Source organism: Jaculus jaculus, chromosome 3 (assembly GCF_020740685.1).
Source record: "Jaculus jaculus isolate mJacJac1 chromosome 3, mJacJac1.mat.Y.cur, whole genome shotgun sequence".
In the NCBI taxonomy this organism is placed as follows: Eukaryota; Metazoa; Chordata; class Mammalia; order Rodentia; family Dipodidae; genus Jaculus; species Jaculus jaculus.
The window spans coordinates 68,977,940-69,122,118 of NC_059104.1; the positions used below are offsets into that span (position 1 = coordinate 68,977,940).

The window sequence follows — 144,179 nt, forward strand, 5'->3', positions numbered from 1 at the left end:
ATTCTATCCTCCTTCTTTGCCCGTTCTAAATCACGACCTAGCTTCTCCCACGTAAGGAGGGAAAGATCACCCGACACCGCGAACCATGGCGCGATCTCATCTAGGTTTCTGACTATTTTCTTAATGGTCGCGGCTGAGATCTTAATGTCCCTCTGCTTAAGCAATTCTTTTATGGGTTGGACAAAATTATCGGGTGCAAAGTTTGTACTCTGAGAATTGCCCATGGCGCACGCTGTTATCTACCAGCGATTTATCCGCCTAACAAAAGAAGCAATACAGTGAGTGACAGATCGAAAAACCTTGTTGTCTACCAAGGTCTTTTATTTTCGATTCCGTGCTGCGAGGTTATTCCTCACCTAAGCAGTGACACTCTCCTCAGGTTCACAGCAACAGCAACACAAAACAAGAAGGAGAAACCACACAAGAAGCCAAATGGCAAGAATAAAATACGGGTCCGTCAATAGATCTAGCATGACTGGGGTAACTTACCGCGGTCTTCCTCTCCATGTGTCAAGTTCTGGATTCTCTTCGGCCCCTCGCCCGATGCCCTTCTGGCACCCGGCGTCCCGGGTTTCTCGGCACCACTTTGCTGTGAGCTTCCTGACCAGCAGGATAAGAACGACCAGCAAACAAAGATCCTTCTCGATCACACTTTATTGGAGAGCCTCTTGGTTAACAGAAAAGTTGATGGCGAGGGGCCGGGGCGCAGGAGTGTAGCTGCTTTTATAGGGTGTAATACTACTAGACACCTACGGATTGGCCGCCACCTGCTCCCCCATCACCCAGGGCCACGGGATAGGCCCAGGATGCATTACATCATGTGCACACAGCATCAAGCAAGACTGTCACCAGGATATGACCAAGTAGGGGGTTGTTCGTCACCACTCTCAGCAGGAAGTCAGCGCCATCTTGTAATGGCGTCTGTAGCCGCTCCCTGCAGAGACAACCTACATAATGGGAAAAAAATCTTCGCCAGCTATATATCTGATAGAGGATTAATATCTAGGATATACAAAGAACTCAAAAAGTTAAATAATAAGGAATCAAACAAGCCAATCAAAAAATGGGCTAGGAGCTAAATAGAGCATTCTCAAAGGAAGAAATATGAATGGTATATAAGCATCTAAAGAAATGTTCTACGTCACTAGTCATCAGGGAAATGCAGATTAAAACTACATTGAGATACCATCTCACTCCTGTCAGATTGGCCACCATCATGAAAACAAATGATCATAAATGTTGGTGGGGATGTTGAAAAAGAGGAACCCTTCTACACTGCTGGTAGGAATGCAATCTGGTCTAGCCATTGTGGAAATCAGTGTGGAGGTTCCTAAAACAGCCAAAGATTGATGTATCATATGACCCAGTTATAGCACTCCTAGGCATATATCCAAAGGACTCATCTCATTTCCTTAGAAGTACGTGCTCAACCATGTTCATTGCTGCTCAATTTATAATAGCTGGGAAATGGAACCAGCCTAGATGTCCCTCAACTGATGAGTGGATAATGAAGATGTGGCACATTTATACAATGGAGTTCTACTCAGCGGTAAAGAAAAATGAAGTTATGAAATTTGCAGAAAAATGGATGGACCTGGCAAGGATTATACTAAGTGAGGTAACCCAGGCCCAGAAAGCCAAGCGCAACATGTTCTCTCTCATATGTGGATCCTAGCTACAGATGATTGGGCTTCTGCGTGGGAATGAAAATTTTAGTAGCAGAGGCCAGTAAGTTAAAAAGGAGACATAAAGGGAAGAGAAAGGAAGGGAGGAGGGTACTTAATAGGTTGATATTGTATATATGTAAGTACAATGATTGAGGAGGGGAGGTAATATGATGAAGAATGGAATTCCAAAGGGAAAAGTGTGGGGGGGTAGGGAGGGAATTTCTATGGGATTTTTTTTATAATCATGGAAAATGCTAATAAAAATTAAAAAAAAACTTGATATTCATAGGCCTTTGAGAGACATTTTAATGAGGATACTTACTCAACTTGTACAAAGAACATTGGTGTGGTGATTTGATTCAGGTGTAGCCCATAAACTTAGGTGTTCTGAATGCTAGGCTCCCAGCTGAAGGAAATTTGGGAATTAACGCCTCCTGGCAGCAGTTGGGGTTGGGCTTATGGGTGTCATAGCCAATTTCCCCACATCAGAGTTTGGCACACCCTTCTGTCCCTGTTTCCAGGGGGTGATGTCCACCCTCTACTCATGCCATCCTTTTCCCTGCCATCATGGGCTTCCCCTTGAGTCTGCAATCAAAATAAACCTTTTTTTCCCCACAAGCTTCTCCTCATTGGGTGATTTCTCCCAGCAATGCAAACCTAACTACAACAAATGGGTTGTGATTTTCCTGACCATGGGGTGCTGACTTGGTTCCAAGTGGCAGTTATGTGTTCTCTTTCACTTAGTGGGCCTCATGTTCAACTGGAGGGTAGTTAGTTACTCACAAAGGCTTTATGCCATTATTGCAAAAGTTTGTACTTCTTGTCCAACTAGTACATTGTATGGCTTGCAGAGTCTCCTGATTATTTGTTTTGTTGGTGACCATTATCACCCAGTAGCTTCTATAGCACTTTCCAGCACCATGAGAATTTTCTAGGAGAAGAAATGACTTTCCTCTTGGTTCCCACATGGTCTGTCAGTGTCCTGACATGGCAGCCTATGGTGTCTTCAACAATAGGGTCTTGCCTTTTAGGTCTGTTGGGTAATCAACTACTTAGAAAAGGCCTGTATTGTTTGGGGGGAATCTCACTGATCACCCTGGCCAAGTGCTTGCTGTAAGGGTTAACCCAGATCTGACCCTGCGATTTACAATGGCTTTATGTTTTTATTAGACAAGGCTTAACAGAAAGATTGGAATTGGGTTTTAATTTTGTTGCTGTTGTTGCTTTGAGTTAGGGTTTCACACAAATCCAGGGTAGCCTGGAACTCAGAGATTATCCTACCTCATTCTCCAGAAGGGTAGAGTTAGAGATGTGAGCCTCCATTCTTGACTGGGATTTAATCTATGAGTACTTATTTGTATTGATACTTGGTGTCAAAAAGACCATACAAAGAAGTATTCAAATATTCAAGTATTCAAGTATATATTGACACAGAATGAACAAAAGTCATGTAGCTTTTAGATTCTTTTGCTAGCTGATGAAAAAATACTTTTTTTTTCCTTTTTACTATCAATATTTTGATTACTTCCTCCATAATCTTTGGCAATCTTTAACTACAAACTTATTCCAGTTCTACTTTGTCACTTATTTTGAGTATAACTTTCAAGAGTATTTGCAATGCTCACTGTGGTGGCTTGAACTTAGGTGTTCTGAATGCTAGGTTCCCAGCTGATGGAGATTTGAGATTTAATGCTTTCTGGAGGCAGTGTATTGTTGAGGCTGGCTTATGGGTGTTATAGCCAGTTTCCCCATGCCAGTGTTTGACATACTCTCCTGTTGCTACTGTCTACTTTATGTTGGCCATGAGGTGATGTCTATCTTCTGCTCATGCCGTTGCTTTCCCTGCCATCATGGAGCTTCCTCTTGAGCCTATAAGCCAAAATAAACCTCTCTGTATACCTTTAGGCTGGAATTCAGACCTATCCCCAGTGACATGCCCCTCCTGTAGCAGGAGTCAGTCTGCTAGGGGATGAAGTTGCAAACTCAATTTTCATCAAACAAACACCTGAATCTATGGAGGACATATATTGAAACGACCATATTCCACTCATGACCATCTCACATTGTAAATTGCATCCAGTCCAACTTCAAAGGCTCCCTAAGCTTTGCCAACTTTAAAACTGTCTTCTAACTGTGAGTCCTGTAAAATCAAAAGAAGTTACATACTTGCAACATATATTGGCATAGAATTAGTATTTTTAATACCGTAAGCCATAATAAAGAGGGACTGGACCAAACCCTTAGATAAACATCAAACATCTGTAGTTTAAGCCTAATATCTATACCCATGACAAAAGTCTCTGAATTTTCTAGTTCTACCCTTCTAGCTAGGCTATGTAGCTAGGGAAAACTACTATCCTGAGTGAACAGTGCTCAATGGTAGCCTGTACACAGCCCTTGTATATCCAAAACATCTCTGGGTTTCCATTGCAAAGCACCATCATTTTCAACTCCATATACTGGCCTTTCAGCTCTTAAAACAGTAATTTCCTATTTCTCATGCCTTATTTCAAAAGAGGCTCCTGGAATCATGTGCACTTCATGACCCACTACAATGCTTTTTTTTTTTTTTTTTTTGCTTCTAAAATCAATACCCGGTATGCGGGCCACAGCCATATTGTTAATGCATGGACAAGATAAACTGTGACTTTGAAGAGCACTTTTCTATCTTTTAAAAGAATTTGCATTTTTATCATTCAGTCTTTACTTGGTGGAATCAGCTTAGGCATCTTTTCCATTGTTTCAGTGTAAAGTAGTTGGGCCATCATCCTTGAGAATGCTAATGTGCTGGACAACAGTAGTTCAAAAACCTAAAACCAGTTTCTGTGCCTATAATTTTCAACTCACTTGAATTGTTCCAAACTTAAAGTGTACATCTTTCAGTGCCTTATCTTCCACCAAGCACACCAGCTCATACTTAAAAATTCAACCTTGTTAGCTGGGCATGGTGGCACACACCTTTAATCCTAACACTCGGGAGGCAGAGGTAGGAGGATTGCCATGAGTTTGAGGCCACCCTGAGATTCCATAGTGAATTCCAGGTCAGCCTGGGCTAGAGTGAGACCCTATCTTGGGAAAAAAAAAAATTCAACTTTGCTTAGACCCTCCGAGCATGGGAAGAAGAATGCAGCCAGCCTTAATGCCAATAGCCCAATTCCAAGAGAGTTCTCGGTTGTCTTTCATTACCCTTTGAAAGTTCATAAATGAACACAAGTCTCTCTGCAATGAGCATTTGAAAACTTTCACCAGGGCTGGAAGGATGACTTAGTGGTTAAGGTGTTTGCCTGCAAAACCAAAGGATCCAAGTTTGATGGTTTGATTCCTTGGGACCCACATTAGCCAGATGTACAAGGTGGTGCATATGTCTGGAGTTCGTTTGCAGTGGCTGCAAGCCCTGGCGTGCCCATTCTCTTCCTCTCTCTCTCTCTTTCTCTCGCTCCCTCTTTCTGTCATATAAATAAATAAAAATGAAAAAAAAAATTAACTTTCACCAGAACAGTCCATAAAATTTGGCTTACCATTCTGTAGGGCTTCTGCAGTCACAAGTTCCAAGTCTATACATTTTCTTCCCCCAGCACAGATGTTCTAAAAGACCAAAATACACATAGATCTATCTCAACAACACACCTCACTCCTGGTGCCAATTTTGTTATAATCAGTTTCATGTTGCTGGAATGAGCATCCAAACCAGACATAATTATAGGAGAAAGGGATTTATTTCAAGATTTTAGATCTAGGGGAAGTTCCATCCAAAACAGAAGAAATTGGCTCCCATTCATAAATCCAAGCAGAGAGACACTACCAAACAGCCAGCACCACAAGCAAGCACAGCTAGAGCTCAAACCTTCTCTGCATACCTTTAGGCTGATATTCAGATCTTCCCCCAGTAACAAGCCCCCCACCCCTGCCAGCAGTAGTCTGCCTTCTAAGAGCTGAAGCTGCAAACTCAATTTTAATAAAGCACTTGGGCCCATAAGAGACATACATTCAAACTACTACAAGCATTTTCTACTTTATTCCTTTTCTCTCTAAATGAGCTTAGGAGTTAACAATCAGATGTTTACATTTTAGCTAAAACTGCTTGAAATAAACCTTCAAGCAAAAAAGTCAACAGATTAAAAGTAGGCAGAATTGAAAGCTCTTCTGATGTTAATCCTGTAATTGCAGTTTAAGAGTTTTCTTCAAAGCATTCACAGAGTTGTTTTTTTGTTTTTTTGTTTTTTTTTAACCAAGCATGCTCAAGAACAATTATTACTAACCAAAATCAAAAGAACAAGAAAATCCTTGGGCTAGAGAGATGGCTCAACTTAAGGTGCTTGCATGAAAAGCTCAAGGACATGAGTTTGATTCCCCAGTACCAACATAAAGCCAGATACACAAGTGCTTGTGCCTAGAGTTTGTTTGCAGTGGTTAGAGGCCATAGTGTGCCTATTCTCTCTCTCTTTAATAAATAAACAAATAAAATAAAAAAGGAAACCCAAACAAGAGCAGAGCACTTGGGGGGAACTCCCGCCTTATTTATGGTCAGATGTAACGAATTCCAATGATGACAACATAGAGGGCTGTGGAAATGTTCCAGAAAAATGAGGAAGCATGAATTCCAGGAAAAATCAGGAAGCATGGATTCTTACCATACTCACTCTTCAGAATTAAGGATTTTTTCTTATATATTGTTTAGTAGAATGTGTGAATCTCCTCATTATAATTTGGGGAAATACCTTTGTTCTCTTCCTGTAGATATGCAAAACTACTTAAAATGGAGACTACTTAAAGTTTGGGAATCATGTGTATCCTGAATGATTTCCAGTAGAACTAATGATGCACACTCTTTGGCAAAGGTAAAGGTAAGTAGTAAGTTCATGTTGGGAATTCTTGGCTCACCTTGGTAGCCATCTTCCCCTTCAGGCAGAATAGAAAAACAGGGGAAATTATGAGGACATGAAAAAGGAAAGTGCTCCTTACCCTCTCAAACAAGATAATGAGCTATGTTTATAGTCAAGACATATGCCTTGATATCCTTGTAACCTATGTAGAGTAAGGATTCCTTGACCTTTTGCCCTATTTTTAATCTTATCAATGTAATGCATAAAAAGCACCTCTGGTTTCATTTACTTAAAAAATCCTGTGAAGTATTTCTAAAACATTTTTCTTTGAATCGTGTACAAAATCATGTACTTATAGCTAGTGTTAGGACCCTGAAATGTGATGCCACCTTAGGGCATATTCTTTTGCTATTTCTCTCCCCATTCTTCATGATTGCATTTCAGTCTACACTCAACCTTTTCTTGCTAAATTCTAGCTTTGCTGTCACTGAATTATCCAAAAATTCTTTTCTGTAATGAATTAAGAATCCTTACTTCACCTGAATCGAAGTTTCTGAAAAGCATTCCTCAGACTGTGAAAGACAACAGCATTGAGTTTCTTCTTGCTCTCTGGCTCATGCTGACAATTTCTCATCATTCCCCCTCCAGCGTCACTTTCTATTAGCTCTCTCACTTCATGCTCCTCTGGTACTATTCTTTCCTGCTGGATACTATACCACAGCCCGTTGCATGAAATTCTTTGCATGCTTGTTAGACTCTATGAAATAAAACAAAGGTATTCTTGGAAGAACCTCTGTAACCATAAATTTCCAGTTGCATCAAGGAATTAAGAGAGCAGCTTAAAAATGCTAATACTGTAGCCTTAGCAGGAGAGCTTCTAATTGAATACAGTATGCTTTTCAGTCTGATATCCAGCCTGGGTTAGAAACTGTTCTAAGGAACCAGCATTGTTTGATATCATGATGCCCATCATCAGGAACATGTTTCCATCTCTGCAGGTATTTCACAGGGCAGAGGGGACAAGATTCTACAAACACATAACTTTTCACAATGAGTCCCAAAACACCCTCAGGAGTAAGCACAGTCAAGAATGAAATGTACAATAAAAAAAAATAAAAAGTTCACAGAGAAATAAACACAAAAATTATTAGGAAAACACCAACAAAAAGGAGCCCTGAGGAAACTAGTCCAACCAGATATGAATGCCATTACAAAGTCTCTAATAAAACACTGTAATGCTGGCCCATGAGTTGACAAACAGCTCCAAGTCAAAACAACAAACAACATATGAAGACCCAATAGATTATAAGACAAATAACTTGAGCAAAGAAAACACTTGTAGTAAACAATGCTGGGACATCTGGATAGCCATTTGAATAAAGAAAACTCAACCATTCCTCATATCATAAAGCTTCTTTGAGATTGGGCCTTCCGGATTGTTAGTTACTCAGGGATTAACACAAAACCACAGTCCCTTCTTGTTTCAGCACATGAATACTGCTTCCTCTCCTCCATCACTATGTTCTCCCCATTTATATCTATGTACTTGTGAGACCTCACTGGCATCCAGGCCACTCCTTACCAAGAATACCCTCCCACCCAGCTACTGTTAACTGAAATTCCCAGAAAGAAGCTACATCTGTGTTAAGCAATCAAGGCTGATTAGAACTGCAATGATCATGGGGAGCTGGAATGTTGCAGGACCAAAGTCAAATATCTTTGACCTGCTTAACCCCTTAAACTTATTGCCCACCTATGTATATGATCTAACATGCTTTTGGTTATTAGGTAAATCCATTTGAACTATATGAACAGACTCCCTAGCTTCCAACCTCAAAACTAAGAATGCCATCAGGTAGCAATTTAAATTAGGAGTATGGTAGCCTTCACTTCATAGACAGCTAATCAGGGACATAGGCCCAAAAGAATGTAAAACCTCAATTACCCTGGCAAGGCTGGAAGACAGACTCCAGCCAGATTACTGAAACACATTAAGCTGTGACTCATCAGGATGTCATCTATACACAACCCTTTGTTCTTTTTACTTCCTGTTTCTTTCTTTTCCTTAGAATTGATCTTTTTGTTTATTTACAAGGTAGGGTCTCAATCTAGCCCAAACTGACCTGGAATTCACTATGCAGTCTCAGGCTGGCTTCCAACTCAGAGCAATCCTCCAACCTTGACCTCCTGAGTGCTGAGACTACATAGTAAATTTCAGGTCAGTTTGGGCTAGATTGAGAACCTCCAGAGTGCTGAAAGCATGTGCCACCATGCCTGGCTCCTTAAAACTTTTTGTCAGACTTTTTTTCCTATCCATAGGCTTTTTCTGAGCCCATGTTTCCCTACCTAACCTATTTACCAACCAGAGTCCCCTATATACATTTAAGTTAATCTTCCAGACTCATCCCAATTTGATGTCTGTAAGGTTTGTAATGGCCAGACCATGCAAGACCACTCTGAGGCAGGAAAAGAGCTTTATTTGGGGGCCCAAGCTGCTGGGCAATCTCATGAGATGAGAGAGAGAGAGAGAGAGAGAGAGAGAGCAACCAGCCTGAGTCTAAATAGTTTGGGTTGTTATATAGAGTTTTTTCTTTGGGGAGGGGGTAGGGGAGACAAAAGGACTGAGGAATTAAGGAGAGAAACTCATTAATCAGGGGGAGGACAGGGACCAAGCTAAGGAGGTAATTGAACAGAGAATGGACTGCCATCAGAAGAAGAACCAGGTTGTTTCTAAGATCAGATCAGCAGAAAGACTGTGGGCAAGGGCATTATTAGGTCAGGGAAGTATAAGGGTTAGGTAATGTAAACATCTAAAGTCCCATCAATCAGGATGCTGTCATTCTCTTCCTTTATCTCAACCCCATTTTGGGACTCCTGTTTCCATAATGAGCCAAGCCAATCAGCTCATTCATAGTGCATAATAACCTCTAGTCTAGAACAAACCCTTTGCAACCCTTCCTTACTGCAGATAGCTTTGTACTTCTCAATAAATCTTTGCTTGCTTGACCATCTTCTGTCTGTATTAGTATTAGGTTTGTAACTAAAATTGGTAACAAGAGCATGACAGGACTACAGCACAGATTTCCCATTCTTTCTGTAACCTGCCATGGAGGTTTGTTCCAGGTGTCTCCCATGTACTTATATTTCTGAATGCTAGGTCCCCAGTTGGTGGCAATTTGGGTATTGGATCCTCCTGGAGGTGATGTATTGTTGGGGGTGGGCTTATGGGTGTTATAGCCAGCTTATCCTTCCCAATGTTTGGCACACTCTCCTGCTGCTGTTGTCCACCTGTTGTTGGCCAGGAAGTGATGTCCAGCCTCTGCTTATGTCATCCCTTTTCCCTGCCATCATAAAGCTTCCCCTTGACTTGTAAACAAAAATACACTTTCCTTCCACAAGCTGCTCTTGGTTGGGTGTTTTCTGCCAATAAGGCAAAGCTTTCCTGATATTCTTCCTGATATTCTCACCAATATATATGAAAGTTTTATGATTTTGTTATGTTATCATTAAAACTTTCTTAAATTACTACAACATTGGTACATATAACTTAGGGTAACTTCAACCTGTGTTCCTGAACCATGGTCACACATATTTGGCTCCAGAATAAATGATCTCTTATTTCCCCTGAGGTGAGAGTTATGTTTTTATCTATTTTTTATTATTACAATGTTTTCCATTGATACTACCCACACCTAGTAGATTCCTTCTCCTCATTCAAAATTTGGCTTCAAGCTCCATGCTGGCTAGCCCTTACAGTGCTGGAAAGTGCTATACAAGCTGCCGGGGAATAATAGTCACCAACAGTGTGAAAACAAAGATCCTGCAAGCTGCAAAATCCACCAGCTGGGCAAGATGTACATACCTCTGCAGCAGTGGCACACAGGCTATGGAGATAATCAACTGCTCTCTGATTGGCTATGAGACCTACTAAGTGGGAAGGAATTCACATCGGGTACTGGTACTGAGAACCAAGTCAGAATCCTATGGATAGGAAGGTCCTTGACTCTAGAGAGAAGCTCCCACTGTGTTTTTGCTAAGAAGAGAAGGTATGAACATCAAAAAGTCTTTGAAAGCACTGTGTCAACTACCTTTGATCCATGCTACTCTAACTCTTAGCTGGAGATTTTTTTTTTTTTTTAAGATGGCAGTGAATAACAGGAGAATCAAGATCCTGTAAAATGAGTAAAATGTTACATTTCTTTATATTTCTTTATACCTAGCTTAGAGAAAATAGAAGTCATTTCCTAGCAGGAGCTCATAAAAGAATGGAATGAATCACTTGTTTAAGAAGATGGGGATGGGAGATAACCAGGAGGCTCTGCTGGGATGAGTAGCATTACCCAGGGCCGGCACTGTTGAGCAAGCTCCCTAAGGACAGATAAGCAGGCCTACCTCACACCCCCAGGTGCTTCCTGTAACTGACCAACATACCTGTTTACAAGTTCCCTTTTTTTTTTTTTTCCTTTTTTCCCTATAATCTTCTAAGATGCACAGAATTCACCCCTATGTTTAAAATTATTTTTATGGCTGGAGCTGTCACATGTGAATTGTGATTTATGGTTTAACTCCCATCCTGTTTTTTTTTTTTTTTTCTTTTTCTATAAGTATCATGCGGTTATTTCCAAAAAGGCTGACACTCCAACTCCAACTCCAACCAGTTTGGGACTGCACCCTGAGATTGACCTCTGGGGTACAGACCTGATATACCACTTTCCTTGTCATTCTTTTTTACCCAATACATATTTGCTCACATTCTGTGAGTACATGGTCTTATTCATGTGACATTGGACCACATAACAATCCATAAGTACAACAGCTGACAGCTCAGAACAAGATAAATTATCTCTATCACATCTGCCAGGACCCACAAGACACTACAGAGGAAGTGGTGATTTATAATTGAGTGCTACTCTCATTGCTAGACTGAGAACTTCCTCCAGGAAGATGGCAGTAGACACTGTGAGGAGACTCAAAACTCATAAAAGTAGAAATTCAGAGGGCCAGGCATGGTGGCATATGCCTTTAATTCCAGCACTTGGGAGGCTGAGGTAGGAGGATTACTTTGAGTTCTAGGTCAGCCTGAAACTAAATCCAGATCAGCCTGGTCTAGAGCAACACCCTACCTTGAAAAATAAAGAAAAAAAGAAAGAAAGAAATTCAGAGGATGTAGAAAGCTCAACACTAAAGGAGCCTTATAATAACATGTTTGCCAAGGCTCAAGGAACATTGAGGAAGAGGGTGACAAAAAAGATTGTAAGCACCACAGAATGGCAAGGTGAATCCTGAGGCATTGTTCCTACTCACACACAGAGGCTGGTGGATTAATGACCCCATAGTTAATATCAATAACCTCACTGAGGAAGGCCCTCAGTGAAATGGGGACAGGAGAGAGGAGATATAAGAGTATAACCCAGGGGCTGGAGAAATCGCTCAGTAGTTAAGGCTCTTGACTAAAAAGCCTAAAACGGGCTGGAGAGATGGCGTAGCGGTTAAGCGCTTGCCTGTGATGCCTAAGGACACCGGTTGGAGGCTCGGTTCCCCAGGTCCCACGTTAGCCAGATGCACAAGGGGGTGCACGAGTCTGGAGTTCGTTTGCAGAGGCTGGAAGCCCTGGCGCGCCCATTCTCTCTCTCTCCCTCTATCTGCCTTTCTCTCTGTGTCTGTCGCTCTCAAATAAATACATAAAAAAAAAAAAGAAAATTTAAAAAGCCTAAAAACCTGGGTTTGCTTCCCCAGGATCCACATAAAGCCAGATGCATAAAGTAGTGCATGCATCTGGAGTTTTTTTGCAATGGCTAGAGGCCCTGGCATATCCATTATCTACCTCTCCCTCACTCTCTCTCACTCTCTTTGTATGTCTCACATTTCTTTCTCTCTCTCTCTCTGCTTGCAAATAAACAAAAATTTAAAAATATAACCCAATGGGGATATGTTCATACTGTAATGCTCATAATAAAAAAAAAATTATTTTAAAAATCTGGCTTTTGCCGGGCGTGGTGGCACATGCCTTTAATCCCAGCACTTGGGGGAAGAGGTAGGTAGATTGCTGTGAGTTCAAGGCAACCCTGAGATTATATAGTGAATTCCAGGTCAGCCTGGGCTAGAGCAAGACCCTACCTCAAAAAAAAAAAAAAAAAAAAAGAAAAAATCTGGCTTTCAGTGCTTTCCCTGACTGCCCAACATGGTGAAGCCCTGACCCCTGTCTGTTCTCCCCTATACCCTTATGATTATAGAAACCACAGTCTAGTAAAATCATATTTTATTGTCCTACTTTTCCCTCTAATCTTCTATAGGGGAGAGATACTATCTTGGACTCCTAATTTCTACTTACATGTTGTAGTGATTTGAATGTAGTTTTCAAGTCTGTCATAGCAAAGAAGAGTTAGCTATATCCAGACCAGACTGAAGACAGAGCCTCAGTCAGCCCAGCAGGTAAAAGAAACATTTTGGTGTTGGCTTAGATCACAAGGACATGTATGGGTTTGCTCCCTGATATAACCATGTGCCTCAAACAGTGTACAATACATAGAAGCCACCAGATATGATACCATGTAAAGGAAGAAGCAAGCCCTGTCAGTGATCACTTTGAACCAAAGCTGTTAATTCCATGATACCTATTAGTAGCTCAGTTGGGGTCTGAAAGGCCCTAGTCAATTTAAAGACTTTTCAATTCAAATCTAGGAACACACTAGCTAATTCTGCATCCTTGGATGTCTGCTTCACTGCTACACTCAAGGAATGTAAGATGAATGGCAGTTAAAATACCCAAACGTACACAAATCAAGCCACAATCAAATTAGAATTGGAGAGGTAGGGTATTATGTAGGTACAGTTGCAAGTGCATCTAGGGCAATGGATCAGTTACTTTATTGTTGCTGGGACAAACTGTCTAAGCAGAAGCATCTTATGAAGGAAAGGATTTTAGCTTACAGTTCCAAGGTGAAGTTTATCACAGTAGGAGCAGTCAGCATCACATCTTCCCATCAACAGGGAGGAAGTAGAGAGGGAAAATGCCAAGCAACGCCAGACTCTAAAAACTCAAGGCTCATCCCTAGCAACACATTCCTTCTGGCAAGGCTCCACTTCCCAAAGACTTCACAACCTTCTTGAACATTGTTACCAACTGAGAATTGAGCACTCAAATACATGAGGATATAGAGGGCATTTTGCATTCAAACTACAATGCTCCCATTCAGTTTCTGTGTCATACCTAGTACAAAGTCAATTCTCAAAATGATTTTCTGGCCCTATAAAGCCATGACTGATAGCTGCAGAGCCCATTCTGATATGCAGGAAGTTGAGGAGGGCAGATGAAACTCTGTCATAGATATCTTAACAGAGCTATTCCAGAGTTTTGTCTACCACTAGAGCACTTTTGTACCCTCCTTCTTTGTGGCTCAAAAAATGTATTGATTTTCCAACACAGCCTTACAGATTGGACCTAGTGGTAGTTTGAATGGATGGCTCCCAGTATATTCAAGATTTTATTAAAGTTTGTAACTTAGATATGTAGCCACCTGGATGAAAGAGGTGTCACTGTGGGTGGATCCTAGAGCCCTAAGGTGTGGGGGTGGATTTGGAATTACAGTCTAAAGAAATGCAATGTGTCTGAGCTTTGCCTGGGGTTCCTAAGTCTGCTTGCTTGCTTTTGGGTGGCGGTTTTTCTCTCGGCCTAGACCTGTGAAGGGGGCCAACTTCTGCTATTATTGAACTTCCCTTGGTTCTTAAGCTTCCAATAAATTCATTTCTTTTATAACCATACCTGGTTTGAGGGTTCATCTCAGCAACATGAGGCTGTCTGTTACAGACCTCTTGGTTTATGACAGAGGATCTGTAGAAGTTCCAGGTGGAGCAAGAGCAGCAGCAGCAGAAGCATCTAGGGTCTGATAGCATTGTCAGGAGGAATGCTAGTTCTACCTTGCCTTCCTGGAAAGGCCCAGCTTATTACTGCTAGATTTGAGCTGCCTTGAGCAGAGTGCTTTGAAATTCAGTTTGTTTGAACTGCTGAGTATTCGAGTTTCTCTTAATACTTGTATACTGACTTATTTAAACATGATGATAACTCTCACCTTCTGTGTCTCCTGGAGAGACTCCCACCTTGCAATCGTGATCTCCATGCTATTCTCACTTATTTCCTGTCCTCACTCTGATACCAGAACACAGTAAATGGGTAATTCTTCCAGCTCTGGCCACCTGTTGTAATGAATTAGTCCTAATTGGAAGTCCTATCTCCCTGTTGGGTGGAGCAATTAGTGCCAATTGGAAGAAAGCAAGTATCCCTGAATACAAACCTTTTGTTTTAAAGAATGGAGGGATGCACCCTTAGATAGCTCAGCTGGCACAGTGGAAGACTGAAAAATGGAGAGATATACACACAAAAAGTTAACAAAACACATTATATTTGTAGTATGAAACCACCAGCAGGAATCCCTAAATATATTGGAGAGGAAAAAGGCTGGCTGAAGCTTCAGACCAAAGGTGGACAGGGTTGCAGGGACAGAGAATGGTATAGGAAGCAATGAGTTCTTTCCTTTGTACATTTTGGCTATCAGACCTATATGTATGTATGAGGAAACAGCCAGTACTCACTTATTAAAGTGATTCCACCCCCAAAAAAGCTTAAATTTAATTAACCTGTATACCTGATGATTATTGAAGCATTTGCCTTTTCTCATTATTCAATTGTGATGGTTTGATTCAGGTGTTCCCCATAAACATAGGTGTTCTGAATGCTAGGTTCCCAGCTGATGGAGATTTGGGAATTAACACCTCCTGGAGGTACTGCATTGTTGATTGTTGTGGGCAGGCTTATGAGTGTTATAGCCAGTTTCCCCTTGCCAGTGTTTGGCACACTCTCCTGTTACTATTGTCCACTTTATGTGGACCAGGGGGTGATTTTCCCCTGCCATCGTGGAGCTTCCCCTCAGGCCTGTAAGCCAAAATAAACCTCTTTTTTCCACAAGCTGCTCTTGGTTGGGTGATTTCTACCAGCAATGCAAACCTGACTGCCACACCAATTTATGATTACCTATTTATGTGCATGCTTATTTTGATTTAACTGATTGAATCACAAACACCCTGAGAGACCATGTGTTACTGATAAGAACATTGTGTGGCACACAGAAGGTACTCCATAGGATGTTGAACTTTGGAAGCTGATCTCCAAAAATAATTGTGTATGTGAATTCTAGAATCACAGAAATTTTAATTTAGAAGAGATTTTTGAAAGCCTTTTAGTTATTATCAAGTATAACCATTATATTGTACAATTAAAGAAATGAGGCAATTTAATCTCTAACAGAAATGGAAGACCCTACCTAGAAAAATAATAACACTAATAACAAGACAATTTTAAACTGCCATCAAAGTGCTCACAACTCACCATAGCAGACAATTTTTTTTTTAATTTTTGTTTATTTTTATTTATTTGAGAGCAACAGAGAAAGAAAGAGGCAGATAAAGAATGGGCATGCCAGGGCCTCCAGCCACTGCAAACGTACTCCAGATGCGTGCGCCCCCTTGTGCATCTGGCTAACATGGGACCTGGGGAATCAAGTCTCCAACCAGGATCCTTAGGCTTCGCAGGCAAGGGCTTAACCGCTAAGCCATCTCTCCAGCCTAGCAGACAATTCTTTTTTTTTTTTTTATAATTTTATTTATTTATTTATTTGAGAGTGACAGACACAGAGAGAAAGACAGATAGAGGGAGAGAGAGAATGGGCACGCCAGGGCTACCAGCCTCTGCAAACGAACTCCAGATGCGTGCGCCCCCTTGTGCATCTGGCTAACGTGGGACCTGGGGAACCGAGCCTCGAACCGGGGTCCTTAGGCTTCACAGGCAAGTGCTTAACCGCTAAGCCATCTCTCCAGCCCCAATTCTTGAAGGATAACATTTCCCTGACTTACCTTTACCCTCTCAGACATCAATCAACACAGAGACTGCAAACTCCTTAGTTTAGGCCTTCTCTGGACCATCTTAACTGCATTTTTCTTTCCACTGGCACATCTATAGTTGGACAAGCTTTTTTAGTACAAAGAAAGCAAGTCAAACTAGGAGTATACATAATAGCAACTTTTATTGAAAGCCAGGTCTGGGGCTTGAGAAATTGCTTAGCAGTTAAGGTACTTGCATGAAAAGCCTAAGAACCCAGGTTTGGAGTTTTGCAATGGCATATCCATTCTCTCTATATATCTGCTTCTCTTCCCTTCTCTCTCTCATATAGATAAATAAAATAAAGTTAAAAAAAAAGCCAGGCCTGGATAACAAAGTTGACATATGGCAATACCCCTCACTGCACACAAAGCTGCTCTGTTTGTACCCTCCATGGCTCAAATATCTGTGAGGGCAGTGCTGGTACCTGAATCTACTTGTCCCAGCCAGCCAAAATATAAAGCACTTGTACTAGAACATAAACACACTGAAGCATCCTTCACTGTGTTCAGCGACATGTGACTAACATTCTGGGAGTCTTTTACATGGTTACAAATCAGGTGTGAACACCCTGGGCAACTGGCAGCATAAATGGCATTGTGCTAGAAGGCCTAAACTGGTATATTCTACTACATGTCTATATTTTAAAAGACAATGAGAAGCTTCAAGCATGAAGAACACATTCCCTAAGTCTAGTTTCTCACATAATGCAAATTATTTTTCTGGAGCAGGTGGATGCAGTATTTGAGATTTGTGGAGAAGGTATCTTCTCAGGACCATGCATGGTTCATTAAACAATATCAATTCATTGTCCTCCTATTCTCTGCACTGGAATCACCTTAAGGGAGTTATCAAATATACACATTGCCACCCCAGCTGAATCAAAATCTCTGGGTATAGGCTGAAGAAACTTGCTTAATAGACATCCAGAAGACATTTAACTATATTTAAATTAAGACTAGGTCAACTGGGACTGCAAGCAAGATTCATCTTTTTTTTTTTCTAGGTAGGGTCTCCTTCTAGCTCAAATTGACCTGGGACTCACTCTGTAGGCCCAGGCTGGCCTCAAACGCATGGCAGTCCTCCTACCTCTGCCTCCCAAGTGCTGAAATTAAAGGCATGCATCACCATGCCCAGCCCAAGATCTAATTTTTATTTCCTTTGTAGTTGCAAAGGAAACAGAAATAAAAGCCCAAATGGGCTGGAGAGATGGCTTAGCGGTTAAGCACTTGCCTGTGAAGCCTAAGGACCCCGGTTCGAGGCTTGGTTCCCCAGGTCCCACGTTAGCCAGATGCACAAGGAGGCACACACATCTGGAGTTCGTTTGCAGAGGCTGGAAGCCCTGGCATGCCCATTCTCTCTCTCTCCCTCTATCTGTCTTTCTCTCTCTGTGTCTGTCGCTCTCAAATAAATAAATTAAAAAAAAAATTAAAAAAAAAAAAAGATGTGAGGGAACTTAAAAAAAAAAAAAGAAATAAAAGCCCAAAGTAAATAGAGGAGAGTGGCCCTGCCACAAATATTTCAGAAAGCACACCAATACAAGTGTAGCTCACCAACTTATGCAAATATCACTTCTACCGTGTATACAGACACTGACCTTCATCTCTGCACTATTTATTGTTTAACAAAAACACTGAACTGTAACTTCCAGGCTTGTGTTTAACTACCATTGACTACATAGGATTCAACTTGCTGGGGCTGGGGAGATGGCTCAGTAGTTAAAGGTGCTTGCTTGTAAAGACTGCCAGCTGGGGTTCAATTCCCAAGTCACCAATATAAGCCAATCGCAAAAATGGGATATCTGGGGTTCATTTGCAGTAACAAGAGATTTTGGCATCTGCACACACACACAAATATTTGTTTTTGTTTTTGCTTTTCAAGGTAGGGTTTCACTCTAGTTAGGGCTGTCCTGGAATTAACTATGTAGTCTCAGGGTGGCCTGGAACTCATGGCGATTCTCCTACCTCTACCTCCCAAGTGCTGGGATTAAAGGCTTGCTTCACCATGCCTGGCACAAATAAAATTTTTTAAAATTTCAATTTGCTTTCTTCTAAATAGGAAATCTGGAACAATGGGTTTTTCGTTACTTTGCCATGACATTTCAACTTGCAAGTCCCTAAATGATGGATTGTCAAGCACTGCTCAAGTAAGTTGGCTAAGATACCAACAAAAATTCATGTGACATTACAGTGATAACATAAAACAGTGTGCTGGCACTTTTCAATTACCTACTTACTTTGCCTTGCTAGAAATGAAATCTCTACAAAATCACCACCAGGCCAAGTACTGTGCCACATAAATAACCTTTGCCTGTTGTGATATCAATGCCTAGTGAGGTAATTGGTCTTGGCACACAGTCAAGTACACTAGAATAGTCACTGAAGGGCAGAACTAGAAAAGGAGACATGAGAGAGAAACTGTAATAGACACCACTAGAGATACTGGGAGAGGAGTCCGATGTGGCTCTATTATATTATTGTGTGGTGGTCTGTGCAAAGGCTGGTAATGGACTGATGTTTTACATAGAAATCTATGTATACCAACCACCTCACCAATAGATTTTTAACTTAAGAAATCACACATGTACTGAAATAAACGTGTTAATGTTAAAAACATAGAAACCAAATATTAATAATGCAGTTATGTTGATATTCTCTTCTGTGCACAGCTATTCAAAATTGTTAGGTCTATGTTTTGTGCTGTCTGAATCAGATTATATAATAATATATATGACCCTATTAATATATGTACTCAACAGCTGTGCAAATGTGCTTACAGAGAGTACAAGAATGCTTACCAAACAGTATCATAGTGATTTCTAGGTTCAATTGCTGCAGACAACTTTTACTTCTCTTCCATAGGTTTTTGTATCTTTCTAGTTAAGAAGTTTTAAATTTTTTTTGACAGCTTCTATACTTATAGAAAATAAACCATGTTTCCCCCTCCCCCATTGTCCCCTTCACAACTCTGCTCTCCATCATATCCCCTCCCTCTCTCTGTTAAGTCTTTAATTTTTTTTTAATGGTTATGGATTTAATTACATATCAATACAGTGGTGCCTCTTTTATCCAAGTGCAACCTGTCCAAAGCAATTAAGGGTTTAAGATACACTCTTCATTCAAGCACAAACTTAATTTAGTGGAAAATAAACTCAGCAAGTAAATTTCACCACCACCAAGCTAAATGAAGTCAAAAAGAAAGAAAATATCCACATTCATAAAAAGATGCTATTCATAAAACAACCATAATGCAGTAAACAGACTTTTTGTTATCAGTAAACCTAAAAAAAATTCCAAGTCATATTAAAGGGGTAGAAACTCAGTGAGGCATATATATCAAAAGTTTTCTTCAAATGAGGAAGTGGGCAAGAAATTCTCTATGCTTTATCTTGAATGAAATTAAAATTCATAGTACCTCACACCAAAAAAAAGTAAGAGAAAAGCAAGGAAGGGCAGATGGACATGTTGATCAGAAAATTAATTCGTCATAATAAAGTTCTGGTATTTCTAATTCCAACTTAAGTTTCCTCTCACAAAGTACTTTGCCCATTTTTCTCACAAGCAATTAATTACAAGATTAGAACTGTCACATATATTCTTAAAATCAAAGTACATAGGCACCAAATCCCAGCAACCTGCAACTGAAGGGAGGAAATGCCAAAGGATGAGTTATGATTACAACTCATTCTCTACTAAGTAGCAATAGACAATAGAATATTTCTCTTTAAAAGAACACTTAAACCATTTACCAAGATTTATTTCATAATAGTCAGGATACTAAATAGTCTTTCTTAGCAGGAGAGTACAAAGGCATTTCCATAGGAAAGAGAAACCAGGATTTGGCAACTGCATATTGTTCTGTTGTCATTGGCATCTCTGGCTCAAAGTGACTTCTTTCTATCTCTTATCTACATTAGATTTAGGCTGCTCATAATTTCCACACCAAACTCCTATTATAAAATACCAAATATGTAGCATAGTGGTGCATGCCTTTCATCCCAGCACTCAGGAAGCAGAGGTAGGAGGATCACTATGAGTTTGAGGCTAGCCTGGAACTACAGAGTGAATTCCAGGTCAGCCTGGGCTACAATGAAACCCTACCTCCAAGAAAAAAGGTCAAGTATGAAAACATTGTGGTTATCCTAATGTTATTAGTGTACCTGAGCTAATTTAGGATTTAAAAAATAAAAACAAGCATCTTTGGCTCTATATGAGCCAAAACACTATGGACTCATGAAGGTAGGATGATTTTTCTAGTCTAATGTACATCATGTGTAACCAAAATGTCATGTGGTTTATTAAAAAAAAAATTAGATAAGCTGGGAATTAGAAAGTCCAAAATTTCACAAGTTCAGATCATGTTTCATTTCTGCTGTCCAAGTACCATCCACATAGAGATCCCATGTCTGTCAAGCAGATCAGTTTAGTTCAACGGTGATGGATGAAATATTTACAAGCATGTATTTACAGAATTTCTTTCTGAAGATTATAGACCAATATTCTTTTCTTCCATTCCTAGTCAATCTGAGTTTGGTTTCCTCAGTGAGAAGGGATAAATCTGAAAATGGCTACTCAGTTGTTTCACTGTAATGTTGGCAAAGGCTGTTCCAACCATGAAGTAGAATATTCTAGGATGTAACTCTAAAACATCTGAAGGTGACCGAATGATCCACACTGTAGACAAAATGAAGAGCAAACATGGAGAAAAGAAGGGAACCATAGCTTCATAGACTGAATTGTGCTTCAAGGTGTTATTTTTATAACTTCTAAAAAAGTTTAGTAAACTCATTGGAAGAGTCACACATATTGCACAACCAATAATCATTGCAGTGAATAGGTCTCTATATAAGAAATTAAACAGGAAAGGTTCATACCAGGCCTCAACTCCCACAACTGCAGTCACTATGTAGACAAAAGAAATAGTCACCTGGCTGAGGTCATATCCCCATGGCAGGAAAAGAATCCCTGTGTTATACTTTTCCCAGTGGGACAAGATGAAAGAAAACAGAACAACCCAGAGCAGGAGATAAAGAACAAAAACACTGACACCAGTTGATCCTCATCCAAAGATGGAATACACAGTTACAACAAAGTACACACATGACCAACTATCTAGGCCATGGTCAAATAGCTCCCCTAAGGGAGTGCTGGAGTTGGTTCTACGGGCTTGCTTCCCATCCACACCATCCACAGTTGGAAGTTCCCAAGTGATCAGAGAACGAAAACTGTTAAGTCTTTAATTTTGATGTCATCTTTTTCTTCTATATGAGGGACTTGTGAAGGTATTGTTATATACTGAGAGGTCATGGATATTGAGGCCAATTACTGTCTGGACAGTTGCATTGTAAGGAGTGGTGCCCTTTCTTTGGCTCTTACATTCTTTTTGCCACCTTGTCCACAATGGACCCTGAGCCTTGGAGGGTGTGATAGAGATGTGTCAGTGCTGGACACTCCTTCCTCACTTCTTCTCTGCACAGTTGCCTTTTGGGTCATCCCAGTCGTGATCGTCATCTAAAAAGAGAGGCTTCTCTAACCTGAAGTCAGAGTAGCATTAATATAGGAATATGAACATTAAGTGTAGTTCTTTCAGGGAAATTTGGTGAGAATAATATATACAGTTATCCAGACAAGAGCAGGCTTTACACCCGTAAGGCTCATGACCTCCCCTGCCACAGGCATTTGATTAGGTTTTCAGTACCAGACATGTATTCCTCCCCCCCATAGAGTGGGCCCTCAGTCCAATTAGAGAGCAGTTGGTTTCCCCCAGAGCAGACATGCCACTATTGCACTTGTTCAGTCATTTGGCCTATTTGGCCAAATTTGAGGCTTCCAGTGCCCACTGTTTTTACCACTGGTGACTTCTGTCTTCCATAGGGCTGCGTGCAGTGCAGTTTTTTCCAGCTTTCAGTTGGCTGGTCTATAGGGAGGTTTTCAGCTCAACATGAGCTTGCTTTTTCAGTGACCTTCTTGGCCATGCATATGAAGTCTTCAGCAATAGGGTCTTACCATCTGTTACTCATGGGAAACCAAGGGCCTTGGCAATAGCCTGTAGTGTTTTGGAGACAACATGGCCAACAACTCACTGGAAGGTATCCTATCCCTGGCACTGGAAAACTTCTAGTAGCAATCTATGGCTTCTGGATGTGCCATTATCCAAAGTAGGCTTTCATGTCTTACTCAGAATATCTTGAACTTTGATTCCCCACTACCTTTCTCTTACTAGATGGTTTGATTTTTTTTTTTTTTTTTTTTTCGAGGTAGGGTCTCACTCTGGCCCAGGCTGACCTGGAATTCACTATGTAGTTTCAGGTAGCCTTGAACTCACAGTGATCCTCCTACCTTTGCCTGCCAAGTGCTGGGATCAAAGTGGTTTTGTTTCTATGATGATATGTTATTCAAACAAAGCTCTTCTAAAAATGGTGTTTCATCCAACAGTATTATAAAAAACAGAAAAAAGTTTTTCTGCTCTGGAAACTAATAGGAATAATCTGATATCCTTTTAATATGCTCATCCTGATATTCTGGAACTGTCTAACTCAATTACTTGACTTTAGTCCCACTAGTGATCCATCAGTTCCTACCAGACATTTATGAACGGAAACTCCCAGGGAAGGGGAAATGCCATGTCTATGCCAAAACATTTATGAATTGAAGTTCCTGGGTATGGTGGTTTGAACTGGGTGTCCCCCCATAAACTCGTGTGTTCTGAATGCTAGGTCCCTAGCTGGTAGCAATTTGGGAATTGGAGGCTCCTGAAGGTGTGTTGTTGGGGGCAGACTTATGGGTGTTATAGCCAGCTTCCTCTTACCAGTGTTTGGCACTCTTCCTTGCTGCTGTTTCCACCTGATGTTGGTCAGGATATAAGTCCAGCCATGGCTCATGCCATCATTTTCCCCTGCCATCATACAGCATACCCTTGAGTCTATAAACTAAAATAAACAATTTTACTTCCTTTCCTTGGTTGGGTGTTTTGGGTCAACATTGTAAGAATGACTGCAACTCTAGAGATGCAGAAAAGCCATGTCTATGCTAAAGACAATTGTGAACTGAAGTTCCCAGGGAAGGGGAAAAGCCACATCTATGACAAAGATTCTTCAAGGCTGGTTGATTAGAATTTCATAATTGTGAAGAATTGGGATGTTGCTGACACAAACCATCTTTGCCCATTTTTTTCCCATTAATAGCCATTTGCTACTCATCTCTATGTCTGTCCTACCATCCTCGTGACTACTGGGCAATTTCTTTGGAACTCACAGGCTAAGAACATTACCAGAGAGCATCTGAAGTCAGCCTACTGCACAGATTCCCCCACTTTCCTGTAACCTGCCCACCTGTTTCTACCAGTGGACATCAAAAGGGGCACTGATTTATAACTTTGTTTTGTTCAGCAATGAGAATTAAAACAACAACAACAAAACCAACTTCATGGAATGGTTTTCACATTAGAACACGGTATTTAGAGCAACCTAAATGTGTTTCTGAGATACTGCCTTTCATATCTGGCTCAAGAATAAACTCTTATTCCTTTTGAAGCAAAAGATGTTTTGCATAGACAGTAATGGGTGTTTGTGTTCATTAGCAATAAGCAAGTCATAGCACAAATTCCAGGCCACCCTGATCCTTTTCAATGCATCCTCAACTTGCTAGGCTTGCTGATTTTGTTACAGGACTGGTTCCAAAATGCACAACAGTAATCTGGTGTTTTTGATTAATGGCAGTTGATACAGATTTACAAACTGTGAGTCCCATGATATTGACACAAACTATTCAGTGCTTAGCTTTTACTCATAGCCTACATTCTCACAAACTGGTAGTGGAGTTTTTCTCAGTCCTATTCAAAATGTGGCCTCTGGCCTAACACCCATACATAGCTCCCCAATCTGCAAGAAAATAAACTTTTATAATTTGCAAGAGTAATTTTATGCTGTTGGGGCAAAAATAATTTGGGACTGATTACTTTGTGTAGTTTTTAGATTTTCACCTTATTTTGTTGTATTTTATTTAAAAAATCAGTTCATGACATTACAAATGTAATTTCCAATATTTTTTTGAAAAGTGGTCTTGATATGCAAACCATCTTTGCTCAGCTGGAAAAGAGCTAACAAAGCTTACATAGAGCATCAGCAACTATGACAGCATTCTGTTAGCTCCCATTACCTCCACAAGCTCCAGCAACATTTCAGGTTGAAACCACATAACTGAATTTACAAAGCTAAAGCTCACAACCTGGATGGGGCTTAGCCAACTTCTCTTCTCCGTCTCAAAAACCGGAATCAGATTGTCAGCCAGCTAGACTCTCACCTGGAGACTCTGAGAGGAACCTGCCCTCATATATTCACACTGTTGGTGAAAGAGGTCCCTGAGACGGTGGACCCAGTCCCCAGATATCCCTATCAATATCAACTTCAACACTCAGCTAAAGATCTTTCTGGCCTCATTTCCCAAAGGCAACCATGGGGCACAAAATTATTCTCACTGGGATTTCTACAATCCCCACACAGCTCCATTTCTCTTGAGTTCAGCAGGGATTTGTTCTCTGCTCTTTTAAGGAGTACTGGGATTAGACCAGAGTGAAGACCGGGATAATCACCCTGACTTTTAAGGTCCATCGCCTTTATTAACTCTGCAAAGTCCTTTTACCATCTAAAGTGACACAGACACACAGACTGCTAGAGTTAAGTAAGGGGCCATTATCTGGCTTGCCACAGACAAGAGTGAGATTAACTCCAGAGGCCCCCATGTATTTGCTTCATGGAGGGTAAAAAGCAAGAAGACAAAGCTACAACAGAATGATAGAAACAGGAAGCAACATGGAGAACAAATCAATGCCACAGGCATCTGACTAGATGTGTGAGGGAAGGTCATCCCTCCCAGATGCTTTTCTTTCTGGTCCTATTGACTGCTTACTGAATTAAAGAGATTCCTACTGACTACACCCCAATGTAGGAAGGTAGGGTGGTGCTCCCAAGCAGGGCTCAATATCATTAAATACTAAAGGAAGACAAGAGATGGATAAGAAGTGAAATATAAAAGAATCTCAGCACTCAAGGGAAAAGGCAGGAGGAAGAGGAGGTTCAAGGCCAGCCTCATTACACAGCAAGTTCAAGACCAACCTGGCTTAATGGAAACCCCTCCCCCAAAAAGTGAAAGACATGAAAAACAGAGACTGGTTACAAAGCCAACTATGGACATATCCTTGGGAAGTAAAGTTATGAAAAGTAAAAGCCCTCCAATTTGTTCTGTGTGGATGAAGCTGACAGAGCTAGCTGAAAAGGCCATAGCCTCAATACTCCAAATCATTCAATGGGTCCAATCCTGGCTTTCAAAGACACACGGCTTTATTATCTCATCTTTTCTCATCATGACACTCCTTTCCCTAGGTTTTTCTAGGTTGTCACTTTGGATAGCAACTTCTAAATCAGCATTATTATTCTGCATCTTCATTTCATTTTAGACTAAATATTTAAACAAAAAAGGATTTTATCAACCTTTTATCTTACATCTGATACTATAAATCTATAAATATTATAGAATTTAAACTATACATTAAATTATGGAAACGTGAAAACTTATTTTGCCACAACTTTTTTTTTTAACCCATTTCCATAGTACAGGATTGTGACTCTCCTTATAACCCATACTTTGCCCCACTGTCTAACATCTATACTCATGATTTTAAAATTTCTAAGCCAGACATGGTAGCTCACTCCTTTAATCCCAGTAATTTGAAGGCTGAGGAAAGGATGATGATTATAAATTCAAGGCCAGCCTAGGCTACAGAGTGATTTCCAGGTCAGCCTGGGGTAAAGTGAGATCCTGCCTCAAAATACAAAAATGATTTCTCTAAATAGTATCTTTGCCAGACAGAAACAAGCTACCTAAACATGAACAGCTTTGATGGCTTACAGGAGTCATGAGCAGTTTGCTCTCTTTCCTCATTTTATATATATGTTGTAAAGTACTAGAATCAAGCAGATTTATTAACTAAGGCTTTGCAACTAGAATAACAAAACTGTGGCTGGTGATAAAGCTCAGTGGTTAAATGGTTGTTTATCATGTGCAAGGTCCAGGGTTCCATTCACAACACCATGCACACACACACACAAAGTTAAAATTGGTTATATTCTCCACAGAATATAACCCATAGAATGTACTGTAGTAATGCAGATAGATCTGCTCAACTATGAATTATATCAACTATGAATTATATAATTGATAAAATGATACAAATGATAAAATAGGCTTTTCTCACATGAAGTACTATAGGAGAGAAAGTATTGTGCACATGGGAAAAGGATGACATGATTTCTTTAGAGGATGTACCAGATGGTTCATCACATATCAGCAGAATTCTAGTAAATTCTCTACAGGCAGATTTAGAGTATGTACTGTCATGTCCAGTAATATGATCTATAAATTGGTTCCTTAGGCCAGCTTATTAAAACTGCTGAACATATCACTGCCCACTTCAAAACAAAACAAAACAGAAATACACTACTTCAAATCACAATGGGAACTTTTTATTAACTTAAAATGGCATTTGTAATTTTGCCTACCAATTCTTTAGTAAATCTGTCTTCATTTCATACAAACCTGCAAGTGTTTGGTAACACCACAGAATCATGAAGACTTGCAATTGCCATTGTCATGCAGTGATTAAAACAATTTTTACATAATTAACAAGTTACTTCATTAAAATGCTTAGAAAACTATTCTGAGGAGTGTTTGAAAGTTCTATTTATAAATAGTGATACATTTATGATGTATTTGGTGCTGAAGATAAATAGTTCCTATATAAAACATTGTTTTAACATTCTGCTCTCCTATTGAAACTAGTTATTAGAGATATATTTTCATACTAAAGAATAAAGCTTTATCTTCATACTTGTTTTATTTATAAGACTCTTTATCAATGAAGAACTTGTGTCCAACAATAGTAAACAGGCATACCATAAGTGACATTCTGTAGAAGGAAAAAAGATGGCTGCAACTAAAGCAACTAGAAACTTGTATCACACATTCTATACAAACAGCCCATTCTGAACAGCAGAATGAAATTAAATGCTGACCAAATGCTTTCCAAAGTTTGTGTACCTGTGTGGTAACTACAATCTCCACATAAAAAGAAACAATAACACAGACCACAGTATTTTAATGAATTATATAGCACATTTAACACTGCCATCCATCCACGAGGTTCTTGAATCAGATTGGCAATTGAAATTTCACATCCACATGGGCTTGCTTAGCTAAGGTCACTATTTCGGACAGCTTTACAACCTGAAAGGAAAGAACACAGCATCTTTGACTAAAAAGATAAATTCAGACTATATACCAAAGCAAAATTAATATGCAATCATTCACGTAAAGCACCAGGGCTATTCTGACAGTGTTATAAATCACACCGTATTTTAAAAAATATTTTATTTTTATTTAATTGAGAGAGAGAGAGTGAGTGACAAAGAAATAGGGAGAGAGAGACAGAATGTGTGAGAATGGGCATGCCAGGGCCTCTAGCCACCAAGATGCATGCGCCCCCTTGTGCATCTGGCTTACATGGGTCCTGGGGAAATCGAACCAACCTGGGTGCTTTGGCTTTGCAGGCAAGAGACTTAACCACTAAGACATCTCTCTAGCCCAATCACAGTATATTCTTATAAGCAACTGACATGCATCATATAATATACATCAACTAAATACTTTCAAATAAAGAGATAGATGCATACCTTAGCCAACTTGTGTTTATTCAGAGGATAAAACAATCTCTTTGTTGGGTACCCCCAATTCAAAGTACATCTAAATAAAACTTTATTTTAAAGATGTATACAACCTTATTTTGCATTATTGCAATCAGAGTTTGAGAGTATAAGACTAACTTTTGTCTGTAAGTAGTAAGAAACTCCAGCACTATAAACAATGAGCCTATCTACTTGTTTTCATATAAAATGATGACAAAGTAAACATGTCTAAACCCAAAATTCTCTTTCCCAGTGGAATAGTTACCAAAAAACTATTTGGAGCTAGGAGCATATCTCAGTGCTATACCACTTAGCTACCATGTGCATGGCCATGGTAAGATCAACAATTAGCAGCCAACCACACATGCCCACAAAAAGAAGAGGAAAAAGGGGTGGAAGTTAGGCATCTTAGATTCAAATCACCACTCTGACACTTATGACAGACATAGTCAATTCATATAGCCAGTTTCCTCACTAAGTGGAAATTTTATCAAATTTGGATTAAATGAGAGAATACTTAAAAAAAAAAAAAAAGACACTGTATATGGCTGGAGGAATGGCTTAACATTTAAGGCACTTGCTTGCAAAGCCAAAGGACCCAGGTTCAATTCCCCAGGACCCATGTAAGCAGATGCACAACGTGGCACATGCATCTGGAGTTCAATGCAATGGCTGGAGGCCCTAGTGCACCCATTTTTTTTTCTCTCTCCCAAATAAATAAAAATATTTAAAGAAAACGTGTGTGTGTGTGTGTATGCTCAAAAAGTAATAATAAGGGCTGAGGAGATGGCTCAGTGGTTAAAGGTGCTGACTTTCAAAGCATGTTGGCCTGGGTTCAATTCCTCAGTACCCAGATAAAGGAAAATGCACAGACATAAACTTTTCATAATTCAGTTTTTCATTGTTAATATGCCTATTTTCAAAAGAACATCATAACTCAAATTAGACTCAATTGGGCATACATTGAAGGCCAAAAGATCTAAGAGAGAAAGATTACCTTCTCAACCAAATTCTCACCAGCTTCTCCCAAGTCTTTTTAATGAAACCTAGACTTAGGAACATACGTCTTTGATTCCGCATTGCCAAATTTGAGCAAGAACCTTGCTTAAGTCAGTTTAGCAAACACCCCCCTTTATTTAGGCTATTTCTTCATCGTGATTTTTCACCTCCTGATCCAGTACTTGGACATAAATCACCGCTTTACCTTGTATTTGGAGTTCAGCACACCCCATCCTCCAATGTAAAACTCTATCTTAACAATATGTTGATCTATCTCATCGTCCCCCTGAATTAAGTGTACTTTATTATATTATTGGAACAGCTAAATATTAGCAGTAGTATTAACAGTATTAATACTTATCTGGTTACATTAGAATCTAAGGACATATAAATCTTTCCATACTAAAACTCTGTCCTGAGATTAACAGAACCCACTTACCATCTTAGCAGCTTCATCCAAGTCGTCACAAGCAAGAATTTTAAGTCCACTGTCTGCTATTAGTGCCTTCGCATCATCAACTCTTGTACCTACAATGGTTGACACAATTATAAACCAAGGATTTATATAGAACACAAAAGCAATAACATCTTGTCACAACATGTTGCAAGTATGTACTTCAACACAGGAGTACCTCATTTATCATAACCACTTGTGAAATAAATACAACAAAAGCCTGAAATGACTTTGTGAAATATTTTATCTTACCATACCTATACCAATAAAGAAAGGCAAGTCAAAATTTCAGATGTATATACAATTGTAAAAATATGTGACAGGCTACAGAGATGGCTTAATGGTTAAGGGGTTTGCCTGTGAAGCCTAAGGACCCATGTTTGACTCTCCAGATCTCACATTAGCCAGACGCACAAAGGTGAGGCAAGCACAAGGTCGCACATGCCAACTAGGTGGCACAAGCCTCTGGAGTTCAACTGTAGGGGCTGAGGCCCTGGCGTGCCAATTCTCTCTCTTTCTCTAAAAAATAAAAATGAAATTATACAAAGCAAAACTAAGAGCATTTTTGCTCCAATGTAATACAATTATTTTATTTGTTTAAAAGCTTTATTTGCTGGGCGTGGTGGCACACACCTTTAATCCCAGCACTCGGGAGGCAGAGGTAGGAGGATCGCCGTGAGTTCGAGGACACCCTGAGACTACATAGTGAATTCCAGGTCAGCCTGAGCCAGAGTGAGACCCTACCTTGAAAAAAAAAGCTTTATTTGCCAGCAGTGGTGGTGGGAGGGGAGAAGAGCGGAATAGGCACACCAGGGCCTCTTGCCACTGAAACAAACTCCAGATGCATATGCCATTTTGTGCATCTGGCTTTATGTGTGTACTGGGGAAACAAACTGGTATTGTTGGGCTTTGCAAGCAAGCTCCTTTAATCACTGAGCATCTCTCCAGCCCCAATGTAATATACTTTTTCAAAATTACAGTTTTAAAGGTTTGCATTATGTACTGCTGCCACTGAACAGATACAGCTATCTATAAAACTTTATTTAAATAAAACATACTCCTGGAATCATGACCTTTTAAGCAACTAGGAACAACTAATTTCTTTAACACTCACCTTGTAACCTTACCACAACAGGTATTTTAATTTCCAAATCTTTTACTGCCATGACTATGCCCTGTGCAATGACATCACATCTCATGATTCCTCCAAAAATGTTGACCAGAATAGCCAGGACCTGTCAATAAAGTGTTTGGAATAGATAGAAATATTAAATGAATAAATATTTGTCCTTTTCTCCCAAGAAACTGCATCTTACAAAAATTAATTCTATGGAAATATTTTTAGACTAGACCATCATGTCCATTCCTAGCTCTCAGTCTACTGCTTACCAGAACTTATTTCCACTGTCATAAATGACTTCAACACCTGGCTTACATTTTCTTTTCTACAGTCATATAAGACCTTCTAATTCCATTTACTTTTTCTTTTTAAACTCACCAGCATGACTATTTCAGAACATCCTGAGACAATGTCAAACAAGATCTCTGTTAGTGTTCATCACCTATTACTTCGGCATGTAATTCCACCAATACAACCATTTTTTAGCAAAAATTCTCAGAATCTTTCAACTTTGCATGCCCACGCCTGCTACAGTTTACCTGTAACCTTTATGTTCCTTTACCATTACACTGAGAGTTTCAAATCAGTGTTTTTCTAATCCTTTCCCCTCAAATTATTTTTATTATTGAAATGCAATAACTGAGGATTGAACCAAGGGGCTTTGCACATGCTAGGCAAGCACCCACTGGGCTACATTCACAATGTACTGCTCCCTTTCTAATCAACTTTGTCTTCCTATCTCTCAACTATTCCAGTTCAAACAATGCATATTTGGATGAGTCCAGCCATATCCTGTCATTCTAACTTCAAGGAAATGAAGTTTAAAAAATTACAGAAAAAAAACAAAACTCAGGCCAGTCATGGTAGTGCATTATCTTTAATCCCAGCACTAGGCAGGCAAAGGTAGGAGGATCACCATGAGTTTGAGGCCAGCCTGGGACTATATAGTAAATTCCAGGCCAGCCTGGTATACAGTAGGACATTACTTTGAAATTTATAGGAAAATGAATGAACTTGGAAAAGATCATACTAAGCAAACTCACACAAGCACAGAAAGACAAATGTTGCATGTTCTTCCTCATCTGTGGTTCCTAAACTGGAAAAGCTTTGAGTTATAGGCATATCTGACAAGCAACTTGAGGGATAGGTAAAAGGGATAGAAAGGTTTGGGGGAGGGAAATGGAAAGGCGGGAAAAAATATATACAAAATCAAATCCAAAATGAATTGGTACTATAGAAACCTTCCTCCTGGATAGCAGGTGAAAAGATATCACCCTCAATAGGAGCATGGGAAGCTCGTCTGATAAATAGGACCCTGGAGAGTGTGGGATGAAGCCTAAGCCTAAAATATTGAGTCCTGGCTTGTAACTTCCATTACCAGAAATTGGTTAGAACCCACATTGAGCTGTTGATCAGAGAGACCTATGAAGTCCCCCAAACAAGACAGGCTTTTGTCAAAGTACTTAATTACCTACCTCAGGTGAAAGCTAAGACCCTATTTCTAAAAACACCACATGCTACTGACACAGAACAGTGAGAGATCTGACTGAATCTGGAAGGAAGCCAGCTCCCAGATGGTTAGCCTGTACAGTGCTGAAAAGCACTACATGAGCTGATGGGGGAAAACAGCCAACAAGACTGTGATCAAGCAGGGGGACCTGCTGATATGTAAGCAAACAGCCTGACAAAATGTACAAACCTGTGCTATAGTGGTAAAAACCTAGGTGGGGAACCAATGGCTCTGTTATTGGCTAAGAGATCTGCTCAGTGGAAAGGAACCCATAGCTGCAACTGGGAACCAAGTCAGAAGCCTATGGCGATCAACAGAACAGATTTGAATGAGAAGCTCCCACTAGTCTTTAGCCAAAAGTGAGGCTACATCCATCAACATCTCTCTAAATTAACAATGTGTATCCCTTTTAACTTATCCTGATCTGTCTGTTGGAGAATCTGTTTTTCATTTTCAGAAGATAGCGAGAGCCAAAGACAACCAAAATCTATCAAGAAGACAAGAATAGTGGGCTGGAGAAATGGCTTAGCAGTTAAGGCGTTTCCTGCGAAGCCCAATGACCTAGGTCCAATTCTTCAGTACCCACATAAGCCAGATACACAAGGTGGGGCATGTCTCGGAAATTCGTTTGCAGTGGTAAGAGGTCCTGATGTGCCCATTCTCTCTCTGCCTGTTTCTCCCTCTCAAATAAATACAAATATAATAAAAAGAAAATTTAAAAAGAATAGATAGCTGACTCCCTGTCAGCTATCATAGCAGCTAGGGCCCAGGTGAAACAACAGAGGAATTGGTAAGATGAGCAAGAGTGCTGCTTGCACAGTGAGTCTGACAACCTGTGCCAGGGTTGGAGAGAGACACTGAGGACACTCAACATGCATCAAAGCAGAAATCCAGAAACTGCTGAGAGTTCAATATTAAAGTAGACTTACAGCATACCCACCAAGGCTCAGGGAATTCTGTAGAAGACAGGGCAGAAAGAATGTAAGAGCCACAAGGTAGGAGGGAATATATATAGGCATTGTACTACCCACATGACTGGACTGCTGCTCTCACAACTCATAACCTACAACTCCATGGTAAATACCAGCAATCTCACTAAACAGGCCCTGGTGGAGTGGGAGCATGGAGGAGGGAAATGATGGCACAAACACATGATGGATCCATATAAAGTTTCTACTTAATTTAATAAAAAAAAACTCAAGAAACACAGCATAACTTAAAGCAGTGTAATAATGTTCATGCGCAATTGATATTCCTTAGTAGACAGCCACGTGTCTTTAGTTCTCTCTATAAATGTCTTTTCCCAGAAAAAGTGGTACAGCACATGATAATACCTCAAGAACTGAGTAATCGCCTCTCCAAATCTAAACTTGCCACATAAATATAGTACTGTATCTTTACTTCCGTATTTTTTTTCTCTTCTGGCAATTACTACTTTTACTATACTATTTTCTTTCTTTTCATTTTTTTAATGGTGTGTATATATGTGATAAGGATGGAACCCAGAGACTTATGCATGTTAAGCAAGTGCTTTACTACTAAGCTATACTTCTAGCCCAATATTCATTTTCTTTTATGTTCAAATCTCTTCTGTCCCTTCAACTAGAAATTTCTCATTTTCCTAGTCCTCTAATATAATAAGCAAAAAACAAAACTAAATCACAAACTCTCCTCAAGCCAACTGCCCTTGGAATACAGCATCTATGCCTTCATACAAACCATCCTCGAAGAATCATCTCTCTGGATGTCTCCCTGTACTCCCTCAATACCAAGTCAATTACAGCTTAATTCCTGTTTTTTAACTGTCTATTGTCACTTCCATGCAGACATTACACCATGATCATAATCCCCTCTGACTATCCTCTCTAAGATTAAATTGGCTCAATCTCCTAACTCTACTACAGATTAATTTACACTTCTCAATTATAACTCTGAACATTAATAGATTTAACTCTCCAATGAAAAGTACAGCTTAACAGATTGGATCAGAAAACTGGATCCATCCAGTTTTGTCTATAAAAAACCCACCTTACCATTAAAGACAGACACCTTAGGGTAAAAATATAGAAAAAGATATCAAAACAAATGGTAACAGGATAAAAGAAGGTGTGGCTATACTACTATCTGACAAAATAAGACTTGAAGCCAATAGTAATCAAAAGGGATAAAGAAGGCCAATTTATGGGGCTGGAAAAGATTATTTAGCAGTTAAGGCACTTGCCTGCAAAGCCAAAGGACCCCAGTTCAATTCCCCAGTACCCACATAAGCCAGATGCACAAGGAGGAACATGTGTCTGGAGTCCGTTTGCAATGGCTGAAGGTCCTGGCATGCCCATTGCCCCCCCCCCTTCTCTCTCTCTCTCTCTCTCTCTCTCTCTCTCTCTCTCTCTACCTCTTTTTCTTTGTCTCTCTCAAATAAATAAATAAATATTTTTTTTAGAAAAAAGAAGGCCACCTTATATACTCATCAAGGGAACAATTCAACAGGAGTATATTATAATCTAAAGTTATATGCACCAAATACATATTCAAAAAAAATTATAAAGCAAAATCTACTACACATTAAATCAGAAATAAATCCCAGCCAGGCATGGTGGTGTATGCCTTTAATCCTAGCACTTGGGAGGCAGAGTTAGGAAGATTGCTATGACTTCAAGGATACCCTGAGACTACATAGTGAATTCCAGATCAGCCTGGACCAGAGTGAGACCCTACCTCAACCCCCCCCAAAAAAACCCCGCAAAGGAATCCCAATACAACATGACATTTTAATACCTCACTATCATCAATAGATCATCTAAACAGAAAATAAACTAATACCACCATCAATCACATGGAATTAGCAACAGAATATCCTAACTCTACAGAACATATATTCTTCTCAATAGCTCTCAGAACCTTCTCTAAAATACACCATTATGTTAGGACATAAAGCAAGTCTCCATAAATTCAGGAAAACTAATATAGCTCCTTGAATTATATCTGACCATAATACAATAAAGCTAGAAATCAGCAAAAGAAACAACAGAAAATACACCAAGTCCAGGAGACTAAACAATTCACTATTAAACAATTAATAGGTTGTTGAAAAAAAAAATTCTAGATCTGAATACCAATGAAAACATAGCATACAGAAACTTATGGGACAAAATTAAGGCAGTCCTAAGAAGGAAGTTTATAGCACTAAATGCCTATATTACAGAAAATAGATCTCCAATAAGTAAATACCCATTTGAAGGTTTTGGAAAAACAAGGACAGTCCAAACCCAAAAATAGCAGATAAAAATATATAATCAAGATCAGAACAGACATCAATTAATTGGACATGAAGAAAAACAATTTTTCCTCTCCATCCACCCCCTGTCTACTGAATCCTTTCTTCTTTGCAAGTAGTCTCTCTTCTATTTTTTTTAAATTATTTATTTATTTATTTGAGAGCGACAGACACAGAGAGAAAGACAGATAGAGGGAGAGAGAGAGAATGGGCGCGCCAGGGCTTCCAGCCTCTGCAAACGAACTCCAGACGCATGCGCCCCCTTGTGCATCTGGCTAACGTGGGACCTGGGGAACCGAGCCTCGAACCGGGGTCCTTAGGCTTCACAGGCAAGCGCTTAACCACTAAGCCATCTCTCCAGCCCCTCTCTTCTATTTTGATGCATTTTTTCCACCTACTTATGCAGGCTCAGTTATGACTGTGATTTAGCTCTGTCAATCTTTATTTTGTTTGACAACTTCTAAAGCATTTTGTTGCCTATAGCGTTGCTTCTCAAAACTTCATGCCCTGAACTTATCATCACCATACTGTCCAGATTTGCCCTTATTTCATAAGCTTGTTCTCTCTCTTTTAATGGATCTTGTTTCTTTACAACAGCAAGGGGGCAGGTACATTATTGGTTTCCTCCATCTCCACAACACCAAAGACTTTAGTATTTCTCAATATGCTGAGGCCTCCAATTTTATGTCTAATCATTGTAAGTATAACATTTTTATATACAGTTACTACAACCCAAACTCAAAACGTCCATTTAGAAATATCTATTTTGGGGCTGGAGAGATGGCTCAGCAATTAAAAGTACTTCTTTGCAAAGCCTCATGGTACAGGTTCAATTCCCTATTCATACTTATTCATACTTCTATAATGCCTCCCCAGTTTAACAGAAATCAAGCCCCAGTGACTCTACCTCAAAAAAAAAAAAAAAAAATCTAGAATTTAACACCACAAAAATGGACATTACCAGCAACATCAATAATATTGTTAATGAACTAAGTATGCACAGGGCATATATACTGTTCACAATTCCAGGCTTTCGTAGTCAACTAATATCTCCAGGATCTTTTCCATAAGCACCATATGCCAGATCATTACTACAAACAGTACTATCTAATATCATTTAATATTTATAGACTGTTTGCTAAATCAAAATTAACTACCAAATTTTGGCAAAATTTCTCTAAAATTTTATTTCACTTAAAAAATGTCAGTTTCTTTTTCCAAATTATTGCAGTCATTTAGAATTTAATGTTTAAGCTAGCATAACATCCACCAATTAATCAAGCTATTTCTTGTAATTTCAATTCTAAAACATAAGCCCTACCCTTACCTTTTTATCTGAAGTGATAAGTTTAAATGCTTCTGTTACTTGATGGACTGTGGCACCACCACCAACATCAAGAAAGTTGGCTGGAGTCCCTCCATGAAGTTTTATTATATCCATTGTGGCCATAGCCAAACCAGCACCATTTACTATCAAGAGGGGAAGATGACTGGTATAAGGAACAATCGAAGGAAATAAATTAAGCTGAGAAAAGCCAACTTAAACACGAGGTACCGAGACAGCCTATGTTTCCATCAAGGCCAATGTAGTTGAGGTTTGCATTAGCTGCTGCTTTGTCCCTTTCATCTTCCTGGGTCCAATCCTGAAGAGCGAAGATTTTCTTCTGGCGAAAGGCTGAATTTGAATCAAAATTGATCTTTGCGTCCATACACAGCACTTTGAAGGGAAAACAAGAGACTAATCTTAACCTCAAGACAGCGATAATAAACAATAGAATAATCAAACAAAACAATGTTATTTACTGAAAATACTTAAATTTATGTTCACAATGACTTCAGTTTCTTAAAGGAGAATAGTTGAGAATTTAAAGTGGTCCAAAGTTACTGTGTATATATTTATCCCAGCACAGAAGAAAGGAGGGGGCAGGAAGAAGAGGACAACCACAACAACAAAATATGCCTCAAAGACACTATGAAGTCTTAAACCTTTCCAAGAATGACGACCTGTCCATGCTTTTTTTACTAATCCTCTCATCACCACGAACACCGGTGCAACAGTTCTGTCTTTACTAGATCATAAATCCTTTCCAACTTTTCTATCGCCTAAATCCCAATACCTATAATTCCAGCATTTAGAGGTAGTGGACTTCAAAGCCAGTCTTGGCTACATAGTAAGCTCAAGACCAGCCTAGACAATAAGACCCTATCTAATCACCCTCTCCTCAACCAAGGGGAAACAAGAATAGGTTTTATAAAGAATTATGAAGAATAGACAAGAAGAGAAGCAAGGAGAATAAAAATAAGAAAAATAACAACACCCAAGAATGTGTATGGATGACAGGATATAAATTACTTATTAACCACCAACACCTGGGTTTAAACTCCTTATCTCAATTTTCTTTCCTATCATTCTCTCCATTTCAATCAGCTTCTATCTCCAACTCATAACAAAAAGGTTGGTTTTTGTTTGTTTGTTTGTTTGTTTGTTTTTTTACTCCTAATGTTTAAAAATTGTACCCAAGGCTGGAGAGATGGCTTAGCAGTTAAGTTACTGGTCTGCAAAGCCAAAGGACCCAGGTTTGATTCCCCGGGACCTATGTAAGCAAGATGTGCAAAGAGACACATGCCTCTGGAGTTCATTTGCAGTGGCTAGAGGTCCGGATATGCCCATTCTCTCTATATGCCTCTCTCTTTCTCTCCCAAATAAATAATAAAAATAAAACTTTAAATTAAAAAAAATGTATCCAACCCAGGGCATTGTAAATGTTAGGCAAACACTCTACCACTAAGCTGTACTCTGACCAATTGTCTTGGTCCTCTATTGTGGGCCCCGAATCTAACAAAGGGCAGGACGGCCTCCACTTCCCATACATCCTGCCTCATTTTCTCAAGTGATGGAATTACAGGTATATATTACAGGTATATATCACGAAGCTCAACACAAAATGGCTCTAATGAAGGCTATTTCTCTGACTTTATCATTCAGCACTCTATCTCTTCATCACTACAGTCTATTTGTAACAATTTTCATACAGTTCCTCAGCAGACAAAATGTGAGCAGATTCAGCTGCTATACAACACAGACGAGAAGGTGAAACTTTGAGCCCCAAACCAGAGATAGATTCAGCTTGTATAGAGAGGCAGTTACAGAAGAGCAGGCTGTGACCACTGAGGCAGAACTATAGCATGAGATTTTGAAGCTAAGAAATTCTTGCTGCCTCCTCATGCCCCACCTTTATCACTGCGTCGGCATTATGATCACAAGAAGTACTTGGGTAACTTGGGTCAAGTACGGTAGCATCCTGAAGCACACGAAGGACTGGGGAGATAGCTTAGAGGCTAAAGGTACTTGATTGCAAGCCTGCCAGGCCAAACTTCCTGAGTGCACACATAAAGTCAGGTACAAAGTAGCCCAGGCATCTGAAATGCCAATATGCTACAGCAGGAAGTGCACAAACAGCAATAACAAACTAGCAAAAGTCTGTCTCAAAAGAAGGTGGAAGTAGTATGAGAAGAACCACAAGGTTGTCCTCTGACCTCCCATATACAAACATATAAATACATGCACAAATAATAAAAATAGATTTTTGTTTAAAAAAAAAAAGGTAAGCAAAGGTGGGCAGGCCTTTCACATCTGTAGAGACTTAATTACAGGCAGCTCTGCACAGTCAGACTAATTCCTAAAACATCAGAGATAAGGTTATAATTTGCTGGCCTAGGACATTAGATAGGGCATTCTTTAGTCATAGAAATCCTCCTCAGCTGAAAAGGCAATAATGGCCTAAGTAGTTTGAACTGCTGAGACCAGCAAGTCTTTGCCTCCACCTGTGGGAAAAGAAATCCTATCTTCTATCTTCCCAACTAGGAAGTAATAGTGACTGAGGGTATACCTTCTATTTTATTTGATTGTTTATTTTCAGCTTTTAAATTATTCTTAGTATTTTTATACTTTAATGTGTGTCTTTTTCAAAACCCAATGTATAATATTTTCATTACCACTTTTCATAACTCTAAACCATATACTTTATATCCCATTCTTACTTGATCCCCACTTTTCCCCTTCCCCTGCTCACTCTGCTACTTAAATATTGACACATTTAGAAAGAAGGAAGGAAGGGAGGGAAGGAGGGAGAAGGGAAGAAAGAAGAGGGAAGGAAGGGAAGAGAAGAAGTAGGGAGAGAAGGGGAGAAGGGAACAGAATGGGAGAGAAGAGAACAAAGGAAGAAGGAAAATGCATTTTTCCATAAGCACTACCTTAGCAGTGCTGTCTCTGAACCTTATGGAAGAGACAAATTTCACAACTGTCTTTTACTTACCTAGCTAACATCAGGGCTGCTGTCAAACCATTTGATTACTCAGGCAGCAGGCTGCCAACTCCCCTTACCTAACACAAATCCAAGTAAAGATAAACTATCAGAATCAAACCAAAACAGTGTAAGGAGAGGAAAAATTAAAAAGCCGGAAGACACATACATCTCAACAGATGTGCAAAACAAAGACCAAAACTCTCATCCACTGCTAGAACGAGTGTACACCAGTACAGCCTTTATGGAAATCAGTATGGAGGTATCTCAAAAATTAGAAACAGAACTCCCATAGGACCTGTTAGGTCAGGATGGACACCCAAAATGGGAGTCATCAAGGACAGCACAATAGTGACAGAGACATAAGGAAGTGGATTATCCACATTCCTCAAGAAACTGCCCAGCCATTATTCTTTCCTTGCCTAACAATGCTCCCAGGTCATGGTTTCCTGCCTCCTTATTTTGTAAGTCAACTGGTCACTGTTCTGGTCTTGCACCCTAGGTATTTTAAAGGGCTAATGTAATAATCTCCCCTAAAGGAACTTTTCAAAAATCTTTTTATTATTTCTTTTTATTTTTTTGAGAGTTTCAGAGAGAGAAAGAGAGACAGAGAATGGGCACACCAGGGCCTCCAGCCACCACAAACGAACTCCAGACGCGAGCGCCCCCTTGTGCATCTGGCTAACGTGGGTCCTGGGGAATTGAGCCTTGAACCCAGGTACTTAGGCTTCACAGGCAAGTGCTTAACCACTAAGCCATCTCTCCAGCACCAGGAACTTTTTTTTTATTCAACTTAACAAATGAGTTCTTTTCCTTCCCTCACCTTCCCCCAACTGAAAAAGCCCTATAAAGCCCACTACCTGAAAACTGCTCTCGAGAGTCAGCCCTAGAGCTCTTGCTTTTCCTGAATAAAAGCTTTCATATTTGCCTCAGAGTGGTTTGTGTGGTCTTGATCACTCCCAAACCTTACATCTGGTGCCCAGACTTAAACAGGAGGCTTCTGGTTGCCCTCTTAGGCAGCCAGACCTCCATTCCCCTGACCAGACCACCAAGCTGGCACTGACCCTCTGAAGGCTTCATTCAGCCCATATCTGCCTGATTCCTGCTCTCACACCCACCACAATTTGGCAACACTCTTCTTCATCTCCCTCCTCCTTGTTAAGTGACCCTCTCAAGTCAGCCTGTTCTCAGGTTTAATCCCTCCTCATGGAAGCTGTACCAGCACTCCAGGCTACAACCCTCACCAGCTTTTGGGCCCCAACCCCAAGTCTCAAGAAAGACGTACTCTCAACACCTCAGGTCTCTCACTCTCCAGTCTACCTTGCCCTAAGGGGTGTCTTTTGGTTGGGTTATACCTTCTCAGGACACATTCCCCCTCCCTGCTGAGGTCTCATCTTCCACTGTCAGCTGCTTACTCCATCAGGAGCACAGTTGCCTGCCTTGCCCACTAACAGGCTAAAAAGCCAACAGTTGTGACCTGTATGGCCTCTGCCCACGTGGGAGGTACAGGCTCAGGTTACCCTAAAGGACCAGGGGGTCATACTGCTATTCTGCGTAAACCCAGCTTAAGCCCTGGTTCCTTTCTCTAACTCTTGTTTTGCTCTTTCCCTGTCTCCTTAAGAACTTAAGTCCTCTACGACTCTTGGATGACATCATACCTCATTGCCTGATCTTTCTCTGGAACTCTGCCTGGCCACAATATAAGATAGACAATGGGTCCAAATAGCCTGAGAAGGTACTTTTGATTTCCAAATTCTCACTGATTTAAAAACTTCTGCAAACATACAGACAGGTGGTCCTAAATACTCTATATTCAGGCACTTTCCACTCTCTGTGCACAGTGCGCTCACACGTGCTCATGCTTGCTTTCTCTCTCTCCCTCTCTCTCTCCCTCCCTCCCCCCCCCCTCTCTCTCTATCTCTCTCTCGCTCACTCTCTGCTTTACCTGCTCTTCTCACCAGGTCCTTCTAGGCAAGGTCTCAGGAATACACTTTCATTCAGCCCCTCCCCCATACTCATCCTCACTCTCTACTTTTAACCTGGTCGCCACAAATGACCTGGCCCCAACAGCTTCATCTGTCTCCTGTTCTTCTCTGTGGCCCCCCGCCACTACCATCTCTTCTCTTCCTCTGTCCCTTCTTGCCCAGCATACTCATTCTAGCAGGGACGGAATGTACTCTTTACATGAGGTCGCAGACTACTGAAGGAATCATTCACGTTCCCTTTTCCCAAGTCTGATTTACCCCAGATTGAACAACATTTTAAGGCCTTTCACCACTGATCCAACATGCTATACTAAAAAATTTTGCTACCTATCCAGGCCTATGACCTAACCTGATGCCCACTTAACTGATAACATTTTCCCAGATACTTGCTGTCCCCAGGGAGGACCCAGACTGAAAACACCATGCTCCCACTAACAAGGTTTGGTTTTAATCTCCAGAGTTGTAAATAAAATAGAAATTTAAAATGGGAATGCATAGTTTCTGAATGAATATGTGAAAGGGAAATGGTTGTCTGGAGTTCATATGAAAAGTACACTTAAAATTAATGTGTATATATGAGTATGTATGCGGCTCACAGCCCTAAAGCTGCAGAATGATTTCTGTTCTGAGCAGTGCCATTTCATTGTGGGGGATGTTCTCCACCAAGCCCATTATACTAGATGGCATGGCCAACTTTTATTGTTGAATGTCCCCCAGAAGGAACAGTGAAAGTAATTAAGATCACAGGCCAAAAGAAAATGTAAGATTCTCCTACTCTTAAAGAGTTGTAAAATGGCAGGATCAAAAAGCTGCCTTATAGCCCTGAAGAAAAGTCCAAAACAATTCCTGGAATTTAGGAAGGAAAAAAAAGAGGAGGTGGGAGTTATGCTGTTCCCCAGGGGCAAGAAGTAGATCAGGAATAATAAAGTTCTGGGCCAGTCCAGGCAGATGTACCTGTAATGTGTCACTTGGTGCTTTCCCCGGAAAGGCTTGATCTGTAGATGGCCAGATGGCCCTGGGAGTAAGTGTGGCGGGGGGGGGGGGGGCCAACACACAAGTCTCATTGTTGGGCAGAGAGACAAGACACAGAGGTAGCACCTTCCTCACAGACTGTTATAACTGTTGAAAGAACTAAAGGGGCTCACATTTGTAAAATGCTAACAACTGTGCCTTGCTGGATTTCATTAAGCAATGAAAACCATAAATTTGAAAACAATTACAAGAAAGCAGTATATACCCAAAAGGCATCTTTTGTGAGGTCAAAATTCAAAACTATGATAAAAGAAAAGCCAAAACATGGAGGTGGGTTGAAATACATTTGAGATACTTTTTAAAGACTAAGGAAAATAAAGACAACAATAGATAGAATTAAAAGCTACAGATGTACATCAAAATCAAGTCTCTATGGTAGAAAATGGCACAAAAGATCCCATTTAAAACAGCAACCAAAAGATAAAACATTCTAGAAATGAATCTATACAGAGATATGCCCACAGAAATAAAAAACGAACATCATTTAAAAATTAAATATATAGAAAGGGACTTCTAGTTAGAAAATTGTCTAGTATGATGATGTTAATTTTCCCAACTATTTTTTAGAACTAATCCAATTTCAATAAAATATATAATATTTTTAAATCTTACAAATGGATGTTAAAGGTTATCTAGGAATAGAAATGCCAGCATTTGTATATGGTTTGAATGTAACCCTCAAAGGCCCCCAGTGTGGTGGTATTTAGGAAGTGGTAGACAGAACCTTTAGGGAAAAAGGTTAATGCAACCAACTATTGGAGGGTGCTATCTCTGGAAGGATACACATAGTTCACATAGTATTCCTGGGGTGCTGGTTAGTTCCTATAAGAACAGGTTATAATAAAAAGAGCAAGCCTGTTTTATGAATCCTTCTGGTGTTCTGGCATACCACACTACTTCCAAATGTGCTTCACAAATGTAATGTGACAGCCACAAGGCTTTCATCAGAATCTAAACAGGAGGGGCTACCCAACGTGGGATTTTCAGTTCTAAAACCATAAATTAAATAAACATCTCTGCAGACTGAGGAGATGGCTCAGCAGGTAAGCTGCGAGCATGAGGGCCTGAGACTGACTGAGTTCAATTTCGCAGAACCCACATAAACAGCTAGCCATAGCACATATGGCTGTAACCACAGTCCTGTGGTGAGCCAAGACCAGAAAATTGCTGTGGCTTCCAAACTGCAGCTTCTATTCAGAAAGACTCTGCCTCAAGGAAATATGATGGGATTTATGCTAGAGAAATGACACTTGACATTCTCTGGCCTCCAGGTGAATATACATATACACATGCATAAACCAACCACACATCACACACTACACATACAAATCAATCTCTCTTCTACACATATACTACTCAGTATCAAATAGTTACCTACTACACATTAAGTCTACAAACTTATTCACCTTTTAACTGAAAAACTGATATTCTGACCAACATCTCCCAATTTTCTCCACCCCCAACCCTAGTAAACACCCTTCTCCTTTTTAAATATTTATTTATTTATTTGCAAGGTAAGAGAGGACAGACAATGGACGTGCTAGGGCCTCTTGCCACTGAAAATAAACTCCAGATGTATGCGCCACTTTGTATATCTAGCTTTATGTGGGTATTGGGGAATAAGCCTGGGTTATCTGGCTTTGCAAGCAAGTACCTTTAACCACTGAACCATCTCCCCATTTCCCTTCTAACTCTCTATAAGATCAACATTCACATAGTACTTATCTTCATGTCTGATTGTTTTTCACCTAACATAATATACTCCCAAGTTCACCCAAGTTACAAAAAAAAAAGAAATAACTTTCTAAGAAGAAAAAGATAGAAAACTCACATCTATGGAATAAGATGCTTTGATATGACAGGAAGAAGTAGCAAATACCAGTGGGAAAGGTCATGTTATTTTAAAAAATTTGAAAAAGTCAGAATAAAATTTTAATTGAAAAAAAATTAAATTTTTTAAAGATGAAACAATAAAAACAGAATGTACTGCAGTTTCTGATTTTAGGACAAGGAAAACAACTGCAGCATAAAAGCAATGGAAATCAAAATGAAACCTGGCTGTATACAAAAACAAAAAACCAAACAAAATTGAAAGCAAACTTAGACAAATACTCAGATCAAATGATAGAAATTAGCAAACTTAGTAAGAGCCCATAAACATGGAGAAATTATGAAGGATATGTTATTAGACAAATTAAGAAGCAAAATGTATATAGTTTGTAGTATTTTCTATAAATGGGTAATTAAGAATATATTTTTAAATGGCTTACTTAACAAATGAACAGCAGGAAAACATAGTGCCAGGCATGGTGGCACATACCCGTACTTGGGAGACAAAGGCAGGAGGATCACTGAGTTTGAGGGCAGTCTGAGCCTACATAGTGAATTTCAGGTTAGCCTGGGCTACAGTAAAACCCTACCTCAAAAAAAAAAAAAAAAAAAAAAAAAAAAAAAACCAAAGCACCAAACATGAGGACAGAATGAATGAGAATAGCTGAGGGCAGTAGAAGCAAAATCTTCAAGTAAAGGAATAAGATGAGAAAAAAATAATAATAATATGATGGAGAATGGAATTTCAAAGGGGAAAGTGGGGGGGGGATTACCATGGTATATTTTTGTATAATCATGGAAAATGCTAATAAAAACTAAAAAAAAATACTTTGCTACTTTATTTATTTTGGTTTTTGGAGGTAGGGTCTTGCCCTAACCCAGGCTGACCTACAATTCACTGTGTAGTTTTAGGCTGGCCTTGAACTCAAGAGTGATTCTCCTACCTCTGTCCCCTCCCCCAACCACTGTTGGGATTAAAGGCATGCACTAGCATGCATGAAGCATTCTTCATAGTTTTAAATCATATAAATAAATACAAAAATACATATCATATTTATTCAGTTAGTAAGGAAGAACATGTTTTTGTTTTCTTGAACTATAGAAAACTGAATGAAAATCAACCAAAGAGACTGAATTCATTGAACCCATAAGTGCTATATACTATTGTGTGGCATGAACCCTTTCTTGGGGGAAGCCAAGAGTGCTTTTTTCCACATAGACAAAGATACATGACACTCTGAAGGATGATTCCACTGAAGTTCAACCAGGTGCACCTACAAATTTATTGGGTTTCCTTGCAGAGCAGGGGTGAGGAGCTACTTATAAGAGCATGGATAACCACAAAGCAGCTATAGCATCACCAAGTCTCACTCCCAGCATGGACAATGACCTCCCAATAGCTACACAGACGGAGCTCCGATCTTTGACCCTCTATATTCTCTATCTCCCCCGAAGGCCACGAGAACATGTGTGTCATACAACTGTCAAGGGGACACATGAAATATCATATGAGAATCCACTGACCCTCTCTCACCCACTCTTTCGGTGCTGGAATGTCAACCAGCCCCATTATCAAGGTGTGTTCTAGGTGGTCACAGCTGCTTCAGATAAAGATGGCAACTGTTGTTCCTAAGGAACAGTGTCAAACACCATACGGTAAAATTTCTTTGGATGTGATTAAGATAAGGATTCTGAAATTACATTACCCTAGATTAAAAGACACAGAAGCATCTCTGCAAGAGAAAGGCATATGAAACAAGACAGACAGAAGAGAAACTATCTGACCACAAAAACAAATTTCTGGCAAAGCATCTGAATGGTTATTTGAACAGAAAGAGGAAGGGAGAAGGAGAAGGACACTACCTAGAAAAATATGTCTCAAAATGTTGTCACTCACACAATAATCAAAACATAAGTTAAAAATAGTATTATTTGACTGGGTGTGGTAGCACATGCCTTTAACCCCAGCACTTGCAAGGCAGATGTTAGGAGGATCACTGTTGAGTTTGAAGCCACTGTGAGACTACATAATGAATTCCAGGTCAGCTTGAAGAAAAAAAAAAAAAAGGGCTGGAAAGATGGCTTAACAGTTAAGGTGTTTGCCTGCAAAGCCAAAGGATCCTGGTTTGATTCTCCCGGACCCACATAAGCCAGATGCACAAGGGAAAGCATGCATCTGGAATTTATCTGCAGTAGCTGAATGCCCTGGCATGCCCATTCTCTCTCTCTCTCTCTTTCTCTCTCCCTCTCTCCTCCCTCCATCTTTCTCTCAAATAAATGTTTAAAAAAAGATGTCATTTAAAAAAATACTATTTGACCCCCAAAATCCCACCTCTAAGAATCTACATAAAAGAAATTCACTTAGAGTTAACAATATAAATTACAAGTCTTTAAAAACTGTCTTTTGGAAAACACTTAACATTAAAAAAAAATACAGTATAACTAAATGCATAGAGCAAAATATACCAATTGAACAGACAGTATGATCCCAATTACAGAAAAGGTAGAAATCAATTATATGGTAACTAAAAGGGCACTAATGTTACAGGGATTCTAATTTCCTTTATACATGTTTCTTGGCACTTAACAAATTTCCTCTACAAAATATACAATGCCCATCACCAGGGAAAATAATTACTTCTAAATATACATAAATTTAAATGGAAAGAAGAAAACCTTCCTGGTTGGGCGGGGGTGGGGGGTGGGGGGTGGACACAGGCTGTTAATCCCAGCACTGTGGAGGACAATTTAGGAGGATCACTTTGACTTCAAGGCCAGACTGAGACTACATAATGAATTCCAGGTCAGCCTAGGCTAGAGTGAGACCCTACTTCGAACTCCCCCCAAGAAAACTTGAATACATTAAAAAATGTTAATAAGAGACATCTCTCAGCAACAGAATGACTGTTGAAATTCACAGGTGGAAGTAATTCAGAGGATGGAGTGGTTTGATTCAGGTGTCCCCCCATAAACTTAGGTGTTCTGAATGCTAGGTTCCCAGCTGATGGAGATTTGGGAATGCATGCCTCCTGGAGGGAGTGTATTGTTGGGGGCGGGCTTATGGGTGTTACAGCCAGTTTCCCCATTGCAGTGTTTGGCACATTCGCCTGTTGCTATTGTCCACCTTGTGTTGGCCAGGAGGTGATGTCCACCCTCTGTTCATGCCATCATTTTCCCCTGCCATTGTGGACCTTCCCCTAGAGCTTGTAAGCCAAAATCAACCTTTTTTTTTTTTTTTTTTTGGCACAAGCTGTTCTTGGTTGGGTGATTTCTATTAGCAATGTGAACCTGACTGTAACAGTAAAGTGGTACTGAGGAGTGGGATTGCTGCTAGACACCTTGACTATGTGGCTTTGGCCTTTTAGAGCTGATTTTCAAGAGAAATGTGGAAGGATTTGAAACCTTGGCCTAAGAGATGCTGTGCTGTAAGTACAGCTTGATGGACTATTCTTGTCAGAGTTGAAAGACCTAAATGCAGCAAAAACTATGGACTGTGAGGGTTGGCTTATGAGGGTGAGAAAGAGCTTTGCCTGCACTGGGCTAGCAATTTGTGTGAGAAGCTTGCTGTTATGCCCATGTCCTGAAAAGTTGTGCAGGGGTGCTTTGCGTAGAAATGAATTGGTGTGAGCAGAAGGATATGGCACAGCAAGCAAAATCTTTGGGTGAACTGTTGCCTGTTCAGCTGCAATTGAGAGATTACAACCTTTGAGACTTTGATAGTTGACCTTCGCTGGGGCAACAGGAAGAGTGCAGACTCTTTTGAAGGGGCCTGAGTGCTCAAGGAGTCCTGTTCTTCAAAGTCTGCTTTATTCCCCCCATGAATTAATAAATTGGCACCCTACCTGGTATTGTGGAGTATAAGAAATGCAGGAAAGAGAGAGTTTGCAACACAGTCTTGTGTTTTGGAAATGGCCATGGGCAGTGTGAAGCAGGTTTGCTGGATGCCTGCATGGAGACCCCATGAGGCCATGAGGATGAACCGTGGCTTGCAGTAAAGACGCAGTGGAGATGCCAGGACCACGAGATGGCTTCCAAGGAGAGCTGCCGGCCCTGATGAAGTTTTCCGGGACTGTGAGTAGCCTAGCTTGAGGGGTGGAACTAGAATGCCAGAAACTTTTTTGTTTTGTTTTGTTTTGTTTTGTTTTATCGAGGTAGGGTTTCACTGTAGCCCAGGCTGACCTGGAATTCACTATGGAGTCTCAGGGTGGCCTTGAACTCACGGCAATTGGCGATCCTCCTACCTCTGCCTCCCAAGTGCTGGGATTAAAGGCGTGCACCACCATGCCAGGCTAATGCCAGAAACTTTTGCTGCTGGTTAAAATTATCAGACTTAGAGATTTGTCACTAACTAGAGTTGTTGGATTCGAAGCTACAGAATTTGATGTCTTCCCTGACTGTTTTTAATCATGTATTGCTTGAGTATTTCTTTGCTATGCCCAGTGCCATCTTTTGTAGTGTGAAAGTTTATTCTGTGCCATTATGGATTTGGGGGGGGGGGGGCGAATCTTTTGGTATTATGGCTCAGTTAAAAGATCTTGGACTGTGGGGACTTTTAAAGTTGGACTGAAGGCATTGTATTTTACATCATGTATGGATATTAGTTTATGGAGGTTAGGGGAGGAATGTGGTGGTTTGATTCACATGTCCCCCATAAACTTAGGTGTTCTGAATGCTAGGTTCCCAGCTGATGGAGATTTGGGAATTAACGTCTCCTGGAGGGAATGTTTTGTTGGGGGCGGGCTTATGGGTGTTATAGTCAGTTACCCCTGCCGGTGTTTGGCACATGCTACTGTTGCTATTGTCCACCTTGTGTTGGCCAGGGGGTGAAGTCCACCCTCTGCTCATGCGATCGTTTCCCCCACTCCCATCATGGAGCTTCCCCTTGAGCTTGTAAGCCAAAATAAACCTTTTTCCCACAAGCTACTCTTGGTTGGGTGATTTCTACCAGCAATGCGATCCTGACTGCAACAGAAGGGTTATGTTCAATATTAACTGTCCTCTCTCAAGTTATATAATCAGAAAAATAATATAACATGGTTTGCAAAAGTAATTATTGTCAGGCGTGATGGTTCATGCTTTTAATTTTAGCACGTGGAAGGAGGAGGTAGGTGGATCACCATGAGGCCACCCTGAGACTACATAGTGAATTCCAGGTCAGCCTGAGCTAGAGTAAAATCCTGCCTTGAAAAATGAAAAAAAGTAATTATTTACTAAATGCATTTTTAAAATATGTAACAGCTCCTCACTCTTCAAAAAAGTTCAAATATGAGCTGGAGAGATGGCTTAGTGGTTAAGGTGCACACCTGAGAAGCCTAAGGACCCAGGTTCGATTCCACATAAGCCAGATGTACATGGTGGCACATGCATCTGGAGTTCGTTTGCAGTGGCTACAGGCCCTGGTGTTCCCATTCATTCTCTCTCTCTCTCTCTCTCCTTTCCTCCCTCCCTCCCCCTCTCTATCTAATAAATACATAAACAAAAATAAAATCTTTTTTAAAAGTTTAATTATTTTTTTTAAATTTTATTGATTGATTGATTGATTTTTTGAGGTAGGGTCTCACTCTGGTCCAGGCTGACCTGGAATTAACTATGTAGTCTCATGGTGGACTTGAACTCATGGTGATGCTCCTACCTCTGCCTCCCAAGTGCTAGGATTAAAGGTGTGTGTCACCATGCCCAGCCAGCCATATGTTATGTTTTATTACAAACTACTTTTATTATCACAAAAGAATTCATTCATTCTTTACACTATCATATAAATGCCCAAACAAAAATGTATTTATTTAGTAAAGAACAAAGGTAATCGGAAGTATAAAAGTGAAAAATGGATTACAAATACTTAAGGAGAATAAATTACCCAGAGACTTGAAACAAAATCAAATAAATTACAACAAAAGAAGTACTTAATACAAAACATCAAGAAAAGCTGAAGACTATTAAACACTAGAATAAAGCAACTTACACTTATAAAACATAGTAGAAAGCATAATGATCAAAATCTGATTTGTCACTGAAGCATCTCTAAATGGTACAACCATTAAAGTGACATCAGAATACTTCTTTACAACACTGTAATCAGGTCACCAACTAAGTCAAAAGCACAACCCTAATCCTACTTCTCTAGCAGTTAAAAATAGTAAAATGACCTTAGTGTGTGAGTGTATCTTGTTACACACCCAAGAGTCATGAAGAACCAGATGGGTAATTTCTCCAAAAGAAAGCTAAGTACTTACCATATCCCTCAATACTCCAGCCCAAAAGGACCTCCTTCAGTGGGGAAACTGTTCATCATCTGTGCTATCCAGTATGGTCACCACATGTGCTTATGGAACACTTGAAATGGGACTAATGTGACTGATGGTCACCAAATTAGACAATGCTACTCTAATCTGTGTGCATAAATATTTGTCTTAATGGGTTTCTTTCATATTTATTCACATTCAATTCATCATAAGCTTCTACAAAGGAATAAGTTCACTTCCTTTTGAGTAAACATAACAAATACCTAAAAAATGCAGATACTTTACCATCTCCATCTGAATCTTCTACCATTGGATTTATTTCTACCATGGTTGCATCATATTTCAGAAAAAGGTTATAAAGCTTCATCATGTTTTCTGCTGCAGAATCCACAACAGAAGATGGAAATCCCATTTTCTGTGCAAGCTGAAAAAAAAATTTAGGTAATAATTTCCATAGTATGCCCAGTAAGCATTAAAATACCACAAACAAAAAAACTATCATTTAAAGTTTTCATTGTAAAGATAAGCATAAGTCACTTCTGAAGCAATCACTGAACCAGATCCATTACTGTTTTAAACAGAACAAATAAGAAAATGATTCAGACAATTTGAGGGCTTGCCATTCACACTTATTAGAATTCTAGTGCTCAATCTATAGCTTGCATCCTGTCTCCATGCTTATGACCCACATAAACTGAAAAAGAGGCTTGTAACATTAAAACTCCACATTAAAAATGGACTTTTAATCCACTTGGCACTTTTAGAGTGCCATGCAGCATTAAAAAAAAAAAAAGTGGATTGATAATTACAATGGTTTAAACAATGGCTAAAATATTAAGTCATTGTATTTTACACCTTTTGTGTAATTTAAAAAATGTCTACCAAAGAAGCAGCATAAAAGATTATTAAAAGCCACAGGTTGACACATCATGCACACATTTTGTCCCCCACAGAATTATTGACCGCTGCTCCTACAACGCATAAACCACAACCCCATAGGGAATACTTGCAACCCCACTGAGGAGTGACCCCAACAGAATGGGGGTAGGGACAAGGGAAAAGAGGGTACTAACACACGATGTATCCATAAAAAATTTGTTGGTAATAATCATAAGAAAGAAAGAGTCTACCAAACAATGAGAACACAAGAATTCAAATGAGTATTAACACTTAATACATGCTGTACAGACCCCAAAGGTAAAAGTATTTAAGCTTCTTTAGTAGAAGAGTTACAGTTCTCAGCAGAAATTCCGTTAATAAATATCTGCAGAATTTTTTAAACATCAAAATAAAGATCCTCCCTAACCCAGCAGTTCTAGTTCACAAAATTTGTACAGAAACAAATATCCATCACTTCCAAAGTTCTGTAAACAATTCCAAAACACAGAAGTAGAAGATGATGATGCTCTGGGGTGCAAATAATCCTTTGTCTTTTGAATTACTCTCAAAAGCTGCAACACATTCTTTTTACTTTCAGTAATAGAAAAATCTTAAAATTCTTTGAAGGTGACTATGCTTTATGAGGATTCAAGTAGCAAAAACAGTACAGTAGATACCAAACAAAGGAATGTAATTTTTAGCTAAGATATACTTTAAATAAAGAGTAGTAAAACATAAGGTTCTACTTTGCTACAAGACTAGATCACAACTCATTAGTTTTATTGACTTGAAAGACTTAAAAATCTAATATAACTATTATCAATCCAATGTGACATTAATTTGCCAAGCACTGTGCAAGGCATCAAAATGCTTATTTTAGCATATTAGCTTATTTTATTCTGAGCATATTATTCTTTCAAGTATTCTTATAAATCAAGTATTTTCTTTCTCATTAAAATTTCATTCTCACCCACACTTCTCAATCAAATTTCTGTCCCTCTGAAACACACCATTGAAATGTTTCCCTATCTCCTTTGAGCCTTGGGTCACATTTTGCTTTTACTACACTTCAGCCCTATTAAGCATTGTTTTCCCAATAACTAATGGTTAATTTCAAGCTTAAGATGAACCATTCATGTTTATACCCAAGCCAAACAATGTAACTTATTTTCAGACCTAAACCCAACCATTTAATCAATCATTACAAATATTACCAAGCAGCTATCACATGACAAAGTATTAAATTCTATGGTTGATCTGGAGGAAGCAGAGGTGTGGACCAAGAAGGCACTAAAGGACAGTACAGAGTACCAGAGAAATTATAAGCAAAATTTATTGTGTACGTATATACTAAAAGAAAATCCATATAATTCATGAGATTCTTAAGTATCCATATATGTTCCCAAAATAAAGCAATTGATTCATCATTAAGACATAGGATACTTCCTACCTGCATGTACAATTTATAGGTATTAAAGAAAACACCAGTACACATTCTTTTTACTTTCAGTAATAGAAAAATCTTAAAATTCTTTGAAGGTGACTATGACACAATCAGGATATAAAATGGAAAAACAATCATTGATAATCACCACATACGATAAAAAAAAAAAACAAAACTAAAATAGAAAGAACTTGTTGTGGAAAAGGAGACTTATAAATTATAAAGGGATCTATATCAGATCAATCACAATGAAAGAACCCATAAGTAAATTATAAAAGAAATGATAATTTGAAATAAGAAATTTTGAGTGACTGGATGTATATGAAGACACTAGAGAATTATTTTTAAATGTTACTAACTACAATCATGATACAGTGGCCCTTTTTTTAAAAAATCTCTCTTTTAAAGATACCTAGTGAAATATTTGTAAACAAGATTAATTTGTCTTGAATTTTGAGTATGACAATCACTTAAATTTTTACAAATTATTTTTGCTAAGCTATAATTATCTACTTAAAAACTAAAAGCATTTCAGAGTACAACATACTGAGACAGCTTGTTCCTTTTTGATGCCTTCCATGATATCAACAGGTTCTTTAACTATGGCTTCAGGGTTTTCAGCAGCAACATCTTCAATGTTAACACCACCTTGTGCACTTCCTATTAACACAGGACCCTAGCAAAGGAGGAAAAAAAAAAAAATCTAGATTTTATTGTAGGTTCTTCATAAAGTTTTAAAACCTACCTGTGCACAACATCTCTGTTCTTTATTTTAAAACATTCTTGATAATTTATTTTTCTATATCCAGCAGAGTGCCCCCTCACAAACACTCAACTAAAACAATGGGAAGGAACCAAAAGAGATAATAATAAGATAATGGCTTACTTGCAAGAAAAAAGGATCAAATACACAAAAACTTATACCAAATACGTAAAAATAATCAAATGAAGGAAGTAGAATCTATGCATGTTTCATTCAAACTGAAGGCACTACAGTATTGCTGGAAGTAAATACATTAGAAAATTATGGAAACACTGCCCATTCAGGCACTGTCACACCAGCAGGCACTGCCGGCTGATGCCACTCACTCACTCATTGCTACTGGAAGTCAACGACTGCAATGGCTAGATTGCATAAACAGAGAATACTAGCTAAGCACCAGCATTCACCTGTCTCTGCTTTCTGGCTGAAGATCCAATGTGGCCAGCTGCTTCATGCTCCTACCACCATTTCTTTCCTATTAGCAATCAAGAGCCATGAGTTTGAGGTCACTATGGGCTACAATAAAAGTTCCAGATCAGGGCTGGAGAGATGGCTTAGCGGTTAAGCGCTTGCCTGTGAAGCCTAAGGACCTCAGTTCGAGGCTCAGTTCCCCAGGTCCCACGTTAGCCAGATGCACAAGGGGGCACACGCATATGGAGTTCGTTTGCAGAGGCTGGAAGCTCTGGCGCGCCCATTCTCTCCCTCTCCAGTGTCTGTCTGTCGCTCTTAAATAAATAAATAAATAAATAAATAAATAAAATTAATAATAAAAAAAAAGTTCCAGATCAGCCTGGGCTAGAGTAAGATCCCACCTGAAAACAAAATAAAATAGCACACAAAGTGGAAAATAGTATCTCCAATCACAGATGAGATGATCTTATTCATAGAAAATTCTGCAGATCTCACACACATACACATACATACACACACTGATTTTAACAATATTGAAAAGTAAAAAACCAAAAAGAAAAAATCAATGACATTTCAAATACTAACAATAAATCTGAAAAGGAAATAATCCCATTTGCAACAGCATCAAACAAGAAAATACTTAAAAATAAACTCAGGGACTAGGAAGATGACTCAGCTTTGCTTCCAAAACCTGCAGGCCCAGGTTCAATTCCCAAGCCAACCACACGAGCCAGACACAAGATCAAGGCCAACTTGAGCTACACAGTGAGTTCAAGACCAGCTACATAGTGAGACCCTGTCTGAACTAAACAAACAAAACAAAGTTCTAGAGGTATTACACAAAGTGTGCACTTAATTCTTTTTAAAAAATTTTATTTATTTATTCGAGAGCAAGAAAGAGAGAAAGAATGGGCACACCAGGGCCTCCAGCCACTGCAAATGAACTCTAGAAGCATGCGCCACCTTGGGCATTTGGCTTACGTAGGTCTTAGGGAATCAAGCCTTGAACCAGGGTCCTTAGGCTTCACAGGCAAGCTTTTAACCACTATGCCATCTATCCAACCCAAAGTGTGTATATAATTCTTATGTGTGCACTATACACTCAAAAATAGGCAACACAATAAAATTTCTGCTATTTGATTTGAGCATAACACAACAATTCTAAGCTTCAGGAGAGCTGGCAAAAAGGCTCAGCAGCTTAAGGCACTTGCCTACGAAGCCTAGCAACCGACCAATGCCCATGTAAAGCCTGAGTTACAAAGTGGCACATGTCTCTGAAGTTCATTTGCAGTAGCTGGAGGCCCTGGTGCACCCACTCATATTTCTCTCTCTCTCCTCTTGCAAATAAATAAAATATTAAAAATAGAAAGAAGGGCTGGAGAGATGCCTTAGCGGTTAAGGTGCTTGCCTGCAAAACCTAAGGACCCATGTTTGACTCTCCAGATTCCACATAAGCCAGATGCAGAAAGGCAAGTGGAAGGTCATACATGTCCACTAGGTGGTGCAAGTGTGTGGAATTCAAATGCAATGGCTAAGGCCCTGGTGCGCCAATTCTCTCTCTTCCTCTCTTTCTCTCTCATCCTCTTGCTCTAAAACTTAAAAATTAAAATTAAAAAATTAAATAGGAATAAAAATAAAAAGGCTCTAGACAACCTTACTCTACTGAGAACAAACAAAAGTTTGTGTTTAGGATTCTTCATTTGGCTAGTTGTGATGTGTATCCTCTGGCAAAAATAAAGCTGTGAGCATTAATACAGAATTTTCTTGGGTTCTGTAAATAGTCTTGGGGATTATAAAACTAGAAAGGATGTCAGAAGTGAGGGTAGCCTGGGGAACTAAAACCTGAGGCTGGTGTCTGGAGCACTCATGTGAATGACTATATCCTTAACTTCTGAAGTTTGGCCCAACTCTGGATACTTGGTATCAAAACTTTTCCAACACATTCCCTCCCAAATGTTTTTTTCTTTTCTTCTAAAATTTAGAAGAGAAAGGATGACCTAGTCTAAGGAAAGAAAATGTCTAAAATGTTAGTCTAATTTTAAGTTCCTTTATGAATTTCAGATGAAGATATTCTTCCTTTCCTCCCTAGTAAGGCAGTTCATAATTATAAGATGCTAGATACCTAAAAACCCGAGATTCAGAATTAAGAAAAGCCTGTTCAATTGCTATCATGCTACTTAAGCAGAATATAAAGTTTTAATATTTTGTTTTAGTTTTACTTTTTTTTTTGTATCAACTGATAGAAATGAAAACGTCACAAAGGCAGCACCACTAAAGGGAAAGAGAGTATCCTCTTAAAGTTTAAGTTGCCAGCAGGGTAAAGGCTAAAATAGAACATAAGAAACAATTATACATTAAAGAAAGTGAGGAGCTTTAATTTATACTTATTCTATGATCACTTGTATAGGCAAAAGTCTTTCAAATGATAAGTACAAGTTTTCATTAAAAAAAAATCACTGGGCTGGAGAGATGGCTTAGCGGTTAAGTGCTTGCCTGTGAAGCCTAAGGACTCCGGTTCGAGGCTCAGTTCCCCAGGTCCCACGTTAGCCAGATGCACAAGGGGGCGCACGCGTCTGGAGTTCGTTTGCAGAGGCTGAAAGCCCTGGCGCGCCCATTCTCTCTCTCTCTCCCTCTATCTGCCTTTCTCTCTGTGTCTGTCGCTCTCAAATAAATAAATAATTTAAAAATTAAAAAAAAAAAAATCACTATAGCCAGGTATGGTGGGACACCTTTAATCCCACCACTCAGGAATCAGAGGTAGGAGGATCACCATGAGTTTGAGGCCACCCTGAGACTACATAGTGAATTCTAGGTCAGAATGGGCTACAGCTAGACCCTACCCCAATAAATAAATAAGTAAATAAAAAACAAACAAAACAAAATCACCATATTAATTTAATTTTTAAATCTTGGTAACAAATTTTCAAGACAATTTAGTAATATTGAAAATAGCTAAACATTCAAATTAATTATTGTTTTCACTTTTGTAACCTAAACTCTTTCTTTTTTAGAACTGTTTTATCACATTTTATATCTATCTGCTTCAAACAAACTAAAATCTGACATAGTTAAATATGCCATTCATTTTCATTTTTACTAGAAAAATACATTTATATAACAAATGCAATTTAATATATTAGATTTATCTCTGGCCCACAGTACTCAACAGGCACTAAGCAAATGCTAATAAATGTGATTCAACCAAAGTGACAGAGTGGGTAGAGTGACTGTCTTTGCTGCTTTGGTATGTCATCACCGTGGTAAATGTGTGCCCAAGTATCCTGATGTGATAGGTACTAGAGAAAACCAACAGAAACTACAGTTAAAACATGTATGTAACAAAAGTAGCCTTGGTTGGCCTGGTACTTGCTATGTAGCCCAGGCTGGACTTGAACTTTCAGAATCCAACTGCCTGCCTCTGTCTCTGAGTGCTGGGAATCATACATAGGCATAATCATGTATTAAGTTTTGCTGGTTTTTCAAGGTAGGGTCTCACTCTAGCTCAGGCTGACCTGGAATTCACTATGTAGTCTCAGGGTAGCCTCAAACTCACAGTAATCCTACCACTGCCTCCCAAATGCTGGGATTAAAGGCATGCACCACCTGGCTCATGTATAAGATTTTAACTGAACTAAAAATGTTCTTTTCTCATTAGCTTTAGTTCTTGACTAGCTTGGCTTTACCACAGGGCTATGTCCCCAGCTGCTGATTGCTTTTTTGTTTGTTTGTTTGTCTTTGTTTGTTTTCTGTTTAGCAGAGACCTATCCATAGCATTTCCCAAAAGTTGGCGATAGCCCCAAAAGTATAACTAAATGCTACACTGTTCTAATTTGGTAATATCAAGAATATTATAATTTGCTAGTCTGATATGTAGAGGGAGTGTCTCTCAAAAAAAAAGACAAAATAAATAATGTAATGTCTTCGGCCAGTTTTGTTATTATAGTATTTCAATCTGAATTACTGTAATTGTATAATTGTATATTATGTTTTACAACTACAATAAAAACAATTTCCATTAGTAAGACTCAAATAGTTCTCTGAAAATTCAAGTTCTTATAATGAACTCAAAGTTGATCTCTCTGGGGACAGGAGAATGGCTCAGCACTTAAGGGTGTTTGCTTGCAAGGCCTTATGGCCTAGATTCATTCCCTATTACCCACATTTAGCCAGATGCAGAGAAAGGCACATGCATCTGAAATTTGGTTGTAGTGGCAGGAGGCCCTGGATCATCAATTTCTCTTTCTCTCTCTCCTTGCAAATAAACAAATGATAGATACAGAAGCTGGAGAGATAGTTCAGTGGTTAAGGCATTTACCTGCAAAGTCTAATGAACTGGGTCCAATTTCCCAGTACCCATGTAAAGCCAGATGCACAAAGTGGTGCATGTATCTGGAGTTAGTTTATAGCAGCTGAAGGCCCTAGCATTCCCATTCTCTCTATCTCTCTTTTCTCTATCACTACCTGCTTGGAAGTTAATGAATTAATAAAAAGAAATATCAGGGCTGGAGAGATGGCTTAGCAGTTAAGCGCTTGCCTGTGAAGCCTAAGGACCCCGGTTCGAGGCTCGGTTCCCCAGGTCCCACGTTAGCCAGATGCACAAGGGGGCGCACACGTCTGGAGTTTGTTTGCAGAGGCTGGAAGCCCTGGCGCGCCCATTCTCTCTCTCTCCCTCTACCTGTCTTTCTCTCTGTGTCTGTCGCTCTCAAATAAATAAATAAAAATTTTAAAAAAATTAAAAAAAAAAGAAATATCATTTGAAAAGTAAATGCTATAGATAAAAATGAATAAAATCTATCTCAAATTGTTCAGGCATTTACACCATGCTTCTGGTGACAACAAAAGGTAAACATGGGGGGCTGGAGAGATGGCTCAGTGGCTAAGGTATTGCCTGCAAAGCCAAAGGATCCTGGTTTGATTCTCTGGGACCCATGTAAAGCCAGATTCATAAGGGGACGCATGCATCTGGAGTTTGTTTGCAGTGGCTGGAGGCCCTGGTGTGCCCATTCTCTCCCTCTCCCTTTCTCTCTCTCTCTCTTTCTCTCTTACAAATAAATAAATAAGTTATTTTTTTTTAATAAAAGTAAACATGGGCTGGAGAGAGGGTTCAGTGGTTAAAGTACTTGCCTGCAAAGCCCAATGACCCAATAAAGCAAGATGCACAAGGTGGTACATGCATCTAGAGTTTATTTGCAATGGCTAGAGGACCTCTCTGTCTGACTCCTCTCTGTGAGCAAAGAAAGGAATCCAATATTCTAAAAAGTAAATGTATAGCTAATGATCATTAGGTGCTGATATATAATAAATCAAGTAGGGACAGAAAATGTAGTAAAAATAAGGAAATTTTTAACATACAATTTCAGCAAACTTATGTGGTTAAGATTAATGTTATGTAATTTCTAAAATAACTTTTAAAATTAAATTTAGCTAGGTGTAGTGGTGCACACCTTTAATCCCAGCACTCAGCTCGGGAGGCAGAGGTAGGAGGATCGCTGTGAGTTCAAGGCCACCCTGAGACTACAGAGTGAATTCCAGGTTAGCCTGAGCTAGAGCAAGACCCTGCCTCAAAAAACTAAAATAAAAAAATTAAAAAAACCCCTAAATCTGCCATGTAGAAAAACTTATTAAAATTTTTCATCTAAAAGATTACCTTTTAATGAGTTTTTGCTACCACCTAGTGTTATACTTTAAGAAATACTTTCATATAAAAGTTACAAAATATGCTGGGTGTGGTGATTCATGCCTTTAATCCCAACACTCGGGAGGCAGAGTGGATCAGTCCAAGATTGATGCCACCTCCAGACTACACAGTGAATTCCAGGTCAGCATGGGCTAAAGAGTGAGACCCTACCTCGAAAAACAAACAAAAAAAGTTACAAAATACTTTTTATTAACCAAACATTACTAGAAAATTCAATCGTAGGGGTAAAAAATAAAGAGGAAAAAAATGCTTTTTAAAAAAAACTTTTCTGGGCTTCAAGGTAACTAGGAGCCATGCCAAACCAGCCTAGGGAGGAATTAAGCAAAACCACAGAAAAATACAGTCTTCTTCTGAAAAGTGAAGCTGTATAGGTTCTTCTTAGACAAAAGTGGGAGAACTAAAGAGAGACTATGATCCACCAGAAGAAAGAAAACCAAATTCAAGAACAATACAAAGGTGTCTAATGATCCAACTTCTATTTAATATACTACTGGAAGTCTTAGCTATAGCAGTAAGGCAAGAGACACTTATAAAAGGGATACAAATTGGAAAGGAAGAGATCAAATTATCATTATTTGCAGATGATATGATTCTATACATAAAAGAGCCTAAAGATTCTACCAACAAATTGTTAAAGCTAATTAGCACTTTTAGCAACGTAGCAGGATACAAAATAAATACATAGAGATCGGTAGCTTTCTGATATACTAACAACAAACATGCGGAGGAGGATGAAAAATCTCTCCCATTCACAATTGCCTCAAAAATAAATAAATAAATAAAGTACCTTTGAATAAGCTTAACCAAGAAAGAGAAGGATCTCTACACTAAGAACTTTAAAACACTCAAGTGAGAAATTGAAGAAAATAGAAGAAATTTCATGTTTTTGGATTGGAAGAATCAATATTGTGAAAATGTCAATCTTACCAAAAGCAATCTACACATTTAATACAATCCCCATTAAAATTCCAATGGCAGGGACTTCCGGGTAAGATGACAGCATAGGAGCCACTCCAAACCAGCCTAGGGAGGGATTTAAGCAAAACCCCAGCAAAATAAACTCTTCTTCTGAACAGTAAAGGAGTATAGGTTATTCTTAGACACAGCAAAGAAGCCAGAGAGACCAAGACTCAAGAGAAGGGAGGAAAATGTACCACTGAGACCTCGGTCCGCAATCAGCACACACCCGCCGCGCAGTCCCATCAGACATGCCAGGTGGTGGCAGCAGCAGCAGCAAAGACCAAGCAACAGATTTTCCCCCCACCATCAGAACTACAGACCTCTGGCATTAAGCCCCCAGTGATAGCATAGCTGATCAGAGCTCTAGCTCCACAGCACAACACTGAGGGATCGAGGTGGGCACTCAGCATTGGTGAGATTGGAAGCCACCCCAAAAGTTAATGAGGCTGACTGACAAAGTTGCAGAAGACACAAGGAAATGAAAAGATATCCATGTTCTTAGATTAGAAGAATCAGTATTGTGAAAATGTCAATCTTACCAAAAGCAATCTACATGTTTAATGCAATCCCTATTAAAATTCCAATGGCATTCAAAGGAATAGAAAAAAAATGCAAAATTTCATTTGGAAGCAGGAAAAACCTCAAATAGCCAAAACAATTTTGAGCAACAAAAATAAGGCCGGTGGTATCACCATGCCCAATTTTAAGCTATATCACAAAGCCATAGTAACAAAAACAGCATCATATTGGCACAAAGACAGACATATAGATCAATGGAACAGAACAGAGGACCCAGATGTTCATCCATGCAGCTATAGCCACATGATTTTTGACAAAAATGCCCAAAAAATTCATTGGAGAAAAGACAGCCTCTAAAAATAGATTTGCCATATGATCCAGCTATAGTACTCCTAGGCATATATCCTAAAGACTCTTCTCACTACCTTAGAGATACTTGCACAACCATGTTTATTGCTGCTCTATTCACAATAGATAAGAAGTAGAACCAGCCTAAATGTCATCCACAGATGAACGGATAATAAAGATGTGGTCATCTACACAATGGAATTCTATTCAGCAGCAGAGAAAAATGAAATTATGAAATTTTCAGGGAAATGGATGGATCTGGAAAGGATTATTCTAAGTGAGGTAACCCAGGCCCAGAAAGCCAAATATCGCAAGTTCTCTCTTAAATAACGGTATATCCAGAAGCCATAGATTGTTACTAGAAAATTTTCAGTACCTGGGATGGGATACTTCCCAGTGAGCAGTAAACTGGCCAGGGAGGTCCCTTTGCCTCCAAGACATTACAGGCTATTGGCAAGGCCCTTGGTTCCCCGTGAGAAAGAGATGGGAAGATCCTATTGCTGAAGACTTCACATGACTGAAAGGCAAAGTCACTGAGAAATCAAGTTGGTGCTGAGCAGAAAACCTTCTTCCTCTAGCCCAGCCGACTGAAAGCTGCACTTTATGCACTCTTATGAGAGACAAGTCAGCAGCGGTGAAAACAGTGGCAGCCTCAAGTCTGACCAGACAGGCCAAATGAATGAATGAGTGCAATAGTGACATGTCTGCTCTGGAGGAAACTAACTGTTCTCTAATTGGACTAAAGGCCTACTCTATGGAAGGGAATACATGCCTGGTACAGAAAACCTAATCAAAAGCCTATGGCAGGAGAGGTCATGAGCCTTAGGGGTATAAAGCCTACTTTTGTCTGGATAAATGTATATATTATTCTCACCAAACTACCCTGAAAGCACTACACTTAATTTTCATATTCATATATTACTACTACTCTCACTTGGTTAGAAAAGCTTCCCTTTTCAGATGGCTATGACCACTGGGATAACCCAAAAGGCAACATAGTGCTGAGAAGTGAAGGAGGAGTGTCCAGCACTGAAGCATCTTTATCACACCCTCCAAGGCTCAGGGTCCATTGTGGACGAGGTGGCGAAAAGAATATTTGAGTGAAAGGAAGGGCACTGCTCCTTACAATGCAACTGCCCAGACAGAAGTTGACCTCAATATCCATGACCACTCAGTGCCTAACAACATCTTCACAAGACCCTCATAATAGGAAGAAAAGATGATGACATCAAGATAAAAGAGAGACTAACAGAAAGAGGGAGGGGATATGATGGAGTTGTGAATGGCAAAGTGGGGGAGCGATGGAAAATATCATAGTTTATTGTCTATAAATATAGAATGTGTCAATAAAACAAAATTTTTTTTTTTAATTTTTCAAGGTGCTTGCTGGCAAGGCCAAAGGACCTAGGTCCAATCCTACAGTACCACTGTAAAGCCAAATGCACAAAGAGGCGCATGGGTCTGGAGTTCATTTGCAGTGGCTAGATGCCCTGGCATGACCATTCTCTATCTGGCCTCTCCCCATCAAATAAATAAATATGCTTAAAGTTTTTTATATAGATAATTATTTCATGACTCCTAAAATTTATTATACCCAATGAATAATAATTTTATGCATCAAGTCTTTACCACGGCTTACAAACATTTAGTTTGTTTCAAACAAGCTTTTAAAAAATAAATGAACTCAAAAAGCCAACTAATTAGCACAAAATATTCTCTCCAATTATTAGTGTTGTGAACAAATTTTCCCTCAACTTGATGCCTACATTCAATACTAGTATTTTAGGTTCCACAGAGAAAGATATCATGGTTAATGCCCCTGGAAACTGTACTGCTAGACTAAGAGTATGACTCAGCATGTAAGAAGACGGGCTGCTCAAGCACAGGGAACTGAGTTCAGTCCCCAGCATGCATATTAAACAAGTCAGACATGACTGTGCACACTTGTGACTTCAGTGCTGAGGGGGCTGAAGGCAGGAGGATGACTGGAGTGTGCTGGTCAGTCAGTCTAACTGAAATCTAAGTTCAGTGTGCATCCATCTCAAGGAGATAAAGTGGAAGACAACACTCCATGTCCTCCTCTGGCCTCCACACATGTACGCTACACACATACTACACAAACACACACACAAAGAAACACACACACAAAACTATATTGTTTACTACTTACTCTCACATTCAACTTATAAAACACCAAATCACTTAGTGAAGTAAAATCAGATATAACAAAAATAAAATATAGAAAATGTAACAAGTGGGGAAAAAAAGGTGAAATCATAGATACACATGTTCTTAGTTTTATTCAGAAACTTCCTTTTTGGTAAGAATATTTTATACACTAGAAATTATTTCTCAGTCTACAGACTCCACAGGTGACTTGAGCTCATCTTAATGAATTAACATATTGGAAATCCCATGAAATGTATTACAGCAAGATTTTTTTTCTTATAACTTTTTAAAAATTATGTCAGTTGCCCTCTTAGCACAGTGGGCAACATGTCAGTTAAATAAAGTCACATTATGGGTGGCTAGAGGGCTCAGTAGTTAACGTGCTTGCCTGCAAAGTCTAAGGACCCAGCTTCAGTTCCCCAGTACCCACATAAAGCCAGACGAATGAGGTGGTACATGCATCTGGAGTTCATCTGCAGTGGCTAGAAGCCTTGGCACACCCATTCTTTCTCTCTCAAATAAATAAATAAAATAGTTTTAAAAATCACATTATGTTACTTTCTAGCATATTCCATACCAGTTTTCAGGAATAACAAATTCTGTGTGTAGGTTATGAATTGTACTTTAGCTCCTTCCCATATAAATAACATTAAACTTTTGAAATTTAGTAACAAATCTTAATGTATCATGTCTAATATTACTCACTTGAAATGACCTTTCCATTGTTATTGCAAAGTAGTATTCTCTCCTGGGATACTTTCGCTCACAGATCAAAACTTGATTGCATATTCTGCCCTTTGATCCCGTTTGCTTGGTAACCAATTTTTTCCCAATCATCTGTGAGGAAACAGCTTTTGCTTCTTCAGGACTAAAAGAAGAAAGAGAATACAAATTCTTCTGTTTCCCAATTTAGAAAATTCCACGCCATAGCTGAAATATTAACACTTAAATCTTAGTATTTTCAATAATTTGCTAATCTTTAGTGATTTTTTTCTTTAGCAAATTAACATAGTAGCCAGGCGTGGTGGCGCACGCCTTTAATCCCAGCACTCGGGAGGCAGAGGTAGGAGGATTGCCATGAGTTCAAGGCCACCCTGAGATGACAGAGTTAATTCCAGGTCAGCCTGGACCAGAGTGAGACCCTACCTCAAAAAAAAACAAAAAAAAAAACAACAAAAAAAAATCTCATCTTTGGGCTGGAGAGATGGCTTAGCGGTTAAGCGCTTGCCTGTGAAGCCTAAGGACCCCGGTTCAAGGCTCGGTTCCCCAGGTCCCACATTAGCCAGATGCACAAGGGGGCGCACGCGTCTGGACTTCGTTTGCAGAGGTTGGAAGCCCTGGCGCGCCCATTCTCTCTCTCTCCCTCTATCTGTCTTTCTCTCTCTGTCTGTCACTCTCAAATAAATAAATAAGAAAATTAAAAAAAAATTAACATAGTAGGCCATATAGATGGTTCAGTGGGTTAAGAGTGCTTGCTATATAAGCATGAAGATGTGAATTCAGTCCTTGGCACTTACATTTAAAAAAAAAAAAAAAAAGCTCAAAGCTCAAAGCTCAAACCAATTTAAAACAAATTTTCTTTTTTTTGGTTTTTTGAGGTAGGGTCTCACTCTGGTCCAGGCGGATCTGGAATTAACTATGTAGTCTCAGGGCGGCCTCGAACTCTCCATGATCCTCCCACCTCTGCCTCCCAAGTGCTGGGACTAAAAAAGGACTAGGGTTCCCCAGTAGCTCTAGAAGAGAGAGCAGACTGACTGTCTGCCATGAAATGGGTCAACTCCACCTCATCTGTCCTGGCCCAGAAATCATTACAGAGGAAGTGGTAACATGAATACTGCTCTCATGGCTAGCATGAAAGCCACCAGTTCAAGGGAAATGTAACAGACACTGTGGTCACTCAAACCTCAGAAAAACAGAGATCCAAAGACTACACAGAAAGCAACGAACACAATATCAGATCCCTATCTTGCCTGCCAAGGATCAGGGACCATGGCAGAAGGAGGGACAGAAAGATTCTAAGAGCCTCAGGATGGGTGGAAATAACCTGAGACACTGTCTTCCCTCCCCAACCTAGAGACTGAGTCTTCTCTTGCTCCCCACAGTGAATATCAATAACCTCACAGAAGATGACCCTCAGCAGAACTGGGGCAGGGGGAGGGGAGGCCTAAGAGTTTGACCTTTTTATTTAAAAAAACTCAATAAATAATAAAAGCATTTTTTTTTTAAAAAAAGACTTACGAGAAAACTATCTTCACTCCTCCTTTGAGGCCACTTTCAAATGTTCCTTTTCCTCTGCCTCCAGCTAAAACCTGAGCTTTAATCACAACATCCTTTGAACCTAGAAGACAAAAACTTCTATTACATATGAAGCAGGAAGCCATATCAAAGACAGGATTTTATTTAACATACATAATCATAGATGTTATTAAATAAGGTTCCATTTGTTCACAATGTCAAATGACATTCCATGTACATAGATTGAAAAGTAGAGCATTCACCATCTAAAAGATCTATTCCTTTCAAAAATTAGCTACTTATATTAAGTCATTTCTGAAAATACTCTTTACTGAAAAATAACTGAGCCTTTCTTTGACATTTAAAACACCTTAAGTACAAAACCAAGACTCAAGTATTTTCTTAATACTTTCCAGTCTCTCTATTCACAGGTAAACCTGCTATTTTGTAAAATCTGAGTTATAATTACTACTTTTAAGAGATATAATATGTCATGACTTAGAGATATTACCAGTGCTTATAGCTGGTGCTAATTTATAGAACTTTGTCCTATTAATAAACATTATTTAGCAGTAATATTATGAATGCTAAGTTTGTAAATTTTACAAGCTAGGTTGAGGACAGTGACTTCAAGGGCAGCCTAGGGCTAGAGATCCAGGTCAAAAAAAAAAAAAGGAAGAAAAAAAAAAAAGCTGGGCGTGGTGGTGCACACTTTAATCCCAGCACTAGGGAAGCAGAAGTAGGAAGGATTGCCATGAGTTAAAGGCCACGCTGAGACTACAGAGTTAATTTCAGGTCAGCCTGGACCAAAATGAGACCCTACCTCGAAAAACCAAAAAAAAAAAAAAAGAGAAAAGAGAGAGAGAGAGATCCAGGTCAGCTGGAATAGTGAGACCCTACCTTAAAAAAAAAAAAAAAAATGAAAACAGAAAAACAAATTTTTACTGCCTTTATTACATATAAATCAGACATTAACTACTCACAAATTCAAACCCTAAGTTACCTTTACTTAACAAAAATTTCACCTAATTTAGTATCCCACAAGCCTTTGCTGAGCATGAAATAAGATTTTATTCTGGCTCTAATTTAGAAGAACTCTAAATGAAAAGCCATACTTCCAATTCAAGAAATAAAGGGCACCCCATTCAAAGCATAAATTACATGGCAATATTCTGGCTCTGGACATAGCCTCCTTTCAAAAAGAAACAAATATATACAAAACACGAAAAAAATTAAATTTTAAGCATTTCTTAAGTGTTCTGTATTTTAATGAAAAGCTTCAATACAAGCAAAGTCTGTATCAAAGCATATTTAGTCTTATGAATCAAAAGTAATCCAACAGATTCACTATATTCATCTAAATAAAACTGGTGGGATTTCAAATACTATAAAGAAAATACAGTGTACGGTTACTACATTACTTTATTATGCTCTCCTATTAAATCTTTCAAAATGTAAATTTACGTTTACTTCTCAAAGCTAACTGATTTTTAACAAAAAGTAACTCCAAATTATCAAAAGCAATTAAGGTTACTGCCATCAATAAAAGAACCTACTTAAAACATGGGTAACTATGGAATTTGGTTACTGATACTGATTGATCTGGTACTCTTCAAGTCTTTGGGATCTATCATGAAACCTGTTCTTGTGGAGCTTACATTCTAAAGCCCAATTCTTGCTCATTCCCTTTTACTTCCATGGTTTTCACAATGAAAGCAAGAAAGAAAGTAGTAGACCTCTCTTCCTAATCACACAAACAAGTCTTTTCCTTATCATTTCCCTGAAAAAAAAAAATCTTCATAGCTACCCTCTTTTAAACAACAAGAAATACAATCTCCTTCCACATGACATTCTAGCTGAAAATGGGTCTTCATCTTCCTAATGCCAATAAAATTTCTAAGACATTAATATTATAGAAAGTCAAAATCACCTTGCAGATTTAAAAATAAAAATAAAATTTCAGCAATCATAAATATCTACATTCTTTCTTTTTTTTTAATTTTTTTTTTTTGAGGTAGGATCTCACTGTAGCCCAGGCTGACCTGAAACTAACTCTGTAGTCCCTGGCTGGCCTAGAACTCACAGCAATCCTACAACCTCTGCCTTCTGAGTGCTGGAATTAAAGGTATATGCCACCATGCCCAGTCTACCTTCTCTTTTAAGCAATTATAAATATAAATCTTAAAAAAAAAAAAGTAGAAATGGGCTAGAAAGATGATCCAGCAGTTTAGGCACTCACTTGCAAAGCATGACACCCTGAGTTCTATCCCCTAGTACCCTTGTAAAGCCTTATGCACAAACTGGCGCATGCATCTGGAGTTCATTTGCAATGACAGGCGACTTTGATGTGCTCATTCATTTTCATTCCCCTCATGGCCTTCCTTGCAAATAAAAAAAAGTAAAAAGGAGCAAAAGAGATGAGTTAAAACGGTGATGTGGAGGAAAGGGCCCATATGAGAGTAGAGTAGCAGGAGGCAAGGACCCAGAAGAGCCAAGTCTTTTCTACTCCAGAATACAGGACTAAGCATCATGTGTCTTTTGTTTCCAGCCCTCTAGCCCACTGTTCAGCACAAAGTGGGTGCTCACTGGCTAAAGAGATGACAGACAAAAAGACTAAAAGCTGATCTGAAAGACAAGAATGAGCAAGGAAATGGAGAATAGAGGGATAGCTGTCCTAACTTAGTCTCTTTCACTCTGCCTCTTCTGGGCTAAAAGCTACAAAGTACCCATTTCCCAGCCTAGTCCCCAAGCATGGAAGAGCTCTGAGAAAGTGGCTTTGTGTACACTTTTATTTTTGTACTATAAATCAAAAAAATAAGTATAAAAGCCAAATCAAACATGGTAGCATATGCTTATAATCCCACCACTTTGGGAGGTAAAGCAGGAGGATAAAGAGTTCAAGGTCATCCACAGATACACAGTGAGTTGAAGGCTCACTATGCCTTCACATGAAACCCCCCCTTCACAAAAACATAAATAAATAAGTAAACAAACAAACAGATGTCAAAAGTTGTCATAAAACCAAAGAAAAGTTCATAACTTAGTAAAGTTCCCATGTCAACGGGCTGGAAAGATGGTTCAGCAGTTAAGTGACCTTCATGGCACAAGCATGAGGGTCAGAGACCTCCTGAGTTTGAATCTCCAGAACCTATATACAGATCTGGGCATAGCCATGCATGTCGGTAACTCCAATCCTGTGGAGGAGCAGAAACAGAATTGTTGGGGCTCACAAACAGCAAGCTCCAGAATCAGTAAGAGGAAATCAGGAAAAATCAGTCAAGTAAGGGACTGAGGAGACACTCCATGTTTTCCTCTAGCTGGGGCACCCACAGGACACTGCAAGCAAGCACATGGGGCACACATCAGCACATACATATGCATACATCACACATACCATATCATACATTAAAAAAACAAATAGTTCCCATTTCAAGGTGGTATATGTTTTTCTTAATTCAATACCTAATTTTTTGGCAATTGCATAAGCTTCATCTGATGACTTTGCCACGAATCCTTTAGGAACAGCGACACCAGCTTCCTCTAACAACTCCATACTCATATATTCATGTAGTGAGAGATTTCTTTGCTGTTTCTTCTGTAGTACTTGGAGTCCATAATTATTAAACAATCCAGAATTGCCGAGAACCTAGAGAAATTTGAGACATATTTATACATGACACTGATCTGACAACTGTTCTTGTTAAAACCATCACCTCAAAATACTTTGTTTACATATAGTAATTGGTTCTTTGTAACTATAACAAAATTGTTATATCCTATCATCAAAATATAATATTCGGCCAGGTATGATGGTGCATGCTGTGGTGGTTTGATTCAGGTGTCCCCCATAAACTTAGGTGTTGTGAATGCTAGCTCCCCAGCTGATGGAGATTTGGGAATTAATGCCTCCTGGAGGGAGTGTATTGTTGGGGGCGGGCTTATGGGCTTTATAGTCAGTTTCCCCATGCCAGTGTTTGGCACACCCTCCTGTTGCTGTGGTCCACCTTACGTTGGCCAGGGGATGATGTCCACCCTCTGCTCATGCCATCATTTTCCCCTGCCATCGTGGAGCTTCCCCTCGAGCCTATAAGCCAAAATAAAACTCTTTTTCCCAGAAGCTGCTCTTGGTTGGGTGATTTCTAACAGCAATGCGAACCGGACTGCAACACATGCCTTTAATCCCAGCACTTAGGAGATAGAGGTAGGAAGATCACTGTGAGTTTGAGGCCAGCCTGAGACTATACAAGTGAGTCCCAGGTCAGCCTGGGCTAGAATGAGACCCTACCTTGAAAACAACAAATAAAAAAAAAATAATAATTATATATATCTCAGAGTATGTGAACTATAGTAGAAAACTAAAAGCTAATAAAGCGGTAATTATCAAATGATGTCCTTGTGGTTATATTTCCTCATCATATCTACTCCTCATCTTACATTTGAGCTTTACTCTCAAATCACCAATGACCTAAAGGTCATGTCTACCTTTAGTTCAAAAGAACTAAAACCAATCTCATCTTTGCTACTAAATAAAAACTTCTTCTCAACTTTCTTCTCTCCACCATTCCTCTAGTATCTAACAAATCATACGGCACTAGATATATGATGGGTGATTTGGTCCCCATAGCCTTTTCATACACTCAAAATCAAAATACTGACCTCATCTGTAGAGGACACTCACTACAGTGGGTTGACTGGGACAACTATGGGACTAGTCCTCTCAGTTGAGGTCTCCTTGCTCTTTCCATTGGCAGCTTACATGCACTGCCATCAATAGGATGAGTAGGATGGATATAAAGACACTTGACACCTCACTACTACTTAGAACAATTCAGAATAATCATCCTAGTTTTAGATCTCCCATAGAAATGGCAGACTTGTGTTGCAATTCACCTCAGCTCTACTTCTCCTACCTTCACTCTTCTACTCCTTTAATGGGTGGTTCCAGATCACATTCCAAAAACCTTCTTTCACACAACTTTCTGTCCCAGTCTATAAATTTACTCACCAAGAACCAACCTGAAATATCAACTTTAATGTATTCCTTCTAGATGATTCCCTTAACTGTTACCACTTTTACAAGCCTAGTCCAATGAGTCTTTCCCTCACAATTGGACCATAAAATCTTCCAAGAAAGCATAGCAACTCCAAACTCTTGCCTTTCAACATATGTAGAATATTCATTCATTCTATCGAATTTATTGATCTAAGCACTAGAACAAGAGCAGTGACCCAAAGAAAATAGCCTTATAGCCTCAGGCTCAGTTCCAGTGTGCATTTGTAGAAGAGGACAGAAAATAAGCAAACATGTACTAGACTGTGGTTAATAACAAGAAATAATGGGACTGGCATGGTGGCACAAGCCTTTAATTCCAGCACTCAGGCAGAGGTAGGAGGATCACCATGAGTTCAAGGTGACCCTGAGACTACAGAGTAAATTCTAGGTCAGCCTGAGCTACCTCAAAAAAAACAAACAAACCAAAAAGAAAGAGAGAGAGAGAGAGAGAGAGAGAGAGAGAGAGAGAGAGAGAGAAAGAAAGAAAGAAAGAAAGAAAGAAAGAAAGAAAGAAAGAAAGAAAGAAAATAAGAAACAGCACTTCTATAAAAGAGAAACAAAAACATCCCTGAGCATAGCTTAATCAGAATTATACCCCCTCCCCAAAAAAATAAAAACAAGATTGGAGAGATGGCTCAGTGATTAAAAGCACTGGCTTGCAAAGCCTGTCCATCCAAGTTTGATTCCCTAGAACCCATGTAAAGCAAGATGCACAAAACAGTGCATGCATCTAGAGTTTATTTAAAGTGGCAGGAAGCCCAAGTGCACCCATACTCTTGTCTCTCATTTTCAAATAAGTGGATTTTTTTTTTTTTCAAATATGGCTGGAGAGATGGCTTAGCAGTTAAGGCATGTGCCTTCGAAGCCTAAGAACACTTGCTCGAATCTCCAGCGTGCAATGTCGCACATGCGCACAAGGAGGCACATGCATCTGGAGTTTGTTCATAGCACCTGAAAGGCACTGGAACACCCATTCTCTCTCTGCCTTTCTCCCTGTCTCTCTCTCAAAAATAAAAATGACTAAATAAACAAATAAAAAAGAAATGGGAAACAGCTGATAGCTGAAAAAGAAATATGAGAGCTAGCCTTTCAGCTACTATACTATGGCCCCAACACAAAAAGAGATAAAGAGAAAGAGCATTGTTACTGATAAACTTATATGCAAAAATTCTCAATAAAATTCTTGCTAAATGAATCTAAGAATACATTAAAAATATCATCTAGCCAGGTGTGGTAGCACATGCCTTTAACCCACTACTTGGTGGTCAGAGGTAGAAGGCTCACTGTAAGTTCAAGGCCAGCCTGAAACTATATAGTGAATTGCAGGTCAGCCTGAAAGACAACATAAAAAAATTGTTGATAACAACACTGGAGATACTAGGGATGATGGACAACATTCCAACATAATAAAGTTTATATACAACAAATAGAAAGCCAATATCATACTAAATGGAGAAAAACTTGAAACATTCCCACTAAGTTATGGAACATGAAAGGGGGTGTCCATTTCTCCAATGACATCATACTTGAAGTCTTAGAGCAACAAGACAATAGAAAGAAGTAAGTAAGAAATCAAATATATCTGCAGATGTATGATTCTGTGCTTAAGAGACCCCAAAGACCTTAAAGACTATACAAAAACAAAAAGCCCTAGAGCTGACAAACTCTTTCAGCAAAGTGGCAGAATATGAAGTTAATATCCATAAATCAGTAGCCTTAATGACAATCATACTGAGAAATAGCCACAAGAAACTGAGTATCTTGAAATATCCCTAACCTAGGAAGTGAAAGACCATTACAAGGAAAACAATAAAACACTAAAAAGAAATTGAGAAAGACATGAGAAAAGGAAAAGATTTCCCATGTTCATGGATTGGAAGAATTAATATCATGAAAATGGCCATCCTACCAAAAGCAGTATACAGGTTCAAAATTTTGGCATCACTCTTTACAGAAAAAAAAAAAAAATCTCAAAATTTATTTGTAAGCACAAAAGGCCTTGGCTAGCCAAAACTGTCAGCAGAAAGAATAATGGTGGTAGTGGTATCACCATACATGATTTCAGGATATGCTACAGGGCTGGAAAGATGGCTCACCAGTTAAAGGCACTTGTCTGTAAAAAGTCTAACAACCTGGGTTTGATTCCCCCAGTACCAACATGAAGAAAGTAGTACATGCATCTGGTCTTTGTTTGCAGTAGCAAGAGGACCTGGCACATCCACATTCATTCTCTCTCTCAAATAAATAAAAATGTTTAAAAAATTTTTAAAGATACATTAAAAAGCCATAGATATAAAAACAGCATGGTGCTCACACAAAAACCAACACATAACTCAATGCAACACAATAGAAGATATATGTATACCACCTCATCTTTGACAAAGAGGCCAAAATCACAAACTAGAGCATTCAACAAATGGTGCTGGAGAAACTGGGTGACTACATGTAGGAAAATAAATTTACCACCTCTTCTCTATTACCATGCATAAAAATCAATTTCAAATACATCAATGGCCTCAATGTAAGACCTGAAAAACTGAAATCTCCAGAGAAAAAAATTGGGAGAATACTCCAAGATACAGGCTTACAAAAGACCTTCTGAAAAAGACTCCAGAAGTCCAGAGAATAAATCACTCAACTACTGGGATCTCATGAAACTAAAAAACAAAAACAAAACAAAACAACAACAACAAAAAACTATTGTACAGCTAAGCAAACTGTGGTAGTTAGAATATGATAACTTAAATGTATGGCCCTATAGACTGAGGTGTTTTACTAAAATTAAGATTGTAATTTGGTTGTCCTGCTACTCAGCAGGAGGTGTTACTGGGGGCAGATCCTGGAGCCCAGACCTAAGGTATGCTTGGGAGCAGATCTCCATCCCAGCCCAAAAGTGTGAGCAGAGCAGTTTGAGCTCTGGCTATGGTTTTACAGTGCTGGGTGTTGGTAATATCTCTCTGCTTTGATCTATGGAAGAGAACCAGCTTCTTCCACCATTGGTGTTTCCCTAGACTCTGTAAACCTAAAAGAAACCCATTCCTCCCATAAGCTGTATCTGGATGGATATTCATCCCAGCCACAAGGAGCTAACTGGAACACAAACCATTAGCCAAGTCAATAGACAACTTAACAATGTAAGAATACCTTCATTGCCTATACATCCAACAGAAGCTTAATATTTAGAATATACAAACAAAATAAAATCAGGGATTGGAGAGATGACTTAACAGTTAAGGCACTTGCCTACAAGGCCTAAGGACCCAAGTTTGATTCCCCAGTGCCCATGTAAGCCAGATTCACAAGGTGGTACATGTGTCTGGAGTTTGTTTGCATGCCCATTCTCCCCCTCTCTCTATCTGCCTCTTCCTCCCTCTATCTCTCTCTTACATAAATAAATAAGTAAAACATTTTTTAAATCAGTACAGGGCTGGAGAGATGACTCAGCAGTTCAGGTGTTTGCCTGTAAAGCCTAACAACCCGAGTTTGATTGTCTAGTACCCACATAAAGCCAGATGCAAAAAGTGGCACAGGCATGTGGAGTTCATTTGCAACATCTCTTGCCCCTGGTGTACCAATTCTTCCTCCCCCCCATTTCTCCTCCCTCCATCCCTCTCTCTCTGCTGGGCATGGTGTCACACACCTTTAATCCCAGCTCTCGGGGAGGAAGAGGTCGAAGGATTGCTATGAGTTCAAGTCCAGCCTGAGACTACATAGTGAATTCAAGGTCAGCCTGAGCTAGAAGGCGAGACCCTACTTCAACCCAGCCCCCGCCCCCATAAAACAAATCAACCCAGTCACAAAATGTGGCAGGGAAGGGAACAGAGAGTTTCTAAAGGAAAAAATATAAATGGCCAATAAACATCTAAAAAATAATGTTCAACATCTTTAGCCATTAGGGAAATGCAAATAATAAAGATTCTGAGATTCCATCTTACTACAGTTAATGGCTATTATGAACTATCAAATGCTGGTGAAAGTACGGGGAAAGATGAACCCTCATTTACTGTTGGTGGGAGTGCAGACTTGTACAGACACTATAAAATCAGCACGGAGGTTTCTCAAAAATCTAACAATAGGGACTGGAAAGATGGCTCAGCAGTTAAGGTGCTTGCCTGCAAAGCCAAAGGACCTGAGTTTGATTTCCCAGAAGCAATGTAAAAGCCAGATGCACAATGTGGCACATGTTCCTGCAGTTCCTTTGCAGCAGCTGGAGGCCCTAGAGCACCCATTCTCTGTCTCTCTCCTCTACTCTCTCTGCTTGCAAAGAAACAAAGAAAGAGAAACAGAGAGAGAGAGAGAGAGAGAGAGAGAGAGAGGGAGAAAGAGAGAAAGAAGACTGACATTTGAAAAAAAAAATCTAGCAATAGAAGCCAGGCATGGCAGTGCACACCATTAATCTCAGCACTCAGGAGGCAGATGGAGGAGGGCCACTGTGAGTTGGAGGCCAGCCTGGGACTACAGCGAGACCCTACCTCAAAAAGAATTTCTAACACAGGTCTACCATTTGACACAGCTATACCACTCATGAACACAGATACCCTAAAGACTCTATAGTGTAGAGATATTGGCTCAAACATATTTGTTGTTGCTCTATTCACAATATGTAGGAAATGCAATCAGGCCGGATGACCATCAACTGATGAATGAATAACGAAGATGTGGTTCACATACTGCGGTGGTTTGTCCCCCATAAATTTAGGCGTTCTGAATGTTAGGTTCCCAACTGATGGATATTTGGGAATTAATGCCTCCTGGAGGGAGTGTATTGTTGGGGGCAAGCTTATGGGTTTTATAGCCAGTCTCCCCATGCCAGTGTTTGGCACATTCTCCTGTTGCTATGGACCACCTTATGTTGGCCAGAGGGGGATGTCCACCCTCTGCTCATGCCATCATTTTCCTGTAAGCCAAAATAAATCTTTTTTACCCAGAAGCTGCTCTTGGTTGGGTGATTTCTACCAGCAATGTGAACCTGACTGTAACACATACCCAGTAGCATTCTATTCAAAATGAATAGAAAAATGAAATGATGAAATTCGCAGGACAATAGATGGACCTAGAAAAAAAGTTATATTAAGTGAGGTAACACAGGTACACATATGTTCTCTTTCATATGCAGATCCTAACCTGGAAAATTTTTATTTATAACTTGTAATTTGCATTAATAGAACTGGCCAAGAACCTAGAATAAGACTGGGAGAGAGAAGAAGGAAGGGATTAAAGGAGGGAATGACAGGCAAGCAGAGGAACAGAATACAGCAAGGGAGAAAGGTTTGAGGGGTCAGGAAAAAGGCAGAGAGAAGAGGGAGACATACACAAAACTAAAGATAGCATGAATTAGTACTACAGAAACCTAATTCATTAGCTAAAAGATATGAATCTCTTAAAGAGAGAGGAAAACAATATCTGGGCATGGTGGCACATGCCTTTAATCCCAGCACTTGAAAGGCAGAGGTAGGAAGATTACCATGAATTCAAGGGCACCCTGAGACTTCATTGTGAATTCCAGGTCAGCTTGGGCTAGAGTGAGACCCTACCTCAAAAAAACAAAACAAAAAAAGAGAGAGAGAGGAAAGGGTGGCTTGAGAGATGGCTCAGCAGTTAAGAAGCATGCCTACAATGCCTAACAACCCAAGTGTGATTCCCCAGTACCCATGTAAATCCAGATGCACAAAGCAGTTCATGCATCTGGAATTCCTTTGCAGTGTCTAGAGGCCCTGGTATGCCCATTCATTCTCTTTCTTTCTCTGTGCTGGGCATGTTTAATCCCAGCACTGGGGAGGCCAAGGTAGGAAGGTCACTGTGAGTTCAGGGCCAGCCTAAGACTATGTAGTGAATACAAGTCAACATGGGCTAGAATGAAACCCAACCTCAAAAAGAGAGAAAGAGAGAGAGAGAGAGAGAGAGAGAAAGGGTGGGAGGAGGGAGAAAGAGAGACAGAGAGAGTGAGTGTGTGTGTGTTTGTACAGAAGAACCCTGCTGGGGTAGAAAAAACTTTACACTAAAACCATGGCCTAGGAAACTCCAGTGCCAGAATTGGGTTATGTTGGGCCCTAAAAGGCCCGTGAGGCCTAGTAGAACTTCCTGAGTCTAGCTAAAGTTTGGCGAACTGTCTCTGGCCAGCTAGGACTCAGCAAGACACCTAATGGCTTCTGGCCTGCTACTTCCAGTAGGAGTTGGAATTATCATTTCAAGAGTCGCAGTTTACTATTGGCCCTTACCTCTTCCCCCATACTAAAATCCCCGCCTTTGTTCCCAACATGATATAGGCAACTGCTTTCAACAATAAGGAGAGTTCCCGTGAGTTCCTGCTTCCACAAGACTCCCAACTCAGTGTGGTTTTTCTCCAGTGACTAGGAGAGATTCTGGGTCGTACAATGCCCACCCTCCTTCTCAACCTCTTGGGAGGAACCAGCAGGCCTGGTCCTTCCTCAGCACTACCTGCCCGCTGGCAGAGCCTGGAAACTGGTGCCCAACATGGGGCTCCAGGAACCTGGCAGACTAGTGCCCCATGAGAGGGATTCGTTAAGGAGGTCAATCGGTGTGCAAGTGAGCATACCCTCATAAGTTATGAGGCAATCTTCATATTTATCGAGGAATGAACTGAGATGAACCTGACCATGTGGATGTTAATCTTTTGGAACCTTTGTTTTGGAGAAATAGACATGGACTTGGTACTTGCAACTAAAGGTATCTTCTGGAGTGGTAAACCAAATTTTATGGACTATTCTAATGAGAGTCTGAAAATGCTAAATACAGATAGCATTAAACTTCAACGCTTGGCTTATGAGCTTTCTAAGGGGAAGGAAAGACTACAGGGAACTTTGTTGGAACTAGGCTACGGGCATAAGGGCTGGCTGCGTCCTACTGCCCAGGCCCAGAGGGTTTAATCAATGTTAAATTTGTAATGGACTGATATGCTTAGCTAGAGATATTGAACTAAGAGATTTAAGATTTTGGGGGTTTTTGTTGTTGTTGTTGTTGTTGTTTTGTTTTGCTTTTTCGAAGTAGGGTTTCACTCTAGCCCAGGCTGACCTGGAATTCCCTATGGAGTCTCAGGGTGGCCTAAAACTCATGGTAATCCTCTTACCTCCACCTCCCGAGTGCTGGGATTAAAGGCGTGAGCCACCACACCCAGCTGAGATTTAAGATTTTAAGCTGCAAAAACCTCAAGCAAGTTAAAATTACAGGCACTAGGACTAATTTTAGGTTATGGTGGTTCAATATACATTGGTTTAGACTCTCCTTGCTATGCCTTATACCAGTTAAAAATGTTTACTCCATGCCTTTATATGTTAAGTGTTTAACTTATTTTATTTTACAGATCTTAATATCTTAAATTAGTCAAGACTGTGGAGACCTTTAAAATTAAACTAAGTACAATTTATAATATATGATGGTTATAAATCTATTAAGAACCAGGGACAAAATATGGTAATTTAAATATATGGCCCCCCTCCTGGCAGCTTGTGCCCAGCCCTCCCCTACTGGGAGTTGGCAGGCAGTCCACCTCCTGGGTGACTGCCACGTGGCTCCCTTGGACTGACCCAGGTGGAGACAGGGGAGAAGTCTGCCCTCTCATGGTGACTGGGCTCACTGATATTTTTCTTTCCGTCGATACCTTTTCCTGTGCCTACTGGGCATCGGCACATGCCGGGGAAAAATCTAAATGTACAATGAGCCATATACTTCAGTGCTTTGCCACTCTTGGACTACCTGATCAAATTAAAACAGATAATGGCCCCTGCTTCGTAAGCAAGGCCTTTATAGATTTTCTCCAGACTTAAAAAATTTCACATTCCACAGGCATCCCATACAACCTTTTGGGCCAGGCTATCGTTAAAATATATAATCAGACTCTCAAGTCTCAATTACAAAAACAAAAGGGGGAATCCTTATCCCCACAGGACCGACTAAAAAAGGCATTATTTACCCTAAATATTTTAAATTTTTCTAAAGAAAATAATTCCTTTGGCTTTAGGCTTGTACTTTTAATGTCTAACAATCCTTCATATTCACAGCTTTAAAGTAGCTCCTGAGAAAGTTCAAACTCTGCCTCCCTTTAAGATCTTGGGCTCAATCCTTACACTAGATACAGTTTCACCTGTCAGATGCTCTACATACTAGAGTTAAAAGCTAGAACTAGTTTGGAGTGTCATGCAGGTATTCAATGGATTTGTATTACTTCTAAAAAATATAATGACAGTCAACAACATTGGGAAAATACATTTAAGAAATATTTGACATAATGACAATATTTCCTTGGATGTGATTCAGTTACATTCAGAGATTTTGTCTTTACAAAATAATTATCTTACTTTTGATGCAGCTAAAGCTGCTGATGACTTAAAATCTGCCTAAATTTAAGTCTGCCTTGCATGGATGGAATTCTCTCACTTCTTGGACAGGAAGCTTTACTAATACATGTGTTTGTCTTTTGCTCATTCTGTGTCTGCTGCCCATACTCGTTAAATGACTTTTGAGATCCATTATAGATATCCATACAAAAATACATGGAATACAGCTACAACCTGACCCTGGCTTCCTGAGACATTATCTTAAAGCCCCTGCAGAGGCTGGTAGTCAAAGACAGGTAAAATTCTCTTGGGTTAGGTCAACCTAAGACAGGGCATGAATGATGGAATTCATGTACCAAACCTAAGACAAGACAGTCATTCTACACCAAGGCCCAGAAGAGCCAAGCTCATAAAAATAAATAAAGGAAAAGGAATTGTCTGGAGCCACTTGGCTGGCTTGTATCCATAGCTCTGGGCCATTTGACAACAAGACTTAACACCTACATGTAAACAAGATATACACATTCAGTGTTACTAATAAGAGCTGGCCATTCCCTAAGATATATGCTTGTATTGCTGAGATCAAAGGGTTTGTTTGTTTCCCAACCTTGGGATAATCTTTTATACTGAGAAGTGATTAAAGTGCAAAAACTCTGTAACAGAAAGGAGTTTTTTGATAGAAACTTATGTAAAGCTCATGGAATTTTTGTCCATGGGAAAACATTGTTTAAAAAAAAAAAAAAGACCCATTTGGGTACCAGTGAGAGACCCAAAATATCTGGGCCTCCCCAGCTGCTTGCAATATAACTGCTCAGCCACCTTCCCCATCCCCATCCAGCTTTTCCCAATGTTTCCTCTAAAACTTGCATTTGGGACCCGCCTTCCCCTAATAATTCCAGTATAGATGTGAGATACATTCATTCTTCCTTTTGTACTTTTAACACAACTGAGCCCAATGCTCAATGCTGCCTGCCTTCTGGAATGGTTTATGTTTGTGGAGGTAGGATGGCCTAAGACTTTCTGCCCACCAACTGGATGGGCTTTTGTGCCCCAGCCACCTTAATCCCAGATGTAGATACCATTCCTGGAAATGAGGCCCTCCCTATGCCCTCTTTTGATTATATCGGAGCAAGACATTTTATCATGCAAACTACAGCCAGCCAGGCAAGATATACCCAGCAGTACAATAGTGACACATAAGTTATCAGAGTAACCAACTGGTCTCTGATTGGATATGAGGCCCACTCTAGAAATTCATGCCTAGTACTGAGAATCAAGTCAAAAGTCCATGGCTTGGAAGGGCATACACCCTAGAAGAAAGTATCCACTATTCTTTGGTTAAAAAAAAGAGGTAATGCCAATCAAAAGGTCTTTTAAATATATGTTTAATCCCATTTGATCAATGTTGCTCTCATTATTAGCTAGAGAACCTGCTTACAGAGGACAGCAAATACTGAGGAGAACCAACATTCATGAAAATGACAAGAGAAAGCCAAGTGCCTAGCAATGGATGAGTCATCTCTATCACACCTGCCAGGACCCAGGAAATACTACCTAAGAAGTGGTGGATTTAATATTAATGCTGGTCTCACTGCTAGCCAGAGAACCTTCTCATGGAGATGGTGACACTGAAAAGTCACAAAGCTCATCAAAATAGAAAATAAGAGGTTGTACTAGTAGTGGCACACACCTTTAATCCCACAACTCAGGAGGCAGAGGTAGGAGGACCACTATGAGATTGAGGCTAGCCTGAGACTATACAGTGATTTCCAGGTCAGCTTGGGATAAAGTGAGACCCTACTTTACTTATACTAAGTGAGGTAACTCAGGTACACTTACGTTCTCTTTCATATGCAGATCCTAACTTGGAACAATTTTATTTAGAACTTGTAGTTTACATAGTACTGGCCAAGAACCTAGAATAAGATTGGGAGAGAAAAGTAGAGAGACCCTACTTTGAAAAACCAAAAATAAAAAATAATTTTAAAAAATTAGGAATGAAGCCTGGCATGGTGGCAAATTTAGTTCTAATTCATCTAACTAAAATCCTGACTAACGTTTCATGTGGATAACTCAATACCTGGATTTAGTGTCAATCCAATATTAAAAACCAACAGCTTTCCACTCTTCAGGATGCCTAGCTCTTACCCAGAAGTCCCATTTCTGGATATATGTCAACCCAAATGAGTACTATATATCTACCCAAAGGATATATAAGAATGTTTACAGAATATTGTCTCGTAACAGGTAACAATATAAATGGTGTGACTGCTCACTAACAAGAATGGATAAATTGTGATACATTCATATGTTAGGGTGTCATGGAGAAAAAGAAACAAAAACTATTCTCACGTCAATAAATTACTTTCACAAAGAAGCCAGAGGTAAAAATAAATACTTAAAAAAAAAAACTGCGTGAACATAGGAATGCGTACCATAGCATACAAGTAGAGGTCAGAGGACCACTTTCAGGTCAGTCTTCACTTTTCCACCTGGTTTTAGGCAGTGTTTATTCCTCTTGATTCTGCTATTCTGTGCTGTACTCACAACAAGCTTCAGGGCAATTTTCCTGTCCTGACTCTTGTCTTGCAAACAGCATGCTGGCATTGCAAAACTCCTCCACAGCATCTGGATTTTTATACAGGATCTGAGGATCAAGTATTTTGGCTTCATCAGCAAGCATTTTACTTACTGAGCCATTTTCCCAATGCCAAGAATACATACTTCTTGGGCTGGAGAGATGGCTTAGCAGTTAAGGTACTTGCCTGAAAACCCTAAGGTTCAATACCCCAGAAACCACATAAGCCATATGCACATGTTGGTGTATGCATCTGGAGTTTGGTTGCAGTGACTGTGGGCCCTGATACACTCATTCTCCCACCCTCTCTCTTTCTCTCTCATAAATAAAATAATTTTTAAAAAAAGAATGCCTAATTCTATGACCACATTTTTACTTCATTCCAAGCCATTCATTAGTCTATGATGATATAAGTCAGAATTCTGAGTTATGGTAAAAAGATGGAACATGGGAGCTTTCTAACTGCTAAAAACACGGTATATCTTTATCTGAATGGTGACTAAAAGATGTATACATATGCAAAACTCAATCTAGCCACCGAATTATATTGCATATTACTGCATATAATCTCTACCTCAATATAATAACAAGGATGGAAAGGTAAAAGAGGACTTAGAATAAGGCAAACAAAAATGGTCATACTCAAAACTTTTTAGAAATGTCTTTGTACTAGAGAGACTGCTAGGAAGGCTCAGAAAAAAACACTTACTCCTAGCTACAAAGGTCACAAGCATGTTAATAAATAATTGCAACATACACAGAGCACTAGATTATTGTCTATGTCATTAGAAGGTACCTACTTGGTTGGTCAGATCAGAAAGAAATATAATAGACACCTGATATCAGCTTCTAAAAGGTAAAAATCTAAAGGATACCTTGGGAACAACTGGGGAAATCTAAACCAAAACTATATTTATATTAAAATTGCATCAATAATAAAAGTTCCTAAAGATGGCAACGCAGGTACCACACCAAAGCAGCCTACATGGGAAAAAAGACCAAAAAAAAAACTCAGCAAAATACACACTTTTACTAAAAGTGAGGTGTATAGGAAATTGAAGCAGCAGCGCAGAAGTAGAAGAGATCCAGAGCATCCAGAGCCCGCACAGGCCAGCAAAAGCAGTCCTTGGCAGCTCCGCCAACCGTGGCGGTGGCGGCGGCAGCGCACCAGAAAGCCACCAGGCTCAGCTCCAGCCGCAGGAAAAGCCAGGTGCGGGAGCTTCCACTCACACCGGAGCTCTCCGCAACTAAGGAAACGTGAAGGGAGAGTGGCAATGGGCAATGGAGGAGCAGACCATGAGGTAGAAGAACACATGGAACAGTGAGAGAGCCAGAGCAGCAGCAGCTCCCGCCCCTCCCCCAGTGCCTGTGCCCAGCTTCAGCACACAGAGCAGCAGTCCTGGGACCTGGCCATGCCAGCTTGAGCCGACAGTGGGACCCAACCAGGAGCACAGTCCGGCAGAAACATCAGCAGCTCTGGCACCGGTAACAGCAGCCCCAGCAGCAGCAGACCAAGTAGCGGCAGCAGCGTCAGAACCAGCAGCAGCAGCTTCAGAGGCAGCAGTGGTGGACCCCGAAGCAGCACCTTCAGCAGCAGTGGTGGCTCCAGCACTGGCAGCTACAGCAGCAGCAGCTTCGGCAGCTGCAGCGACAGACCAAGCAGAGGCAGCTTTAGCAGCAGAAGTTCCAGCAGCGGGTGTGCTGATCTGCAGGGCCACAGTTGCCAAGCTCGGTTTGCCCCGCAGGAAAAGCCACTGCCCAGCTCCAGAAATTAGAACAGCAGCCCGACGACCCAGGCAGCAACTTGACTGAGACCAAAATTATCCAAGGTAACTGGGATTGCACCAGGGAAGGGTGTCACTTGGTCACAAGCTCACTTGGATCCCTCAACAGACCAGAAATCTTAACCTCTTTGTTTATAGAGGCTCTGGTTGTTATAATAATAACATGGTTGCATACATAGTTTGGGCTGTTTGTGATTGAATGTGTACAGTGTTTACTTAACTTTTAGAGACTTACGATTAAGATGGCGGCATAGGTACCACGCCAAAGCAGCCTAGGGGGGAAAAAGACCAAAAAAATTCAGCAAAATACACACTTTTACTAAAAAGTGAGGTGTATAGGAAATTGAAGCAGTAGTAGAGAAGTAGAAGAGATCCAGAGCATCCAGAGCCCACACAGGCTGGCAAAAGCGGCCCCTGGCAGCTCTGCCAACCACGGCGGCAGCGTCGGACGCACCAGAAAGCCACTAAACTCAGTGCCAGCCGCAGGAAAAGCCAGGTACGGGAGCTTCCCTTCACACCGGCGCTCTCTGCAACTCAAGAAACATGAAGGGAAGGTGGCAGTGAGCAATGGAGGAGCAGACCGTGAGGTAGAAGAACACGTGGAACAACGAGAGAACCAGAGCAGCTGCGGCTCCCTCCCCTTCCCCACCGTCTGAGCCCAGCTCCAGCGAACAGAGCAGCGTCCCGGGAACTGGCCACGCCAACTTGAGCCAACAGCAGGACCCAAGCAGGAGCAGAGTTTGGCAGCAATATCAGTGGCTCCAAAACCAGTAACAGCAGCCCCAGCAGTAGCAGATACAGTAGTGGCAGCAGTGCCAGATCCAGTAGCAACAGACCCAAGAGCGGCAGCAGCAGGAGATCCCGCAGCAGCAGCTTTAGTGGCAGCAGCAGCAGTGGACCCAGCAGCAGCAGCTTCAGCAACACTGGTGGCTCCAGCAGTGACAGCTACAGCAGCAGCAGCAGAGGAAGCATCAGCAGTGGGAAGACCAGCAGCAGCTAAAGCAGCAGCGGCTACAGACCCAGCAAGGACAGCTTTACCTGCAGCAATTCCAGCAGCAGGGGTGCTGATCTGCAGGGCCACACTTGCCAGGCTAGATTTGCCCCACAGGAAAAGACAGTATCCACCTCCAGAAATCAGAACAGCAGCCCGACAACCCAGGCAGCAAATTGACTGAGACCAAAATCATCCAAGGTAACTGGGAATGCACAAGGGAAGGGTCTCACTTGTCTGCAAGCTGAATTGGATCCCTGAACAGACCAGAAATCGTAACCTCTTTGTTGATAGAGGATCTGGTCATTATAATAACGACTCTGGCATACATATTGGGGCTGTTTTTGATTGAATAGGTACAGTGTTTAGTTAAATTTTAGAATCTACCTGTATTTTATTCCACTCGGCCTGCTTGAATACTCCATTGCAGGGAAACTCAAACCCTAGGAGCACCTTTGTAGTTACTCTGAGAGTCTTAAGAGCCACACCTAACACCTTAAACTCCTACCCTGAAAATATATAACATCAAATCAAGTGATACATCTAAGAATACCCAGCTAGCTAGAAAATCCAAGCATTAATTTAATCCAGGATGCAAAAATATATACATTATAACACAAGAAACACTAAAAAGCAAGACAATATAAATCCACATAAAAGTATTAATGCATCAGAAATGACCTCCAGTGACAACGAGTTAGATGAAATGCATGAGAAATATTTCAAAAAAATGATTGTAAATATGTTCAAAGAAGTGAGACAACAAATCAAAGGAGTCAAAGAGGAACTCAAAGAGGAAATCAAAGGAACCAAAGAAGACGCAAGACACAAATTTCAAAAAACAAAGAAGGCAATCCAAGACATAAACAAGGAAATAGAAATAATAAGGAAAAACCAGATAGAATTACTACCAAGGAAGAACACAGTTAATGAATTAAAAAAACTCTGTAGAAAATCTCACCAGTAGAATGGATGAAGGAGAGGACAGAATATCTAAACTAGAAGACCAGATGGCAGATCTAATACAGTCCAACAAAGATAAAGACAAACTAATAGAAAAGTATGAGTGGGAATTTCAAGATATTCGGGACACTATGAAAAGATCAAATATAAGAATTCAGGGCATAGTAGGTGGAGAAGACTCCCACTCCAAAGGCATAGTAGGCATCTTCAACAAAATTATAGAAAAAAATTTCCCCCAAATTGGGAAAGAGGTGCCAATACAGATACAGGAAGCCTTTAGAACCCCAGCCAGAAAAACCCTGGAAAGAACCTCTCCTCGCCACATTATAATCAAACTTCCAAACACACACACCAAAGAAAAAATACTAAAAGCACTTAGAGAGAAAAATCAAGTTACCTACAAAAGCAAGCCCATCAGGATTAATGCAGATTATTCAACACAAACTTTTAAAGCAAGGAGGGCTTGCAGTGATGTATTCCAAATTCTGAAAGATGACAACTGTCAACCAAGGTTACTTTATCCTGCAAAGTTATACATTCAAATAGACGGAGAAATAAGGACATTCCATGACGAAAGCAGGTTAAAGGTGTATTTCAAGACAAAATCAGCTCTACAGAAAATACCTGATAGAATCCTCCATGCTGAAGAAAAGGAAAAGCACACATACAAGGAACCTAATAAAAACAAGCAATACTCAAATACTAGTTAACACAAGAGAACACAGGTAGAACTGGAACCACAAAAAAAAAAAAAAAAAAGCAAACATAAATACACTCCTTTCAATAATATCCCTTAATATCAACGGCCTCAATGCCCCAACAAAAAGACATAGGCTTGCAGACTGCATGCATTAAAAAACAGTATCTTGGGCTGGAGAGATGGCTTAGCGGTTAAGCGCTTGCCTATGAAGCCTAAGGACCTCGGTTCGAGGCTTGGTTCCCCAGGTCCCACATTAGCCAGATGTACAAGGGGTCACACGCGTCTGGAATTCGTTTGCAGAGGCTGGAAGCCCTGGCGCGCCCATTCTCTCTCTCCCTCTATCTGTCTTTCTCTCTGTACCTGTCACTCTTAAATAAATAAATAAAAAATTTTTTAAAAAATGAAATAAATAAAGAACAGGATCTTGAGCTGGAGAGATGGCTGAGCGCTTCAGCGCTTGCCTGTGAAGACGAAGGACCCCGGTGCGAAGCTTGGCTCCCCAGGTCCCATGTTAGCCAGATGCACAAGGGGGCGCACGCATCTGGAGTTCGTTTGCAGAGGCTGGAAGCCCTGGCGCGCCCATTCTCTCTCTTCTCTGTCTCTCTCTCCTTGCAAATAAATAAATTAAAAAAAAAAATTAAAAAAAAAAAAAACAGGATCCTACAATTTGTTGTCTCCAAGAAACTCACCTTTCTACAAAGGATAGACATTATCTTAGGGTAAAAAGCTGGAAGACAGTATTTCAAGAAAATGGTCCTAGAAAATAAGCAGGGATTGCTATCCTAATATCTGACAAGGTAGACTTTAGTCCAAAGTTAGTCCAGAAAGATAAGAAAGGTCACTTTAAATTGATTACGGGCACACTCCAACAGGAGGACATTACAATCCTAAACATATATGCACCTGACTTGGGGGGCCCAAATTTATCAAACAAACACTATTAGAACTAAGGTCACAGATAACACCAAACACAGTGGTGATGGGTGACTTCAACACCCCACTCTCATCAATTGACAGGTCATGCCTGAAAAAAATAAACAGACAGAAATGAGGAATAAATGAGGCCATAGAAGGAATGGACCTAACAGATATGGACAGGACATTTCATCCAAAGGCTGCAGAATATACATTCTTTTCAGCACCACATGGAACATTCTCTAAAACAGACCATATATTAGAACACAAAGTAAATCTTAACAAATTTAGGAAAATTGAAATAAGTCCTTGCATTCTATTTGACCACAATGGAATTAAATGACAAATCAGTAGCAAGAAAGGCTAGAGAGCATACACAAAATCATGGAAACTAAACAATACACTACTAAATGATGGATGGTTTAATGAAGAAATCAAGAAAGAAATCAAAAAATTTATAGAGTCAAACGATAATAAGAGCACAACATATCAAAGTCTCTGGGACACAATGAAGGAACTTTTAAGAGGTAAATGTATAGCCTTAATTGCCTATATTAAGAAATTAGAAAGGTCACAAGAAAACGGCCTAACGCTTCACCGTAAAGCCTTGGAGAAAGAAGAACAAGGCAAACCAAAAATCAGTAGACAGGAAGAAATAATAAAGATTAGGGCAGAAATTAATGAAATACAAACAAAAAAAATCCAAAGAATTAATGAAACAAAGAGTTGGTTCTTTAAAAGGATAAACAAGATTGATAACCCTTAGCAAATCTGACCAAAAGAAAGAGAGAAGAGACATAAATTAATAAAATCAGAGATGAAAATGTAACATCACAGCAGATTCCAGAGAAATTCAAAAAATCATAGGGACTATACTAAAAAAGCATATATACCACAAACTATGAAAATCTGAAAGAAATGGATGATTTTCTTGATGTATATGACCTACCTAAATTAAATCAAAATGAGATTAATCACTTACATAGACCTATAACAAACATGGAGATCCGAACAGTTATCAATAATCTCCCAACTAAAAAAAGCCCAGGCCCAGATGGATTGACTGCTGAATTTTACCAGACCTCTAAGGAACAGCTAACAACAATGCTACTTAAGCTTTTCCAGAAAAATGAAAAACAAGAAATTCTACTAAACTCCTTCTATGGGGCCAGCATCACCCTGATACCAAAACCAGGCAAAGATAGAACAAAAAAAGAAAACTACAGACCAATGTTCCTCATGAACAGAGATGCAAAAATTCTCAACAAAATATTGGCAAACAGAATACAATACTATATAAAAAGGATCATTCACCTTGATCAAAAACTCTTTATCCCAGAGATGCAGGGATGCTTAAATATGTGAAAATCTATAAATGTAATACATTATATAAATGGGTTGAAGGACAAAAATCACATGATCATCTCATTGGATGCAGAGAAAGCATTTGAAAAAATCCAACATCCCTTCATGATAAAAGTCCTACAGAGACTGGGAATAGAAGGAACATATCTCAATATAATAAATGTTATTTATGACAAGCCTACAGCCAACATATTACTAAATAGGGTAAAACTGGAAGCTTTTCCACTAAAATCAGGAACAAGACAAGGGTGTCCACTGTCCCCACTTTTATTTAATATAGTTTTGGAAGTCTTAGCCATAGCAATAAGGCAAGAGACACATATAAAAGGGATACAAATTGGAAAGGAAGAGATTAAGTCATCATTATTTGCACATGACATGATTCTACACATAAAGGACCCTAAAGACTCTACTAGCAAACTGTTAGAGCTGATCAAAACCTACAGCCATGTAGCAGGATACAAAACAAATACACAGAAATCAGTAGCCTTCATATATGCTAACAACAAACACACAGAGGATGAAATCAGAGAATCACTCCCATTCACAATTGCATCAAAAATAAATAAATAAAAAAAATACCTTGGAATAAACATAACCAAGGAAGTAAAGAATCTCTGCAATGAGAACTTTAAAACACTCAAGCGAGAAATTGCAGAACACAATAAAGGGGAGAAAAATCCCTTATTCCTGGATTGGAAGAATCAATATTGTGAAAATGGCAATCTTACCAAAAGCCATCTACACATTTTATGCAATCTCTATCAAAATTCCAAAAGCATTCTTCATGGAAATAGAAAAAGCAATCCAAAAATTCATTTGGAACCACAAAAAATCTTGAATATCTAAAATAATACTGAGATCAGACTTCCGGTTAAAATGGCAGCGTAGGTACCACGCCAAGGCAGCCTGGGGGGAAAAAAGACCAAAAAGCCTCAGCAAAATACACACTTTTAGTAAAAAGTGAGGTGTATAGGAAACTGAAGCGGCAGCGTAGAAGTAGGAGAGATCCAGAGCATCCAGAGCCCGCACAGGCCGGCAAAAGAGGCCCCGGCAGCTCCACCAACCGCGGCAGCGGGGCACACCAGAAAACCGCCAGGCTCGGCTCCAGCCGCAGGAAAAGACAGGTGCGGGAGCTTCCCCTCACACCACGCTCTCCGCAACTCAGGAAACGGGAAGGGAGAGCAGCAGTTAGCAGCGGAGGAGCAGAACGCGAGGTAGCAGAACACGTGGAACACCGAGAGAACCAGACCAGCTGTGGCTCCCTCCCCTCCCTCACCGACTGAGCCCAGCTCCAGCGAACAGAACAGCGTCCCGGGACCCAGCCACACCAACCTGAGCCGACAGCGGGACCCAAGCAGGAGCAGAGTTCAGCAGCAACATCAGCAGCTCCGGAACCGGTACCAGCGGCCCCAGCAGCAGCAGACCCAGGAGTGGCAACAACAGCAGACCCAGAAGCAGCAGCAGTTCCAGCAGCAGGGGTGCGGATCTACAGGGCCACAGTTGCCAGGCTAGATTTGCCCTGCAGGATAAGCCAGTGCCCAGCTCCAGAAATCTGAACAGCAGCCCGACAACCCAGGCAGCAACTTGACTGAGACCAAAGTCATCCAAGGTAAGTGGGTTTGCACCAGGGAAGGGTCTCACTTGGTCATAAGCTGACTGGGATCCCTCAACAGACCAGAAATCTTAACCTCTATGTTGATAGAGGATCTCATTGTTATAATAACTACTCTGGCATACATACATGGGGCTGTTTTTGACTGAATGGGTACAGTGTTTAGTTACTTTTAGGATCTATCTGTGTTTTATTCCACTCAGCCTACGTGAATACTCCCATAGCATGGAAACTCAACCCAAGGAGCACCTTTGTAGATACTCTCAGAGTCTTAAGAGCCACATCTAACACCTTAAGATCCTACCGTGAAAATATATAACATCAAATCAATTGAAACAGCTAAGAATACCCAGCTAGCTAGAAAATCCAAGCATTAATTTAATCCAGGATGCAAAAATATATACATTATAACACAAGGAACACTAAAAAGCAAGACGATATAAATCCACATAAAAGTATTAATGCATCAGAAAAGACCTCCAGTGAGAACGAGTTAGAGGAAATGCCTGAAAAATATTTCAAATGAATGATTGTAAATATGTTCAAAGAAGTCAGAGAACAAATCAAAGGAGTCAAAGAGGAACTTAAAGAGGAAATCAAAGGAATCAAAGAAGATTCAAGACACCAATTTCATGAAATAAAGAAGGCAATACAAGACATAAATAAGGAAATAGAAATAATAAAGAAAAAACAGTCAGAATTACTAGCAATGAAGAACACAGTTAATGAAATTAAAAACTCTGTAGAAAATCTCACAAGTAGAATGGATGAAGGAGAGGACAGAATATCTAAGCTAGAAGACCAGGTGGCAGATCTAATACAGGCCAACAAAGAGAAAGACAAACTTATACAAAAGTAAGAGTGGGAATTTCAAGATATTCGGGACACAATGAAAAGATCAAATATTAGATTTCAGGACATAGTAGGAGAAGAATTTCACTCAAAAGACATAGTAGGTGTCTTTAACGAAATCATAGAAGAAAATTTCCCCCAAATAGGAAAACAGGTGCCAATGCAGATACAGGAAGCCTTTAGAACCCCAGCCAGACAAAACCTAGAAAGAACCTCTCCTCGCCATACTTTAATCAAACTTCCAAACACACACACTAAAGAAAAAATATTGAAAGCAGTTAGAGAGAAAAATCAAGTTACCTACAAAAGTAAGACCTTCAGGATTACAGCAGATTATTCAACACAAATTTTTAAACCAGAAGGGCTTGGGGTGATACATTGCAAGTTCTGAAAGATAACAACTGTCAACCAAGGTTACTTTATCCTGCAAAGTTATCCATTCAAATAGACGGAGAAATAAGGACATTCCATGACAAAGGCAGGTTAAAGGAGTATTTGAAAACAAAACCAGCTCTACAGAAAATACTTGATAGAATCCTCCATGCTGAAGAAAAGGAAAAGCACACATATAAGGAACCTAGAAAAAACAAGCAATACACAAATACTAGTTAACAGAAGAGAGCACCAGAACCACATAAACATAGTTGCAAAAATTCTCAACAAAATATTGGCAAACAGAATACAAGAATATATCAAAAAGACCACTCACCCTGACCAAGTAGGCTTTATCCCAGAGATGCAGGGATGGTTCAACATACGCAAATCTATAAATGTAGTACATTACATAAACGGGTTGAAGGACAAAAATCACATGATCATCTCATTAGAAGCAGAGAAAGCATTTGACAAAATCCAACATCCCTTCATGATAAAAGTCCTACAGAGACTGGGAATAGAAGGAACATATCTCAATATAATAAAGGCTATTTATGACAAGCCTACAGCCAACATATTACTAAATGGGGAAAAACTGGAAGCTTTTCCACTAAAATCAGGAACAAGACAAGGATGTCCACTGTCCCCACTTTTATTTAATATAGTTCTGGAAGTCTTAGCCATAGCAATAAGGCAAGAGACACACATAAAAGGGATACAAATTGGAAAGGAAGAGATCAAGTTATCATTATTTGCAGATGACATGATTCTATACATAAAGGACCCTAAAGACTCTACTAGCAAACTGTTAGAGCTGATCAAAACCTACAGCAATGTAGCAGGATACAAAATAAACACACAGAAATCAGTAGCCTTCATATATGCTAACAACAAACACACAGAGGATGAAAACAGAGAATCACTCCCGGTCACAATTGCATCAAATAAAATAAAGTACCTTGGAATAAACCTAACCAAGAAAGTTAAGAATCTCTACAATGAGAACTTTAAAACACTCATGCGAGAAATTGCAGGAGACACTATAAAGTGCAGAAACATCCCTTGTTCCTGGATTGGAAGAATCAATATTGTGAAAATGGCAATCTTACCAAAAGCAATCTACACATTTAATGCAATCCCTATCAAAATTCCAAAGGCTTTCTTCATGGAAATAGAAAAAACAATCCAAAAATTCATTTGGAATCACAAAAAACCTCGAATATCTAAAATAATACTGAGCAACAAAAATGAGGCTGGTGGTATCACCATACCTGATTTTATCCTATACTACAGAGCCATAGTAACAAAAACAGCATGATACTGGCACAAAAACAGACATGTACATCAGTGGAACAGAATAGAGGACCCAGATGTAAGCCCAGGTAGCTATAGCCACCTGATATTCGATAAAAATGCCAAAAATACTCATTGGAGAAGAGACAGCCTCTTCAGCAAATGGTGTTTTAAAACTGGATATATATCTGCAGAAGGATGAAAATAGATTCTTATCTCTCGCCATGCACAAGAATTAAGTCCAAATGGACTAAAGACCTTAACATCAGACCTGAAACTCTGAAACTGCTAAAGGAAAAAGTAGGGGAAACCCTTCAACATATTGGTCTTGGCAAAGACTTTCTGAATACACCCCCAATTGCTCAGGCAATAAAACCACAGATTAATCACTGGGACCTCATGAAATTTCAAAGATTTTGCACTGCAAAGGACACAGTGAAAAAAGCAAAGAGGCAACCTACAGAATGGGAAAAAAATCTTCGCCAGCTATATATCTGATAGAGGATTAATATCTAGGATATACAAAGAACTCAAAAAGTTAAATAATAAGGAATCAAATAAGCCAACTAAAAAATGGGCTTTGGAGCTAAATAGAGAGTTCTCAAAGGAAGAAATACAAATGGCATAGAAGCATCTAAAAAAATGTTCTACGTCACTAGTCATCAGGGAAATGCAGATTAAAACTATATTGAGATTCCATCTCACTCATGTCAGATTGGGCACCATCATGAAAACAAATGATCATAAATGTTGGTGGGGATGTGGAATGCAATCTGGTCCAGCCATTGTGGAAAACAGTGTGGAGGTTCTTAAAACAGCTAAAGATTGATCTACCATATGACCCAGCTATAGCACTCCTAGGCATATCCAAAGGACTCATCTCATTTCCTTAGAAGTACGTGCTCAACCATGTTTATTGCTGCTCAATTTATAATAGTTGGGAAATGGAACCAGCCTAGATGTCCCTCAACCGATGAGTGGATAATGAAGATGTGGCACATTTATACAATGGAGTTCTACTCAGCAGTAAAGAAAAATGAACTTATGAAATTTGCAAAAAATGGATGGACCTGGAAAGTATTATACTATGTGAGGTAACCCAGGCCCAGAAAGCCAAGTGCCACATGTTCTCTCTCATATGTGGATCCTAGCTTCAGATAATTGGGCTTCTGCATGAGAATTAAAATACTTAGTAGCAGAGGCCAGTAAGGTAAAAAGGAGACATAAGGGGAAGAGAAAGGAAGGGAGGAGGGTACTTAATAGGTTGATATTGTATATATGTAAGTACAATGATTGAGATGGGGAGGTAATATGATGGAAAATGGAATTTCAACGGTGAAAGTGTGGGGGGGGGAGAGTGGGAATTACCATGGAGTTTTTTTATCATCATGGAAAATGCTATTAAAAATTTTTTTTAAAAAAAGAGAGAAAAAAAAACAAACTTTGTTTCACAAAACAAAAAAAATAAGGTTCTTAGATTTTATTATACTGTGATTATTTAGGAGGTCTTATTCTTTGGAGACTGGTAGGTGCTCAGGTTTGGTTTGGTTGTTGTTATGTTTTGTTTGTTTTGAGATGGGGGGTGTCTAACTATGCTGCCCAAGCTGATCTAGAACTCCAAGGACCAAGTGATCCTACCACCTAAGCTTCCAAGTAGCTGGGACTAGATGTATTGTGGTGGCTTGGAATGGATGACCCCCATAAACTCATGTGTTTTACAGACTTAATCCTCAGCTTGTGGCAATTGGGGATAGAGAGCCTTACTAGAGGAGGTGTGTTACTGGGGGAAATTTAGGGTGTTACAACCAGCACTCATCAGAATTTTGCTCTCTATCCTGCTGCTGTTTTCCATCTGCCATGGCAGATTGTGATGTCCAGCCTCTGCTCATGCAATGCTGTCCTCTGCCATCATGAAACTTCCCCTTGAGACTTTAAGCCAAAATAAAAATAAAAGGTCCCCAAAACAAGACAAGCTTTTGTCAAGGCACTTGATTACCCACCTGAGATAAAAGACATGACTGAAGACAGCACATGCTGCCAACACAGAATATCAAGAGATCTCGCTAGAATCCAGAAGGGAGCAAGAGCCCAGATGGTCTGCCCATATAGTGCTGAGCTGCTGGGCAAAAATGGCCAACAACCTTGGGTGCAAGCAGGGGATACTGCTATATGAAAGCAACCAGCCTGACAAGATGGACACACCTTACAATAGTGGCACCTAGCCTATGTGGGTAAGCAATGGCTCCCTGATTGGCTAAGAGATCCACTCAGTGGAAAGGAACCCACAGCTAGAACTGGGATCCAAGTCAGAATCCTACGCAGACCAAGATCATGGACTCCAACAAGAAACTCCCACTAGTCTTTGACCAAAAGTGAGGCTACACCCATCAAAATCTCTATTAACTAACAATGCTTATCCCTTTTAACCTAATGCTAAACTTATTTTCCATTAGATAACCTGGTTTTCTTTTTCAGAAAGCAGTAAGAACCAGGGAGATAAAACTATCCCTCACACACTGGGCAAGGTTCTGGTAAAACCATAGAGGGATTGGCAAGATGAGCAAGAGTGTTGCTTCAATAGCAAGCCTGACAACCAGCACCAGGGTGATAAAGACAGACACTGAGGATACACAAAACATACCAAACCAGAAATCCAGAAGTTCACACAACACTGAAGTAGACTTAAAACACACACACCATGCATGGCTCAGAGAACTTTGTAGAAGGGGGGCCAGAAAGAATGTTTAAGAGCCACGGAGTGGAAAGGAATGTACAGAGTGGAAGGGAAAGTCCAGAGGCATTGCCGGCCCACCCCCCCATACAATGACTGACTGCTGTTCTAACTTCTCATAACCCACACCCCCACAGGAATAGCAGCAATCCCAGTGAGGAGGGCCCTCAGTGAAATGGGGACAGGGAGAAAGGAAATGGTGGTACTAACACATAATGTGTCCATACAAAGTTTCTACTTAATAAAAAATAAAATTAAACATTAAAAAAAATAAACAACTTTCCTCCCATCAGCTGCTTTTGATTGAGTGCTCTATCCCAGCACGAAGAAAAATAATTGCAACATGTATCAATCACCACAACCAATTCTAAAATATTCCATTCTTAAAAATACATTCTAAAATTTCTGGGGGAGGGGGAAAGCCATGATTCATGTGACTTACTATCTTTCCTTGTTGTTTTGTTTTTCCAAGTAGGGTCTCACTGTTGCCCAGGCTGACCTGGCACTCACTCTGTAGTCCCAAGCTGGCCTCGAACACATGACAATCCTCCTACTTCTACCTCCCGAATGTTTGGATTAAAGGTGTGCACCACCATGCCTGACTCAACTTGCTTTAAAATGGTTTCACAAATATAAATGAATTATACATGCATACAATATTTAAAGGTAAAGCATATGTAAACAATGCAACACTCAATGTACTATTGCTGGAACATGTTCATTAGCTTGAGATTTTAAAAAAAAGAAGTTGGTACATTTATACCCATATATTAATGCTACTCTCACATTTGGTTAGAGAAGCTTCTCTCTTCAGATGGTAGTGATCACTGGGATACTCAAAACTCACCAAAATGCTGAGAAGAAATAACAGTGGTGTGTTCAGCACTAAGTAAGACAACTCCATTACACCCTCCAAGGCTGGAGGACCATTGCTGAAGAGGTGACGCAAAGAATGTAAGAGCCAAAGGGGAGGAGTGCTTTGCAATGTTTTCTAGACACAAAGTGGCAGGGGTACTCATGACCTCACAGTGGCTCAAGCTACCTACACAAGACCCAAACAAATGGAGAAAATGATGACACTAAAATAGAAGACTAGTTGGAAAAGAGAAAGGATTCAGAGACAAGGGAATTCAGGAAGGAGAAAAAGGAGGGTAGCAGAAGAGAATCATGACTGTGGTATATTCTATATGTATAAAGGTTGTCAAAAAAAAAAAGGTTTTTAAAAAGTATTTTATTTTTCATTTATTTATTTGAGAGAAAGAATGGACACGCCAGGGCCTTCAGCCACTGCAAACAAATTCCAGACACATGTACTACCTTGTGCATCTGGCTTATGTGGTTCCTGGGCAATTGAACCTGTGTCTTTTGACGTCATAGGCAAGTGCCTTACCTGATAAGCCCTCTCTCCAGCCCTTAAAAACAGTTTTAAGGGCTGGAGAGATGGCTTAGCGGTTAAACGCTTGTCTGTGAAGCCTAAGGACCCCAGTTCGAGGCTCGGTTCCCCAGGTCCCACGTTAGCCAGATGCACAAGGGGGCGCACGCGTCTGGAGTTCGTTTGCAGAGGCTGGAAGCCCTGGTGCGCCCATTCTCTCTCTCTCCCTCTATCTTTCTTTCTCTCTGTGTCTGTCACTCTCAAATAAATAAATAAATAAATAAAATCTTTAAAAAAAAAAACACTTTGATAACAAGTCCATTTAAAAAAAAAAAGTTTTAAAAAATAAAAGTTTTAAAAAAGAAGTTGAGAATAAACCAGCCATGTCTTAAGCATAGTATTCAAGTTTCTTTCAAAAACCTCTACTTTCAAAGAATTAGCACACATAAGGTAATGCTGATGGCTTTTACTCCACAGTAAAGGTGTTTTAATGTCTAGTACTTCCTTGCACCACTAGAAAGCATAAAAGAGTATCAACAGTTTTGAATTCTGTTTACAAATTACTGCACAATTATGAAACCACATTTGTCCTATTTTTTTTGGGGGGGGGGAGTGGGTTATTATCAAATGATTGCTATTGCCTGAAAGGACTTAGCAACACTCAGTTACAATTAAAGGAGGAATACGTTTTGGTGTACCATTGCACAGTACCAAGATTATGGTTAATAACATACTGTCTATTTTTTTTTAATTTATTTGCAAGCAAAGAGAGACAGAGAATGAGTGCACCAGGGCCTCCCACCACTGCAAACAAAATCCAAATGCATGTATCACTTTGTGCATCTGGCTTTATGTGGATACTGGGGAATCAAAGTCAGGGCCTTCGGCATTGCAGGCAAGTGGCTTAACCACTGAGCCATCTCTCCTCCCTCTATTCTTAAAGTAGACAAGCATATTATACATGTTCTCAACACAAAGAAATGGTAAGTGTTTAAGATGATGGAATATGGAAAATACTAATTACCCTGATTTGATTGTAATACAATTTATAAATGTATTAAAACATCACACTGGCCAGGCGTGGTGGCACTTGCCTTTAATCCCACAATCAGGATGCAGAGGTAGGATTACCATGCGTTCAGGCCAGCCTGAGACTGCATAGTGAATTCCAGGTCAGCCTGAGCTAGAGCACAAGTCCTTATCTTGAAACACACACACACACACACACACACACACCATAAATATTTACAATTATGTATTACTATTATGTATTCTGTATTATTATATTATAAATAAGTATATTATGTGTAAACTACAAATGATAACTTTAAAAAAAAAGGAAAAGGAGCATTTCTACTGCAAAAAAAAAAAAGGTGATCAATTCCTGACAAATCTAAGAAAATCTTAAATATGTTCATAACCTGGCCTATTTTCAACAAAGATGCAGAAAAACTGGAAGGTCAGAGAGCTAAGCAAAGTGAAAATAATTGCTAAATTCAATATGTGACCTTGAGCAAGTTCTGTGTTGCCATCTACAATAAGAAGGGGTTAGATTAAGGTCTTTACAAACTTACAATTCTTAAAGCTATGGTGTAAAAGAAAGAGTGTTATAAAAACAATACATTAATTATAAAGCCCCATATGAAAAAGTTTTTAAGGGAATTTCCAAAAAGGATAAAAGTTATTAGAATGAAAACATATTTCAAGAAATCTTCATTTTCAAAACATTCCTAAAATTCTTAAACTTCCCTTTAAAGAAGCTCAAGTCAAAATAAATAAATAAAATCACTTCTATTAGGAAACACCCTCAGCTGAAAACATGAACAGCTTTTTAACAGGCCTAAATCTGGGCCGGAGAGATGGCTTAATGGTTAAGGACTATGCCTGTGAAGCCCAAGGACCCGGGTTCCATTCTCCAGGTCCCACATAAGCCAGATGCACATGGTGGCTTATGCACCTGGAGTTCATTTTCAGTGGCTAGAGGCCCTGGCCTGCCCATTCTCCCTCTTTCCCTCCCTCCCTCTTTCTGTCTCTAATAAATAGGTAAAAAAAAAATAAAATAAAAGGCCTAAATCTGAATCTGTTCCTAACTCACAAACTGACTCAGGATGTCTATCATGCTCTTCCAGTTTCTGGCTGTCAACAATGAAAAAAAGAAAGAGGCAATTTTTATTTTCTTCGTCTCCCCAACTCCCCCATCCCCGCTGCGGAAAGGTTTCATGTAGCCCAAATTTGCAGAGAACTCTACTAAGTAGCCTGAGGATGACCTTGAACTCCTGACTCCCCTGCCTCTGCCTGCTGGAATTAGGGGGCGTGTACCACCATGGCCCACTTAGGAGGTACTGGGAATGTAACTGGGGCCTCTACTAAGTAGGCTTGATCTTGAAGCAGCACAGACTTCAGAAGTGGATGAGCCTTCACCTGAGCTGCTGTTTCCTGGCCCAAGTACTTTTCTTTTGGCTCAGTATCTTCAGCAATGGTGCAGGTCTTAATGACTTCCCCCAAGTTGCCCAAATACTCAAAAAACACAGAACAACTTACATTGACTACTAAGCTCGAGTCTACCCAGAAATGAAGATGACTTTGTAGCTCCGCTAGGAAATCAGAAAACTCCGCCACTTGACTACCGACAGCACCGCAAAGCTACCTGAGGAGCAAGGGGCAGACGCCGCGGTCTCCCGAGGTCTGCCCACGACGGCTCCCGGGCCGCGCTGGGACGCTTGAAGGGCATCCCCCTCCCCAAACGCTGGGTCGCTCGGCCGCCGCGGGACGGCATCAGAAGCTGCCCCTGGCCCGGCCTCCTCCACTCAGCTCCCCGCCGCCCTCACGGAAGCCGAGGCCCGGGGCAAGGGCTGGACGGCTCGGGCCCAGGCCAGCGCAGCACTGCCGGCCAGCCGGCCACCAAAAAGTGGCCCGCGGCGCCGCTCCTCGCCCACGGGCGCCGTGTCCCTCTCGCCCTTCTCCCCGCGGGCCCCGACAGAAAGCAGGCCCGGCAGCAGTACCTGGGCGGCGGAACGCAGCGCGGAACGGGGCTGATGGCTCCTCAGGACCGCCGCGGCCAACTGCCGGCTGCAGAACACGGAGGCCGCCATGGCTGTGTGACCCCGTCCCCTCCACACCGCGCGCAGGCGCAGAGGCGCGACGCGGCCCGCAGCGCCGCACTCCCAACGCGCTCACGCCGGCCGTCGTGGGGCGGGGCTTCGCGTTAACCCCTCCGCCGCCCACCACGGCCCAGGCAGGCCGGGCTCAGCTGGTACCGCTAGGTTTGCCAGCTTCCGGAGAAACTGTCAGTGGGAACTTTCGCCACAACCTCCACATCCAAAGGGCTACAGGCGGCAACGCTGCCACTTCTGTGATCTGAACTTCTCTGAGCCCCACTTGCCTCCCTTTGTAAAATGGGGCGCGCTCAAGATTAGTAAATATCTGCTTTGTTCAAAATGCTGCATTGATTCTTTATGGGGCAAAATGTTAAAATAATTATCATGGTTAATATTATGAACCTGACAGGATCTAGATTCACCTAGAAGACAAATCCCTACACATGTATGTCAGGGAGTTTCCTTGAGGTGGAAGCACCATGTCATGGACTGGGATCCCAGACTGAGTAAAAATGAAAAAGGACACTGTTGCAATCAAGTTCGCATTGCTAGCAGAAATCACCCAAGGAAGAGCACTTGTGGGAAAAACAGGTTTATTTTGGCTACCAGTCTGAGGAAAAGGTTCATGATGGCAGAGAAAAGGACATGAGCAGAGGGCAGACATCACCCCCTAGCTAGCATAAGGTGGACCATAGGAGAGTGTGCAAACACTGGCAAGGGGAAACTGTCTATAACACCCATAAGCCCTCCCCCAACTATACACTCTCTCCAGGAGGCATTAATTTCCAAATCTCCATCAGCTGGGAACCTAGCATTCAGAACACCTAAGTTTGTGGGGTGACACCTGAATCAAACCACCACATTCTGCCCCTGGCTCCTATAAACTAGCCATACATGGTATGAAATATGGTGCATTCAGTCCAACTTTAAAAGTTCCCATAGTTTTTTGTCAATCCCAGTGATGTTCAAACATTCCCATAATCCAAGGTCTTTTAACTGATTCATAATACCAAAAATAAACCCAAAACCTCATAAAGGCACAGAATACATTTTCATACTGCCAAAGATGGCATTGGGCAAAGCAAAGAAATATTCAACCAATAGAAGATTTGAAACAAACATGGAAAACATCAAACTCTATAGATCTGAGTCCAACAACTCTAGTCAGTGACATCTCCAAGTCCAATAATTCTAATCAGCAACAAGTCTCTGAAGTTCCAATTCTGCCCCTCCAGCTAGGCTACTCACAGTCCTGGAAAACTTCATCCAGGGCTGGAAGCTTTCCTTAGCAGCCATCTCAAGGACCTGCCATCTCCACTGGGACTCCACTGCAACCCACAGTTCATCCTTATGGCTCCATCAGGTTTCAATCTTTAGCAGGCCTGCTTCACACTGCCCGTGGCCATTTCTAAAACACAAGACCATACTGAAAATTTAATGACCTTCTCTTTCCTACATTTCTTATACTCCATAAGACCAGGTAGGGTGCCAACTTGTTACTCTTGGGTGAGGGGGAATAAAGCAGACTTGAAGAACAGGACACTCCTTGAGCATTCAGGTCCCTTCAAAAGAGTCTATATTTTTCCTATTGCCCCAATCTCAAAGATTGTAATCTCTCATATAATTGCAGCTAAATGGGCAGCAGTTTCAGCACAAAGATTTCATTTATGTGCCATAACCCTCTGCTTACACCAGTCCATTTCTACATAAAGCAAACTTGCACAAGTTCTCTGGTCATGGGTATAACAGCTAGCCTCTGACACAAACTGCTTCTAGCCCAGTCCTGGCAAAACTCTTTCTTTCCCTTATAAGCCAAACCTCATAGTCCTTAGTTGTTACTGCATTCAGGCCTTTCAACTGGGACCAAAATAGTCCATCAAGCTGTACTTACAGCACTGCAAGGTGTCTCTTAGGCCAAAGTTTCAAATTATTCCACATTTCCTCTTGCAAAGCAGTTCCAAAAGGTCAAAAGCCACACAGGAATCTAGTAGTAATGAAGCCACTCTCAGTACCAACTTTACTGTTGCAGTCAGGTTCTCATTGCTGGCAGAAAACACCTGACCAAGAGCAGCCTGTGGGACTAAAACTTTATTTTGGCTTACAGACTCAAGGGGAAGCTCCATGATGGCAGAGGAAAATGGATAGCATGAGCAGAGGGTGGACATAACCTCCTCACCAACATCAGGTGGACAATAGGAAGAGGAGAGTGTGCCAAACACTGGCAAGGGGTAAGTGGATACACTACCTATAAGCCTGCTCCCCAACTGCCTCAAAGAGGTGTTAATTCCCAAGTTTCCAACTGCCAGGGACATGACATTCAGAACTAAGGTTTATGGGGACAACTGAAACAAACTGCCAGGCTCCCCTTGTGGGTAGTGCTGAGGAAGGACCAGGCTCGCTGGTTCCTTCCAAGGGGTTGAGGAGGAGGATGAGTGTCAATGGCCAGGGACACACCACCAAGCTGAGAGTCTCATCGAAGCAGGAATTCGCTTTATTGTTATAAGCAGTTACTTATATAATGTTGAAAACAAGAGTGGAGATTTTAGGATGGGGGGAGAGGTAAGGGCCAAGTAAACCACAACTTTTGAAATGATTGTTCCCAAGAGTGAACACACAGGAATTCCATCTCCTACACAGAAGTAGCAGGCCAGAAGCCATTAGGCGTCTTGCTGAGTCATAGCTGGCCAGAGGCAGATCGCCAAACTTTAGCTAGGCTCAGGAAGTTCCACTGGGCCTCACAGCTGGGCCTTTCAAGGCCCAACATCTTCCCCTTTTCATTAGTCACCATGGCCCCTGTCTTAGATTGTCCCCCTCTGGGGATATTACCCACCGCTGGGTACCAGGTGTTTAGCTCACTGAGAACCCACTCCATAGCCTGTCTTAGGTTGTCTCAGTCAGTCTGAGATCTTACCCATCATTGGTCACATGGAGGGCAGAGGTGGTGGCAGTGGGTCATCTGAGGAACTTAATTCCTGAGTTGTCAGCCTGTGATAATGTATCTCAACCTGATGGATTTTTATTGCCTCTAGCCGCTGGTGAGTGAATTGTATAATTTTGTTAATTACACAAGGCCTGAGAGTGAGGATAAGGAAAAGGAGAAGGAGGGGCCTAAGTAGAAGGAGGAGGTAGGGTAAGAAGCCATGCAGGCTGATCCACAGTGGGTTGTCCTGGAGGTCCCACTATCTCTTCTCCAGGTTTTCTTGAAGTCTTTTGATTTTTATCTTGAACGATTCCCAATCTATTGGCATAGAAACAGCATTTTTCCTGTAAAAACAAGCATATGCCTCCATTTCAGCAGTTAATAGGTCTAGTCCCCTCCTGTTCTGTAGGACTACCTCAGCCAGGGACTCTAGCTGTTGTTGGAGATCAAGGATAGCACTGGACATGGCTTTTATGTCACTAATCAGCTGGAGAGAAAGCTTTTTGTAGAGATGGGCTGCCATGCCCATCCTGGCTGTCCCGGTGGCCATGCCTGTGGTTATTCCCATCCCAACGAGTAAAGGTATCATTTGTACAGCCCTCTTAGGTCTCCATCCAATATCAAATGAGAGCATAGGGAGGACCTGATTTCCAGGAATGATATCTACATCTGGGATTAAGGTGGCTGGGGCACAAAGGCCTGTCCAATTGGTGGGCAGAAAGTCATAGGCCATCCTGCCTCCACAAACATAAACCATTCCAGAAGGTGGGCAGCATTGAGCACTGGGCTCAGTTGTGTTAATTATTAGGGGAAGGCATGGACCAAATGCAAGTTCCAAAAGGAGACATTGGGAAAAGCTGGACAGGGATGGGGAAGGTGGCTGAGCAAATTTTTAGGGTCATATGGGCAACTACAGTTGTGTCATTGGTGATTACTGCAAGTAGCCGGGGAGGCCCAGATCAGAGGCAAAGCCAGCAATCCTCCACAAGGGAGGGAGTTGTTTGGTTTAGTGGGGTGAAGACCATTTTAGGAATAGTCCTCAGGGGTGGGAAGCTCTCTGGAGAAGTGATTGTCAGTGTCCCCTTGTTGGGATAAATATTTTAGTTCCCTCGCTGGTATCCAAATGGGTCTTTTTTCATCTTGAGGGAAGACGCATCCAAACCTCTCCCTGCTGTGAGGAGTGGGTCTGGTCCTCTCCAGGCTCCAGTCAATGAGTCTCTCCATCTGACCTTAATCAAGCTGTATGTGACAGAGGATGACCAATGTTTTTGGAATGGAGACATTTTTTTTATTTCTAGAAAAATTTAAAATATTTAAGGTGAATAATGCTTTCTTTAGCTGATCATGGGGAGGTAGTTATTCCCCCTTTTGTTTTTGTAATTGTGATTTAAGTGTTTGGTTATATCTTTCAACAATAGCTTGGCCTTGAGGGTTATATGGAATGCCTGTGGCATGTGTAATTTGCCACATCTGGAGGAAACTTGTAGAGTTTTGACTTATAAAGCAGGGGCCATTATCTGTTTTTACTTGATCAGGCAGCCAGAGAGTAGCAAAACATTGAAGCATATGACTAATGGCATGTTTAGATTTCTCCCCAGCATGTGCAGATGCCTAACAGGCATGGGAGAAAGTATCAGCTGATAAGAAGATAAAGCCAAAAGTCACAGCACACTTCAGGAACTCCTGCTAGGAACACTTTGTATATCTTTAGATTGAAATCTGAAACCCACCACCACACCTTAAGATCCACCCAGTGACATTGCTTCCAGCCAGGTGGCTGCAGAATGTAAACTATAAACAAATAAACAACTGAATCCCACAGTCTTCACCAATTTAAGATATTAAGACCTGTAAAATCAAACAAGTTAAACACTTCTAACATATAAAGGCCCAGAGTAAACATTTTTAACTGGTATAAGGCATAGCAAGGAGAAACTAAAACAATGCAAACTCAACCACCATCCAAAAGTGTTTGCATTTCTATAATAGTCTTCCCTCAGGCATCCTTTACATGGTAAAGCAATTGAACCATCTTCCTTAATATTTCTAATGTGTTGACAATAGCAGCTTTAGTAATCTAAAGCCAATCTCTGTGCCAGTAAATTTAACTTGCTTAAAGATTTCCTGCTTAAAATCTTAAATCTCTCAGTCCAATACCTCTAACCAAGCACATCAGTCCATTACAAATTTAACCTTGATCAAACTCTCTGGGCCTGGGCAACAGGGCGCAGCCAGCCCTTATGCCAGCAGCCCAGTTCCAACAAAGTCCTCTCTAGTCTTTCCTTCCCCTTAGAAAGCTCATAAGCAAAGCCTCAAAGTTTAATGTTATCTGTATTTAGCATTCTCAGACTCTCATCAGAATAGTCCATAAAATTTGGCTTACCACTCCAGAAGACACCTTCAGTTGCAAGCCTATTTCTCCAAAACAAAGGTTCCAAAAGATCAACATCCACATGGTCAGGTTCATCTCAGTCCCCTCCTCGGTACCAAGTTCTGTATCAGACAGCTTCAGGTTCACTGAGATGAACTTCCAGACCAAGCATAGTTATGGAGGAATGGATATTTATTGAAGCCTACAGATCCAGGGGAAGTTACATAAATGGCAGAAAAAGATGGCCTGCCTTCACAGGACCAAGCAGAGAGAAAGAAGTACAAGCTTAAAGGTCAAAAGCCACAAAGTGTGTCCACTAGGGACATATGACTAGTTCAGAAATACAAAAGCTGCAGATGCAGCTTGCTGGTGAACGGAAAGTGAAAGGAAAGAGAAAGAGAACGAAGAGATGTTGACAAGCAAGTACAGATTATAGAAGCAAAGTTTAGCACATTAAATATGAAGACTACCTCATACTTATGAGGGTACACTCACTTGCACACGCACACCGAGTGACCTCCTCAACAAGAATGCCTCTCACAGGTCACTAGTCTGCCAGGTTCCCGTCACCCCTTGTTAGGCACCATATGCCAGGCTTCCCCGGTAGGTAGTGCTGAGGAAGGACCAGGCTCCCTGGTTCCTCCTAAGGGGTTGAGGAGGAGGATGAGTGTCGACGGCCAGGAACACACCACCAAGCTGGGAGTCTCATCGAATCAGGAACTTGCTTTATTGTTACAAGAAGTTACTTATATAATGTTTAAAACAAGAGTGGAGATGTTAGGACGGGGGGAGAGGTAAGGGCCAATAGTAAACCACAATTTTTGAAATAATTGGTCCCAAGCATGTCCACACAGGAATTCCAACTCCTATGCAGAAGTAGCGGGCCAGAAGCCATTAGGCATCTTGCTGAGTCATAGCTGGCCAGCAGCAGATCGCCAAACTTTAGCTAGGCTCAGGAAGTTACACTAGGCCTTACAGCTGGGCCTTTCATGGCCCAACAACAAACAACCACAATATTCCACCCCTGGCAGTGAAAATTTTTCTAGAAACAATCTATGGCTTTTGGATGTGCTATTATCCAAAAGTACATTTCCATATGGATTATTCATAACACCTCAAATTTTAATTAACACTCTTCCCACACTTCCTTTACTCAGTCCCTTCTCTTGACTTCATTTAAACCATTTCACCCCATGTAATCTCTTCATCTTCATTACATATATACAATACCCTACTCTTAACTCCTCCCCTTTCCTCCCTCACTTATAATCCCCTTCTAGTTTACTGACTGCTGCTACCAATTTATTACTCCATTTCATACACAAGTCTAAGCATTTGTAGCTAGGATATATGGCATTTGGCTTTCTGGGCCTGGATTACCCCAATTAGTATAATCTTTACCAGATCCATCCATTTCCCTGCAAATTTCATAATTTCATTTCTCTTTACTGCTGAATGTAACTCCATTATATAAATGTACCACATCTTCACTAGCCATTCATCAGTGGAAGAACATCTAAGCTGGTTTTATTTCCTAACTACTATGAATAGGCAACAGTAAACATGAATGACCAAGTGTCTCTGAGGTAGTAAGAACCCATAGTATATATGCCTAGGAGAAGTATAGTTGGGTCATATGGTAAATTTATTCTTAACTGTCTCAGGAACCTCCACACTGATTTCCACAATGGCTGTGCCACTTTACATTCCTACTAACAGTGTATAAGTGTTCCTGTTTTAACACAACTACATGACCATTTATTGTCATTTGTTTTCTTGATAATAGCCATTCTCACATGAGTGAAATGGAATCTCAAAGTAGTTTTAATTTGCATTTCCTTGATGACTAAGGATGTAGGACACTTTTTTAGATGTTTATATGACATCAGTATTTCTTCTTTGAGAACTCTATTTAGTTGCATAGCCAACTGTTGTAGTCTGGGTTGCATTGCTGTTAGAAATCACCCAACAAAGAGCAGCTTCTGGGAAAAAGAGATTTATTTGGCTTACAGGCTCGAGGGGAAGCTTCACGATGGCAAGGGAAAACGATGGCATGAGCAGAAGGTGGACATCACCCCCTGGCCAACATAAGATGGACCACAGCAACAGGAGGTGTGCCAAACACTGGCATGGGGAAACTGGCTATAAAGCCCATAAGCCTGCCCCCAACAATACACTCCCTCCAGGAGGCATTGATTCCCAAATATCCATCAGCTGGGGAGCTAGCATTCAGAACACCTAAGTTTATGGGGGACACCTGAATCAAACCACCACACCAACTTTTAAATTGGGTTGTTTGACTTCTTATAATTTAGCTCTTTGTATAATCTCAATTAGTCCTCTGTCAGGTATATATCTGGCAAAGATTTTCTCCCATTCTGTAGGTGCCTTTTTGCTTTATTTACAGTGTCCTTTGCAGTACAAAAGTTTTGTAATTTTCATGAGGTCCCAGTGGCTGATTAGTGGTTTCATTTCCTGAGCAACTGATGTTGTATTCAGAAAGCCATTGATTATGCCAGTATGTTGAAGGGCTTCTCCTGCTAGTAGTTCCTTTAGGGGGATTTAGAGTTTCAGGTCTGATATTAATGTCTTTGATCCATTTGACTTGATTCTTGTTCATGGAGACAGATAAAGACCTATTTTCATCCTTCCACATATAGATAACCAGTTTTTCAAAACAACATTTGTTAAAGAAGCTGTCTTTCCTAGAATGAACATTTCTGTCTAAAATAAGATAGTTGGGCTGGAGAGATGGCTTAGCAGTTAAGCGCTTGCCTGTGAAGCCTAAGGACCCCGGTTCAATGCTCGGTTCCCCAGGTCCCATGTTAGCCAGATGCACAAGGGGGCGCACATGTCTGGAGTTTGTTTGCAGAGGCTGGAAGCCCTGGCGCACCCATTCTCTCTCTCTCCCTCTATCTGTCTTTCTCTCTGTGTCTGTCGCTCTCAAATAAACAAAATAAAATAAATTTTTTTTAAAAAAGCAGGCTCCCCTCGGTCCCCGAGGTATTTAAAATAAGATAGTTATAGTTGCCTGGATTTACATCTGGGACTGCTATTCTGTTCCATTGATCTATGTGTCTGTTTTTGTGCCAGTACCATGCTGTTTTGGTTAGTATGACTCTGTAATATAGTTGAAAATCAGGTCTTATGATGCTACCAGCCTTATCTTTTAATTCATTTTTATTTGAGACAGAGAGACAAGGACAGAGATAAGGAGAAAGAGGGAGAGAGAGAGAATGGGCATGGAAGGGCCTCTAGCCACTGCAGATGAACTTGATGCATGTGTCACCTTGTGCATTTGGCTTACATGGGACCTGGAGAATCAAACCTGGGTCATTAGGCTTCACAGGCAAGTGCCCTTAACTACTATGAAATCTCTCCACCCCACCAGGCTTATTTTTCTTGCTCAAAATTGTTTTGGCTATTCAAGGCTTTTTCTGCTTCCAAATACATTTTATGATTGTTTTCTCTATTTCCATGAAGAATGCCATTGGAATTTTGATGGGGATTGCATTAAATGTGTAGATTGTTTTTGGTAAGATTGACATTTCCACAATGTTGATTCATCAAATCCAAGAACACGAGATAACTTTCCATTTCCTCATGTCTTCTGCAATTTGTCTCCAGAGTGTTTTAAGGTTTTCATTGTAAAGATCTTTCATGTCCTTGGTTAGGTTTACTTCCAAGGTAATTTCTTTTGAGGCAATTGTGAATGAGAGAGATTTCCTGATTTCATCCTTCACAGGTTTGTTGTTAGTATATAGGAAGACTACATTGCTAAATGTGTTTACATGCTCTAGCAGTTTGTATAACTCTTTTAATCTCTGTGCCATTAAAGATATATTTAAGTGGTTCATCTCATCTTAAAGAAACTGTGAATAGAAGGAACATATCTTAATATAATAGACTGTTAATGACAAACTTATAGCCAACCTAATATTAAATGGGTAAAATCTTTAACCTTTTCCACTAAAATCAGGAAGAAGACAAGCATGTCCATTATTCCTACCTCTACTTTATATAGTAGTGGAAGTGTTAGTTACAGCAATAAGGCAAGACACACATAGAGGGATTCCAATTGGAAAGGTGTGATCTAATTATCATATTTGCAGATGATATGATTCTATACATAAAGGACCCTTTAAGACTTTTACCATAATGTTAGATGCCTTTTCTGCCTCTATTAAGATGATAATGTGATTTGTGTCCTTCAGTCCTTTTATATAGTGTATTGCATTTATTGATTTGCACATGTTGAACCATCCCTGCATTTCTGGCATAAGCCTAGTTTAGTGGGGTGAATGATATTTTTGATATATTATTTTGTTCTGTTTGTCTGTTTTCTTGAGAATTTTGCATCTGTGTCCATGAGGGAGATTGTTTTGTAATTTTCTTTTTTTGTTCTGTCATTGTCTGGTTTTTGTATCAGGGTAATGCTGGCTTCCTAAAAGGAGCTTGATAGTATTCCTTCCTTTTCTATTTTATGGATAATTTTGAGAATTACTGTTGTTAGTTCTTCTGTGAAGCTCTGGTAAAATTCACCTGTGAATCCATCTGAACATGGACTTCTTTTTAGGAGGGAGATATTTTTGTATAACTCTTTTAATCTCTGTGCCATTAAAGATCTATTTAAGTGGTTCATCTCATCTTGATTTAGTTTTGGTAGGTCATATAAATCAAGGAAACCATCTATTTCTTTCAAATTTTCTTTTTTTTTAAATTGAGAGAGAGGAAAAAAAAAAAAAAAAAAGAGAGGACATGCCAGGGTCTTCAGTTGCTGCAAATGAACTCAAGACATGTGTGCCCCCTTATGCACAGATGCCAACATTGGGTGCTTGTGTCACTGCAAATCTACCTTACATGGGACCTGGATATTCAAACATGAGTTCTTAGGCTTCTTGGGCAATTGACTTACACACTAGGCCATCTCTCCAGCCCTCTTTAGATTTTTAAAAACTTAGTGGAGCATATGTTCTTAAAGTATGTCCTCATGATTATCCAAATTTCATTAGTTATATCTTGTAATGGTGTCTTTTTCATCTCTAATTTCATTGATTTGTGGCTCTTGTCTCTTTTGGTCAGATATACTAAGAGTTAATCAATCAATCTTTTTTTTCCTTCAAAAGAATCAACTCCTTGTTTCCTTGACTCTTTGATTGTGGGTTTGTGTTTTTTTTTGCTCTAGCTCATTAATTTCTGCCTTAATATTTATTATTTCTTCCTATCTACTGAATTTTGGTTTGACTTGCTCTTCTTTTACCAAGGCCTTAAGTTGAAGCAATAAATAAGTTGCTTACTTGTGACTTTTCTAATTTCATAATATAGGAATTTAAGGCTATAAGTTTCTCTCTTAGGACTGCCTCCATTGTGTCCTAATGGCTTTGGAATGTTGTGTTACCAAAATCATTTGAGTCCATGAAGTTTTTTTCTTCAATGACCCATTCATCATTCAGTAGTGTACTGTTTATTTTCCATGATTTTTTGTATGCTCTATAGCTTTTCTGGTTGTTGATTTGTAGTGTAATCCCATTGAGATAGAATGCAAGGAATTATTTCAGTTTTTCTATATTAGTTAAGATTTGCTTTGTTACCTAATATATGGTGTATTTTAGGGAATGTTACATGTGCTGCTGAAAAGAATATGTATTCTGCAGCATTTGGATGGAATGGTCTGTAGATATCTGCTAGGTCCATTTGTTCTATGACATCATTTAATCTAGATGCTTCTCTGTTTACTTTTTGCCAGAATGATCTTCCAAATGATGACAGTAAGGTATTGAAATCATGCATTAAAATTGTGCTTGGTGTTATCTGTAACCTTATGTTTAATTCTGTTTGATGAAATTGGGAGCATCTATATTAGGTGCATATATGCTTAGGTATTAACATATAAAACATGATATATGTTAAATATATGTTGGAATTTTCCTTTAATCAATACAAAGTAACCTTCTTTATCTTGCCTAACTAATGTTGGTTTGAAGTATATCCTGTCTGATATTAGGATAGTGATACCTGCTTGTTTCCTAGGCCTCTTTGCTTGGAATACCATTTTCAATCCTTTCACCCTACGGTACTGTCTGTATTTTCTGGAGAGGTGAATTCTTGGAGGCAAGAAACAGTAGGATCCTGCTTTAATTTATTTATTTATTTATTTGAGAGACAGAGAACTAGAGATAGAAACAGTAAGAAAGAAAGAGTGAGAGAAGGGGCACACCAGGGCTTCCAGCCACTGCAAACAAACTCAACATTCATGTGCCACCTTGTGCTTTCAGCTTACGTGGGTCCTGCTAAGTCAACCCTTGGTCTTTCAGCTTTGCAGGCAAGTGCTTTAACCACTGATCCATCTCTACAGCTCAGATCCTGCATTTTAATCCAGTATGCAAGCCTGTGTCTTTTGGTTGGGGCATTGAGACCACTGATATTACTGAAAGGTATGATTTTTTTTTTCTTGCCATTCTTCTTGTTTTGTAGGTCTTCCTGTTTTTCCTTTACTTGCTTGTGTTAACTATTACTTGAAACTTTTTTTTTTTAATGTTTTCTCATATGAGTGCTTTCATTTATCTTTGGTGTGAAGGATCCCTTGAAGAATTTTCAGTAGAGCTGGGATAGTGGTCATATATTCTGTTAGCAACTTTTTGCAGTGGAATATCCTTATTTCTTTACCAATTTGGATGGATAGCTTTGCTGGATAAAATAATCTTGGTTGACCATTGTTATCTTTCAGGATTTAGAATACATAACTGTCTTTCTGGGTTTTAAAGTTTGTGTTGAGTGATCTACTGTTATCACAATGTACTTGCCTTTATGTGTGACTAAGTTTTTCCCTCTAACTGATTTCTATATATTTTCTGTGGCTTGTGTGTTTGGTAGTTTAATTAAAATATATTGAGAAGAGGTTCTTTCCTGGTTTTATCTGTTTGATATTCTGAAGGCTTCTTGTAGCTGTATTGGCATCTCTTTCCTTATTTGCAAGAATTTTTCTTCTATGTTTTGTGGAAAATACTATGCTTTTGTGTAAAATTCTTCTTCTTCTACTATGCCCTGCATTATTATGTTTGGTCCCTTAATAGTATTCTACATGTCTTGAAATCCCCATTCATACCTTCTTATTAACTTCTCTTTCAATTTATTGGGCTATATTAGATCTGTCTTCTAGACTAGATAATCTGTCCTCTCCTTTATCTATCCATTCTACTTTCCACAGAAACTTTCTATAGAATTTTATGTTTGACTTACTCTGTTTTGCATTTGTAGTATTTCTTGATTGCATTTTTTTTCATTAATTCTATCACCTTGACCTGCTTATTTCATTAAGTTGGTTACCTGCATTTTCTTGAGATTCCTTCAGGGTTTTTTAAAAAAATTTTCTTTGAATTATTTTGAATTTTTTGCCAGACATTTCATGTAAATCATTTTCAATGGAGGTCATTTCTGATGGATTTCCAAGTTTTGGTAGAATTGGATGGTGTTTTCTTTGTGTTGTGTTATAATATAGAGAGTTTTGCCTCATGAGTTAATTCAATGCTTCAGTTTTCTAATTATCTGCTGTGTTGTTATACATGTAAATGAAACATTATATATCTGAAGAGTAACAACTGTCAATCAAGGTTACTTTATCCTACAAAACTACCTATACAACTAGATGTAGAAATAAGGGCATTCCACAACAAAAGCAGGCTAAAGGAATATTTGAAGATAAAACCAGCTCTACAGAAAATACTTGAAAGGATCCTCCATGCTGAAGAGAAATGAAAGTGCACATATAAGGCACCTGGAAAAAAACAAACCATACTCAAGTACTAGTTAATACAAGAGAATAAAGCTAAAACTAGAAAGAACTGCAAAACAAGCCATCACCAAAGGTAACTGGGATTACACTAGGTCAGTACCCACCAAATAAGCCTGGAATATAGGCTTGCAACAGGAGTGCTGATAGCACCTTCTATGTCAGGGTAAATTATGTGTTAAATCTGATGGATGGTTGGTTGGATTTGCCACTTTTAAAAAAAATTTTATTTTCAAGGTAGTGTATCACTCTAGCTCAGGCTGACATGGAATTCACTATGTAGTCTCAGGGTGGCCTTGAAGTCATGGTCATCCTCCTAGCTCTGCCTCCTGAGTACTGGGATTAAAGGCATGTGCCACCATGTCCAGCTTGGATTTGCCATTCTTAAATAAGCTATATTTTGGGCTTGTCATTTGTTGCTTCCTGATTTATAGTGCCTTTATTTCCTCTTCTGTCCTTCATTGGGAAAGGGTCTTCCATGCGCACAAGCTTACTTGGACCCATCTACAGACCAGAAATCTTAGCCTCCCAGTTGACAGGATTAAGGGTGTGGGGCAACACACATCCTTAGGGATTGTGATGTTGTTAGAGGGTTTGATTGTCATAATACCTACATTTGCATAAATACTCTGTGCTATTTTTCATTGAATGTATACAATGCCTAGTTAAATTTTATAATTTGCCCACATTTTATTCCATTCAGCCTATTTGAATACTCCCATAGCAGACAAACCCAACACATAGGGTCACTTTTCTGGTTACTCTGAGAGTCTTGAGAGCCACACTTAGCACCTTAAGTACCTACCCTGAAGATATATAACATCAGATTGATTGATATCATCTAATAATACTGAAGATAATTGGAAAATCAAAGCATTAAATTAATCCAAAGTGCAACAATCTCTATGTTATAATACAAGAAACACAAAAAATAAAGACAATATAATCCACCAAAAAGTATTAATGCATCAGAAATGACCTCCAGGGACACTGATTTAGAGGAAATGTCTGAGAAATATTTCAAAAGAATGATTATAAGTATGTTCAGAGAAACAAAACTGGAAATCAAAAGAATCAAAGAATACAAAGGAAACCAATTTATGAAATAAGGAGGCCAATACAAGACATAAATAATGAAATAGAAATAGAAATAGTAAGGGAAAACCAGTCAGAAATACTAGCAATGAACAGCACAGTCAGTGAAATTAAAAAAAAACAAAAAACAACTCTGTAGAAAATGTCACCAGTAGGATAGATGAAAGAGACAACAAAATATCTAAACTAGAAGACCGGGTGGAAGATCTAATACAGTCCTGTATACAGTCCTAATACAAAAAGAAAGACCAACTAAAAGGAAGTAAGAATGGAAAATCCAAGATATTTGGGACACTATAAAAAGATCAACAATAAGAACTTAGGGTATAGTAGAAGGAGAAGAATTTCACGCCAAAGACATAGTAGGTGTTTTCAACAAAATCACAGAAGAAAACTTTCCCCAAGTTGGGAAAGAGATACCAATGCAGACACAGGAAGCCTATACAACACCAAACAGAAAAACCTGGAAATAAAGTCTCCTTCCCATATTATAACTAAACTACAAAACATAAAAACCAAAGAAAATATATTAAAAGCAGTTAGAGAGAAAAATCAAGTCAAATACAAATGAAGCACATCAGGATTGCCAAAGATTACTCAACATAAATGTTAAAAGCCAGAAGGGCTTGGAATGATGTATTCTGAGTTCTGAAGGATAACAACTGTCAATCAAGGTTACTTTATCCTACAAAACTATCTATACAACTAGATGTAGAAATAAGAACATTCCACAACAAAAGCAGGCTAAAGGAATATTTGAAGACAAAACCAGCTCTACAGAAAATACTTGAAAGGATCCTCCATGCTGAAGAGAAAGAAAAGTGTACATATAAGGCACCTGGAAAAAAACAAACCAAACTCAAGTACTAGTTAATACAAGAGAACAAATCTAAAACTAGAAAGAACTGCAAAACAAGAAAAATGGCAAAAATAAATACACATCTTTCAATACCAACTCTTAATATCAATGGCCTCAATGCCCCAACCAAAAGAAATAGGTTTTCAGACTGGGTTAAGAAGCAAGATCCTTCAATTTGTTGCCTCCAAAAAAACTCATCTTTCTACAAAGGATGGACACTATCTTAGGGAGAAAGGTTGGAAAATGGTGCTACAAGCAAATGGGCCTAGAAAACAAGCAGGGGTCACTATCCTAATATCTGACAGGGTAGACATCAAGCCAACATTAGTTTGAAAAGATAATGAAGGTCACTTTATATTGATTAAAGGAACAACCCAACAGGAGGACATTACAATGCTAACAATATATGCACCTAATATGGAGGCTACAAATACCATCAAACAAGCACTATTAGAAATAATGACGCAGATAATACCAAACACAGTGGTAGTTAGTGACTTCAACATCCACTCTCATCAATTAACAGGTCATCCAGGCAAAACATAAACAGAGATGCAACTGTATTAAATGAGGTCATAGAACAAATGGATCTAAAAGATACATACAGGACATTTCATCCAAATGCTGCAGAATACACATTCTTTTCAGCAGCACATGGAACATTCTCTAATATAGACCATATATTAGGACACAAAGAAAATCTTAACAAATACAGGAAAATTGAAATATTTCCTTGCACTCCATCTGATCACAGTGGGGACAAACTACATATCAATAGCAAGGAAAGCTATAGAGCAACACAAAATCATGGAAACTAAATGATACACTAGTAAGTGATGAATGAGATAATGAAGAAATCAAGAAGGGGCAGTGTGTGGATGTCAAGAAGCGTGTGGACGTCAAGTCGCGTAGTGCATGCGCAGGTCTTAGCTAAGATCATGGCGGTGCCATTTCCTCTCTTGCTGCAGTACGCTTGCAGTTTGGTGTCTGGAGTTCTGCTGACCATGCAGATGATTGCACAAAGTAGAGAGGACTGTCACAGCTCTCCTAAAGGGAATTAAGCGATTGAGTCTCAGGCTGTATTTGAGCTCATGTACTGATTTGGAGACTGTTGCCTAACATCTGGACTTTGAGGCCCTCAACGTTCATGAGACCAGGAAGTGGATCCTGACTTGGCCAAGTTGACACCTAGGAGCCAATTTGAAGCTTCACTTGCCTCCCCTTCTACCAGGAATCCTAGTTCTTGGACAAAGGTCTAAGGACCTTTGTTGCACATCTGACATAATTCCATCCTTTGCCTCCAGATTTGGGCCATGTTCTTTACTTCCTGAATGAATAAGGAAACCAGCTATGCCTCAGACCTTTGTGACAACCAAAATTTTTTGTTTTTTGAGGTAGGGTCTCTTTCTAGCTCAGGCTGACCTGGTATTCACTCCATAGGATCAGGGTGGCCTTGAACTCACAGCAATCCTCCTATTTCTGCCTCCCAGCTCCATTTTTTTTTTTAAAGGATATGTGGGCTGCTCAGAGTGGAGCATGCCTTAATTTCTGCACTCTAGATGATCATGAATTCTCATCTAAGTGATTTCCATGCCATTCTGGTCAGCAGGAGGCCTTTGTCAATCAATAAAGCCCCTTGACTCTGGTGAGCTCAGTCCAGGACAAAAAAAAAAAAGAAATCAAGAAGGAAATCAACAAATTCATAGAGCCAAATGATAATGAGAACATAACATACCAAAACCTTTGGGACACAATGAAAGCAGCCTGAAGAGTGAAATTTATAGCTTTAAATGCCTATATTTAGAAATTAGAGACTTCCGGTTAATATGGCAGCATAGGTACCACGCCAAAGTAGCCTAGGGGGGGTAAAAAAAACTCAGCAAAATACACACTTTTAGTAAAAAGTGAGGTATGTAAGAAATTGGAGCAGCATTAGAGAAGTAGAAGAGATCCAGAGCATCCAGAGCACACAGGCCGGCAAAAGCGGCCCCTGGCAGCTCCACCAACCACAGCGGCAGTGGCGGCAGCGCACCAGAAAGCCGCCAGACTCGGCTCCAGCCACAGGAAAACCCAGGGGCGGGAGCTTCCCCTCATACTGGTGCTCTCCACAACTCAGGACACGTGAAGGGAAAGCGGCAGTGAGCAACGGAGGAGCAGACCACAAGGTAGAGGAACACGTAAAGCAGTGAGAGATCCAGAGCAGCTGCAGCTCCCTCCCCTCCCCCACCGCCTGACCACAGCTCCAGCGAACAGAGCAGCGGTCACGGGACTGGCCAGCCAACTTAGGGTGACAGCGGGACCCAGCAGCTCCAGCACCGGTAACAGAGACCCCAACATCAGCAGACCCAGGAGCAGCAGCAGTGGCAGACCCAGCAGCAGCAGCTTCAGCAGCAGCAGTGGCTCCAAAAGTGGCAGCTACAGCAGCAGCAGCAAAAGAGGCAGCAGCAGCGGTGGGCCCAGCAGCAGCAGCTTCAGCAGCTGACAGACCCATCAGAGGCAACTTAAGCAGCAGCAGTTCCAGCAGCAGGGGTGCTGATCTGCAGGACCACAGTTGCCAGGCTCGGTTTGCCCCACAGGAAAAGCCAGTACCCAGCTCCAGAAATCAGAAGAGCAGCCCGACGACCAGGCAGCAACTTGACTGAGATCAAAATCATCCAAGGTAACTGGGATTGCACCAGGGTAGGGTCTCACTTGGTCACAAGCTGACTTGGATCCCTCAACAGACCAGAAATCTTAGCCTCTGTGTTGATAGAGTATCTGGTTGTAATAATAACTACTCTGGCATACATAATTGGGGCTGTTTTTGATTGAATGTGTATAGTGTTTAGTTAAATTTTAGAATCTACCTGTATTTTATTCCACTCAGCCTACTTGAATACTCCAATAGCAAGGAAATTCAATCCCTAGGAGCACCTTTGTTGATATTCTGAGAGTCTTAAGAACCACACCTAACACCTTAAATTCCTACCCTGAAAATATAAAACATCAAATCAACTGATACAGCTAAGAATACCCAGCTAGTTAGAAAATCCAAGCATTAACTTAATCCAAGATGCAAAAATATATACATTATACCACAAGGAACACTAAAAGGCAAGACTATATAAATCCACCTAAAAGTATTAATGCATCAGAAATGACCTCCAGTGAGAATGAGTTAGAGGAAATGCCTGAGAAAGACTTCAAAATAATGATTGTCAATATGTTCAAAGAAGTCAGAGAACAAATCAAAGGAGTCAAAGAGGAACTTAAAGAGGAAATCAAAGGAATCAAAGAAGATGCAAGACACCAATTTCATGAAATAAAGAAGGCAATACAAGACATAAATAAGGAAATAGAAATAATAAAGAAAAAACCAGTCAGAATTACTAGCAATGAAGAACACAGTTAATGAAATAAAAAAAACTCTGTAGAAAATCTCACCAGTAGAATGGATGAAGGAGAGGACAGAATATCTAAGCTAGAAGACCAGGTGGCAGATCTAATACAGTCCAACAAAGAGAAAGACAAACTTATAGAAAAGTATGAGTGGGAATTTCAAGATATTCAGGACACTATGAAAAGATCAAATATAAGAATTCAGGGCATAGTAGAAGGAGAAGAATTCCACTACAAAGGGATAGTAGGTGTCTTCAACAAAATCATAGAAGAAAATTTCCCCCAAATTGGGAAAGAGGTGCCAATGCAGATACAGGAAGCCTTTAGAACCCCAGCCAGACAAACCCTGGAAAGAACCTCTCCTCGTCATATTATAATCAAACTACCAAACACACACACCAAGGAAAAAATACTGAAAGCAGTCAGAGAGAAAAATCGTTACCTAAAAAAGCAAGCCAATCTAGATTACAGCAGATTATTCAACACAAACTTTTAAAACCAGAAGGGCTTGGAGTGATATATTCCAAGTTCTGAAAGATAACAACTGTCAACCAAGGTTACTTCATCCTGCAAAGTTATCCATTCAAACAGACAGAGAAATAAGGACATTCCATGACAAAAGCAGGTTAAAGGACTATTTGAAGACAAAACCAGCTCTACAGAAAATACTTGATAGAATCCTCCATGCTGAAGAAAAGGAAAAGCACACATATAAGGAACCTAATAAAAACAAGCAATACTCAAATACTAGTTAACACAAGAGAGCACAGGTAGAACCGGAACCACACACACACAAAAAATGACAAACATAAATACACACCTTTCAATAATATCTCTTAATATCAACAGCCTCAATGCCCCAACGAAGACATAGGTTTGCAGACTGGGTTAAAAAGCAGGATCCTACAATTTGTTGTCTCCAAGAAACACACCTTTTTACAAAGGTTAGACATTATCTTAGGGTGAAAGGTTGGAAGATGGTGTTTCAAGCAAATAGGCCTAGAAAACAAGCAGGGGTTGCTATCCTAATATCTGACAAGGTAGACTTTAGTCCAAAGTTAGTCAAGAAGGATAAAGAAGGTCACTTTATACTGATTAAGAGCACACTCTAACAGGAGGACATTACAATCCTAAACATATATGCACCTAACATGGGAGCTCCCAAATTCATCAAACAAACACTATTAGAACTAAGGTCAGAGATAACACCAAACACAGTGGTGGTGGGTGACTTTAACACCCCACTCTCATCATTGACAGGTCATCCAAGGAAAAAATAAGCAGAGAGGCATCTGGACTAAATGAGGTCATAGAAGGAATGGTCCTAACAGATATATAAAGGACATTTCATCCAAAGGCTGAAGAATATACTTTCTTTTCAGCAGCACATGGAACATTCTCTAAAATAGACTATATATTAGGACACAAAGCAAATCTTAACAAATTCAGGAAAATTGAAATAATTCCTTGCATTCTATCTGACCACAATGGAAGTAATCTACAAATCAGTAGCAAGAAAGGCTATAGAGCATACACAAAATCATGGAAACTAAACAATACAGTACTAAATGATGAATGGGTCAATGAAGAAATCAAGAAGGAAATCAAAAAATTTATAGAGTTAAATGATAACGGGAACACAACACATCAAAATCTCTGGGACACATTGAAGGCAGTTTTGAGAGGCAAATTTATAGCCTTAAGTGCCTATATTAAGAAATTAGAAAGGTCACAAGTAAACGACCTAATGCTTCACACTAAGCCTTAGAAAAGAAAAACAAGGCAAACCAAAAATCAGTAGGTGGGAAGAAATAATAAAGATTAGGGCAGAAATTAATGAAAGAGAAACCAAAAAAAATCCAAAAAATTAATGAAACAAACAGTTGGTTCTTTGAAAGGATAAACAAGATTGAAAAACCCTTCGGAAATCTGACCAAAAGAAAGAGAGAAGAGACACAAATTAATAAAATCAGAGATAAAAAAGGTAAAATCACAACAGATTCCAGAGAAATTAAAAAAAATCATAGGGACATACTATAAAAGCATATACTCCACAAAGTATGAAAATCTGAAAGAAATGGATGATTTCCTTGATTTATATGACCTACCTAAATTAAATCAAGATGAGATTAATCACTTACATAGACCTATAACAAACATGGAGATCCGAACAGTTATCAATAATCTCCCGACTAAAAAAAGCCCAGGCCCAGATGGATTCACTGCTGAATTTTACCAGACCTTTAAGGAAGAGCTAACACCATTGCTTCTTAAGCTTTCCCAGGAAATAGAAAATGAAGGAATTCTACCAATCTCCTTCTATGAGGCCAGCATCACCCTGATACCAAAACCAGGCAAAGACAGAACAAAAAAAGAAAATTACAGACCAATCTCCCTCATGAACATAGATGCAAAAGTTCTCAACAAAATATTGGCAAACAGAATACAAGAGTATATCAAAAACATCATTCACCCTGACCAAGTAGGCTTTATCCCAGAGATGCAGGGATGGTTCAATATACGCAAATCTATAAATGTAATACATTATATAAATGGTTGAAGGACAAAATCCCATGATCATCTCATTAGATGCAGAGAAAGCATCTGACAAAATCCAACATCCCTTCATGATAAAAGTCCTACAGAGACTGGGAATAGAAGGAACATATCTCAATATAATAAAAGCTATATATCACAAGCCTACAGCCAACATAGGATTAAATGTGGAAAAACTGGAAGCTTTTCCACTAAAATCAGGAACAAGACAAGGGTGTCCACTGTCCCCACTTTTATTTAATATAGTTCTGGAAGTCTTAGCCATAGCAATAAGGCAAGAGACACACATAAAAGGGATACAAATTGGAAAGGAAGAGATCAAGTTATCATTATTTGCAGATGACATGATTCTATACATAAAGGACCCTAAAGACTCTACTAGCAAACTGTTAGAGCTGATCAAAACCTACAGCAATGTAGCAGAATACAAAATAAATACACAGAAATCAGTCGCCTTTCTATATGCTAACAACAAACACACAGCGGATGAAATCAGAGAATCACTCCCATTCACAATTGCCTCAACGAAAATAAAGTACCTTGGAATAAACCTAACCAAGGAAGTAAAGAATCTCTGCAATGAGAACTTTAAAACACTCAAGCAAGAAATTGCAGAAGACACTAGAGGAATCAATATTGTGAAAATGGCAATCTTACCAAAAGCAATCTACACATTTAATGCAATCCCTATCAAAATTCCAAAAGCATTCTTCATGGAAATAGAAAAAGCAATCCAAAAATTCATTTGGAATCACAAAAAACCTAGAATATTTAAAATAATACTGAGCAACAAAAATAAGGCTGGTGGTATCACCATACCTGATTTTAACCTATACTACAGAGCCATAGTAACAAAAACAGCATGATACTGGCACAAAAACAGACATGTACATCAGTGGAACAGAATAGAGGACCCAGATGTAAGCCCAAGTAGCTATAGCCACCTGATATTCGATAAAAATGCCAAAAATACTCATTGGAGAAGAGACAGCCTCTGCAGCAAATGGTGTTTTGAAAACTAGATATATATCTGCAGAAGGATGAAAATAGATTCTTCTCTCTCGCCATGCACAAGAATTAAGTCCAAATGGACTAAAGACCTTAACATCAGACTGGAAACTCTGAAACTGCTAGAGGAAAAAGTAGGGGAAACCCTTCAACATATTGGTCTTGGCAAAGACTTTCTGAATACACCTCCAATTGCTCAGGCAATAAAACCACAGATTAATCACTGGGACCTCATGAAATTACAAAGATTTTGCACTGCAAAGGACACAGTGAAAAAAGCAAAGAGGCAACCTACAGAATGGGAAAATATCTTTGCCAGCTATATATCTGATAGAGGATTAATATCTAGGATATACAAAGAACTGAAAAAGTTAAATAATAAGGAATCAAACAAGCCAATCAAAAAATGGGCTTTGGAGCTAAATAGAGAGTTCTCAAAGGAAGAAATATGAATGGCATATAAGCATCTAAAAAAATGTTCTATGTCACTAGTCATCAGGGAAATGCAGATTAAAACTACATTGAGATTCCATCTCACTCCTGTCAGATTGGCCACCATCATGAAAACAAGTGATCATAAATGTTGGTGGGGATGTGGAAAAAGAGGAACCCTTCTACACTGATTGTGGGAATGCAATCTGGTCCAGCCATTGTGGAAATCAGTGTGGAGGTTCCTAAAACATCTAAAGATTGATCTACCATACGACCGAGCTATAGCACTCCTAGGCATATATCCTAAGGACTCATCTCCTTTCCTTAGAAGTACGTGCTCAACCATGTTTATTGCTGCTCAATTTGTAATAGGTGGGAAACGGAACCAGCCTAGATGTCCCTCAACTGATGAGTGGATAATGAAGATGTGGCACATTTATACAATGGAGTTCTACTCAGCGGTAAAGAAAAATGAAGTTATGGAAATTTGCAGAAAAATGGATGGACCTGGAAAGTATTATACTAAGTGAGGTAACCCAGACCGAGAAAGCCAAGCGCCACATGTTCTCTCTCATATGTGGATCCTAGCTACAGATGACTGGGCTTATGCATAAGAATGAGAATACTTAGTATCAGAGGTCAGTAAATTAAAAAGGAGACATAAAGGGAAGGGAAAAGAAGGGAGGAGGGTACTTAATATGTTGATATTGTATATATGTAAGTACAATGATTGAGATGAGGAGGTAATATGATGGAGAATGGAATTTCAAAGGAGAAAGTGGGGGGAGAGGGAGGGAATTAACACGGAATATTTTATAATTGTGGAAAATGCTAATAAAAATTAAAAAAAAAAGAAATTAGAAATGTCACAAATAAACAATGCTTTACCTGAAAGCCTTGGAAAAAGAAGAACAACAGAAACCAAAAACCAGTACACAGCAAGAAGTAATAAAGATTAATGCTGAAAGCAATGAAACAAAAAGCCAAAAAAAAAAAAAATCCAAAAAGATAAATGCAACAAAAAGTTGCTTTATTGAAAGCATAAACAAGATTGATAATCCTTTAGCAAATGTGACCAAAAGGATAGAAAGAAGAGACACAAACTAATAAAATTATAGATGAAAAAGACAATATCAGAACAGATTGCAGAGAAATTTAAGAATTCATAGAGACATGCTACAAGAACATATGCACCACTAAGTTTGAAAATCTGAAAGAAATGAATGATTTCTTTGATTTATATGACCTACATAAATTAAACCAACATAAGATTAACCACCTAAATAGACCTATAACAATTATGGCGATCCAAGCAATTATTTAAAAAAAAAATCTCCCAATTAAAAAAGACCAGGCCCAGATGGATTCACTGGTGAATTTTACCAGACCTTCAGAGAAGAAATAACACCAATGCTTCTTAAAATTTTCCATAAAATAGAAAAGGAATTCTACCAAACTCCTACAAAGCCAGCCTCATCTTGATACCAAAACCAGACAGAGATAGAACAAAAAAAGAAAATTATACAACAATCTCCCTCATGAACATCAATGCAAAAATTCTCAACAAAATTTACTGGTGAACAGAATACAAGAATATATCAGCTAATTCATCCTGACCAAGTAGGCTTTATCCCAGAGATGCATGAATGGTTCAACATATGCAATTGATAAATTTAATAATTATAAATGAACTGAAGGACAATAATCACATGATCATCTCATTAGATGCAGACAAAGCATTTGACAAAATCCCAAAATGCTTCATGAGAAAGTTCTACAGAGACTGGGGATAGAAGGAACATATCTCAACATGATAAAGGATATTTATGACAAACCTACAGCAAACATAATAATAAATGGAGAAAAACTTGAAGCTTTTCCACTAAAATCAGAAACAAGACAAGGGTGTCTAATGTCCCCACTTTCACTTAATATAGTAGAGGAAGTTTTAGCCATGACAATAAGGCAAGAGACACACATAAAAGGGGTACAAATTGGAAAGGAAGAGATCAAGTTATCATTATTTGCAGATGACATGATTCTACACATAAAGAACCCTAAAGACTCCACCAACAAATGGTTAGAGCTGATAAACACCTATAGCCATGTAGTAGCATACAAAATAAGCACACAGAAATCAGTAGCCTTCCTATATGCTAACAACAAACACATAGAGGATGAAATCATGGAATCTCTCCCACTCACAATTTCCTTCAAAATAAAATAAAATAAAATTTAAAAGTACCTTATAAAAGCTAACTGTGGAAGAGAAGGATCTCTACAATGAAAACTTTAAAACACTCAAGCAATTTCAGAAGACACTAGGAAATGGAAAGACATCCCTTGTTCTTTGATTGGAAGAATTAATATTGTGAAAATGTCAATCTTACCAAAAGCAATCTACACCTTTAGTGCAATCCTCATGAAAATTCCAGTGGTATTCTTCATTGATATAGAAAAAAAATCCAAAAATTCATTTGCAAACACAAAAAAACTTGAATATCTAAAGCAATTTTGAGCAACAAAAATAAGGCTGGTGGTATCACCATACATGATTTTAACCTACATTACAGAGCCATAGTAACAAAAACAACATTTTATACTGGCACAAAAACAGACATATACATCAGTGGAACAGAATAGAAGACCCAGAAATAAGTCTGTGTAGCTATATTCACCTGATATCCAACAAAAATTCCAAAAATACTCATTGGAGAAAAGACAGCCTCTTCAGCAAATGGATCTGAGGAAACTGGATATGTATCTGTAGAAGGATAAAAATACATCCTTATCTCTCTCCATGCAGAAGAATTAAGTCCAAATGGATCAAAGACCTTAACATCAGACCTGAAACTCTGAAACTGCTAGAGGAAAAAGCAGGGGAAACCCTTCAACATATTGTTATTGGCAAAGACTTTCTGAATATAACCCCAATTGTTCAGAAAATAAAATGACAGACCAACCACTGCAATCTCATGAAATTACATAGCTTGTTTTTTCAGCAAAGGACACTGAATAGAGCAGAGAGGCAACCTAAAGAAGGGGAGAAAATCTTCTCCACCTATATATCAGACAGACAATTAATATGTAGGATATACAAAGAACTCAAAAAATTAAATAATAAGAAATCAAATAACCCAATTAAAAATGGGCTATGGAACTAGAGAGTTCTCAAAAGAAATACAGATGGGATATAAACATCTAAAAAAAATTGTTCTAAATTTCTAATCACCAGGGAAATACAGATTAACACTACATTGAGATTGCATCTCACTCCTATCAGGTTGGCCACCATCATGAAGACAAATGACCTTAAATACTGGTGTGGGTGCAGAAAAAGAGGAATTCTTCTATACTATTAGTGGGAATGTAATCTGATCCAACCATTATGGAAATCAGTGTGTATGTTCCTGTGACAGCTAAAAATAGATCTACCATATGACCCAGCTATACCACTCCTAGGCATATATCCTAAGGACTTGTCTCACTACCTTAGAGATACTTGCTCAACCATGTTTATTGCCACTCTTATTCACAATAGCTAGGAAAATGAACCAGCCTAGATGTCCATCCACAGATGAATGGATAATACAGATATGGTACATTTACATGATGGGTTTCTATTTACTGATATAGAAAAATAAAATTATGAAAATTACAGGGAAATGGATGAATCTGGAAAGGATTATACTGAGCAAGGTAACCCAGGTCCAGAAAACCAAATATTGCATGTTTTCTCTCATATCCTAGCAACAAAAGTATAGACTTGTGTGTGATCTGGAATCAAAAATTAGTAGCAGAGGCCCATCAGCTAGAAAAACATTATAAGGGACGGAGGGGAGGGAAGGTCTTAAGGGGATGGTATTGTATACATGTAAGTAGAAGTACAGATTACAGGGAGGGGAAAGGCCTAAATGAGGTCAGGGAAAGAGTTTGTATAAAAGAAGGGCAGGGGGGTGGTCAATCAAAATTCAAGATATTCTGAATAGGACACATGAAAATCTACTTTCTTGTATAATGGCACATCCAGAAGCCATGGATTTTAACTAGAAAATTTATGATGCCAGTGATGGGATACCTTCCAATGAGTTGTTAGCCAGGGAGGTCCCTGTTGCCTCCAAAACATTATTGGCTATTACCAAGGACCTTGATTTCCCATGAGTAACAGATGGTAAGACCCTATTGCTGAAGACCTCATATGCCTGAGCAGCAAAGTCACTGGGAAATCAAGCTGGTGCTGAGCAGAAAACCTTCTCCCTGTAGCCCAGCCAACTGAAAGCTGGAAGAAGCTGTACAGTATGCAGTGTAATGGGAGACAGAAGTCATCAGTGGTGAAAATTGTGGACATTGGAAGCCTCAAGTTTGGCCAGACAGGCCAAATGACTAAACAAGTGCAATAACAGCATGTCTGCTCTGGGGGAAACCAACTGTTCTCTAATTGGACTGGAGGCCTACTCTGTGGGAGGGAATACATGTCTGGTACTCAAAACCTAATTAAAAGCCTATGGCAGGGGAGGCCATGAGCCTAAGGGGTATAAAGCTTGCTCTTGTCTGGATAAATACATATATTACTCTCACCAAATTGCCCTGAAAGCACTACATTTAATGTTCGTATTCATATATTAATGCTACCCTCACTTCTGCTTAGAGAAACTTCTCTTTTCATGTGGCAATGGCCACTGGAATGAGCCAAAAGGCAGCATAGTGCTGAAAAGAAGGGATGGAGGAGTGTTCAGCACTGAAACTTCTCAAACCCTACAAGGGTCAGGGTCCATGTGGAAGAGGTGGCAGAAAGAATGCAAGAGCCAAAGGAAGGGTACCGCTCCTTACATACAACTGTCCAGACAGAATTTGGCCTCAATATCCAAGACCTCACAGTGACTAGCAATACCTACACAAGACTCTCATGATAGGAGAAAAACATGATGACATCAAATTAAAAGAGAAACAAATGGAGAGAGGGAGGGGATGTGGTGGGGAGTAGAGTTATGAAGGGAAAAGCAGGGGAGGGGAGGGGAGCGGAGGGGAGGGAAATACCATGGTTTGTTGTCTGTAAATATATATATACTTTATATTTAAAAACATTAAAAAATGGGCTATGGAACTAAATAGAGCGTTCTCAAAAGAAGAAATACCGATGGCATATAAATATTTAAAAAGATGTTCTACATTGTCATCAGGGAAATGCAGATTGAAACTATGTTGAGATGCCATCTCTCGCCTGTGAGATTGGCTACCATCATAAAAGAAATGATCATAGTTGATGGCAAGGATGCAGAAAAAGAGTTGGTGGGAATGCAATCTGGTCCAGCCATTGTGGAATCAGTGTGGAGGTTCTTGAGACAGCTAAAAATAGATCTATCATATGACCCAGCTATACCACTCATAGGCATATATCCTAAGGATTCATCTCACTACCCTAGAGATACTTGCTCAACCATGTTTATTGCCACTTTATTCACAATAGCTATCAAATACAACCAGCCTATATATCCCTGAACTGAAGAATGGAAAATGAAGATGTGGCACATTTACACAATTGAGTTCTACTCAGCAGTAAAGAAAAATCAAGTTATGAAATTTCCAGGAAAATGGATGGATCTGGATAGTATTACACTTAATGAGGTAACCCAGGCCCAGAAAGCCAAACATCACATTTTCTCTCTCATATGCAGATCCTAGCTTTCAAATGATTGGACTTCTTTATGAGTAGGAATAAAACTCAGTAGCAGAGGCCAGTAAGCCAGAAAGGAGATATAAAGGGAATGGAAAGGAAGGGAGAGGGAACTTAATAGGATGGTATTATATATATAAGTACAAGAAGAGATTAATGGGATTAATGGGTGTGAAATGGCCTATGTGAGGTAAGGGAAAGAGATTGAGTAAAGGAAAGGTAGAGGGAGGGCTAATCAAAATCTAAGGGGATATCAATAAGTCATATGGAAACCTACTTTTTTGGACAAAGGAACACTCAGAAGCCATAGATTGTTACTAGGAAGTTTTCTGTGGCAGACATGGGATACTTTCCACTTAGTTGTTGGCTAGGGAGTTCCCTGATGCTCCCAAAACATTATAGGCTATTGCCAAGGCCCTTGGTTTCCCACCAGAAAATGATGGTAAGTCCCTATTGCTGAAGACTCCACATACTTGGGCAGCAAGGCCAAGAAATCTTGCTGGAGCTGAGGTGAAAACCTCCTCCCTGTAGGCCAGCTGACAGTAAGGTGAAAAAAGCTACACTGCATGCAGTTCAATGGGAGAGAGAGAAATCACCAGTGAAGATATTCAACAGTGAACACTGCAAGCCTTAAATTTGGCCAGCCAGGCCAAATGAGCCAATGGGTGCAATAGTGGCATGTCTGTTGTGGGGAAACCAACTGCTCTTTAATTTGACTGGAGGCCCACTCTATGGGAGGGAATATATCCCTGATACTGAAAACTTACAACAGGAGTAGTCATGAGCCCTAGGGGTGTAATGTATTCTAGTGTCTGGTTAAATGCATATATTATGCTCACCAACCTGCCCAGTAAGCACTTCTCTTAATGTCCATACCAATATATTAATGCTTCTCTCATTTTGGGTAAAGAAGTGTCTCTTTTCAGATGGCAGTGACATTGGGGTAACTCAAAAGGTACCATGGTGCTGAGAAGACGTGACAGAGGAGTGCTCAACACTGAAATATCTCTATCACACCTTCCAAGGCTCAGGATCCATTACAGAAGAGGTGACAGAAAGAATGTAAGGGCCAAAGGAAGGGTAGGTCTCCTTACAACGTGCTCCTCCAGACACCAAATAGTTTGTATATTCATGACCTTGCAGTGCCTGACACTATCTACACAAGACCATCATAATAGGAAGAAAAGATCATGACATCAAAATAAAAGAGAGACTGATTGAGAGGGGGAGGGGATATGATGGAGAGTGGAGTTGCAAAGGGGAAAGTGGGGGGAGGGAGGGAATTTCCATGGGATATTGTTTACAATTATGGAAGTTGTCAATAAAAATAAATAACTTAAAAAAGAGTGGGGGATTAAAACAAACAGAAATCTGACAAATGCCAAGTCCCTAAGAGTGTGTTGATCCACACCCTTAATCCTGTCAACTAGAAGGCTAAAATTTCCTGTCTGTAATGGGTTCCAGGTCAACCTGCGATGAAGTGAGACCCTGCCCCCAAAAAAGGCAGAAGAAAAAGATAAAAAGTACTATAAATCAGGAAATATAAAAAGCAACATAAGTCAACCCCCAAACCCCACTTATTTAAAAATGGTAAATCCAAACACTAGTACATCAATCAAATTTAACTAATAGACTATACTGACATGGAGGGTGCAATTAGCCCTTTCAGTGCAGACTTATATACCTGGCTTTGGGGCAAGTATTGACTCAATGTAAATAGGCCCTGTTACCTTTTTGGATAGCTTCTGTTCTCACTTAGTTAATGCCCCACTGTGTCCTTCTTTGTTGTGCTGTGGGCTTGGCTAGGTTCCTTGGATCAGAAGCTCTATGGTGCTGATTGGCTTTGCTGGATGCTGTGTATCCAAGATCTCTTGGAATCCTGAGTTTGCCTGTGGTTGCTTGTGCTGGCAGTTGGAGAAGGCTTTGGAGGGTTCCAGGAGTCCAAGAGATGCTCAACTATTCCCTGTTGTCTTCTTCAGGTGCTGCTCAGCTGGTCCCTTTTTCCTTCTTCAGGTTTCTAGACTTTGTTGGGCTGGTGTGAGTGGAGAATCCTTTCCCCATGATTCTGTTCGAGCAGGCTTGGGTAGGGGCTGGGACAAATGCAGCTCTTCCTAGCTGATCAACCACCAGTGCCATCGCGGGAACCAATTCTGGCAGATTGTGTGGTTGCTAGAAGCTCTAGGTCTCTCCTGTTTCTCTTCTGAGGTTAAAAATTTCTTATACATTTTCACTTTTCAGTAGAAGAATGTATCATGCTGTTTCTGCCTATTACCACACCAGGCTACTTTGGCATGGCCAGATCCTGCAATCTTAACCAGAAGTCATCATCTATTTTTTAAGAGAACAATTTTCACTGAACAGAGTTCATAGATTCAGCTAGACTAGCTAGCCAAAAAACATTAGGGATATTTTTGTTTCTACTTCCCCAGAACTGGATTACAGGTGCATGGTGCCATACCCTGCATTTGTGTAGGTGCTAGGGAACCAAATTCAGGTCCTCAAATTTATGTCACACACCTTACACACTGAGTTCCCAGACTCATATTTTAAATCTTAAGGAGGGATAAGCCTGATGTTTCTTTCCTCCTTTCACATGATATTTCTAATTTTAAGAAGCATCGAATGTGATACATTCCTCTTCCTGCAAATTCATATGGTATCAGGGACATAGGAGTTGGAGGCCAGAGCTAAATATGAGGGAAGTTATTCATTTTCAATGACTTTTCAAGCCCGCCAATTTTTCACTAGATACATAGCAGCATAACCACCTTTTGGACTGCTTAATTCTTTTGGCACTAGTGGAGAACTTACCTTCAGGCTCTTTTGATCACTGATATATATTCTGCACAGGTTAATATGGAGAAAGAGGAAAAACAAGATATAATAATTCGGATGTCTCTTGATGCACCATTTATTATCCATCCTAAATAAGCAAATATGATCTGGATAATCCTGCTAAAGAAGTTAAGGGGACCTATTAGTTTCTGTTTGAAGCTTAGATTCCACCAAATACAGGGGTACAGGTATTGTCAAGCCACCTCTCTAATTAGTTTATTTTTATTATTTATTTATTTTGTTTTGTTTTTTCTTTTCAGTTTTTTAAATTAACAACTTCCATGATTATAAAAAATATCCTATGGTAATTTACCTTCCCTCCCCCCCACTTTCTCCTTTGAAACTCCATTCTTCCTCATATCCCCTTCCCATCTGAATCACTCTCTGTTTTATTTTGATGCCATGATCTTTTCCTCCTATTATGATGGTTTTGTGTAGGTAGTGTCAGGCACTGTGAGGTCATGGATATCCAGGTTATTTTGTGTCTGGGGGAAACACATTGTAAGGAATCCTACCATTCCTTTAGCTCTTACATTCTTTCCACCACCTCTTCTGCAATACATCCTGAGCCTTGAAAGGTGTGATACAGATATTGCAGTACTGAGCACTCTGGTCACTTCTTTCCAGCAACATGATGCCTTCTGAGTCATCCCAAGGTCACTGCCATGTGAAAATAGAAGATTCTCTACCAAAAGTGAGAGTAACATTCGTATAAGGGAATGAATATTAAGAGACGTGCTTACTGGGCAGTTTGATAAGCATAGTATATACATATAGCTAGATAGCAGTGGACGTTACACCCCTAGGGTGCATAACTACACCTGTTTTAGGTTTTCAACATCAGGGATGTATTCCATCCCATGGAGCAGACCTCCAGTCCAATTAGAGGGCAGTTGGTTTCCACCATGACAGATGTGCCACCATTGCACCCATTGGCTCATTTGTCCTGGCTGGCCAAATATAAGGCTTGCAGTGTTCAGTGTTGAGTATCTTCACTGGTGATTTCTCATTCTCCCATTGAACTGCATGCCGAATGGCTTCTTCCAGCTTTCTGTCAGCAGGTCTCCATGGAGGAGGATATCAGTTCAGTTTCATCAGGATTTCTCAGTGGCCAAGCAGCCCAATTATGTGGAGTCTTCAGCAAGAGAGTCTTACCATCAATTTCTGGTGGGAAACCAAGGGCCTTGGCAATGGCCTATAATGTTTTGGGGGCATCAGGGACCTCCCTGGCCAACAACTCACTGGAAGGTATCCCATCCCTGGCGCTGAAAATTTCCTAGCAACAGTCTATGGTTCCTGAGTGTTCTATTGTCAAAAAAAGTAGATTTCCATATGACTTATTTATATCCTCTTAGATTTTGATTGGCCCTCCTTCCACTTTTATTTTTTCTCAATTTTTATTAACATAATCCATGATTATAAAAAATATCCCATGTAATACCCTCCCCCCCCCACTTTCCCCTTTGAAATTCCATTCTCCATAATATCCCCTCCCTATCTCAGTCAGTCTCTCTTTTATTTTGATGTCATGATCTTTTCCTCCTCTTATGATGATCTTGTGTAGGTAGTGTCAGGCATGGTGAGGTCATGGGTACTCAGGCCATTTTGTGTCTGGAGGAGCATGTTGTAAGGAGTCCTTCCCTTCCTTTGGCTCTTACCTTCTTTCTGCCACCTCTTCCGCATTAGACCCTGAGCCTTGGAAGGTGTAGTTGAGATGTGACTCAGTACTCCAGTCACTTCTTTACAGCACGATGATACCTTCTGAGTAATACCAAGGTCACTGCCATCTGAAAAGAGAAGATTCTCTACCCAAAGTGAGAGTAGCATTACTATAAGGGTATAAATATTAAGAGAAGTGCTTACTGGGCAGTTTGATAAGCATAGTATATACATTTATCCAGACATCAGCAGATGTTACACCCGCAGGGCTCATGGCTACGCCTGTTTTAAGTTTTTAGTATTAGAGATGTATTTCCCCCCATAGAGCGGGCCTCCAGTCCAATTGGAGGGTAGTTGAATTCCACCATGACAGACATGCCACTATTGCACCCATTGGCTCATTTGGCCTGGTTGGTCAACTATAAGGCTTGCAGTGTCCACTGTTGAGTATCTTCACTGGTGGTATCTCTTTCTCCCATTGAACTGCATGCAGAATGGCTACTTCCACATTTCTGTCAGCTGATCTACATGGAGGAGGTTATCAGCTCAGTTCCAGCAGGATTTCTCAGTGGCCTTGCAGCCCAAGTATGTGAAGTTTTCAGCAATAGGGTCTTACCATTGATCCTTGATGGGAAACCAAGGGCCTCGGCAATGACCTATAATGTTTTGGGGGCTTCAGGCCCTCCCTGGCCAACAACTCACTGAAGGTATCCCATTCCTGGCACTGAAAATTTCCTAATAATGATCTATGACTCCAGAGTATTCCATTGTCCCAAACCGGGGGATTCCATATGATTTATTTGCATCCTCTTAGATTTTGATTAGCTCTCCATCCACCTTTCCTTTACTCAATCTCTTCTCCAGACCTCACTTTGGGCCTTTTCACCCCAGTTAATCTACTCTTCTACATATGTATAAACAATACCATCCTATTAAGTACTCCCCTCCCTTCCTTTCTCTTCCCTTTATATCTCTTTTCTAGCTTACTCGCCTTTGCTACTGAGTTTTATACCTACTTACACAGAAGTCCAATTATCTGTCTCTAGGATCCACATATGGGAGAGAACATGTAGCACTTGGCTTTCTAGGCCTGGGTTACCTCACTTCATATAATCCTTTCCAGATCCATCCATTTTCCTACAAATTTCATAAATTCATTTTTCTTTACTGCTGAGTAGAACTCAATTGTATAAATGTGCCACATCTTCATTATCCATTCATCAGTTGAGGGACATCTAGGCTGGTTCCATTTCCCAGCTATTATGAATTGAGCAGCAATAAGCATGGTTGAGCATGTACTTCTAAGGAAATGGGATGAGTCCTTAGGATATATGCCTAGGAGTGCTGGGTCATATGGTAGATCAATTTTTAGTTGTCTTAGGAACCTCCACACTGATTTCTACAATGGCTGGAACAGATTCTACCAATAGTGTAGAAGGGTTCTTCTTTTTCCACATAATCACCAGCATGTATGGTCATTTATTTTCATGATGGTAGCCAATCTGACAGGAGTGAGATGGAATCTCAATGTAGTTTTAATCTGCATTTCCTTGATGACTAAGGATGTAGAACATTTTTTTAGATGCTTATATGCCATCCATATTTCTTCTTTTGAGAACTCTCTATTTATCTCCATAGCCCATTTTTTAGTTGGCTTGTTTGATTTCTTATTATTTAACTTTTTGAGTTCTTTGTATATCCTAGATATTAATCCTCTATCACATATATAGCTGGCAAAGATTTTTTCCCATTCTGTAGGTTGCCTCTCTGCTTTATTCACAGTATCCTTTGCAGTACAAAATTGTTGTAATTGCATGAGGTTCCAGTGGTTAATCTGTGGTTTTATTGCCTAAGCAATTGGGATTGTATTCAGAAAGTGTTTGCTAAGAACAATATGTTGAAGGGTTTCCCCTATTTTTTCCTCTAGCAGTTTCAGAGTTTCAGCCTTCTTCCTGGATCCCAGTTTCCTTTAAGTGCCACGGTTTTTTATTTCACCCCAAATAAACTCTAGTAGTTTCAGAGTTTCAGGTCTGATGTTAAGGTCTTTAATCCATTTGGACTTAATTCTTGTGCAAGGCGGGAGAGGAGTATCCTTCTACAGATACATATCCAGTTTTCCCAACACCATTTGCTGAAGAGGCTGTCTTTTCTCCAGTGAGTATTTTTGGCATTTTTATCAAATATCAAAGCTACCTGGACTTTCATCTGGGTCCTCTATTCTGTTCCATTGATCTACATATCTGCTTTTGTGCCAGTACCATGCTGTTTTTGTTACTATGGCTCTGTAGTATAGGTTAAAATCAGGTATGGTGATACCTCCCACCTTATTTTGGTTGCTCAGTATTATTTTAGATATTCGAGGAAAGAGCCCTTCCTTCAGGGAAAAGGGGTTTATATAGGGACTTGAACAAAGAAGTAGGGGAAGGGCTCATGATTGGCTGAGCAAGCAGTGGTACATTGCAATTTTTGAAATGATAGGTTTAGCTAAGCAGGTGGTCAGAGGCTGGAGGCCCCCCGCAGTGGGGTGTTTCTGGAATGTCCTTGAAGTGGAGATTCCTCAGTTTCTTATCTAAGTAGGTGGTCGGAGGCCAGAGGACCTCACAGTGGAGTGTTACTTTAGGGGGAAAGGCAGCAATTGAGCAAGCAAGCAAAGTTTACAGAAGCAAATGTCAGCACATTAGCCAGCTAGTTCTCTATCTAAGTCAGGCCTGGGCCTTTTTACTTAAAACGGCTGTCTGATTTAAAATGGCAGCACCACTGTCCAGCCACTAAGTGAGGTCACAGAAGCCAGATGCAGCACATTACTTCTCCTTGGTCTCTCAAGCCCAGCAGGAGGAGTGGGATTAAAAATTATGGAGCCTGGCAGTCACTGGTGATAGATATTGGACTTCAACTACAGATGTTTGATGTTTGCCTGATGGTTATTGAATTTACCTTGCTCCAGCCTCTTCTTGCTATGCCTTATAACAGTTACAAATACCTTTATATGTTGAAAGTACATAATTTGCTTTGATTTTACAGGACTGACAGTTAAGAAATAATCTTAAATCTCAGATGAGACTTAAGACTTTGAAACTACCTTAAGTTGGTAAAGACTGTAGGGACCTTTAAATTTGGACTAAACACAATATACAATGTAAGATGGTTAAGAATCTCTTGGGGACCTGGAGCAGAATGTAGTGGTTTGAATAGATGTCCCCCAGTAAATTCAGGCATTTTATTCAACCTTGTAACTTGGCTAGAGGAGGTGTTACTGTGATGGTTCTGAATTCCAGCCTAAAATATGCAAACTGCCTGAATTTGGCCTGACATTCCTGAAATGTGCTTGCCAGTGTGGGTGTTTTTTTTTTTTTATTTTTGCTGTTTTTTTTTTTTTTCTTCTCTCTGTGAAAGTGGACTAACTTCTTCCACCATTGTGGATCTCTAAGTGTTAAATAAATTCCCCTTCTCCCATAACTCTGTCCAGTTTTGAAGTTCATCTCAGGAACATGAAGCTGTCTACTACACTGGTCCTACCTACCAGTTACCCTATTCCCCTCTTAGGTTGTGGCATCATGTCTAAATTTCAGGACCATTTGTCTCTTTCAGACTTCAAATGCTTTTATGACATTTTGGTGGCATGAGCTATCTGGGACCCCAAAAGTCCTCCACATAGTCTCTACTATGGACCCTTATACACCCAATAAATTCTCCCTGAGCGTTGGAATACCTCCTGTTGCAGTCAGGTTTGCATTGTTGGCAAAGAAAATGCCTGACCAAGAGCAACTTACAGACTCAAGGCAAAGCTTCATTATGGCAGAGAAAATGATGGCATGAGCACAGGGTGGCCATTACCTCCTGACCAACATCAAATGGACAAATTAGCAAGAGAGTTGCCAAACACTGGCAAGGGGAAGCTGGTTATAACAACCATATGCCCACCCCCAACAATTCATACCCTCCAGGAGGCTTCAATTCCTAAATTTCCACCATCTCAGTACCTAAGCATTCAGAACACAAAAGTTTATGGGGACACCTGAATCAAACCATCACATTACACAATTGGCATCCATAAACTAATAACCATCCATGATGTAAATAAAATACAATGCATTCAGTCCCACTTTTAAAGCCCCTGCAGTTTTTAATCAATCCAAGTGATCAAACATCCTCATAGTCCAAGGTCTTTTAACTGAACCATAATGGCACAGAAAATCATTCACACTACAAAAGATGGTATTGGGCATAGCAAAGAAATAGTCAACCAATACAAGATTTGAACCAAAAACGGCAAATATCAAACTCTATAGCTTAGAGTCTGACAGTTCTAGTCAGTGACAAGTCTCCAAGTCCAACAATTCTAACCAGTGACGAGTTACAATTCTGCCCCTCCAGCTAGGCTGCTAACATTCCCAGAAAACTTCATCCAGTGCCAGCAGCTCTCCTTGGCAGCTAACCCATAGTCTGGAATTTCCACTGGGTCTCCATGCAGGTAATTCAATAAGCCTGCTTCATACTGCCCATGGACATTTCCAAACTACAAAACTATGTTATAAATTTAATCGGGCTGGAGAGATGGCTTAGCGGTTAAGCGCTTGCCTGTGAAGCCTAAGGACCCCGGTTCGAGGCTCGGTTCCCCAGGTCCCACGTTAGCCAGATGCACAAGGGGGCGCACGCGTCTGGAGTTCGTTTGCAGAGGCTGGAAGCCCTGGCGTGCCCATTCTCTCTCTCTTCCTCTATCTGTCTTTCTCTTTGTGTCTGTCGCTCTCAAATAAATAAATTTAAAATATATATATATGAAAAAAATTTAATGACCCTCTCTTTTCTATATTTGTTATTCTCCATAATACCAGGTGGGCTGCCAGTTTGTTAATCCGGGGGGTGGGGGCATAAACCAAACTTTGAAGAATAGGACACTCCTTCATATGTCATGCTCCTTAAAAAGATCTTCATTCTTCTGTTGTTTCAATGCAGATCAGCTTGCCCAGGCTCAAAGGTTGTAATCTCTCAAACATTTACAGATGAGCGGACAGCAGTTTCAACCCAAAGATTTCATTTCTTTCTGTTCCATACCTCTCTGATCAAAATAGCCAATTTCTATGCAATACAACCCTGCACAAGGGGAAGCTGGCTATAACACCCCCAAGCCTGCCCCCAACAATAGTCTGCCTCCAGGATATCTAATTCCCAAATTGTCACCAGCTGGGTACCTAAGCATTCAGAACACATAAGTTTATGGGGGCACCTGAATCAAACCACCACACCTCTATTCCTCCAACAACACCCATGATGCCCATGGTGTCTACTAAAGTTATTGCTTTTGAATTTATGTCCACCCAGGCTTTGAGTTCCTATTTGGCTTTGAATTGCAGGACCCCTTGACCCAGGTTACTCAATGTCATATAGACTGTCTTATACACAGCTTTCACAGTAGCGCCACCTCTTTGGAAAGACCCTAGCCAAAGACCTATCTTTCCTTAAGTTTCCCCTGGAAGTGGAAATTAAAATGACTTTGAGGTTCCATCTCACTCCAGTCAGGATGGAAATCGTCAAAAAAACAAAATAAAATAAATGACAACAAATGCTGGCAAGGCTGTAGATAAAGAGAAATCTTCATCTACTGCTAGTGTGGGTAGACTTACACAATCACTATGGAAATCAATATGGAGATTCCTAAAAAAGATTTAAAACAAATAGAAGCCTTCCTCCTGGATACCATTCTATAAGATACAACCCCCAATAAAGAGTGATCGGGGGATCAGACAAAAGTGCCCAGTAAAAGGTAGAGAACACTCAATCCTAATATCATGGGCTCTGCTTGGGAAACTATAGGGCCAGAATTTGGTTACTGACCTCCCAAGTGAGCTCTTGGTCAGAAAGACCCATGAGGTCCCCACAAAAATACAAGCTACTGACAAAGTACTTGTTTACCCACCAGGAATGAAAAACAAAACACTATTGCTGAAGACACCACAAGCTTCTAATGCAGTGATGCAAGATTTTGGGGTTTAGGAGGGGTCCCTAATATATGAATCTCAATTTTGGGTACTGTCCTACTTTTAACAAAGAATTGAAGAAAATAACTCCAGTAGGAGAAATTGTGAATTATTGAGTTTACTTGAGCTCTTCCAGTTAAGATGGCAGCATAGGAACCATGCCAAAGCAGCCTAGGGGAGAAAAAGCCAAAGAAAACCCAGCAAAATACACACTTTTACTGAAAAGTGAGGTGTATAAGAAATTCAAATTGCAGCACAGAAGTAGGAGAAATCCATCCAGGCAGGCCAAGGCAGGTCCAGCGGTGGTGGCTCCGGCTCCGGCAGCGGAAGTGGAGGTGGAAGCCACAGCTCTGGCTCCAGCAGCAACAGCAGTGGATCTGGCATCAGCAGCAGCGGCTCCAACAGTGGCAGCAGCAGCAGCAGCGGCAGCAATAGCAGTGGCAGATCCAGCAGCAGCAGTTTCAGCAGCAGCGGCAGCAACATCTACAGCAGCAGCAGTGGCTACAGCAGTGGTGGAACCAGCAGGAGCAGCTTCAGCAGCAGCAGCGGCAGTTCCAGCAGCGGCAGCTTCAGCAGCAGTGGTGGATCCAGCAACAGCAACTTCAGCAGCAGCAGCAGCAGCAGTTCCAGCAGCAGCAGTGCTGGCATGCAGGGCCACAGTTGCCAGGCTCGATTTGCCCCACAGGAAAAGCCAGTGCCCAGCTCCAGAAAACACAACAGTGGTCCAGCAACCCAGCCAGCCTACTTGGCTGAGACTAAAATCATCCAAAAAGATAACTGGGATTGCACCAGGGAAGGTTCTCACTTGGTCACCAGCTGACTTGGAACCCTCAACAGACCAGAAATCTTAACCTCTTTGTTGATAGAGGATCTGGTTGTTATGATACCTACTCTTGCATAAATACTCGGTGCTGTCTTTGATTGATTGTGTACAGTGTTTAGTTAAATTTTAGAATCTACCTCTATTTTCTTCCACTCAGCCTACTTGAATACTCCCATAGCAGGCAAACTCAACGCCTAGGAAGACTTTTCTAGATACTCTGAGAGTTTTAAGAGCCACACCTAACAACTTAATCGTCTATCCTGAAGATATATAACATCAGATAAATTAATACAGCTAAGAATACCCAGATAACTAGAAAATCCAATCATTAACTTAATCCAAGATGCAAATCCACCAAAAAGTATTAATGCATCAGAAATGTCCTCTAGTGAGAACAAGTTAGAGGAAATGCCTGAGAAATATTTCAAAAGAATAATTGTAAATATGTTCAAAGAAGTCAAAGAAGAAATCAAAGGAGTCAAAGAGGAAATCAAAGGAATCAAAGAAGACCCAGGACACCAATTTAACAAAATAAAGAAGTCAATACAAGACATAAATAAGGAAATAGAAACAATAAAGAAAAACCAGTCAGAATTACTAGCAATGAAGAACACAGTTAATGAAATAAAAAACTCTGTAGAAAATCTCACCAGTAGAGTGCATGAAGGAGAGGACAGAATATCTAAGCTAGAAGACCAGGTGGCAGATCTAATACAGGCCAACAAAGAGAAAGACAAACTTATAGAAAAGTATGAATGGGAATTTCAAGATATTCGGGACACTATGAAAAGATCGAACATAAGAATTCAGGGCATAGTAGAAGGAGGAGAATTTCACTCCAATGGCACAGTTGGTGCCCTCAACAAAATCATAGAAGAAAACTTCCTCAAATTGTGAAAGAGGTGCCAATGCAAATGCAGGAATCCTTTAGAACCCCAGCCAGACAAAACATGGAAAGAAACTCAACTTGCCATATTATAATCAAACTACCAAACACACAATCCAAAGAAAAAATATTGAAAGCAGTTAGAGAAAAAAATCCAGTTACTTACAAAGGCAAATCCATCAGGATTACAGCATATTACTCAACAGAAACTTTAAAAGCCAAAAGGGCTTGGAGTGATGTATTCCAAGTTCTGAAAGATAACAACTGTCAACCAAGGTTACTTTATCCTGCAAAGCTTCAAACAGACACAGAAATAAGGATATTCCATGACAAAAGCAGGCTAAGGGAGTATTTGAAGACAAAACCAGCTCTACAGAAAGTATTTGAAAGAATCCTCCATGCTGAAGAGAAGGAAAAGCACACATAAAGGAACCTAGAAAAAACAACAATACTCAAATACTAGTTAACACAAGAGAGCAAAGATAGAACCGGAACCACAATTAAAAAAAAGGCAAACATAAATACACACCTTTCAATATTATTTCTTAATATCAACAGCCTCAATGCCCCAACCAAAAGACATAGGTTTGCAGGTTAAGAAGCAGGATCCTACAATTTGTTGTCTCCAAGAAACTCACCTTTCTACAAAGGATAGACATTATCTTAGGGTGAAAGGCTTGAAAACGGTGTTTCAAGCAAATGGGCCTAGAAAACAAGCAGGGATTGCTATCCTAATATCTGACAAGGTAGACTTCAGTCCAACATTAGTTAAGAAACATAAGGAAGGACACTTTATATTGATTAAGGGCACACTCCAACAGGAGGACATTACAATCCTAAACACATATGCACCTAACATGGGGACTCCCAAATTCATCAAGCAAATACTATGAGAACTAAGGTCACAGATAACACCAAACACAGTGGTAGTGGGTGACTTCAACACCACACTCTTATCAATTGACAGGTCCTCCCAGGAAAAAAATAAACAGAGAGGGATCTGGACTACATTAAGTCATAGAAGGAATGGACTAAACAGATATCTACAGGACATTTCATCCAAAGGCTGAAGAATATACTTTCTTTTCAGCAGCACATGGAACATTCTCTAAAATAGACTATATATTAGGACACAAAGCAAATCTTAACAAATTCAGGAAAATTGAAATAATTCCTTGAATTCTATCTGACCACAATGGAATCAAACTACAAATCAAGAGCAAGAAAGGCTATAGAGCATACGCAAAATCATGGAGACTAAACAATACATCACTAAATTATGAATGGGTCAATGCAGAAATCAAGAAAAAAATCAAAATATTTATAGAGTCAAACGATAAGGAAAACACAGCATACCAAAATCTCTGGGACACAGTGAAGGCAGTTCTAAGAGGTAAATTTATAGCTTTAAGTGCCTATATTAAGAAATTAGAAAAGTCCTCGGACTTCCGGTTAAGATGGCGGCGTAGGTACCACACCAAAGCAGCCTGGGGGGAAAAAAGACCAAAAAAACCTCAGCAAAACACACACTTTTACTAAAAAGTGAGGTGTATAGGAAACTGAAGTGGCAGCAGAGAAGTAGAAGAGATCCAGAGCATCCAGAGCCCGCACAGGCTGGCAAAAGCGGCCCTGGCAGCTCTGACAACCGCGGCGGTGGCGGGGCGCACCAGAAAGCCGCCAGACTCGGCTCCAGCTGCAGGAAAAGCCAGGTGCAGGAGCTTCCCCTCACACCGCGCTCTCCGCAACCCAGGAAACGTGAAGGGAGAGCGGCAGTGAGCAGTGGAGGAGCAGACCGTGAGGTAGAAGAACACGTGGAGCAGCAAGAGAACAGGAGCACCTGTGGCTCCCTCCCCTCCCACATCGCCTGAGCCCAGCTCCAGCGAACAGAGCAGCGTCCTGGGACCCGGCCACGCCAACTTGAGCCAACAGCAGGACCCAAGCAGGAGCAGAGTTCGGCAGCAACATCAGCAGCTCCAGAACCGGTACCAGCAGCCCCAGCAGCAGCAGACCCAGGAGCGTCAGCAGCAGTGGACCCAGGAGCGGCAACAACAGCAGACCCAGAAGCAGCAGCCGTTCCAGCAGTGGGGGTGCTGATCTGCAGGACCACATTTGCCAGGCTCAGTTTGCACCACAGGAAAAGCCAGTGCCCAACTCCAGAAATCAGAAGAGCAGCCCTACGACCCAGGCAGCAACTTGACTGAGACCAAAGTCATCCAAGGTAAGTGGGTTTGCACCAGGGAAGGGTCTCACTTGGTCACAAGCTGACTGAGATCCCTCAACAGACCAGAAATCTTAACCTCTGTGTTGATAGAGGATCTGGTTGTTACAATAACTACTCTAGCATACATACTTGGGGCTGTTTTTGACTGAATGGGTACAGTGTTTAGTTAACTTTTAGAATCTACCTGTGTTTTATTCCACTCAGCCTACTTGAATACTCCCATAGCAGGGAAACTCAACCCCTAGGAGCACCTTTGTAGATACTCTCAGAGTCTTAAGAGCCACATCTAACACCTTAAGCTCCTACCCTGAAAATATATAATATCAAATCAATTGATACAGCTAAGAATACCCAGCTAGCTAGAAAATCCAAGCATTAACTCAATCCAAGATGCAAAAATATATACATTATTACACAAGAAACACTAAAAAGCAAGACGATATAAATCCACCTAAAAATATTAATGCATCAGAAATGACCTCCAGTGAGAACGAGTTAGAGGAAATGCCTGAAAAAGATTTCAAAAGAATGATTGTAAATATGTTCAAAGAAGTCAGAGAACAAATCAAAGGAGTCAAACAGGAACTTAAAGAGGAAATCAAAGGAATCAAAGAAGATGCAAGACACCAATTTCATGAAATAAAGAAGGCAATACAAGACATAAATAAGGAAATAGAAATAATATAGAAAAGTCCTAAGTAAATGACCTAATGAGTCACCTTAAAGCCTTGGAAAAAGAAGAACAAGGCAAACCAAAAATCAGTAGACAGGAAGAAATAATAAAAATTAGGGCAGAAATTAATGAAATAAAAAAAAATCCAATGAATTAATGAAACAAAGTGTTGGTTCTTTGAAAGAATAAACAAGATTGATAAACTCTTAGGAAATCTGACCAAAAGAAAGAGAGAAGAGAAACAAATTAATAAAATTAGAGATGAAATAGGTAACATCACAACAGATGCCAAAGAAATTCAAAACATCATAGGGACATACTATAAAAGCATATACTCCACAAATATGAAAATCTGAAAGAAATGGATGACTTCCATGATTTATATGACCTACAAAATTAAAATCAAGATGAGATTAATCACTTAAATAGACCTATAACAAGCATGGAGATCCAAACATATCAAAAATCTCCCAACTAAAAAAAAGCCCAGGCCCAGATGGATTCACTGCTGAATTTAACCAGACCTTCAGAGAAGAGCTAACACCATTGCTTCTTAAGCTTTTCCATAAAATAGAGAAAGAAGGAATTCTACCAAACTCTTTCTATGAAGCCAGCATCACCCTGAAACCAAAGTCAGGCAAAGATAGAAAAAAAAAAAAATTATAGACCAATCTTTCTTATGAACATAGATGCAAAAATTCTCAACAGAATA

At 39.9% G+C, this 144,179-nt stretch overlaps 1 protein-coding gene and 1 pseudogene across 1 annotated transcript; both read right to left on the minus strand.

The window, feature by feature from the left end:
• Positions 1-20,939: 20,939 nt before the first annotated feature.
• LOC123459427 lies at positions 20,940-27,063 on the minus strand (annotated as a pseudogene).
• On the minus strand, positions 26,919-100,331 carry Sucla2 (succinate-CoA ligase ADP-forming subunit beta). Its single transcript, XM_004665878.2, has 11 exons — positions 100,218-100,331; positions 69,797-69,980; positions 66,338-66,437; positions 64,805-64,967; positions 53,779-53,907; positions 51,194-51,332; positions 37,071-37,232; positions 36,843-36,985; positions 30,726-30,846; positions 29,597-29,685; positions 26,919-27,700 (listed from the first exon to the last, which is right to left on the minus strand). Exons 1-11 carry the CDS (start codon positions 100,305-100,307, stop codon positions 27,626-27,628), a joined length of 1,395 nt encoding a protein of 464 aa, XP_004665935.1. The 5' UTR covers positions 100,308-100,331; the 3' UTR covers positions 26,919-27,625.
• Between the last annotated feature and the right edge of the window lie 43,848 nt (positions 100,332-144,179).

What these genes read in the sequence shown, in the direction of transcription:
- Sucla2 (XM_004665878.2), bottom strand. Translation starts at nt 100,307, where the DNA reads ATGGCGGCCTCCGTGTTCTGCAGCCGGCAGTTGGCCGCGGCGGTCCTG. An exon ending in CGCTGCGTTCCGCCGCCCAG is followed by an intron (nt 69,981 to 100,217) that starts GTACTGCTGCCG and finishes AAATTTCTCTAG; the next exon opens with GTTCTCGGCAATTCTGGATT. An exon ending in TGGATGAAGCTGCTAAGATG is followed by an intron (nt 27,701 to 29,596) that starts GTAAGTGGGTTC and finishes CTTTCCTTTCAG; the next exon opens with GTTGTAAAGCTGTCCGAAAT.